General features: G+C 41.6%; 1 protein-coding gene and 1 long non-coding RNA gene across 4 annotated transcripts; one reads left to right on the top strand and one right to left on the bottom strand.

Annotated features, from left to right (window-relative positions):
• The first annotated feature begins 45,427 nt into the window (after positions 1-45,427).
• Positions 45,428-134,410, top strand: HAPLN1 (hyaluronan and proteoglycan link protein 1). 3 transcript variants are annotated; one of them, XM_043547433.1, is made up of 6 exons: positions 45,428-45,966; positions 78,882-78,932; positions 94,026-94,149; positions 108,179-108,547; positions 123,184-123,486; positions 133,531-134,410. In XM_043547433.1, the coding sequence occupies exons 3-6, from the start codon at positions 94,053-94,055 to the stop codon at positions 133,818-133,820; spliced, it is 1,059 nt and encodes a 352-aa protein (XP_043403368.1). In that variant the 5' UTR covers positions 45,428-45,966; positions 78,882-78,932; positions 94,026-94,052; the 3' UTR covers positions 133,821-134,410. The 3 variants fall into 3 exon arrangements, with proteins under 3 accessions (XP_043403368.1, XP_043403367.1, XP_027684534.2); XM_043547432.1 differs by lacking the exon at positions 78,882-78,932; XM_027828733.3 differs by lacking the exons at positions 45,428-45,966; positions 78,882-78,932 and adding an exon at positions 93,292-93,416.
• On the bottom strand, positions 79,945-94,788 carry LOC119566735. The gene is made up of 3 exons (XR_005225997.2): positions 94,623-94,788; positions 92,515-92,647; positions 79,945-82,307 (listed from the first exon to the last, which is right to left on the bottom strand). It is a non-coding gene; the product is annotated as an uncharacterized LOC119566735 (long non-coding RNA).
• Positions 134,411-144,179: the final 9,769 nt, after the last annotated feature.

Genomic DNA, 144,179 nt, shown 5'->3' with positions numbered 1-144,179 from the left:
CTGGTAAAATAATTATTGCCTTGATTAGCACACTGCAAAGTGTGAGGCTGAGGTGTCATTGCTTATAAAGAGGAAATAGTAATAGTGCATGTTTTAAAAGATGTGATGTATGGACTTACATAGAGTTGCTCTGAAACCAAGTCCAGTAAAATTATGAGCAAATTGAGGAAGGGGAGAAATTTGTTTAATAACAAACACTACATTAGATGTTTCACAGAAAAGTTTGAGAAACCCCATGTTTCAACACCACACAAAAATGAGAACTAAGGTGTTGGCCAGCTCATTTTTAAAATAGTGGAAAGACTCCCATTGGCTTCAGTGGGAGCTGGATCAGGCCCTAACTGACAGCCAGATTCTGCCACCTTACTTACACTGAAATTGGTGGATCTACTCACAGAATAAGGTACTGATCAACATGAGTAAGGGCAGCAAATGCTGGGCCTAAATCTTTAATTTATAATATTGTTCAGTTGCATCTGTACAGTTCCACTGAATTGAGTGGAGTTCCCCAAATTTAATTTGGAGCATTGTTTGGCCTCAAGTAGCACTATATAAAAGTATGCTTTCTGAGCCATATTTTATGACCAATTAGCATGTAATAGCTGATACCAGGCTTGATTTGCTTTTAAAGAGTCCTAGTCTATAGGACTATACTTACATCCTTTTGGGTAACAGAGTGTATGTAGAATCCCAGATCCTGCTGTTCTTTTGCACACAGAAGTCCCATTAACTTCACAGAGAGATTCGTGCAGAGTTGGATCCATTTTAATTAGTATCTGTATAAGTAACCATAGCCACACCAATTTCTACTACGATAAATATCCTGGTGGTACTGCCATTGTTCCTGGTGTAGAACTCACATTGATTTTTTTGGTAGGATTCCTAAACCTAGGAAAATGGAATGATTGGGCCTAAAATAGTCACAACTGCCATTACTTATTGTCATTTTGCTGGGGATTTCCTGAATTAAAGTTACATGCATTTTCTTTCTCCCTCAGTTTAAGTGACACTTGGCATCAGATTTCTGGCCACGCTGAGACTGCATTGCATTGCTCTGACAGCAGAAGCTGCCATTGTAAACCCAGGGGATCCAGGCAGTGAAAGATTTAACCTGTGTAGGATAATCCTCTGGTGGTGTAGGCCCAACTACAGTGACTCCTATGGCACTACCCTCCTAGTTCCTGCAGAGGTGAAGTGACAGGGGAAAAGGTACATAGTTGGGATGTCAGTATATCTAGCTGATACCTAGCGGTCAGAAAGGTACTTGTAGGCTGTTGACAGCTGGTGTTAAAAAAACCAAAAAACAGTGGTGTTCATGTCATTCAGTGTTCTACTGTAGCCCAGGCAGGCACTTGGCAGTTGCAGGATCAGAAGAGCAAAAAGATATCTTTACTCAGACCTCTGCTCCTGTGGTAGGCACAAGTTGGCCAGGCCAAAGAATCTGTACTTGCATAATAGAGGTTTGATGAAAAGCCCATTGAAGCCAACAGGAGTCTTTCTACTGAGTTCGGTGAGATTTGGATCAGGCCCATTTGGTGCCAGATTTTCGAAGCTATTTAGGCACCTAAAGATGCAGATACGTGGCTAATGGGATTTTCAAAAGTAGGCTAGGTAGCTAATTCCCACTAATTCCAATGAGAGTTAGGAGCCTAATTTTCTTAGGCACTTTTACAAATTCCACTAGGTACCTATCTGCATCCTTAGGTGCCTCAATACCTTTGAAAATCTGGCCCATAGTTACTCACTGGAGATCTCAAATCACCTGCCTAGCCTAATGAATCATCTGTGATTATGCCTTAAAACCACCAAGAGACCTTCATTTTACAGCAATAAGTTGTTGGGTTTGGGTTTTTTAACTAAAAGTCAGATATGGTCAGTTCTGTTTATGGTTTTCTATAATTCATTTATCTTTTCAGCTAGCAGCCACTGAAAATTTCACATAGATATTTTATATGCAGCCATGAGTAGCAATTTTTCCTTTCTATCAAAATACATGAAAACATAAAGGAAAAAAGACTCCCCATCTCTTTTAGTGTGCCAGCACAAGTTAAAAGCAAGAGATGAATTGGCTAAAGGGGAGAGCAAAGGCTCCCAAAGCAAGGAAATGGCATGATTAGGTTCTGTATTTTAAATGAGAAATAACTACTCTGAATAAATAAGCAATCAGGCATCCATTTATATACTGAAAATAAAAGCTTGTAGATTAATTAATTTCAGTGGAATCACATGCTAAATAAGTCTTCATCCAAAAAAACGATCTTGTTCAAAGAAAACGGTAATGTTTTTATGATAGTATTTTCCACATTAGTTTTCTGATCATGGCTAAGTCATCATGAATAAACATACATATATTTAAATAGAGAAAGGATCACACTCTTTCAGTCTAAAAACTTTCAGTCATAAAAATCCACCAGACTGAATACTGATTATTCCTGTGAATCATTAGTCAAACAGAGGTGAGTATCAAAATTATGAGTAACTATTTCTATTTATAATGTTCAAGTCTGCATAACATTTCAAAAGAGGCTTTTGTCAATGCCAGTTGTTCCATGTCGTTTTATGTGGTGATGACAACAAGACCAAAGGACAGCTTGTATTGCTAACACTGAACTGATAAACATCACAATTTAGTAAAGAACTCTTCACTTTCCTTACAACTTTACCCTCTTCTAAAAGTAAACAGATTTGGAGCAATCCTTGTGTTTTTCAAAATGAACCATCACAGAACTTCCATTGGAAGATGAACAAAAATACAGAAAACAATGTTCAGCAAAGATGAATGAAACCTTGATTTACTTTTAGTATAAATAAGGTTGTTATGATAAGAATTAAGACTCTGATCCTGCAGAGACTTGGGCATGAGCTTAACTTTAAGCATGTGAATAATCCAGTGGAACTGGGATCACACGTGTACATCAAGTTAAGCAGATGTGTTATGGTTTGCAGGAACAGAACCATATTTTGTACAAACATCAATAAAACTTTCTTTAAACAGAGGTATGTATTTTACCACAGCTCGAGAGCAGCCATAATTTACATGCTGACATTTTCTAATCATTCCACAAGGCTATTTCATATTCAAGAAACATGTGCTCTTCCCATTGCAACTGCTCCATTATATTGTTGCAGTAGTTATGTTAGAGAACATACACACCAGTAAATCATGTCAGTGGTAAATCATGTGTGGGTAGTTTTACATGAATTTAAAGGAGACTAATAATTCACCAGTTTTATTAGTGTTTTAGGATGCAATTTTCTGATTTTACACTTAATCTTTTCTACTGTCCTATGTTACTTGCCCTATTACAATTTTTGCAGTGTTTATCAACAAACCTGAGGACAAACTACCGAACAACAAAGAAAACTAGAGAGTTTAGAAATTTGGGCACAAAATAACAAATGTCTCATCCCAGACCAGACTAACTTCCTTCACTACAAACTTGTTTTCGCCTCCTCCACTTATGCCATCCTTCTAGCTAAATAATTGAATCCCATGTCCTAAATCCCAGCTTCCTGTTCACCACCTTTGAGTCACTGCTCAAACCCTCCCCTCCTCCTGCCTACCATTCTCTCTCCACATGGATCTCATTGATTTATTCCAAGAGAAAATTGACAAAATATGCTGTGATTTTCCCCTGCCATTAACTTGGCTTCCCTTCCTCCTTCCCCTCCTACACACTCTCTCTCTTCTCCTCCCCTACTATCACAGATGCAGAGGCTTCTTGTCTGCTCTCCTCCTCTCCACTTGCCCAGTGGTACCAGTCCATCTCCTGATGTCCCACTCTCAACTGCTCCTTTGCTTTTCTCCTTAACCTCTCACTGTCCTCTGGCTCTTGCCCTTCACAGTACAAGCATTCTTTAGTCTCTCCCATCTTAAAAACAAACAAAAAACCTGACCCATGAGCCCCACTTGTCTCTCCAACTATCGCCTCATTTCCCTTCTTCCGTTCATCTGTAAGTTCATTGAACATGCTGTTTACAATCACTGTCTGGAATTCCTCTCCTTCCATCTACACCTTCTGCAATCCAGCTTCCACCCCTTAGAATCATTTGAAGCTGCACTCTCCAAAATCTGTACTGACCTCTTCTTAGCCAAAGTTCAAACCCTGTACTCTATTCTCATCCTCCTTGACCACCTTCACCACCAATGACCATGCTTTTATTCTTGAAATCTTGTCCTCCCTTGGCTTTCACGTCTCTGTTCTCTCGAATCACTCCTTCATGTGCCTCATCTTCCTCAACTTTCTGTGGGGGTTCCACATCACTGTCTTTGGGCCCCTTCTCTTATCCCTCTAGACCAGTGGTTCCCAAACTTATTCTGCCACTTGTGCAGGGAAAGCCCCTGGTGGGCCGGGCCGGGCCAGTTTGTTTACCTGCCGCGTCTGCAGGTTCGGCCGATCGCGGCTCCCAGTGGCCGCAGTTTGCAGCTCCAGCCCAATGGGAGCTGCTAGAAGCAGTGGCCAGTACGTCCCACGGCCCGTGTTGCTTCTAGCAGCTCCCATTGGCCTGGAGCAGCGAACCGCGGCCAGTGGGAGCCGTGATCGGCCAAACCTGCGGACGCAGCAGGTAAACAAACCGGCCCGGCCCACCAGGGGCTTTCCCTGCACAAGTGGCAGAATAAGTTTGGGAACCACTGCTCTAGACCTTATCTCTGGTCATCTACAAACACAATTTCAACTACCATTTCTAATCTGATGACTCACAGATTTACCTCTTTGCTGTCCACCTCTCTCAAAACTAAAATCTTGGCCTACTTCTCTGACATCTCCTTGTAGAAGTCTAGCCATCAGCTCAAATTCAACATGCCTAAACCCTTAATCTTTCCCCCCAACCCCTCCCCACCACCCATAGACACCGACTCCGTGGGTTCTCCGGGGCTGGAGCACCCACGGGGAAAAATGGTGGATGCTGAGCACCCACCAGCAGCCCCCCATCAGCTCCCCAACCCCCCCCAGCACCTTCTGCCTGCCAGCGGGCCCAACGGATCAGTGCCTCCCTCTCCCGCCCTGCACCTCCCGCCGGCCACAATCAGCTGTTTCACAGCATGCAGGAGGCTGTGGGGAGGAGGGAGGACAAGGCATGCTCGGGGGAGGGGGCGGGAAGGGGTGGGGCAGATCGGGGCGGGGTTTGGCATTGAGGGAAGGGGTGGAGTGGGGGCGGGGCTTGGGGCAGAGCCGGAGGTCGAGCACCCCCCGGCATAATGAAAAGTCAGCACCTGTTCCACTACCTCCTTTTTTGATCTATAGAAATAGTTATTCATTGAGAAACATCGTCATCCTGCCTGTCCCTGAAGCCCATAACCTGGGTCTCATCTTCGACTCAAACCTCTCTGTAGTTCCCCACATCCAGGCTATGTCTAAATCTTACCTGTTCTTTATACATATCATCTCTAAGATATGGTCTTTCCTCTCCATCCACAGCTGTCATCCAGCCTCTTATCATCTCATGTCTTGATTACCACAATACATTTGTCAAAGTCAGAAAAAAAGTGTGATCACAGAATTGTTGAGACCAATAACTCATGAATATACAATTTATAATAATAGCTGTTAACATGAAATACTGGGTTAGATATTTAATGATAAAACCACACCAGAGACCTCAAACTTCCATACAGATTAAGAAAAGGAGTACTTGTGGCACCTCTCCTGCTGATAATTGGGGTGGGAGGAGGTATTGTTTCATGGTCTCTGTGTATATAATGTCTTCTGCAGTTTCCACAGTATGCATCCGATGAAGTGAGCTGTAGCTCACGAAAGCTTATGCTCAAATAAATTGGTTAGTCTCTAAGGTGCCACAAGTACTCCTTTTCTTTTTGCGAATACAGACTAACACGGCTGTTACTCTGATACAGATTAAGCTAACCTACAACTGAACTTTGGTTAGCAGGATTACTGGCTGGCTCCTGCTCCTACAAAACCATGCCTTACACCAACATGAGACCTTCTGCTTATCTATTATCTGGTCTGTTTGAAACAATTAGATAGAGTTGTAAAAGAAAGATACCCCATCTGCTCTCACAGAAGACATTAGACAAAAGAAATCGCTCTCCATTTTCTCTTCTCAGATGATAAATTTGAAGTTTTAACTTTTAAAGGATTTTTTCCTTTTAACAAGAATGGGAAATAATTATAAGTTGGTGCTATTTGGAATGAGCATAAGTTACAGGACAAAATATCTGTTGCATATGTTACGCAAGTAAGATCCCATACATGTTAAAAGAAGGTTGTGACATGCCAGCAAACTGGATGAGCAGATAAAAAAACAAGCTATATCTTGGGAAGCCATAAATACCTAGTACCCAACTGTTAAGAAGAAGCAAACAACATTTTTTTTACTTAAAACAAGCCAGATCTTAATTCTAAATCAAATCATACGAATTACAGACCTTGCAATTTTAAATCTAGTAGAAACATCCGCCAATAGAGATAGCATAAGAAATACCATGTAAGAGAGCCCTCCGAATGAATTCTTCCTTTTGATGTCTCTTATCTCTACATTCAGAACCAAAATTCAAATCATCATTTACTGTAAGTCTGTGACCTGAAAATTTATAACACTAGCCTCCCTTGTGATGAAAATGTGACTAAGAATGAAGTTAGCTTATGTTTGACAATTAAGAAGTACTATTGGTTGATTGTGTGTTGGTTTATTTGCTTGTATCTCCTTAGAAGTAAAATGATCTAGCTATAAGATATCAAAGAAATATTACTGATTATTTAGAGTACAATGTTGAACTTAAAAATGAATGAATTTTGGAAGTTGATTAAGTATAGAATTAAAATTCTGCGGATAAAATTCCTATGCTTGAAGCTCTAATAGATAAATTCCCCTTAGAAAGCAAATTGATTAAAAGAAGATGAAGAATGAATGTCCAATTCCAGAATTAAAGGAATCTTTAAGAAAGCTACATCAACATACCACAGAATATAAAAGACTATTACAACAATGTGAATCTTTATGACAAGAATTAACAACTATACAGACTTTATACTGATTCTGTTTACAAGCCAGGAAGTTAAGGAAAGCAGTAAAAGATAAAAACTTTTACTAGATCACAGTGACCTCTCCTGGACATGCAAAAAAATGCAGCTCTTCCTAGCCTGTCAGTGAAAAGATGGTTTCAGAGTAGCAGCCGTGTTAGTCTGTATTCACAAAAAGAAAAGGAGTACTTGTGGCACCTTAGAGACTAACCAATTTATTTGAGCATAAGCTTTCGTGAGCTACAGCTCACTTCATCGGATGAACTCAGTAGAAAATACAGTGAAGAGATTTAAATACACACAGAACATGAAAAAATGTGTGTTATCATACACACTGTAAGGAGAGTGATCACTTAAGATGAGCTATTAAAAGCAGGAGAGCGGGGTAGGGGGGGAAGAAAACCTTTTGTAGTGATAATCAAGGTGGGCCATTTCCAGCAGTTAACAAGAACATCTGAGGAACAGTGGGGGGCGGGGGGATAAACATGGGAAAATAGTTTTACTTTGTGTAATGACCCATCCACTCCCAGTCTCTATTCAAGCCTAAGTTAATTGTATCCAGTTTGCAAATTAATTCCAATTTAGCAGTCTCTCGTTGGAGTCTGTTTTTGAAGTCTTTTTGTTCTAATATTGCGACTTTTAGGTCTGTAATCGAGTGACCAGAGAAATTGAAGTGTTCTCCGATTGGTTTATGAATGTTATAATTCTTGACATCTGATTTGTGTCCATTTATTCTTTTACGTAGAGACTGTCCAGTTTGACCAATGTACATGGCAGAGGGGCATTGCTGGCACATGATGGCATATATCACATTGGTAGATGTGCAGGTGAACGAGCCTCTGATAGTGTGGCTGATGTGATTAGGCACTAGGATGGTGTCCCCTGGATAGATATGTGGACACAGTTGGCAATGGGCTTTGTTGCAAGGATAGGTTCCTGGGTTAGTGGTTCTGTTGTGTGGTGTGTGGTTGCTGGTGAGTATTTGCTTCAGATTGGGGGGCTGTCTGTAAGCAAGGACTGGCCTGTCTCCCAAGATTTGTGAGAGTGATGGGTCGTCCTTCAGGATAGGTTGTAGATCCTTGATGACGCATTGGAGAGGTTTTAGTTGGGGGCTGAAGGTGATGGCTCGTGGCGTTCTGTTATTTTCTTTGTTGGGCCTGTCCTGTAGTAGGTGACTTCTGGGTACTCTTCTGGCTCTGTCAATCTGTTTCTTCACTTCCGCAGGTGGGTATTGTAGTTGTAAGAATGCTTGATAGAGATCTTGTAGGTGTTTGTCTCTGTCTGAGGGGTTGGAGCAAATGCGGTTGTATCGTAGAGCTTGACTGTAGGCGATGGATCGTGTGGTGTGGTCTGGGTGAAAGCTGGAGGCATGTAGGTAGGAATAGCGGTCAGTAGGTTTCCGGTATAGGGTGGTGTTTATGTGACAATCGCTTATTAGCACCGTAGTGTCCAGGAAGTAGATCTCTTGTGTGGACTGGTCCAGGCTGAGGTTGATGGTGGGATGGAAATTGTTGAAATCTTCCCCCCCACACCCTGCTCTCCTGCTGGTAATAGCTCATCTTAAGTGATCACTCTCCTTACAGTGTGTATGATAACATCCATTTTTTCATGTTCTGTGTGTATATAAATCTCCTCACTGTATTTTCCACTGAATGCATCTGATGAAGTGAACTGTAGCTCACGAAAGCTTATGCTCAAATAAATTGGTTAGTCTCTAAGGTGCCACAAGTACTACTTTTCTTTTAGTGAAAAGATGCTCTCCTCAAAACTGTAACAATTCAATGGGAAGGTGACAACCTTCAGACCTCACCTTTTTTGGGCGTGGACCAACCCGAATTCAATTCAACGGGAAACAATACCCATAAAAAGACCAGATGTTTGCCAGCCTAAATGTAGCAGTAACCATCCAGCAAGGCTACCCACTGTTCACCGAAGGATCAACATTCCTGCTATGAAGAAGCTGTCTTGAGCCCTGATCATATGAGTTGTACTCACTTCTAGCTGAAGTGAGTCACCTAAGTCTAACACTCCCTCTCCTGAGAGAGGAATTCTCTTTAACCAAATCCTTCACAGACCAAACCCTTGAGTATATTTGGGCCAAGGCCACCACCCTCCACCACCCTCCTAGTGAAATAATTTCCTAGTAAGAGGATGCCACACTTTACACTAATCTTTTGCCTGCAGATTCTGTTAGCAAAATAATTCCTTCTTTAGCCTCTCTCTCTTTTAAAATACACAAAATGAAAAAGGCTGAGAATTGGCAGATTTATGGAGGGAAATTTGGCTGCTTTTCCAAATTTATTTAGACCATAAGACACCATCTTTATTTGAGACTCAAAAAATAAGGTGTTTTTATCTTGTTACGTGCTTACTCTTATTGGATCAGACTAGCAAATGGTGGCCAAATTTTCTTTGTCTTCTTCACAGAAGAAGCCCTTCTAGAAAAGTTCTGAGTCAGGCAGTTCTATGCATACTTCATAGATCAGAGCCAATTGCTGTGCTTACATGCAATTTGCTGTGTGATGGGTCTCCAAAAATCAAAAACAAAGTTACTTTTACAGCAGTTTGACAGCCCTCACTCAGGGCTGGTTAGTGGGGAGTGGTCAGGGCTAAAGCCTGTGACATGCAGGGGGGTTGTTAGTAGGGGAGCCCATGCCCTCCCACTCTGACCCAGGGCCCTTTCAGGGATCAGGGATCTGACAGCTGGGGATGCTTAAGGTGGCCTTCCCTGAGCCACTTCCTACCACCTCCCTGCAACTGTCCCAAGGTAAGCCAGCATGAGGGTTGTCTGCTCACCACAAGACACCTCCTGGTGGCAGCATGCAGTGAGGTCGCTCTTCCCTTTCGGCAGCAACTGCCTTCTCCTGGGTTGTGGCCCAGCCTCCTGAGCTAGCTCAGTCCAAGGACTTCCCCCTGCTGGGGTACTCCAAACAAAAATAAAGATGATCAATCAAGTCCAGACTTGATATGAGAAGGGAATGCTTCCCTCTCAGGCTGTCTGTCAGAGGACCCTCCCTTCCCTCACAAAGGGATAATTGGGCAGCTTAATTGGGTGTCTTGGCCTAACCACTGGACAATCCTTCTTTAAAAGCAAAGACTTCTAAACTACTTTTGGGTCCTAAACCTCACAGAATCTCTTAGTGTTGTTTACTGCCACACACAGATTTTGTTATTAAAAAAAAAAATCTATTTTGCAAAATTGGAAGTAGTCATATCCTTGCAAATGCAGGTAAGTGACCCTTTATTCAGAAGTTAGATACCTATTCATTTTTATATATTAATATATATTATTTATTTGGTAGGAACATCTGTTTGGGAAGGTTACAGTAACATGAGCTGAACTTAGAATCATTGAGCAGATGGGGACAGTGCGACTTGGCTATCTGCCAGTTCACAAATAGCTTCCTATTTTGGTACCCCTGGAGTCATTAACCACTTTACAGTTCCAGAAAGTATGTAAAAATGTCCTAATATGCTCCTGGCAGGGCCAACATTTGTTGAAGGCTGAGAGGCCCACACAATGCAATTTGACAGGTATCCAGGTCACTTGGTGTAGGATAAAATATGACATCTGTGCTACAGCTGCAGAGCTGGTGCCAGTTCTGGCTAAGCTGCCAAATCAAGCTCCACTGGGAAGGCTTCAGCTTGACAGATAAATTGCCCTCCCAAGATTTTTCATTGGTAAGGCACCCAAAAGAGTGCTTTGATGCTTTATTCAACTTAGAGGCGTCATAATCAGCTTATTGGCATGTTAACAAAATAAGCCTAGTTTATCTTCAATATCTAGAATATTTAAAACTTCTAGAACTCTTCAAAATAGAATCACACAATGGGAGGCATTGAAAGAACTATGCGTTTTGCAAGTTTAAAATGAAAGGAAATGGTTTTGCACAATGATATTGCAAGTTGAAAAATGACATTGGCATATATTTACATAGCACCTTCCATCCAAAGGCCACAAAGCACTCAGAAAACTTTACACATTGAATATAGACCCTACCTTGAACCCAGGAACACCAGTGTTCCCGGTGTGAGAAGTCATGTATATCTTCCACACCTGCCAAACTCTTTCCCCATCCCAGAGACTCTCCCCCACCCAGGAGTGTTGAATCATGGAGAATGATGTCAAAGAAGGTACCAGCATCCTAGTAAGAGAGGCAATTCCTTTCAGTTCACTGACAGAGTCAAGAAAACCTTGGGGGAATGGATAGTTACAAAGTATGAAGAATGCTATCTTGGATCTGTCTCTAAGATATTAGCTATTACCCAAAGAAAGATGATGGACCTCATGGTGTCCAGAGGAACAGAGCCATCCTGCAAGTGACCAACCAAAGATGCCCTGTGGAATCCCAGTTCCATCCCTGATTATAGAAGCTGCATGTGAATTGATGCAGCCCTAAAGATCTGTAACTACTGCTGCCCCAACTTGGGATGAAAAAATGGAACTGGAGTTCATATAAGGCTGTTATAGTTCAGGGAAACAAAAAGGTCATTCCTTCAAGTTACCAGGATGACATGTCCATATTTATGCAACTGTCTGGATCTACCATGCTGCTAAGAGCCTGGTAAATTTGCCTTGTGATTTGACCCATTATATACCTTTATCATATCACCCATCTGTGAAATGCAGCCTCATCTGAGGTGGAAGGAGAAAACATTTAAAGAGATTACACAGTCATGAACATTACAAAGTGAACAATCCCTCATCCAGGTGAAATGTTATGGACATTGTAAGTAGGTTTGAATATATGTACTTGAAGGAAGTGGTGCCTGGACATTGAAGAAAGCACCCTCTCCTCTTCGAGGAATTGCTGTGGTATCATAAATAATAAGTAGACAGGGAGATTACAACCCTAGCCACATATGGTCACTTACCACCATGCTGGGACATTGGTTAGAGTGCCATGTGTCAAACACCAGCACTGCTTCCTGCATTGCCTAAGTTTGCTTTGAAGAATTTCAAAGTACTGACCAGACCCAACCATTTTTTCCCCTATTTTTTAGATTTAACGAGTGCATAGCCAAGCTTTGCATCAGTTTGACTTGAAAAAAGATTTGTTATTGTTTCTATTGCTAGGTGGAACCATGTATATATGCCAAAAGGAGCCAGACAGGCTAGGCAGAAGACAAGCAATATAGAGGCTTCAAAGCCACTCGTGTCTAATTCCCAGATGATGTCACATAATTGTAGGTACACCAGAAAAGCTAGTTAAAGTGGAGAACAAAATATTCATCAAATGTAAACCTTTTTGGATTAAAAAAAAAGGATTCCTGGACTCTGCGATACAACAGGCTTCTGGCTCTCATACTGTAGCTAGTTCTCAGGAAAGGTAACATAAAACAGCTGAATAATCAAATTTTAGAAACAGTTTCTCAGTGAAAGAAAGAAAACAAAATAGAGTCACTGAGATTGCAGAGCAGCTAGTAGGTTATATAATAAATACTTATAAATATGAATATGAAAATACTTATAATGCATGTGATAATCTGTAGTATATAAATCATACAGTTAATAGTGTTTTACACTCGTAAACTGCCATCAATGTAATTGATAGCAACTATTTTGCTCTACCACATCAATAATCCGAATATTACATTTTAAAAAGTAATGTATATACCCTCACTAGTCAGTAGACTCATGATAGTTCTGAAAGAGTCATTAGCATTTATTGTGCCATAATCTACATATTAAGGATCTGCAATAATACATTTTGACAAAATGGGAGATGCTAAACTCTACAAAGTCAATGATCTGCTGCTTCTAGAAGTACTCTGACATTTACATTAAGATTTTTTCTTTAAACTACCATTATGCAGCAAAGGAAATGAAAACATAAAAAACTGTCCTAAAGTAAGATTTCTGTTCCATAAAATTACATTCCTGTGCCTATGGCTATTGTAAGTAAGAATCATGTATCGATTTAGACTCTAGCAATACCTCAATATAATGACCAAGCTAAAGATGAAGACGCTTTGGTTGAATTCCTTTAGTCTTGTGCTTTAAATCAAATGGTTGACATTTTAATATCACTTATCTTTGTTAACAACATACAGTACACATCACTCTAACAGGCACTTCATTCCTGATAAGCTAATGAGGTTAAAAGTTTTATGTTATTTCAAACTGAGAGCCAGTGGCCGAAATCTGTCTATATTTCTGCCTAAATCGCCACTGCTTCGATTGATGCAGAAGTGTCGATTTTGCAGGTCTGGTGAAGACAAGCTAAGTCAATGGCAGAGCGCTCTCCCATTGACGTCTGTACTCCACCTCCCCAAAAGGCAGAACGTAAGTCGGTGGAAGAGCATCTCCTGTTGACATAGCGCGGTGTAGACACTGCTGTAAATCGACCTAAATTACATCGTCTACTACATACCTGAAGTAACATAACTTAGGTTGACTTCCAGTGTCAGTGTAGAAACTTACTTTATCTAAAATGAAGCTCAGATTCTCATATAATTGTCTCTAGGAGCTGGGGCTTTAAGAAAAATATCAAATAGCGAAAGATTCAAGATAAAATTGTGAGAGTCAGCAACAAAGATGAATAAAATGGAATTGGAGAAAATATGCTGGATTGGTGCCTGTTGATTTTTATCCACTTAAGGCATTAACGCACTCTAGAAGCAAAATTCTTCCTTGGCCGCTTGGAAGCTGGGACAGTATTATCCCTATTTTACGAATGAAGAGAATGAAGGATGAAGAACAAGCACAGTGTTACTGTTATTGAATGACCTCCTGTATAAAGATGTTTAGATATTGTGTATAGCCATATTGCACATTCATAATGCTTTCTATGAAATTATATTTGCATAGTAATATACCTTGAAGTATGGTAAAGAAGTTTAGAGCAACAGAATAGAATTTGTTTAAATCATATCCTCAATAATCCATCAATATTAACAACAAGAGGTATATTAAGAGACAAGGTCCCCAAAAAGTAAACCATTCACTGTAAAAGATACTGTGTCAGAAATTACTCACAATATGCCTAGGTATTGTAGCAAGTGGCCCTACAATACATGGACAATCACCATGTAAACCAGCATAAAAAAATCTCAGAATTCCCAGACATCCTCCTCACTGCTGTAATTCACGGGACTGATGTCACAACTATGAATTATGAGCCTCTCTTGAGAAGTATATTAAGGGGCTGAATCTCCACTCAGATAAGGTGTAAGTGAGGTGTAACCCAGCTAAAGTCAGTGAAGTTCCACCAAAGTAAAACCAGCATGAGAGAAGAATCAGGCCCTAACAGCCTAAAAAGTGTGCACACAATTAAAAGGAACTGAAAGACAGATTTGAACATGAATTTTGTCAACTGACTCTTTCCTACCCTGTGTAGAAAATCATGTCATCTGTCAAAATGTCAAATCATTTTGACTGCACAACAATGAGGAAAGGAATAAGTTTATAAAACAGCAAAGCAAAAAGGCAGAAACCCTGCCTCACAAAAACAAATGATTTACGTATTTCACCACACAAACAAGGCAAGGCTTAAATGTGTGGGTTTTTTTCATTAAAGCGTTTCTTAAATGGATATTCTTGTTTGATGTGTGCTTTGAAAAATTTTTCAATGAGCAAAAGTTGACTTAAAATACCATCTCAGGGAACTCATGACTACACATTCAATTTGCCTGCAATTCCAGAAACCTTTGATGGAATTATTGGGTTTTGGACTGGGACTTGGAAGATCTGAGTTCTCTTTCTAGCTCTTCAGCTGACTACTATGAAATCTTAGGTGAATCACTTGACCTCTATATGCCTCATTTTCATCATCTGTAAAAGGAGCTACTCGCCTTTTTACAAGAACTTTGAGGTACAGATGAAAAGCACTATATTAATGCTGTGTAGTGTTGTATTATCACCCACTCTGCCAGCCCTGCACATAGGGGGTGTATTGCCAGAGAAAGTGGGTGTTCCAGTGGTGGAGGGAAAGGGGGGAGTGGGAGCAGAGCGTAAATCCCCGATCAGTTTAGCAGTCTTTGTGAACCATTGCAACGAGCATAATTTAAACCAGAGAAGGAAAAAGATGGTTTAGAGCTGCTTCCCCACCACTGCCACCCCTTTCTTTGCAATTGCACTTGGGGCCCTCTGAGACTCTTCCCCACTAAATTGTGGCAATATAAGTTCCAATGTTAATTGTGCGCTGTGTTTAAAAGTAAGTGTTTCTTTTTATCATTTTTCTATTTGTTGCCTTTCAAGTTCATTGAATATCCCTAAGGTCTCGTATTATGAGAATGTAAGCAGTAGTGACTGATTTCTCTTTATGCCATTCATTATTTTGTATACCACCATCATGTCCCTTCTTATTCATCTCCTCTGTAAACGTAACAGTCCACATTATTTCAGGCTCTGTTCATAGGAAAAATCTTTCCATATCTCTAATAATTTTCCTTGTCCTTTACGGTATCTTTATTTGAGATGGATATATATTTTATATATTTTTTATTTATATTTATAATGATGGTGCCATGGGGGAAAAGTACCTTTTGCAAAGCTCTAAGAACTTTATATATATTCAAAACACAATTGTATAAATAAGAATCAAACTAGCAGACTCCCCTCACCCTGAAATCAAACAGTAAAACAATCAATAGGAGGCACATGTATGTATGTTTATTTGTTTGTTTGTTTGTTGTCCTACATGACCAAAGATGACACTGACAATGCTTTTACGTCTTGTGAGTATGGTTGTGAATAAAAAGATTGATGCGCGAGTGGCAGTCCTTTCCTTATGAAGTGCATAGGTAGCTCAGTGCTGAGGAAGGGATTACAGTCTCTGCCTGCTGAGTCTGCTGCTGTTTAGGACTCAGCCACCGTGCCTCAAGATCCATACAACAATTAATCTTGACTGGGTAACCCCGTTGCTGAGGGTGATCTATCTGTTCCTGACAACACAAGTGTTGCACAGTTTAGTGTGTCCTTGAAGTGTTTCTTCTGGCCGCCTCATGTGCAGTTGCCCACTTTCAGTTGGCCATACAGCAACTGCTTTGGCATTCTGGTGTTGTCCATTCTCAACACATGACCAGCCAATGTAAATGTGATGTGATAATCATGGCTTCAGTCCCTGTCCAGTGACGACATTCCAGAAGCCAGTTATTGGTAACTTTATCCTGCCATATGGCAGGCAGATGTCATAAATGGAACTTATCTGAAAGCTTAATATGATGCCAGGTCCAGGTCTCACACCTATACAATCAGTTGAACAGCACAGCCGCTTAATAGACTTTTACTTTGATTTGAAGCTTAATACCATGCTGCTGCCAGTCTCTGCCTGATAGTCTGCCAAATGATGAACTGGCTTTGCTGTTACAAGTTGTCATCTCCTTGTCTATAGAGACATCGTTTGAGAATATACTACCAAGACAGCAGAAGTCTGTAGCAGCATTCAGCTGTTGTTGCTGAGGGTGACTTTTGGTTTCGTGTCGGATTTCTCTGGTGCAGGTTGATACGTGACCTCAGTCTTTTTCAGATTGATTGTTGGCCCATACCTTTCTGCAGTCTCTACGAATCTGTCCGTAATCAATTGTCTCTCTTCTAGAGTACGTGCCTCTAGAACACAGTCATCAGCCTATGGCAGTTTATGAACAATTGCCTTGAAGACCTTGGTGAAAGATCACAGCCTGTTCAGATTAAATTATTTTACAGAGGATCGGAAACGTACCCTGATGCTGACATTCAAGTCTCTTGTACCATGATCAAGCCTTGCTGTATAACTTAAGAGATTAAACAAGAGTGGACTAATTACGCAGCCTCACTTAATACCATTAGTGACAGGAAATGGGTCAGACAGAACACAATCTATGCAGACTCTTCTAGCATTCCATCACAAAATAGCCTCAGGATATTGATGAATTTTTCTAGACAACTAAACTTTACATAATAATTGCCAGAGCCCAGGTCTAATGATGGTGTCAGATGCTTTAACTGGATCAATAAAGGCCGTGTAAAAGTCCTTCTGCTGTTGTCTGCACTTGTGCATCTGATGGGCTGCAAATATCAGGTCTGCCATTCCTCACATTGGCCTAAAACCACTCCAATAGCATGTGGTTAGCAATGTTGCATAACAGACAATCAAAGAGTTTTCTAGTCAGAATCTTTCTAGCAATGGAGAGTAATGAAATATCACAATAGTTATCACAGTTGGACTTTCCATCTTTTCTTTGGTATGTGGTGACAGTGGTGGTGTCTTTCAAATCTTGAGATATGTCTTCACTACTCCATAAATGAGATATAGTCCATGCAGTTGTTTCAGCATGATCTCACCTCCATACTTGAATATTTCTGCAGGAATGCCATCAGATTCAGGAGCCCTGCAGTTCTTCATGGCACTGATTGCAGCATTGACGTCATCTAGTGCCTCGCCAGTGATGTTGGTCGGTGTGGGGAAAAGATCACTGAAATGCTGTCACCACCTCTGAAGGATTTCTCCTTTGTCAGTGACCATTGTTAGGCTGTCCACACTCTTCAAAGGCACTGTAGTGGTATGTGTAGAACCATATACACCTTTCAATGCAGCATAGAGGTCTTAGGTCTCATGATAGTCATCATAGCGCTGGATGCCATCTACTTTGGCATTCCACCATTGATCCTGCATGTCTCTAAGCTTAGACTGGATGTCATGACACAGATTCCTGTATATTATAACTGTGCCTACAAGGACATGGAATACAAGAATTTGCCAATGCATCTCATGTATTTTCAGATACCTGCCCTCAACACAACACTCTTCTCCCCAAAGCATTAAACACAGTATTTTAAAGGAAAAACTGTACCATGAATATTCATGCCATTATAACTTGAGTTATAGGTTAGTCTCTAAGGTGCCACAAGTACTCCTTTTCTTTTTGCTGTTTTTAAATATTATTATACATCTCTTCCCTTAAATAATCTGTTGTCATTTTTGCTGCTTTGACCACCAGTGTGCATTGTGAGATGCTCTCATTGAGCTTTCCTGAGTGCTTATAGTTACTTTATAACCCATCAATATATACAAGTAATTCAAATTGTTCCTTCCAGTTACAAGGAAGCTTCCAGAGGTGATAATTTTGGAATTTTTCAGATCAGAGTGGGATTATCTGATAATAAAGTACCACATTTTCAGCAGGTGTTGAATATTTTCATACCTGCCATTGGCCTTGCTAGACCTGGTGCACACTTACATTTTGTTATTGTAATTACATAGATTGACATGTTGGTATTATAATTTATCAAGGTCATGCAGTCTCTATAGGATCTGTGGAAACTGTTGCTTGATTGCTGTGACTTCATTAAAGTGCCACTGAGGGAAACCAAAACAGCGTTTGTTACACTGCTCACTGATCTATACGTAATTTTTAAAAGCATTTGTGAAAATAAGCATTATTTAAGCCACTATGGTATTAAAATCCAACTATCAGGAATGGTAATAAATTCCAACACAATCAATATGGTGCTACCTATACCTCTGTTAATCTCATACAGAAAAGAATGTATGCATGGAAAAACACTCGTGGTGATATGCAGAAAGAGCGTTTACAGCATGTCCACTCTTAAATGACTATATGTTTGAAAATGCACAATGGTGCTGTCACAGTCAGAAAAAACTGTAATGGTGCCTTCTGGTATTTGGTTCTAGATAGGGCATATATTAATATTTTTGGCACCTTAGAGACTAACCTATTTATTTGAGCATAAGCTTTCGTGAGCTACAGCTCACAGCTCACGAAAGCTTATGCTCAGATAAATTGGTTAGTCTCTAAGGTGCCACAAGTACACCTTTTCTTTTTGCAAATACAGACTAACATGGCTGTTACTCTGAAACCTGTCATTAATATTTTTATCTGCTTTAAACTGTATATGGCAATTGGGCTGCTGGAAATGACGAGAGGGGAAAATTGAACTTGTGAAGGTTGACCCTGTATCTCAGATTTAGGGTATGTGAACACAGCTAAAGCTGTGTATAGGCTAGCCTACCTGAGAACTTAAATCCAGCTAGTGTGTAATAGAGCAGTGAAGACAGTTCAGTCTAGCCTTCCGCACGGTTAGTACAAGCCCAGTGCAGACCCCAGATACATAGTTGGCTCACTAGCTGGCATTGACCCTATATCTCAGCAGAGGGCAAGAAGGTTTTCCTCAACTGATTGAAGAGGGATTTCCTGGCTGATAGCTTGGACACAAACTTGCTAAGGAAGGAGAGATGGTGAGGGCAGGAAATCCCCCATCCCAGCTCAGTCAGGGGAAGGGGGTTGAAGAGACTTTTGTGTTACTTGTGTGACAAATAATAAACATGTTATCTTTCTGGAAACCTGTTCTTGACCCCCTCTCTTTCTTTCTCTTTCTTTTTCTCTCAGTGTAGCAGAGGTTGCATTAGCCTTTACTAATCTCTAATTTAAAAGGCTGGAGTTATATTAACTGCTTGTTATATAATACAAAGGCAAATAGTGATTCAAAAAAAATTGAAAGAGGAAACTGGATAAAGAAATAAAGTATATTCAGTTATCCACCACTAATACACAACACAGGAATATGAAACTTGCATTGCAAGTTTAGTTGATAAATGAAAGATGAGAAGCAGCAGGGTGTGAACAAAATAGGTTCTGAGTAACTGTGAACAGAAAGGAAAGGAGTACTTGTGGCACCTTAGAGACTAACCAATTTATCTGAGCATAAGCTTTTGTGAGCTACAGCTCACTTCATCGGATTTCAACAGAAGAATTCCAGGAACAGCAAGAGTGACAGGGATAATAATTAAACAAGGAATTTATCTTTACAATATTTTCGCCAATATATTCAAAACAGACAGAGAGGCCTATCCTGATACAAATCTTGTTTAAAGAACTATTTTTAATCGCAAGATATGATAAGTTCTCCTGCTGTTACATTTGCATGGAAAATTATAGTGCAGTGGCAGCTAGGATGTGTGTTCCATAAATTGCAGAGATTCACACCTCCCTTGGACTATTACATTAATTTCTACCTAGAAGACTTAAGCAACTTGAAGAGAATTCAGAGAAGACTAACAAAAATTATCAGGAGGATGGAGGGCCTGCCTTACAAAGTAAGATTAAAACTTGCGGGTTCAAGTAACAACTAAGGAGACACTTGGTAACAGACTACAAATATTTGAAGGGAATAAATACCAAGGAGGGAAAGGAGTTACAGAGGAATCAAGAAGGGGGAGGAGTTGCAGAGGAATAAAAAGTATAATGGGAATAAATGAAGAAAAAGAAATGCAGGAAAATTTCCCTGATGATAATATGTATTAGGCTGTGATATAGTCCAAAGAAGTGATGGATGCCAAATCACTTGGGCATTTAAAATTAGGCTGAACAAATCATTAGAAAATGTGCCGTAGTTTACACTCCTTCACAGGAAGGGAGAAAGACTGGTTGATCTAGTACAGTGGTTTTCAACCTGTGGTTCACAGACCCAGGGGAGTCCACAGACTATGTCTAATATTTCCAAAGGGGTTCGCCCCTCCATTTGAAACTTTTTAGGAGTCCGCAAATGAAAAAAGGTTGAAAACCTCTGATCTACTAGGTTTTTTCCATCTGTAACTTCGATGATATAATTCTGAATCTCACTCTTTCTTGGAGCCATACCATATTCTTCTGTGTGGGCAGGGCACAATGCCCTGTGAGTCCCCAGAGAATGCAGCCACTGCACCAACTTTGAAGAAAATGCAGAACATGCTCCCTCTTCAAAAGACCAGCTTTACAGTCTAGTCAGTGCACAGTGGGAGATGGAGCATGGTCTGACACCCTTCAGAGAGTCAAATGCTATTACAGACATTAACCTCACACCATCCTTACACTGCAAATATGTCTGGGTCTTATATATCCCCCCTTCCTCCCAATCTTTGTTCACTTACAGATTCATAGATTTTAATGCCACAAGGCACCACTTTGATAATTTAATCTGATCTCCTGCATAATAGAGGCTATAGAGTTCACGTGATTCCTGCATCTTGACTTTTCTTATTGTACTTTTCCAACTCATGATATTGCAAGAAAATCAAATTCCACCCACTGCCATCAAAAGAAAACAGCCTCAATAGAAAATGCCTCTGGCTAATAATCACTTTACACCGTCTATGGATTTGCTAAGGAAATTCCTCTCCAGGCAAGTTATGTACATTAAAGAAGCTTCCCCTCCCATTAAGAAATCCTAGAGCCCTTCCTTTATGGCAGCTGATCTCCCTTGGTCCAATTTTTAAAAAGCAAGGCCACTCTTTTCATCTGTAGATAATAAGCTTCCAATTTTGTATGCATACGATCATCTTACTAGGAAAAACATTTTCCGGTGTATAAAGTTATTGTGTGTGGTGTATTTTGTTTGTTTCTTTTGATCAGTTAGGTAAGGCTTTTATAACAAGGATTCTACAGCTGTTAAGGGACAGATTTGGATAACCGTATTCATACTGACTAGCATCTTACTCCTGAAAGTCAGTGGGACTGCTTGTGGACTAAGTTGTTTCTCACCGTCAGTAAAGCTAGCAGAATCTGTCCCTAGACCTTTAGCAAGAAATATAGTTTCTCTTGTGTTGATCCCATGCATGCTGTACAAGTTCTCCCTCTACTTTTGAGTATATTGTGCCAAAATTACACTATTTTCCACAAACCAGTGATTACTAGTAGCTGGTGGTCAGTTTGGAGTAGTCTCCACAGTACATTTTATGAAGAATTTCAGGAGCAATTTGCCCATCCCCATACTGAAAGATATGAAGTATAAAGCCTGTATCATAGACACATATTCAGAGTTAGGTACCAAAACTCTGTCCATTTAGCTCTAAGAGTATTACACAATTGTAGTTTTGTCCTCAGAATTCTGTCTTGCTTTCCCTTCATTATGAATCAGAGCTACAGAAAGTAAGAACTGAAACATTTGTAAATATTCCTTAAAATATATGAAGCCACTTAAGAAGTCCCATTTTTGTTGTGGACAAAATATATGATTTCTGAAATTCACACTGAAAGCAGGAAAAGGTTAAATTACAACTAGTCAAACCTGTAAAGTGTCTACATTAGCTGATTTACAATTTAGATTATGTGTTTAAAAGTCCTGGGTTGGGGCCGGGGGGAGGGGGGGCAGGTTATTGCTTGGAATCTGATCTGCCTATAAACAACTTCATGAATTCTGGTGCCACACATCTGAAAACACATCTGTTTCCTTAATCAGCATAATATTCTGAATCTGTAAAATTAAAAGTAATGAACAAATTCCCTGCTAACCCAGCAATTAGGAATATTTTATTCATTAAAATTCTTTTTCTGTTTTTACTCAGGTGAAACTCTCCCACTGAGGCCAATGGGAATTATGACTGAATAAGGGCTGCAGGAGAATTCCCTTTATTTTGCTATTATATTAAAGGAAAATTGACAACCTCAAACTTGAGCTACTTGAAAAAGGCTTTGTTTATGCCGGACTTTTGTTGGTAAAACTTTTGTCATTGAGGTGTGAAAAAAACACACCCATACCCCAAGCAACAAAAGTTTTACAGACGAAAAGCACCAGTGTGAACAGCGCTTTGTCAGCAGGAGAGCTCTCCTGCCGACAAAGCTACCGCTGCTCTCCGGGGGGGCACGTTTTTTGTCGGTGGGAGAGCTCTCTCTTGCTGACAAACAGCGGCTATACTGTGCGCCTTCTAGTGGCACGGCTATAGCAGCACAGCTGTGCCACTAAAAGGTGCATAATGTAGATGTAGCCTAACGCCCTCTGCTGCAAGCTGTTACATGCAGGTAGAACCTTGTGTCTGCATAGAGTTCCATGTTCTGCACTGGCTCAGGGATCTGCCCGCATCTAGCAGTTTGCAGGATAGGAACCTATTAAAGTAATTTTAAATAAATGCACTATTCTAGCATCAAAATCTTAAAAATAAAATAACACTGATATGTTGGACACACAAGGAGCATCCCCAAAAGCACTCAGTATTCGCCTGATTGGGAGTTTTGCCACCGATTTCAATGGGAACAGAGCTAGGCCAATGCTGAGCTCTTCTGAAAATTCCACTTACAATAAAACTCTCCTGTGGCAAAAAAAAACAAAAGGAATTCAGAGCAGCACATGCCATTATCTAGGCTGGGCTGACATTATTAATTAAGGGGTGCACAGAGAAATACCCAAAAAAGTCATGCTGATTTCCAGCTTGCTTTGAAACATAGGGAACAAAATCAAAGCTTATCACATGGAACAGGACGAAACTCTGTCCACTGACTATTGAGGGCTTTGGAGTAGTCTTTCAGTTGTAAGGAGAGAGAAATATTAATTCCAAACTTCCAAGTGCTTATCACAAACACCAGTGGATTTTAAAGTTAAAAAACAAATAAAAAAAAACACAACCTTTATAGTGACCTGTGATGGGGTGCGCATACCCCGCACTAGCCAAGACAGGGTTAAACCCGCATTAGGGACAGCGGAAGTCCTGCCCCCTAGGCCGAACTGGGCATGTTCCAGATGCTGCAGCAGTATAAAGGGAGGAAGCCCAGATCATTTGGGGCTGGCTGCCATAGGGAAGGACCTGTGCGGGGAGCTCCTGCTGAGGACTGGCTACGGCCCCTGCCTGCAGAGACCGGAGGCCTCAGGGGCAGACTTGGACCCCTGCAACCAACAGAGCCCCGGGAAGTGACCTGTGCAGTGGAGTCTGGAGACCCCAAAGCCTCATGGACTGCCACACCAGAGACAACGGATAACGGTAGGAAGTGACCGGGGGGGATGACAGAGTGTGTTTCAGTGAGATTCCCCACTGAGCCAGTGGTAGACCTCTCTGCCACTGCTAGGGCCCTGGTTTGGGACCAAGAGGAGTTGGGTGGACCTGGGCCGCCCTGTCTGGACCGCCAGCGCGCCCCCTCCCCCTTTTTGTTGGTGGCCTCTCAGGTACTGGCCGTTAGGCCACGCTGCCCTGCCCCCCAAGGGTTGCTCTATGGACTTAGGCCACACTGCCCTGGGCACCAGGGCTATTACTTTTGCTCTGGTCCTTAGGCCTCGGGGTGGCGAGGTTGGAGATGGACAAGCAGACTTAATGGCAGTGTCCCCGTACCCCCTGCACCCTCCTTTCAGGATGGGGTGTACATACACCACCACATGACCATTTTGGAAAGTAAAATGAGTAAAAAACAGAAATGCCGTATTTAAAAAACTATATTCTTAGGTGTGCCTTATTTGTGAATCTGTGGCGGGGGGCGGGGGGGAATGAGATTATTAACTGCATTTTTTTATACAAAATGAGATGAGACTGTGGCTTTGTTTGTTTTTGTGTATGAGAAGTTGTATTACCCTGTTCTAATGGGCTAACTGGGGAGCTTATTTGCTTAATACAATGATGGTGTGGTTAGTGGTCAAGTTCAAAAAGAGGAAAATCCTCCTAAAATAGGAAAAATAAGGAGGACTCCTCGTTCTTTCTGCTGATCCAGACTAACACGGCTACCACTCTAAAACAGGAAAACTCTCTTCAGATATTTATAGATCAGGGTAATCATCTGGGACAGAGTCCGTAAAAAGGGGGGTTCTGTGGTGCTATATCCTGACTCGCTATTACGACAGACTCCCCCTCTTTGTGCCAACTGTGAGTCAGTGAACCTCTGCCAGGCTATTCCTTTTTCTTCTTTTTACCTCTGCATCCTTTTTTCACAGCAGTCTGCAAAGCCCAGAGGTCTGCTTTGCCAATTCAACAGTAGGGGACATATTCCCCTGTTGCTAAGGAGATTACTTGTGTCTGTGTGTGTGCAGCAAAAATGTGGGGCACGCTGGGCTGCAAAGAAAGACTGTATCCAGATCGGGGTATTGCAACGCAGCACAGCTCGTGATGACTGTAAAAATCCTGCATTCCAAAGGCAGTGGCTTCTCGTTTTCATATGAATGACTGTAGATTGTTACTCAGGATTTATCCAGGTGAAGAAATTTTAACCCCGGAGGAATAAGGTTTTCTAATTTCAGTTCTTTTCTTAAATATCCTTCCTCGTTTAAGAAACAAACAAACTTTGAATATGGTCTCCTCAAGACGCTGTTTCTAACAAACCTCAGTAGGCATATTGGCATATGAAAAAGGAAATCAGCCTTTTCTTCTTATATTGATTTTCCACTTATAGTAAGTGCAAGGATTCTGTCTTCCTAAAAATGAAGGATCAAAGTAATCACATTTCCTTTATAACCTGATGAATATTTTCCCCATGGAATCATTCCACCTATGAAAAACAACATAGCCAATAATGTTTAAAATGAAGTTGAGGGTATACTCCAAACTCTGAATGCTGCATTCTTGAATATTTGAAATGATTTAGCACTTGGCATTTGTATTTTGCTGTGTACTTATATGTGTAATACATTTAAAAGACTGAGCTTCTGGTTGAAAACCTCCCACACAGCTAGGAAGCAAAAGACAAGGTTGGCAATGCCTCCCTGGATCTTGACAAGTTAGGCTAGGTGTTTGTTCCTCAAGGCAATTTCCTCAAGGACAAGTGAGAATGGAAATAAAAATAATCACAGACACCTTTCACCACTGTGTAAGTAAGCACAGCTAGAGTGAAGGAGCTGCACTGCAGGGTCTCAAGGACAGCTAGTAAAACTGTCTGTCTGGGCATATATGTATGGAAATGATTAAGTTGAATTGTAATTTTCCCAATAATTATATGAAGGATCTGTGTACAGGTGACAGCAGTGCTCTAGTAAAGGTACATTCCATTACAACTAAACAGCAGGAAAGTGAGCCTCCTACAAACAATGATTTAATGGACTCGAAAGACAGAGTGAGAACTTTCTTTGTAGAGAAAGAAATAATCCCTAACCCTCCTGCACAGAATTAACTTCTTCAGACCTCAGTACATTCCAGCTGATATTGAATTGCCTAAAAAGCTCAAGTCATTATTAGAATATTATTCCAGAAAAAATGCAAAGTGCCCCAAGATAATTCTTTAGAACAGAAGAAGAGATGAGTCTCAAGTGCTTCCCTTTCCTGATTCATGACTACCCATTAAACTGTTTGGGGAAATTTACTCTTTGATAGTTGGTGTACAAAAACATTAGTATTAGGCTGCAGGATAACAATCAGCAGCCCTTTATCCTAACACATAAAGGGTGACCCTTTCAGACAGCTGTACTTTTCACAAAATGAGCTTAAAATGTGATTATAACATTATAGGACTTGTGCCAAATGGAAGATGCTAAGAGATGGTGGCTCTTGAAAGAGGCAAGTGATGGGGATCTTTACATGGAGCTTACTATGATGGCATCCCTTTTTTCTTATATCTGGACTCAAGAACCCACAACAATAATTTTTTTATTGAAAGAAGGCTATGAGATTGGTCAAAAAACGAACTTAAGCCTAAACACCAACAGCACATACCCACAGCCCCAGCACTTAAAATGTCCTAAATGCTGCAGCTGACCTAATGTACTATCTCACTGAATGAGAAAAGAGGCAATCCTAGGCATCCAGGACTGAAACTATATGGACTTTGTTGATTAATGCAAAAAACTTTTTCTCTCCAGAAACAAATATGTTCCCTACAGCTTCTGCATTCTGAGTTAGCTGGAGGCTTTGAGTGCCCTTAAGACTAGCCTCATGGATCAGACTCTCAAAGGTATTTAGGTGCATAAAGATGCAAATAGATGTCTTAGCAGGATTTCTATAAGCTCCTAAATAAATTAGGTGCTGAACTCCCATTAAAATCAATGGAAGTTTGTCACCTAACCTGCTTAGCTGCTTTTGTAAATTCTAGTAGATGCTTATCTGTATCTTTAGGTGCCTAAATACCTTTGAAAATCTGGCCTATGGCAGCACACTACAAAAGACCAAGTGGGGCAAGTCTGCAAGAGATATGGCGATGGTCACCTTATCAGATGCAAACCAAGAAAAGACTATTTTGGCCATAGATATGGAATCCAGGAGCAGTTGGAGAGCAAAAAATACTTGCAAAATATAAACCTTGTGGACAAAGGGCATTTGAACCTCCTCAACAGGCATAGGTATCTCCACCCCCTTTCAGTTGACTTCCTTATCCTACTAGCATCACCTCTCTCTTATCTGGAATAAGCTTCAGGCAATTTGCTCTTATTTAAATCTTTATTTTGACCACAGGCCCCAGGGAAGTAAAAACAGTGCATTGTCTTGGGCAGATAAGGAGTTGTGCCATACACATACTGATAGCATCACAGTCCATATCATCATCATTATAATGCAGAAAAAACAGAAGTGTACGGCAAATATTTCTATTCTGCATTTGGGATAAAAATAGATGATGCAGTAATATTATAGGAGGATGATGATGAAAAGTATTTCTATTCCACTAGTACCTCAGGAAGATGTTAAATAGCACCCACTAAAGTTATAACGTTCAAAAACCAGTCGGAGAACACTTCAATCTCTCTAGTCACTCGAATACAGACCTAAAAGTGGCAATACTTCAACAAAAAAACTTCAGAAACAGACTCCAATGAGAGACTGCTGAATTGGAATTAATTTGCAAACTGGATACAATTAATTTAGGCTTGAATAGAGACTGGGAGTGAATGGGTCATTACACAAAGTAAAACTATTTTCCCATGTTTATCCTCCCCCCCCCCGGTCCCCGTCCTCACCCGCTGTTCCTCAGAAGTTCTTGTCAACTGCTGGAAATGGCCCACCTTGATAATCATAGAATATCAGGGTTGGAAGGGACCTCAGGAGGTCATCTAGTCCAACCCCCTGCTCAAAGCAGGACCAATCCCCAATTAAATCATCCCATCCAGGGCTTTGTCAAGCCTGACCTTAAAAATATCTAAGGAAGGAGATTCCACCACCTCCCTAGGTAGAAAACTACAAAAGGTTCCCCCCCTCCTGCTGGTAATAGCTCACCTTAAGTGATCACTCTCATTACAGTCTGTATGGTAACACCCATTGTTTCGTGTTCTCTATGTATATAAATCTCCCCACTCTATTTTCCACTGAATGCATCTGATGAAGTGAGCTGTAGCTCACAAAAGCTTATGCTCAAATAAATTGATTAGTCTCTAAGGTGCCACAAGTCCTCCTTTTCTTTTTGCAAATACAGACTAACACAGCTGCTACTCTGAAACCTGCCACTAAAGTTAGACATTTTTAAATCAGCAGGTCCAGTTAACTAGCATCCAAGAGTTTTGGAAGAGCTGGCTAAGGAGCTCACTGACCCATTAATGTTGATTTTCAGTAAGTCTTGTTATACAGGGGAAGTTCCAGAAGTCTGGGAGAGAGCTAATGGGCCAATATTTGAAAAGAGTAAATGGAATGACCTCAGTAATTATAGCCCGTGAGCCTGACATTGACCCTGGGCAAGATAATGGAGTGGCTGATATAGGGCTCGATTTATTTAAAAAAAAAAAAAAATCAAAGGCGGGTAATGAGATTAATGCCAATCAATGTGGGTTTAGGAAAGCAGATCCTGTCAACCTAACTTGATATTTCCTTTTTTTGCAAGAATGCAAGTTTGGTTGACAAGTTCTGTAAGACATTTGACTTGGTACTGCACAACATTCTGATTAAAAATACTAGAATGATATAAATTAACATGGAACAAATTAAATGGATTGAAAGCTGGGTAACTGATAGGTCTGAAAATTTAACAGTAAATGGGGAATCATCATTCAGCTGGTGTGTTGCTACTGCTATCCCTGAGAGATTTGTCGTGGGCCCTACTCGCATTAACATTTTTATCAATGACCTGGAAGAAAACATAATCATCACTGAAAGTTTGCAGATGATGCAAAAATTGAGGGAGTGGTAAATAAGGATGAGGACAGTTCACTGATACAGCGCAATCTGAATTCCACGGTAATTTGGGCTCAAGCAAACAATATGCATTTTAATACAGCTAAATGTAAATGTATATATCTAAGAACAAACAATGTAGGCCATACTTACAGGATGGGGGACTCTATCCTGGAAAGCAGTGACACTGAAAGATTTGGGGGGTGCTGGTGGATAATTAGCTGAACATGAGTTCTCAGTGTGATGTTGTGGTCAAAAGGGATAATGTAATCCTTGAATGCATAAACAGGGGACTCTTGAGTAAGAGCAGAGAGGTTATTTTAACTCTGGGTTTGGCATTAGAGTGGCTTCTGTTGGAATACTGTGTCCAGTTCTGGTGTCCACAATTCAAGAAGAATATTGAGAAATTGGAGTGGGTTCAGAGAAGTGCCATGAGAATGATTAAAGAATGAGAAAACATGCCTTATAGTGATAGATTCACGGCACTAAATCTATTTAGCTTCACAAAGAGAAGGTTAAGGGGTGACTTGATTGCAGTCTATAAGTACCTACATGGGGAACAACTACTTGATAATGGACTGGTTTCAGAGTAGCAGCCGTGGTAGTCTGTATCCTCAAAAAGAAAAGGAGTACTTGTGGCACCTTACAGACTAAGGTGCCACAAGTAGTCCTTTCCTTTTTGTTGATAATGCACTGACTCTCTAATCTAGCAGGGAAAGGTATAACACAATCCAATAGCTGGAAGCTGCAGCTAGACTAATTCAGACAGGAAATAAGGTGTGTATTTTTAACAGTGAGGGTAATTAATCATTGGAACACTTTACCAAGGGTCGTGGTAGATTCTCCATCACTGACCATTTTAAAAACAAGATTGGATATTTTCTAAAAGATCTGCTCCAGGAACTATTTTGTGGAAGTTCTATGGTCTTTATTGTCAGGAGGTCAGATTGGATGACCACAATGGTTCCTTCTAGCCTTGGAATCTGTGAATCTCACTGTTTCCCCCAGAAAACTCTCGCACATACAAGGAGATATGCAATTAAAATAACATTAAGTAATTAAGGCTAGATTGTGTGCCTCTTAGTCAAGCTGGTGAGCACCTAATAGCAAAAGAGCTCCTACTGACAGAATGAGACTGCTTGTGTGAATAAGTGCTAAGGGTTGCTCAGTCTAACATACCATAAATAACACACTCAATTCTATCTATTTCATTAGAATCCAGAGAGAACTAATTTGTATATTTTACAATGTAACAAGTTAAGTCATACCCGCGTATGGCAGCAGTGTGATGCACAATAGTGCTATAATATATCAGACTACAGAGTCTCTGGGCCACAAATTGCATGTGGCCTATAAATTTGCACCTCTGAAATGTGCACTTCTGGGTGATGAAAATGTTTGTGCATCCAAACCTCAGGCTTGTATGTTTAAATCAAAATTTTGGGATATGCAAATACTGATGGACCCAAAACCATGCCAAAAAATGCAGGTACACCACTTTTTACATGTATATTTTGGGACCAATCTGAGGGCATGTCAACCTTATAATTAAAACCTCTGATCTGTGTAGATGCTTGCCTTCTGCTCTAGTCTCTGCATGCAGGGAGCGATGGGGTGATTAATCTGCTTCTCCTATGAGGGCCAACTTGCTATGCTTGCTGGCTCCTGGCTAGATTTGGTGGTTTGAATTCCTCTAACTTTAGACCCTAGAGGGGCTGGTACCTTATTTCAAAATAAGTACAAATCCTCATGAGTACTACAAATACTTCAAAAGTCCCATGTAGTTCATGACAAATATGCCCCAAAGTAGCAAACAGAAACAACTTGAGCAGCCTGAGCCTAGCCCAAAGTCACATAGCAAGTCTTCAGCACAGCCAGGAATACAACTCAGCTCTCCTGTTTCTCAGTCATGTGTGCTTACCAGTAGAGCATGCTCCTAGAAATATACCATTTGAAACTCGAGCTGTGAAACCTTAGTGTGACATTAAGCACTGGTGATTGGCTGTAAGCTCTAGAGCAGGGATGGGCAATGTTTGGCACGCAGCCTGTCAGGGAAATCTGCTGGCAGGCCGGGACGGTTTGTTTACCTGCAGCATCCGCAGGATCGGCCGATCGCAGCTCCCAATGACTGCGGTTCGCCGTTCCAGACCAATGGGGGCTGTGGAAAGCGTCGCGGGCTGGGGGATGTGCTGGCTGCCGCTTTCCGCAGCCCCCATTGGCCTGAAATGGCGAACCACAGTCAGTGGGAGCTGCGATCAGCTGAACCTGCGGACGCTGCAGGTAAACAAACATCCCAGCCTGCCAGCAGATTTCCCTGATGGGCCGCGTGCCAAACATTACCCATCCCTGCTCTAGAGCAAAGCTGGGCAAAAAAAAAATTTTTCCAAATAGTAAACACTCTGAAATTTGTCAGTGAAACAGCCGTGTTAGTCTGTATTCGCAAAAAGAAAAGGAGTACTTCTGGCACCTTAGAGACTAACCAATTTATCTGAGCATAAGCTTTCGTGAGCTACAGCTCATGAAGTGAGCTGTAGCTCACGAAAGCTTTTTCACTGACAAATGAATTTTTCGGAATCCTGAAAAGATTTGTATTTGAATTCAGGTCAAATTCTGTGAACAGTTTTGGCTGAAGAAACCCAACAAACATATATATATTTTGAAATGTCAAAATAGTTTATTTTTTCATTTTTGAAACAGACCATTTTGATGTTTTGTTTTGAAAATGTCAATTGGAATGAAATTTCATTTCAGATGTTCTGATTGAAATTGACATTTCCCTTAACAAACGTCATTTGTTTCAGTTATTTGTTTTGACAAGAAACAAACCAAATTCAGAAATGATTTGGAATAAACTGAAATGGGTGGGGAGCGGGAGGAAGGGGGTCAGTTTGGCCACCGAACTGAAAAATCAGTTAATGGCTCAGCTCTATTCTAGAGATTCTGGAAATAGATGCCACCAAAACCCTTTCAGAATGGAAAGGGTGAGGGAATTGCAAGGGCAAGTAGTAAATGTTTCACGTCATTGGTGAGCTGGGCTGCCCAACTTCCCAAGTGAAAAATAGTTGTTTTCTGCCCAAGTGGTTTGCAAGATGTCAGATATTAACATCTGAGAGTGTTGCCTGAGTCTAAGCAGTGCTTTTTTGTCACTGGCCCAGCACTGAAAACAGCCTTGGTGCTGCTGAAGCAGCTTTAGTACCACACACAAGGTAAACCAGCCTCTAAGATCAATTTCTTATTTTGAGAAAGTCAAGTTTATCCACAATCATCTCTTTTATGCTATAAAATACCAAGGATCAACTGTGTCCTTATAGATTGCAAAGTTGTTATCTAGGCTCTGAAGAAAAATATTTGTTATCTGCTCGGAAATACAAACATTTCTCTCATTCACACACACACATACAGAGAAATCACCAGTCTTCATAACAGAGCGTACGTTCACAGATTTTATTTCTGTGAGTCACACAACACTGCAGTTATGTTTCTTACTTTTAATAACTCAGTGTGGCACAGACCACTTGAAAAAGGCAGAATATCTCAACTTTTTATCTTTGAAAAACAGAATTCAAAGCAAGTGAACTTGGTAGCTTAAAAGCTGGCAATGTGCAAATATATTATGGAATTTCCAATCTAGGTTTACCTGAGTTGATCTTCTACTATTGCCATTTGAGACTGCAGGTGTTTTAGACACCCCTAAATAGGATGTTTTATTTAAACGTATTGGAAAGCTCAACTTACTAGCCCTGTGAATAAAAGTTCAAATACTTTAATACCTTGGGTTTGACTCTATTTTGCCCTGGGTGGGGGAAGGGTGGTGAGAGGATGCCAGGAATCTTTCTCACCCCCTTGCACCTTACACAGAGTTAGGTGCATTCTTGTCAGGGACCACAGCCACTGTTTTGTGCTACTCCTAAAGTGTCTGTCCGAAATGGTGAAGATATGGCCATAGCCCTTCAATCTATGTAGTGGCTAGCAGAGATGGCTTGGCATGGAGGGCACTGTTGTGTACACTCAAAAGAGTATTTAATTGGCTCTGCATCCTGTGTTCCTTGGGACCTCCTATGAAGAATGTTGTGGGAGTCAGTCAGCCAGACTTCTTTCTTGGGTTTCCTGCGGCAGCTTGGCTCCTCTGATCTTCTTCCAGCTTAAAAACTACACTATGACCCTTTCTGGTAATTTAGGGGAATACTGCTCAGACAATAAATGCTTGAGAAAGTTCTGTTCTTAAATTCCCCTGTCACTTTTGAATGGTGAAGAGAGATAAGGGATGAGAAAAAACAGAATGGATGATCTTGTGGTTAAAACATAGCACTAGGAGTCTCAAAGCCTGGGCTCCCTTTCTGGATCTTCCACCAGGGGCCTAATTTTTTTTTTAAAGGTGAAACCTGAGGTCTGAGCATTTGGGTGCCTATTTGGGTGCAAAATATGTATTGCAATTTGCTATGCAAATAGCTGATCTATGCATACATTAGCTGTAATTGTGCATGCAAAAGTAGGCAAACAAATATATGTTCAAGAATACATGTGGCTCATGTATCTCAGATTATAAAAATCTGTCTGTTAATTTCTCTTTGCCTCAGTTTCCTCATCTGTATAATGAAGATGAGACCTACCTATCATACAGGGCTGTAGTGATGGCAAATACATTAATGCTTGTAATGCAGTTTGAGAACTGCAGGAGGTGTGATATAAATGCAAAGTAGTCTTATTACGAACCTTCAGTTTGGTGAGAGAGAAGAAAAGATACAGTGTTGACGTGCTCATATTCCGGCTCATAGATTGCCTCCAGTAAATTTCTGAAGCACACTATCTTGTTTGTTAGAGTCTAACCACTGATCTACATGGTCCTCCAATGAAAACAGGACCATAATTCTTCTGAGCAAAACATAGGGAGCTTAGGCTACGCCTACACTACAAATTACTTTGGTATAATTTACATCACTAGAGGTATGAATAATCTACACACACACCCTCCCCCGAGCGACGTAAATTATACCGACCTAAGCAGCAGTGTAGTCAGCACTAGGTCTGCTGGAGAGCTTCTCCTGTTGACATAGCTACTGCCTCTGGCTGAGGCAGGAGTTATTAAGCTGACGGGAGAGCTCTCTCCTGTGGCTTAAAGTGTCTTCACTAGAAGTGCTACAGCTGTAAATAATGTAATGTAGACATAGCCTTAGAGAAGAGCAGGGCAAAAATACAAATGGCTATGCATCCCGGAAGAGGTACTAACACAAGTTATTTGAAAAGATTTCACAGAAAAGCCTGGAGCAGTCCCAATTTTATAATACCAATCAACTTCCAAGGCAAGATAATATAGATCAGAAGACCAAAAAAAAAAAAAATGAATATTCTGGAGGGACGTGTATAAAGGTTGTGGGATGAAGAGCTAAGTTGAAAGTATATTTATATGAAAATTGTTTCAGGAAAAAAAAAACATCAGACAAGATGAAGACCACAAGCTTTTTTATAAAAAGAAAAGGAGTACTTGTGGCACCTTAGAGACTAACCAATTTATTTGAGCATAAGCTTTCGTGAGCTACAGCGAAAGCTTATGCTCAAATAAATTGGTTAGTCTCTAAGGTGCCACAAGTACTTCTTTTCTTTTTGCGAATACAGACTAACACGGCTGTTACTCTGAAGCTTTTTTATGGGTCCTTTATAGCTCTTTCTAGGGAATGTGGCACTAAAGTAACATAATTTGGGTTTGTTTGGGGGTGGTTTTTGTGTTGCGTTTCTTGAGCAGTATAAATAAAACTGCAACATACTGGAAAAAAAAATCAGTTAAGAATACTAAACTGGATGATTTATCTTTAGTTGCATAAACACACCAAGTTAGTCCTCCAACGTGCAACCTGGAAAGAACAAACTGATGTTGTATAAGGTCTGAACGGGGAAGAAACAGCAAGGAAAGTTATTGGTTGATAAGATATTAATAATTTTAAATAATTGGAAAAGCTGGATGCTGAGCTGCTGTAAAACAACATGGCTTCATTAAAGTTCTTCCTTCTTTAGTGAACTTGGAAAACTAGAGTTTTAACATCAGACCCTTTGTTATAATTTGTGTCTGTTCCTTGGTTTCCAGCTAAACACATTTTAATTACACATTATAAAAATATTTGTGACCATATTTATTGTTGAATTTTCTCCATTTGAGGATCTAGTTGCAAAAGTGTGGAATTTTCACTAATGTTTATGTTGTATTCTACTTAATATATTGTCCTTGTTTTTCTGCAGATCTGTACCAATGGATCATGCTGTCAGCTGAGTATCTATCCCTGCACATTTGCTGCACAGATCAAACATTTTTTTAACCCATGCTTTCCCCCATTACTTCATACTTTGTTCCTCAACAAGATCAACCATGCCTCATTCTGGCTTTCTAAAAAACAGGCATCTTGGCTGCTTCTTTTTATAGATTAACTTTGAACATCTCACTAACTGTGAATACATTATCAGAAGAATAATCAGTGTTCAACTGAAACAGAACAGTCCAATAGCTAATCCTAAAGACCACTACTTGGGAGAATCCTGGGCAATAGTTAAAATAAACAGATATATCTTTAAAAGCAAGCAAAGATCATGTTAGTCTTGTCTGGTTACTCCATCCAGTAATGTAGTTAAGGATTAGTTGTCGGAACCCTGGAGTTCCAGCTTTAGAATGTAATTCACAGCTGTTAAACCTGTCTGGCTAAAGATCACTAACAAAATGAACTGGAAGCTAGCTGAAAGACAGTAAACTGAAGTAATGATGAGTGGCAGTTAACAGAATTGAAGGGAGATATTTAGTGGGGTGTTGCCAGGGTTGGTGTTGGTGTGATGTTAACACATTCATTAATGATCAGAAAGACATGAGTAAGAAGAGTGTTAATTAAATTTGAAGAAGATAAATTGGGAGGTGCTAAGAACTGAGGACAAATGAATAATGAGAATGGGCAATACATTTCCTGCTGGCTAGTAAAATAACAAGATGTGTCTGGCACATTGTCTGAAAGGCTGGGTTTTTGGCAAATCACACATGGAGTGAATTCCAGAATTGAAGGACCCCTAATCGTCTCTATCAAATAGATATAAGTGCATATGTTTATTACTTTGTTTTTCTGAATAACTACTGACTAACTATACCTAATTTTTAAATTATTTTGAACCCTGTAAGAAGAATGTTGGCATGGCAAAATTTTTGCAGATGAAAATTAAAAGGTAAATAATGTCTTCAAGAATGCACCCAAGTAGAGTGCATTAAAATAATCCAATTCAGTAGTGGGAACTATGGTGAGGTCCGTATCCTAGAGGAATATTCACATTCTCTGAGCCAGCCAAAGATGTTGAAATAGATTTCAAGCCACTGCTATAACTTGAAGCTCCAAGAGTGATGATGGATTCAATTCCATTATGAGCCTGTTGATGATTGAGATGTTCTCAATTAAGAGCAATTTTAATCCCTATCAACTCATCTGTAGGTTCCCCATTACATACCAGCATTGCTCCCTATCTTGTCTGGCTTGACTTTAATCAAGCTAGCTTTCATCTGGGATCCTTTCCTGACCAGATACTGGGAAAGCAAAGACTGCAGAATATGAAGTTGAAGAAAAGGAAATGTAATTGACTTTCATCAGCATTATGGATACTGCCGCTGTGTATACTATAAACTATGCTTATATCATGTATTACGTGGGAATAGTGTTTTGCATGTTGAGAAATGATGGGCTAGATTCTCAGCTAGTTTCTCTTTGGTTCACTACTTTGACTTCAGCTAAATTAAGTTGATTTATAAGATGAGAATCTCCCTGAAATTCACTATACTATTTACTCTCACAGGTGTGTGACTATCTTGATGTGCAAGTAGGACCTTCAAGTGGGTAATGAGCAGTTTCATGATGTGGTTGGACAGAACAGGATCTGGAACATTACTGTCTTATGTTTTGTTTGTTACCAAGTGATTGCCAGGGTGAGGAGTGGCCTAGGCCATTCCTTGCAGAACTTTTTTGTGCTTAGCCTGGATGATTGAAAGTTTTTTGACTCATGCCTTTTGAACCACATTTGTGTATAATATTACTCTCTGCATCTAGATTATGTTTGTTCTGCACCTATAATTTCACTCCTCCAGATGATCTCTTAAGTCTTTCCTGCCATCATTTAAAAGAAGTTCAGTGTCTTTTTCCAGGCGTCCAGTACTTAATCTCTCCCCCACATCCTTAGCCCCCAGGCATGCTATCATTCCATTTGAGATCTTTGGTTGGTAACAATTAGTTGCAATTATTTCTCATAATACGCACACTTTTTTGTGTTACACTGTGTTATCACAGACATATTTCAGTTACAGCCTTATGTACACATAGCACACAAACAGTAAATTCCAGCTCCTGTATGTAAAACTAGGAACCTGTCAACAACTAAGTGAAGCAATACAAGCTGGGTGTAATGAAAGGTTTGTGACAAGGTGACACACACCACTCCCCCCCACCTTAACTTTAAGACATTTGCTTGACAGACACTGGAGTCTGAAAGTTTTGGCAAAGTGAATAAAAAATAAATAAAAAGGAGGGAATTTTAAAATTAAATTATTTAATTATAGCACCTACAGGCCCCAATTAAGAGTGGGATGCCCTTGGGGTGGGAGATGTAAGAGAGAGCTCCTGTCCTAAAGAGCATAGTCCCACAGACACAAAGGTACTTAGGCACCTAAATCAAGGGGTTAGGCACCTAAGTCCCAGTTTTAGGGTTCACTGTGAGGCAAAAAACTCCCACCCAACCCTGTATGTATCTAAACTCACTTGGCCCCTAAATGTTCAGGGTAAACATTCCCCAAGTGCCTACATTTCTGCCTCTGGACATACACACTGCTGTCTCCCTCTAGGCATCCAGCTGCCTATCTCCCACCTCCACCCCAGTGCAATCCACAAATCAGGAGAAGATAGGCATTTTCCCACCTATCTCACATGCAGGGCCCAATCGTGAGTGTGTGTGTGTGTGTTCTGAGTCTGCTCACCAGATCGGGTCCCATTCACCATCAGAAGAAGGAGGTAGTTGTGGTGGTGCTGCCCCTCACCTTATAATCTCAAGAGCTAGAGCAGTGATTCTCAACCAGGGGTCTGGGGCTGCGAGCAGGCTTCAGGGGGTCCACCAAGCAGGGACGACATTAGACTTCCTGGGGTCAGGGGCAGAAACCCAAAGTCCCACTGCATGGGGCTGAAGGCTGGGGCCCTGAGCCACCCCGGCCTGAAGCCGAAGCATGAGCAACTTAGCTTCACAGGGCTTCCTGTGGCATGAGGCCTCGGGCAATCCCCCTGCTTGGTACCCCCCACCACTGGCCCTGGTTTTATAAGCAGAAAAGCAGTTGTGGTACAGGTGGGCCGGGGAGTTTTTATAGCCTGTGAGGGGGAGGGGGGCTCAAAAAGCCCTGGGTTAGAGCATTCACCTGGGATGTGGGAGATGCAGGTCCAACTCCCTTCTATGCCTGAAGGGGTGAAAGGATTTGAATAGGGGTCTCCCACCTCTCAGGAGAGCGCTCTAACCACTGAGCTACAGGATATTCTGGTATGGGGCACTCTCACTCTCTGCAGTTGAAGCTGTTCCACTATGAATAAATAGTCATTGGAGCAGGGGGACTAGTCTAAGGCACCTATCTCTCTCCATTCCTTGGAGCCAAGGTGCCTAACTCAGGCTTTGTGAATGCCCCTCTGCCATGTACATTGGCCAAACCGGACAGTCTCTACACAAAAGAATAAATGGACACAAATCTGACATCAGGAATCATACCATTCAAAAACCAGTAGGAGAACAATTCAACCTCTCTAATCACTCAGTGACAGACTTAAAGGTGGCAATTTTGCAACAGAAAAGCTTCAAAAACAGACTCCAATGAGAAGCTGCTGAACTTGAATTAATATTCAAACCAGATACTATTAACTTAGGTTTGAACAGAGACTGGGAATGGCTCGGTCATTACATTAATTGAATTTTTTCCCCATGTTAAGTATCCTCACACCTTCATGTCAACTGTCCGAAATGGGCCATCGTGATTATCACCTTCAAAAGTTTTTTTTCCCCTGCTGATAATAGCTCCTCTTAATTAATTAGCCTCTTACAGTTGGTATGGGTACTTCCACCTTTTCATGTTCTCTGTATGTATATCGTCTTACTATATGTTCCATTCTATGCATCCGATGAAGTGGGCTGTAGCCCATGAAAGCTTATGATCAAATAAATGTGTTCGTCTCTAAGGTGCCACAAGTACTACTGTTCTTTTTAGTGTTATTCCTGTGATTTTTTTTTTTTAAACATCTGTGTTTGGTATTGTGACGCTGAGCCTTGCTAAGACCAAGTCCTTGTGTAGATCTGGGTCTTAGAATCTAAATAGAGGACAGAGGACTATTGCTATTCCCATTTTACAGATAGGAACCAAGACACAGATTAAGTGATTTGCCCAAGGTCACACAGGAAGCAGAGCCAGAAATGAATCCAGAGTTCCTGAGTCAGAGCTTTAACCACCTCTCTACACTACTTTGGAATTAGAATTGCAGGGTGGACTTACAGTAGAGCAGTGCAGCTTTTAATGTAGTAAATAAAATTAAATAAGTAGCAGATAATCAGAATGGATACTTATGAATTAATAACAATCCATCCAGTCAGTATAATTATGGGAGTACAATATTTCTTTTAAAAGGAGCGTAAACCCTGTGTCACCTTTTCAAGGGAACAAAAACATTGGTTGCTTGACAGAGGTGGTCTTCTAATAAGGTTACACAAGAGCTGTATATTTCTATGAATTAGCTACTTTGTGCCTTGGGAAAAGAGAGACCCCATCCATCAGAATATAGATCTTTCAATAACTGTACCTCCAATAAGCAACTGTTATTCTAACACTCCAACATAATATTGCATTTAGTTTTTAATCACTGGGTCTAAAAGGATAGTCACTGAAGTAGAATGGCACATGCTGAACACCTTCTGCTTTGAATCTGTGCCTACCTGATATTTTTGATAAATGCGTTAAGCTAGAATCTTGGCTAGGGCTCTAGCTGTTTTGCATTTTTGAGGTGCTCTAAGGAGGCAACTGTGGATTCCCTGTGATTGAAGAGAAACCTGTGGTAAGACAGAACGGTGATAGCTCACACTACATCACCTTCTCCTTTCCATCCCCACATTAGAGGGCAGGGAGGGGGAAGGACAGAGTGCAGTGATTCTTGACAAGCACAGCAGACCCTATTGAACCGCTGCACCTTGTGTCACTTAGAGGGGTGCTTCTGCTTTAAATTATGCCCGTGGAGCCCATTTCAGCCCCAGCTGGCCCACACTCAGAAGAGAAAAGGTGCTATAAACCACTGCTCTCCTCAGCATAAACTTGACACAATAGCTAGCAGCAAACATTTGATACTATTTCATTATCTAGTTTTACAAACCCATAATGCACTGGATTGAATGTTATTTTTCAAGGTTTTCTAGATGTATTTACGTCAGACAACTTTTGTTTATTGTTCTCTAGTTACCTGAAACTGTTTTATAATTAGAAGATATATTGAATAGCACTAAACTTTTATTTTCTGGATATAATTTTTTTTCTTTAATACCTTCTCATATAATAAATAGGGTTCTTAATACATCTCTTGCAGTGAAAAACACAGTAGAGTCATTAGGCCAGATCCTAAACAAGAGCTTTTCCCATTGGTATAGGTACTCGATCTCCCGAAAAGGCAGTAGCTATGTCAACAGGAGAAGAAGCCCTCTCATCAACATAGTGCTGTCAACACCGGGGATTACGTCAGTATAACTCTGTCACTCAGGAGTACCGATTTTCCAAACTACTTAGTGACATAGTTATTTTGACATAAGTTGGTAGTGTAGACCAAGCCTTGGAAAGCTTCATAAATAAATGCATTGGGCCTGATTCTCCTCACATTTACACTAGTTTTCAACCACTGTAACTGACTTAATTACTCTTGCTTTACACTGGTGTGAGTGAGGCAAAGCAGGCCCATTATATTTAGTGCTAGGCAAAACTTTCATAAAACTTCAAACAGGATCTTGTTGCAGGAGTGGTGTGGAATCCTCTTCCATGTCTTCAGCATTCTTCCGTCTCCACTAAACACTACAAAGAGGGTTAAGATAGGTGAGACAATACCTTTTTACTGGACCAACGAGGGTTGTACTTTTGGAAAGGAGGAGGAGGCAAATTCTTCTTTCCTCTACAGGAGCCCTCTTTAGGGGAGCCTAAAATAATCTTTCCTTCCTCTACCCTGACACAGGTGTTGTCAACTGGGCGGAAGAGCTGATTGTTGTGTCTTGTTTCCAGCTCTCTTCCCCTCTCCCTTTACCAGCACTGGCGGGGAAGCTGGCTGCTATGTTGTCTGTCCCCAGTATGGGTCTCTGATGACAATAAGGATGCTCAATGCACACAGCTCGCCTTTAATGGGTGCTATTGTCCTTTTGGGATATCAGTAATGCCGTTCCTGATAACATCATGCCAATCCACCAGTCTGGCTGGATGCAGTATATTACAGCAATCTGTCACCCACTAACACCCCTTTTTGTTCTCAGAGTAGCAGCTGTGTTAGTCTGTATCCGCAAAAAGAAAAGGAGTACTTGTGGCACCTAAGAGACTAACAAATTTATTTGAGCATAAGCTTTCGTGAGCTACAGCTCACTTCATCGGATGCATTCAGTGGAAAATACAGTGGGGAGATTTATATACACAGAGAACATGAAACAATGGGTGTTGCCATACACACTGTAAGGAGAGTGACCAGGTAAGGTGAGCTATTACCAGTGGGTGGCGGGGGAACCTTTTGTAGTGATAATCAAGGTGGGCCATTTCCAGCAGTTGACAAGAACGTTCTTGTCAAGTGCTGGAAATGGCCCACCTTGATTATCACTACAAAAGGTTCTCTCCCCCCCCCCCCCCCCCCCGCTGGTAATAGCTCACCTTACCTGATCACTCTCCTTACAGTGTGTATGGTAACACCCGCTGTTTCATGTTCTCGGTGTATATAAATCTCCCCATTGTATTTTCCACTGAATGCATCCGATGAAGTGAGCTGTAGCTCACAAAAGCTTATGCTCAAATAAATTTGTTAGTCTCTAAGGTGCCACAAGTCCTCCTTTCCTTTTTGTTCTATGACTCTGCAGTCATAGGTGTTAAGGGGCCACTCCACCTTGAATGGTCCCTTCGAGTACCTGCTAACTACTTATGCTAAAGAATCTGTTCCTTTGTTGCATTTTGCTGTGATGGTGGGAGTACCTGTGCCAGACCTGAGCTCTGTGTGGCTGGAAAGCGGGACTCTTTCACCAGTAGAAATTGATCCCATAAAAGATATTACCTCCCCATGTGTTTAGCACAGCATTGGCTACTCATCAGAGCACAGGCTGGGCACGCAGTCAGGGGCCTGAGTCTGGCTGGCCATGATTTGATCAATGACCTTGGGGAAGTCTCTCTGACTTCACCTGTCTCCGCTTCCCAGCGTGTGGTGCGGACGGCCACTGCCGCCTTTGTGACGGGCTTTGCGCTCGGTCCAGGTGTAGTGTCTAGACTGCTCCCCTTCCGCCTGTTTGCTCAGCGCCCCGGCTCCCCCGCATCGGCGTGGACTGAAGTGCGCGGGTCTGAGTCAGTGGGGGGAAGCGAAGCGGAGGCGGCGCAGGGGAACTGCAGCCGCGGGCTGGGCCTGGCTGAGACAATAGCGCCACCTACAGCTCCCGGCCCAGAACAGACCAAGCCCGCGGGGCTGGAGCTGCTCGGGGAAATGTTGCCGGCTGCCGCGCTTCTCCCGGCATCTCGCCCCAGCCTGGCTCCTGAGGGCCGCTCTAGGGCGCCTCGCTCAGCCACCTCCCGTCAGAGATTCGCCCCCCTCCCCCCCACCTCCGCCCCAGGCTTTGTCCCGGCTCTGCTTCCCGGCCTTCTTAGCATCTCCCTGCTGTTTGATCTCCTTCCCCCCAGCTCTGCTGCTGTCCCCCCGCCTGCCCCTTCCCCAGCCCAGCGCTCCCCGAGGTGGGTGTCCACTCCCTGCCCCATCAAAGGTAGCTCTGTCATGGAAAGCCGCGGCTGTTTCCTCTCCAGCAAACGCTGCTTGCTCAAGGCGGGACTCAATGGGCCTATATGTGCTCCCTGGAGTTATAAATAAACCCCTGTTTGTTCTGGAGGGAGGCGTGTGGCCCGGGAGCTGTCTTCTCCACGGTTATTTTGGTGAAGAGACTATGTGTGTGTGCTTAGCTGGTTCTAATACTGGCCCCGGTGGCCCACTCCTCAATCACCCCCAAAGCATTCCTCTAGATAAACAGAGCCAGCTTGTCTAGCTCCCAGCAAGGGAATTATAATTGTTTAAATTACCACAGGCACAAAAATCCCATGCATATCAGGGCAAAACTAAAATGGGAGGGCTTGAGGTCAACTTTATTAGATGTCTCCTCAGCTTTGGTTCCTTATTTGTGAGTTGGGGCCCATATTCTACTTTATTGGATGAACAAGGGCAAAAGATGGTTCCTTTTAAACTGTGGCCCCCAAGCCCACAAATTGTACTATCAAAACGCAAGTCTAGCTACTTCTATGGCATTACACAAAAAGCACAACAAAACAAACAAACAAGACAGCCCCCCCCCCCCACACACACACACACAACCCTGCACTCTCAAGCGTGAGCATGGCAAAACCCTGAACCAACACCTGAATCCAGCCAAATTTTGGTCCTGAGCCCATATATCCTGATGCCTATATAGGTTCTGTCTGCTCCTATAGCACCAAGCAATTCCAGCCCCGCTGCATCCCAGAGTGAGTGACCTAAAACATGGATCTGACAGGAATCCTGCAAGATCCATCCTCCATTAAGGTAACATAAGAACGGTCATACTGGTTCAGACCAAAGGTCCATCCAGCCCAGTATCCTGTCTGCCAACAGTGGCCAATGCCAGGTGCCCCAGAGAAAGTGAACCTAACTGATAATGATCAAGTGATCTCTCTCCTGCCATCCATCTCTACCCTCTGACAAACAGAGGCTAGGGACTCCATTCCTTACCCATTCTTGAATACAGCACAAACATAATCATTTGATGCAGTAGGAGAGATTCTAGACCATGATGTTACTATCCTCTCCTATAAAATAATTCCGTGCATTGTGTTTCAGTGAAGTCACAATAACCCAAATCTGTCATCTTGATCTGTCTGGATACAAACAAATTTCATTCCATAACATGGGAACTTTGCAATTGGATTGGTCTATCAGATGAGAATGATCATATTATATGTAGTTTTAGTTGATCCACTCTTGACAGAGATTTTCAAAGCAGTCTAGGGGAATTAGAAACATCTTCAATTTAAATATTTTTACAATTAATGGAAGATGTGTCTAAATCCCTTAGATCTTCCATGATTTTTAATCCCATTTAAATGGAAGATGTGTGACTAGACTTCTTTGACAATCTCAGTGGCACAGGGCATAGCTTTTCTACTGTAAAAGGATAGCTACATTAACTGTCTCTCTAGAAAGAAAACCTCTTTCAGTTGGAAGGTATGGCCTGGACCTTGCTGGACACAGCCTTGTATTTGAATATTTTCAAGTGTTCGTGTGCCAGAATATATCAGGGACCAGTTTTTTATCGTGGAAACAGAACAGCTAAACTTAGTTTCTATTTGTGCAGTAAAGGTTAGAGGTTGGCGGTCAAAAATTTGTTGGATCTGGCAAGACCCAGGTGCCAGGTACATGCATTTGTACGAGTCTTGTGCCAGGATTTGTGGAATTTTCTAGTCCAGTAGTCTTGACAACATGTATTGCCTATTTTGATTGAACAATTTAGAGACTTGGGGGCCAAAAAATGGTAAGATCCAGCAGGCTTCAAGTGCTGGTATTCTGCTGATGCATCAGCATTTGATTTTCTGCAGTGGAACTGCAGTAATTGCACTTCTGTGTTTAGCTGGTAAATTGAGGGGGGAGCGGGTGCGGGGGGCGGGGGGGGGGGGGAACATCACTGACTGAATCCAAGAGAATCCAGGTGCTGGATACACGTTTGGCAGTGTTAATGTGCCAGTTTCCAACAGAGTCTGAGTTTTCTAGTATAACAAGTTTCAGAGTAGCAGCCGTGTTAGTCTGTATTCGCAAAAAGAAAACGGTGCCACAAATACTGCTTTTCTTTTTTTTTTTTTTCCTATTTACATTATATGATATGGGTCCAAAAGATGCCAAGATCTCGATGAATCCAGGTGCTAGATCTGGGTTTGTGTGCTGTTCAGATGCAGGGTTACATCAGGGACCAAAAAAAACAAACAAAAAAAAACCCAAACCCTCCCCCAAAACAAACAAACAAACATTAGGGCAGTAGTAGCATCTAGATTTCCACTCATTTCATGTCATGGAATTTGGCATAGTGAACCAGGTGAGGGACAACCATTGCATGGATCAAGCAGCTAGGTTTTTGCAACGCTCACCCCCCATGATATGTCCGATATTTTTGGTGTCCTAGGAGCAGAGAGGCTGTTTTCTCTTTAGGTGGTTAAAATTGGGGCGTGGAGCCAGAATTTCGCCAGATCCAGGTTTTTGTGACACTCTTGCTGTGGGTCAGTGAGGCTCTCCTTTTTGTAATAATTGAGGCTTGAGTTGTTCTCTGGTTTGATTGTACAGTTTGGGGCTAGGGACCAAAAACCAGCAAGATCCAGTTAGATCCAGCTTTCCCCTTCTCCTCTTATCTCACTGCTTCACTAACTTTCTTTTCCAGAAAAGAGCATCTTCACATCTTTAGATATAAAGGGGAAAAGGGCTTGGGGAGATGGAGAGACAAGTTGTGCCAAGTATCGTGTTTCGGAGGGTGTCACGCACTCTCACTTGAGTGATCCCTTCCTGTGAAAAAACTCTGTCAACTGCTCACTTGGCTTTTAACCTGGGGCGTGCGTGTGGTGTGAGGGAAATTTTTAGCTGCCGAGGAGGGCAGGACATCAGGACACTCATAGAGAGGAGGACGTCAGGACAGATGTGAAGGGACAGTGCGTTGTATTGAGACTCCGCGGTGTTCCAGCCTCTCTGGGCACTCATTCCTGGGGTTTGAATGCGCGTTGGGCTGTAATTAAGAGCTCTTGGAGGCGTACTTAACTTGTGACGTGGTGCTTTTCTTTCCCTCTCGGTGAGAAAGTGGCTCCCTCTTCCCTGAATCAGGACCTCTGCCATTCAGAGCCACAAAGAGCCATTCTGGACATATACTTACACACACGCACACACAAACTTAAGGTGAGCACCAAAAACTTCCTCTGCATTTTGTGTCCTCCGTTCCCAACTGCTGGGGAGTTTTGACAGCATCTTAACTTTGGAGCTCTGGAAAAGGTAAAAACAAATCAATTTTTTTCGGGGGGTGGGGGGGAAGACTTTCTTTCAGATGTGTGGTATCCAGCAGGTAACGTCTCAAGGCATCAGCTATGATAGTGTACTAAAGGGATTTTGAAGAGATCTAGTTTGGCAAAAGTGGGAGAGAGAGCTTGAAACTGACTACCCTCCGTTTATCTGACTTTAAGTGCGCTGTGTTAACAGATGAGATGAGGGATCATATTGCAACCGCAGATTCTGTTTGGAATATGAAAATGGTATAGTTTAGTCCACTGGCTTTCTCCTGTGAGATTATACATTTCACAGAGATTAAGGTTTCCGAGAGGTAACTTCCCCATCTGTTAAAATCCCATAAAGAGTTTACAGGACTTGGGAAGGGGAGGATAGTGTGGGTTGAATGAAAAGCTGAAGAGCTGTGAATGTGTTTGTCCCACCCATTGCTTTAGGTCTGATCGTATTAGGTGGGGAAAGAATCTGATATGATCCATAGGTTTTTTTTTCCCCAACATATTTTGCCTATTGTCAACGGAAACTTGAGATAACATATCTTTTGGGCACAGGCTTTTTTATTATCTCCACTTTAACAAGAACGCTAGGTTGCTGTAGTGTCATGAAAGTTAAATCTCTGAGATTTATCGATGCTATAATAGCTATGTAGCCTCAAAAAGTGTTTATTTGCTTTTCATTGTTAAAAGTAGAAAACTCTCATTCCAAATGCTCCTCATGCCAAAATCAGAAGTGTTAGCTATGGATGGTTGAGATGCAAGTGTTTAGTTGGAAAGAACTTGTATAATGTGTTCAAATTAAGTTGTCATAATGCGTTACATTCCTTTATCCTGGAAAAATACACAATACAGATATTGCAATTAGGAATTTTCAGTGTGGAATGTGTACATGGATATGTTCCAGTATGACGTCACACAGTCAAACAACCTTCGAAGAGTTTCTTGAAAGTTAGCAGTACTTGAAAAAAAAAATCATATGAATTAATGTCTGAAGTTGAATGCAATATTGATTCACTACAAATGAACTTTACTAAAATGTAATGAGTTTTTAATATTTATGCAGTCATGTTTCATTGAGTATAAGTATGAAGTTAGCAATACAATTTTCATTAGTTTTGTTAATGATAAGAGAAACTTAACATATGATATTTGAAAATATAGATGCCGAAGAAGCGTAACTGGTGAGGGTACACCATCTTGGTAAAGCTGTTCTGAGGAGCCAAGCTCCACTGAGTTTAACTGGCTAAGGTTCTTGCTCATATGTACAATCTTTTAATGTAAAAAATATATGTAATATTTCATTTCAGATTCGCTGTCCACTGAACTGACAATCACTATTAAAAGGGAAAAATTGAGTTCAGTGGAGAACAACTGCTTTCTTAAGTGAAATAAATAATAAAGTCAATGCAGTAATCAAGACATTGCTGGTCTGCAATGAAAATGAGCCAAAAGGCCTGTCTTCCTAATAAGAGCCCTGAATATCTGAGGAATTTGAAAGGAGAAAAACCATTTTGTTATGAAGTGAAGCATTTAGCTGCAACAATTTTCTGTTTCAGAGAAATGACTGACAGTATAATTCAAAAGTATTGAAGAGATTTGCACAGTAAAGAATCATTTCATTATATCCCTGATGGGTTGTTTCCTCTCACTTTCTTTTGGCAGGGTTAACATAGCTAGTGCTTGTAAGAAGGGTCTAAGTAGTACACCGAGTTGCGCTTATGCAGGATGGTTTCCGAAAATACAGATTTGAGAGGATCCTAACATGCTTTATATCCTTGTTGTGCACTCAGTGTGTAATAAGGGGTGGGAAGGGTGTTTTCTGGCAGATTGGGAAGACTCCAGAGTCTTAATGTGGACTTAATGTAGAAATGTGACAGGAAAATGGTATTGGGGTCTCTATGCATGGGCTTTGGAGCCAAGAGAGCTGAATTCAAATCCTGACTTGCTTTGTGACCTTGACCAAAATCACTTAACCTCCCTACTCCTCTATAAAATGGGGAAAATAACATTGGTCCATCCTTTATGAAGTGCTTGGAGATCTTCTGGTGAAAAGTGATTACCCAAGTGCAACGTGTTATTATTGGTATCATATATCTTAATCGTATTGAGAGATATAGTAAGTAATGACAAGAACTAAGCACTTTGGTCTGAATTAATATTTGTTTCTTTTTATATGCTTTTCTACTGAAGTGGTACCTAAATTATCATTAGATGTTGAAATACTATGCACTTCATATATTGTATTTTTAAACCAACAATTTATTCTATCAATTAAAATTCCCAGAAAATTAAATGTAAATTTTTGAAAAAATCATTTTCAGATGACAAGCTTCTTCTGTTGCTTGTAAGGAATTATTAGACATTCTGGCTCCACTGTGAGTAACTGTAGAATACAGTCATGCACTTGAAAAGGTAGCTTGTAATTTGTAGGTAACAAAATGTTCTTTGGGGTAAAAATGTCTGAATATATTTAGGATTTCAATCAATGGCATTTAAGGAGGATTAGAGGAAACAGCTGGCTAAATAAATATTAGGTGTAGGGTGGATTCAATGGTATAAATTAATAATGCTGTTCTTTATTTACTCTATGAATGGGAGGTTTTGTGAAGATAAGATGACTTAAACGTGGTCACTGTATGCCACCTAGTGGATGCTGCAAATTGGGCTTTCACTACAGTATCATCTTCTATTTTTTTAACTATCCACACATCTGTAACTAATCTAGTGCATTACTTAACAATAACAAGTCAACTTTACTCAGTTTTAGCATAAGAGGCACCAGCTAACTTTGTGTGTGTGTGTGTGTGACTGAATTGCCAGTTGGTTGCAGTAAAGCTCAGTTTAATTCTAGTTTAGCATAATTTGACACCAATAGAGCTTTAGCTGTTTCCAAGGGATAATTAAATCATGCAGTAACTAATACCCACAGCTCACATATAGTCAGGCATTTACTGTATTTTAAGCATATATTAAAGAAGTGAAGTGTTTAGGGCTTTTGTGCTAATATTACAACAGGAAGGGATAATGATCAGCAGTAAGTTTTTCAAAGGTACCTCCAGCAGTGCTTCCAAAAACTCCTTTACCAAGCAGAATGTGGTGCTAATAAAACTATTGTTTGGCACTAAATATTTCTTTCCTTGCCAGCAATAGGCAAGGGAAATATTTGATCATTTCCCCAGAAAGGGTCCTCAGCCTCTCCCCCTCCCTTTTCCTGATTCTCCCCCCATCTTTTTCCTCTCTGCTCCCCAGCCTCCCTAATGTTCTTTCCTTCCCTTGGATCTCTCCATCTCTTCCCTTCATTAGGGAAGGGGAATATGTCTCTTGGTCCACTGGTTTCCTCATTCAGGTATAGATCCTCAGCTGATGTAAATTGTCATTGCTCCATGGAAGTTAATGGAGTGCTGAGAACTTATACCAGCTGAGAATTTGCCCCTCAGTCTCAACTTTGGGAGTGGGCTTCCAGACCATGTCATCTTCTGACTACCTGCCTATCCATAACTCAAGTGGCAACCACTGAAACCTGGCCTATGGAGCCAACTACAAGTCTCATTTCTGGGAGGTTTCAGAGTAACAGCCGTGTTAGTCTGTATTCGTAAAAAGAAAAGGAGTACTTGTGGCACCTTAGAGACTAACCAGTTTATTTGAGCATGAGCTTTCGTGAGCTACAGCTCACTTCATCGGATGATAGCATCCGATGAAGTGAGCTGTAGCTCACGAAAGCTCATGCTCAAATAAACTGGTTAGTCTCTAAGGTGCCACAAGTACTCCTTTTCTTTTTATTTCTGGGAGGCACAGCAAAGCATCCTCAACTCAAGACTACTCAATCTTGTGGGATCAGGCCCTATACACTTCAGCCACCCCGACTTTTGTCACAATCTGAATAGTAAAGCAAATGGCAATGCTGACACTGTATACAGCAAACTGTCCTTTTCATTCACAGAGCTTCAAAACAGGTTCTTTGTTTCTCTCTAATTAGCACAACAGAGTGGAAACCTTGAACATGATCAGTTGCTCTGAAAACAAACATTTAAAAGAAGCATTAAGAAATCACAGAACAGTAATCTGTCTGAAGCCTCCACTGCATGCTTTGAAAAGTTTTCTCAAGAGCTGTAGTGGGCTGTTAACGTGACGCCTGAGCTAATGGCTGAAGCGGGGGGGGGGGGGGGAATTTGCTCTCCCATGAATCAGGCAATTTAAGTTGGAGAAGATAAAATGGCTCATCAGAAAATGTGCTAACTGATTTGATTCCATGCTTCATAGCTGGAGTAGCCTGGAATTGAGAACAGTTGGAACCACCACTGGGAATCAAACCCAAATCGAAGTAAAGAGAATCCTTGATAGGCCATAAAGTCTGTCCCACAGTAAAGCTTTTTTACTAATGGCACATTGAGCCACCGTCATTCTTCTGCAGCAGTGCACATCAGATATAATGACAGAATCTACATAATTAATCATGTGATAGAATGAAAATAAAATCATTGGAACAGAAAATTGTTATTGGATATGTACCTCCCGCTTGAAAAAAAAATGTCATCTTGACATTTATCTAATAGCAAGAGACCATTATCTTGCAACAGCATTCCATTAACAGTATCTCTTAATTATTTTAAAGGCTTACAGGATACAAGGAACATATGGGCAATGGAGACAGGTTAGATTAGAGATGTGTTTGGCAGAAATCTGAGTAGCAGAAAACAAATGCTTTGATGGAGAAGAGAGAAAAATTATTTAGTGATGGTTCCAATTTAGGGTTGATCATTTTCAGCCCACATTTTTACAAGGTGATGGATGTATTAATGAAGCCTTTCCATTTTTAGTGTTATGTTACCAATATTGTATTTCCTGGTGAGTTATCAAATCAGCTAAACTGTATCAAAAAAAGCCTAATTCATTATACTAAATTATAATGATATCTATGAAAGATTTATAATATATTTTCTTTACTCTCTATGGTGCCTTACACATGGTAATGCCATATATATATGTGGGCATATATATGCATGCATATATATTACCATGTCTGAGGCACCATAAAGGATATGGAATATATATATGGGGCGGGGGAGGATGTGCGCCCTCAAGCATACTCCCTTTTGGAAAGTGTAATTTGTTCATCAGATCCTGATGATTGAAAATCTATTGTTTTAAATTTCAGGCTGTGTCTGGTTTTTGGTTTTCAGCACATTGGCTATTACTTTCAATGTTTTTAAACTGGCATCTCCCTTGTTCCCATGGTTGGTGGCCAGCGCTGCTTGTCACTTGCTTGCAGGGCTAGGGCCTAAAATGGTTATATCTGTAATCAATGAATATATATGCTTAATACGTGAATTGACTTTACTTAGGCTGGCAGTATGAGAAAATATTGAAAGGCTAAATTGCTGAGGCAACTCAAAAATTGAAAATGAATAACTGTTCAGCTATTCAGGTTTCAGAGTAGCAGCCGTGTTAGTCTATATTCTCAAAAAGAAAAGGAGTACTTGTGGCACCTTAGAGACTAACCAATTTATTTGAGCATAAGCTTTCGTGAGCTACAGCTCATTTCATCGGATGCATTCAGTGGAAAATACAGTGGGGAGATTTATATACATAGAGAAGATGAAACAATGGGTGTTACCATACACACTGTAACCAGAGTGATCACTTAAGGTGAGCTATTACTAGCAGGAGAGCGGGGAGGTGGGAACCTTTTGTAGTGATAATCAAGGTGGCCATTTCCAGCAGTTGATAAGAAAGTCTGAGGAACAGTTGGGGTTGGGGGGGATAAACATGGGGAAATAGTTTTACTTTGTGTAATGACCCATCCACTCCCAGTATCTATTCAAGCCTAAGTTAATTGTATCCAGTTTGCAAATTAATTCCAATTCAGCAGTCTCTCACTGGAGTGTTTTTGAATTTTTTTTGTTGAAGTATTGCCACTTTTAGGTCTGTTATTGAGTGACCAGAGAGATTGAAGTGTTCTCCAACTGGTTTTTGAATGTTATAATTCTTGACGTCTGATTTGAGTCCATTTATTCTTTTACGTAGAGACTGTCCAGTTTGACCAATGTACATGGCAGAGGGGCATTGCTGGCACATGATGGCATATATCACATTGGTAGATGTGCAGGTGAACAAGCCTCTGATAGTGTGGCTGATGTGATTAGGCCCTATGATGGTGTCCCCTTAATAGATAAGTGGACTCAGTTGGCAACAGGCTTTGTTGCAAGGATAGGTTCCTGGGTTAGTGGTTCTGTTGTGTGGTGTGTGGTTGCTGGTGAGTATTTGCTTCAGGTTGGGGGGCTGTCTGTAAGCTATTCATATTTAAGAAAATCTGACTCTGACTGAAGTCTTGCACACATGTTCCGTACTTTACTTCCCAGAATATCAATGTCAAGGTTAATTTTACCACTAAAAAAGCTGCATAATTCAATAAATGAAACTCCATATAATATTTAAAAATACATGTAGAATATTAAAGATACATTCCAAAGTTTTTGGTGTCTGTAGTAACATAAATGTGAACATATTATAACATTCAATCCAAAATAAAGTTTTAAAAGTGGCATATCAGAAAGAATAATTCAACTAGGCGGTGTAATTATTAGACTTAAATTCCAATTACTTCTTACTCTAGCTACAGCTACACTATTTATTTGTTTGTAACACTATATCATTACTGTACTGCCACCTTGTGGCAGCAACACAACACTGCAAACAACTTATACCAGTATTTTTACTTTACAGGTATAGCTCACGAAAGCTTATGCTCAAATAAATTTGTTAGTCTCTAAGGTGCCACAAGAACTCCTGTTCTTTTTGCAAATACAGACTAACACGGCTGCTACTCTGAAACAATAGAGAAGTTTCATATTTTAAATGTAATGTCCAAACAGAAAAACTAATGAATATATATAATTGTTCTTCTTACATTAAATGTGCTTCAAATTTCTAGAAATCTGGAACATGTCAGGTTATGCCTACTCATAGGAACTTAAGCTACTGCATATCCTTGATAATATAGTTTTCTTCTTTATTCTTACAAATGGTTGCTCCTAACTGGATTTCATTGTGCACTGACTAGTCAGACAGATTTTTTACTAATCCACTGTTATGCGTTGCTTTTGGATCACTGTATTACTGAAAATAAAACTTTATTTGTGTGGGTGGATGATCATGTGTATGCGTGACATACATGCACACACATATATAAGCTCTCCTGCTGCTCTAATGTATTCTGGAGACCGGATGGGCACTTCAGTACCAAAGAAATGATGGGAGGGAGAGGAAGAATGCAAAGGTGGCCTAAGGCCACCTTTCAGTTCCTTTCTAGATTTTATTTTTAAAGTTTTATTATTACAGTATTTATTAAAACTATTTAGAATGATTTGTTTAAATCTGGTCAGAGTGGGTCAAGTTCTGTTCATACTTATGTTGGTTTAAATCCAGAGTAACTCCACTGACACAGTGGAATTTCTTCGGAGTTGCACCAAAGTGAGAACCTGTATAGGCTCTCTGTCTCTCCAGAAACCACCGGTGCCGCCATATTAAAAAGTGGTGTGAACCAGGGGTGAAAAATGTGCCTTTAGACCTGAAAATGCATAGAGAGGACCATCAACAGGATAATAAAATGTCTGCGCATGAGGCCAAACGTCTCCCTTTACCGCCAGTGGTTGCACCACCAGTTGGTATTTTACCAAATAAAATTAATCCTGAATTTCTTTCATTCCCTGTTCATAATTGAATACCTATTTAAAACACTGACAGTGAGTAGTTCTTCCTAGTCCATTGTATTTGCCTGTGGGAAAAGATGCCATAGCCTCATAACACAGTGAGCTCCATTTTGATTTACTTGTATTGCTTTGCTAGTAGTTTTGTCCACTAAGTGTCACTTTCGTTCTTGATATTTTTAATGTGGAATTTATCCCAGGAATTCCCCCTCCACCCACCCCAGCTCAGCTGTTGCATCTGCTTTTCAATGAATTCCTGCTTTTGACACATTTATTTTCCAGATGAGTTAACTGAAGTACAATGGGATAGAGTTTCAAAAGTAGCCTCTATACCAGGCATGGGCAAACTATGGCCTGTGGGCCACATCCAGCCCACGAGCCGATTTAATCCAGCTCTCGAGCTCCAGTTTGGAAGTGGGGTTGGGGACTGCTCCGCGTGCACGTGCCGTGGCTCCGTGCAGCTCCCGAAAGCAGCTGCATGTCCCCTCTCCGGCTCCTATGTGTAGGGGCAGCAAGAGGGCTCTGAGCACTGCCCCACCCCAAGTGCTGCCCCTGCAGCTCCCATTGGCCAGGAACTGTGGCCAATGGGAGCTGCAGGGCAGTGCCTGCGGATGGGGCAGCGTGCAGAACTGCCTGGCCATGCTTCCGCTTAGGAGCCGGAAGGGGGACATGCAGCTGCTTCCCCTCCCACACCTTGAACTCCTCATTTCTAGCCCCACCCCAGAGCCCACACCCCCAGCCAGAGCTGTTACTCCCTCCTGCACTCCAATCCCAATTTCATGAGCATTCATGGCCCACCATACAATTTCCATTCCCAGATGTGGTCCTTGGGCCATCAAGTTTGCCCATCCCTGCTCTATATTCTAGTTGAGCCTGAACTTTCATGTGCATTAACAGCATACCAATTTAGAAAGATGTAATCAGACGTCTGATTGCTTGGGGGAAATTTTCAAAGTTAGGACTAGGGAGACAATTCTTTTTGAAAATCGATGGGAATTTAACACCTCACTCTCATCTGAAAAATATCCCCCCCCTTCAACCTGCATGCTATAATATGAGTTTTTACGTGTTCAAAATTGCAGGGGTTTAGAAGATGGGTTGAGATTCCTTTGAAAATGTAGCCTAACAATTTCAGAAGACTTCCACGGGGTCATACAGTGAGTGTCTCCTCCAGGAAAGGATTGCTACCTGTTGTCTGTACCTATTTAACTACATGATCTTCTCAGTTACATTTCAGCTCCCATCTGACTCCAAAATAACTAACTCTAATCCAAATAAATGTACCCAAAGAGTTATTCTTTTTATCTCATATTGAAATTCTGAGATGACATGAAAAAGGAATCTTTGTCTATTCTTTTCACTGCATTCAAGCATTCATCATGGGAAATGGGTTGATAGAAAGTTTAGATTGACTATAGTTCAGAAAGGATAAATATCAGCAAAAATGTAGAGGTAATTAGGAGATAATGTCACTTGAATAGAGCATTGTCACAGGATAATGTTCTCCTGCTAACAGAGGAATAGCTATACCATTTATGGAAAATACTGTAAATGTCAAAACAAAGCAGAGACATTTATTTGCAAACCAGAGGACATTGATCCTGTAAAATTGTTCAGTGATCATGATTTTTATTTTTGGTACACCAGATGATTGATGCAGATGCTGTTGTTTTATCCAAGGGTTGTTGGGACGGTATTGCACCACTACTGAATAGCTTCATTTTGTTTGACTTTCAACTTTCTCCTGGTATTGCAGCATGGAAATATGTCTACTTTCTCTGTCTGATTGGGGGTTTGTGCAAATCTATATATAGTTCTGTGGCATAGAGTGTACAAAAATCTATCTCAGAAACACTCTATCCTCTTTGTTGAAAGTGTCATGCAGTGACTCATCTTTTATTATATAGGAAACTTCCAGTGAATCGGTAATTTACATATTTTATACACTCTCTGTCAGTCATTTTTATTTCTGTGATCACTATACAATTTTATAGGGTGTCGTTCATATAAAAGGATAATAAAAACTTCAAGGAAACAGCAGCCTGCTCATGGGGCAAAAACTTTTGATCACAAACAGCAGCTGAAGGGAGGGTGGCCGTGTGGCTGGCAGGAGCCGGTTTAGCACCCAACCTAAGTTTAGCCTCAGAGCTGCTCTAAATTATGCCAGTTAGCAGCAGTCCCCAAAAGGCTGTTATACACATTCCAGAGCTCTGGTTCTATCCCTTCCTGTCCCCCGGCACCAGGATCAGGAGGGTGTGGCATAGACAAAGCTACACTGTCTCTTCATGAATCAGGGATTCCTTCATGTCCAATTAGGGGAAGCTTACAGTCCTTTCATACTGCTCCAGGGCTGTAGCATGAGCAATAATCTGGCCCTACTACTGTGATTAAGGGTTTGCAGGCTCAGGGCCTAGCTGTATACTGTGCAATATGCAAATACGATTTCCAATATGCAAAATAGGCAAATTAAGGGTTTTCTTCAGCCCACAACTACTACTGACGTTGCTCCTTTTTCTTAGGTGTCTCTTTTGCAAGTGGCCATTTATAACTTGCAGATTTCGACAAAATGAAGATACCAACTCTGGTCTTATGCAGATGCATAAACACCTTGTATATGGGAATGAAAATCATGGGGATGATATGGGGGATTAACGCTGGCATCACGGCGGAGAGCATCTGGCTCATATTTTACAAACATGACAGTTTAAATTTAGCGTAAAATATAGTGTCAGATTCCCCAGGAACTGCAATGGGCAGTGTTGCCCACTCTTGCAATTCTCATATCTAGTGTGATTTTAGATCCCCAGCTTCTGGAGTCATATGATTATATGAGAAGCTCAATTTCCATTTAAAATAAAAGTTTCTAGCCTTCATGCCTGCAGAAAAAAGCTTGAACATGTGAACCCTAAAGTTTAAAAAACCAGGAGGCAAATAAATAAAAAACCCTCAACGTTTATCATTTTTAAAATCTCATTATTTTTAGCTGATCTAATGATTTTTCAATGCTTGGGGTTGTCATTTCTAGAAGGGAGACTTTTAAAATTCCTACAGTCAAAATCTATTCTGCATTATTTCAATATGTATCAATTGGGGTCATGGGAATACTACCAAGGGAGTCATTAATTTTGGCTAAAATGGGATGGGTACCTTCCCAGCTCTTGGATATTCCATAGCCAGAGAAAAGGAGGTGGGGGCAATATGAGATAAAAAATCTCTCTGACTAACAGCTCCTTTAATCTGGGGATTATCCTGAGGGAAAAAGAAAGGGCCATGCAACCAGAAGTTCAAACTTTACCAACCACATCAAGCATTATGATTGGGGTTGGCCTACAAAGAAGGACTCCAAAGAAGAGGGAAACTGAAGCTGCAAAACTCTCTTCCCCAAACAACACAACAGAGATGGGGAAAGAAAGCTCCCATTTCCAGGTAAATATTTTTTAAGACATTGCCCAGTCCCATTCTCTAGTTTTACTAGTTCCAGATTATCTCATTTTCATGAGCTCCTTTCCCTAAGGCAGCTCTTCGATTACTCCCTCCCCATGCAGCTTTGAATTGTTTTTGGCTTTGACTTTCAGTCCAGCTCCTCCCACTAAATAGAAAGCTATGGATATGTCATATTTGATTCAGTGCAGAAAGCATCTTTTGTGTGCCTTGTAATCTTTAACTCCACAATGCCAAGGCCCCACCACTTCACATGGGTGTACATTCCTGAACTGTGACTAGAGTAAGCCAAATAGAATTGACCCTGGCACCACTTTCTTCAATATGAAATAAAACAACATAAGAATATGTCCAAAAGCACAGGTGCACACAGTAGATAAGTTAAGAGCAAGGTAGAGATCACTGCACAATTTAGTACAACTTTCCATTTAATTGCTGGAGGAAATTATAGTATAATTACTAATCAAGGAACTTGAGTGATATTCCAAGCTCCATCACCTTGCTGCATATTAACTATCTGCCACTGGGATTGAGAACTTCTCCACGCAGACTGTAGTGCCAGCAAAGTACTTGCAGGGAACCATTATTTCTATGGAGTTAATACCTTGCCATTTAAGAGTGGTAATTGTAGCTGCTACGCCATCAGAGAGAATATAGAATAATATTAATCGGAAAGAGCACACAGGGATCTGTGAACAGACATTATTTATTTTCTTTTAATTATTTCCCTTATCTATTAATTGTTCTGGAGAGGAAGGATAGCCCAGCAGCTAAGGCATTAGTTTGGGACTCTCAAAACCCAACCCTAATTCTCCATTTAGCCATAGACTTCCAGTGTGACCTTGAGCAAACCATGTAGGTCCTCATGGGGAGAGTTAGAGCCCTCAAAAAAGCCAGCACGCTGAACAGGGATCTGCTAACCCATATACAGCCAGAGTAACTGGTGTTATGTGAGTGAAATGCATGGAGTCTGGGTTACTACATTTACCTCCCACATGCCAAAGCAAGAGGTGGGATCTAAGCCCCTCCCCACAAAGGGAATTTGATGCCCAATGCCAGGCCCGAGGGAGGTGTCTTTCTCCACTTGGGGTTCACAACTGTGAACCCTCTCTTGGAGTTGGGCACCTAAGTGAGGTTAATGGGGTTTGTTTATGGAAAATGGGATGAGGAGGTGACGTTGCAGTGGTTATAACCTTATAAGAAGGGGTTGAGGCACTCACCCAGTATGTATGGTATCCAGGTTCAAAGCTCAACACTGTCTGACGTAGAGCAGAGATGAACTTGGCCCTCTGACCCTCCCACGTAAATGCCCTAACCACTGGGCTATAGGGTAGTCTGGGGCAGGTGTCTCTCCATCTGAAGCTGTTCTATTTTGTATAAATAATTAAATATTCACTCACCCAGAGAGTGCATTAGAATGACTTTGTAGCCCGCTGGGAGATGGGAGACCCAGGTCCAATGAATGAGTGAGTGCTCTCACCACTGGGCTCCTCTTCCAGCATCTTTTATACAGAATTAGGCATGCTGTAAACATGCCTACTGGATCAGGCCCCAAAAGGCAAGATAGGTGAGGACAGTTTGTAGATCCTGTTGGGGCGCATGTGTGAGTTCAGTAAAGAGCTGCTGGATGTCAGGACTTCAGTGGCTTCACACATGCCCACACCCCAAAATTTAGACACCTCGGGGACTTTATCAGTGTAAACTTAGGCACTAAGGGATCTTAGGTACCTATAGTGTTAAGCACCAGCTGAGAAGTGATTTTGTGAATGCCAGTGACACCTACATGTTGGAATTATGTACCTAACATGGCAGTTAGGTGCCTAAGTCCCCTTTACAAGTTCTACCCTCTGTGCCTCTGTCCCCCATCTGCCAAATGGGGATATAGCACTTCCCTACCTCGGAGGGTGTTGTCAAAATAAACACATTAAAAATTGTGAGGCACTCAGCTACTGTGGTAGTTAGATTGAATATAGTTAGATTGAATATAGCACCCAGAGAGTTTGCTTTACTGTAAAAATAGGTCATGATACCTGCCCCCAAAACCTTATAACTTAATTTTAGACAAAGTATAACAAATGACCAAGAGGAGAAGTGGAGAAAGGGCAAATAAGCTCACACTTATTTAATGTAGTTGTGCACACATCTTAGCGGCCCAAGATAATGCGGTTTAAAAAAAAAACCCATATGTCATAATTACAATAATGAATTGTTGTCCCATATGGTCAATTCTATTCATCTTTTAAATACAGACTACCTGATTTGTCCTCCTGGTTTGGGACCATTTTATGCCCACTTCATACTCACTTTGCACAGGTGTAAAGGACTACACGAGGAGGAAGACAGTGAAGAGTTAGGTCCAAAATGTTTGACGCATTCAGGTTATTGTTCCATACAAAAAGACAATCCTAGCTCATATTTGGCTGAAAATGGTCACATGATGAGTCAGTAACTTTCCACTGTTTGCTTCTTCAAAGGTTAATACAGTGGCCTGAAAAATGTTACACAATTACCGTAGATTGCATATGCAAATGTCTTTCGGCTGGTGGCTTGGAGGCCAATAATAGGTCTTTCTGACCTTCTAACTTCATTTCCCCTTTAGTAGTTTAAAAATAGTTAATGTACAAATTCGTGGCTAAAGGGGGGAGATTTCTATATATTTTTGAAAATATTCAGAATGGATGAAATAAATGATTTCATTTTGATGAACGCCAACTTTCCCTCTCAGGTCTGTAAATTTTGCTCCCCATCTCAGCGCAATGGGTTACCGTCATTGTTACTGGCACAGTGACAATAATTTTTACATCCTTGTACCAAAGGAAGGATTCAACCCCCTGGTGAGGTGATCTCCTCCCTGGGATGCCATCAGAGGAAGGCTGATTTAAGCGAGAAGATATGCTGACTCTCCCTGATGCCCTGGCTATATCCCCACCCCAGTCAGTGTTGCCCATTTTTGTGGCAGCACTGGTTGGCTCCAAGCCCTCAGTGGAGCAGGAGTTGTGGGTGGGATTGTGCCATCAGCCCTCTCTCAGGCAGACTTTCCTTCTTTGGCATAAAGTGTAGCTGGTCTGAGTAATTAATGTAGGCCCAAACCTGGCAATCAGCACAAGGTCAGAACACCAAGATTTGCTCTGGTGATTTGCCCAGGAACCCGAGGAAGGGAATTCTCCCTAATGGGTCCATGCAGTATTCCCTTAAGGCACAGCAGCCCCCATACTACCTGCATCCCCACTGCCCTGGGTTGCAGTGGCTTATGGATCACCAGGATGCAGATGTGTGCATAAATTACACACATGTATATACAGATATATTCATATGAATGTGTACTTGACAGTGAAGGGGTGGACAAACTGGCCTGCGGGCTGCTTCCGGCCCATCAGATGTTTTTATCTGGCCCTCGAGCTCCCGTCGGGAAGCGGGGTCAGGGGCTTGCCCCGCTCTGCCAGCCTGGTGCTCCCCAGCCCCTGACTCACAATTCCATTGTTGAGCACCACCTTCCGGCACGCAGAGCCACACTGCACAGGTGCGACTACACTGCTGTGTTTCCAGGATCGGAACCCCACCCCTACGCGGCAGCCCCTCACCTCCCACGCAGCAGTGCGCCCAATCCTCTCCTGGTCTCCTATGGCCCCCGCCCTCGAGAGCCTGGAAACCGCCATGGGGCCGCACCTGTCCCAGCTGGGGTGCCTCCATCCATGGCTGTGCATGGTATGGCTGCCTTGGTGTCACTGCTGGCAGGGCCCCTAGGAGTCTTCGGTACCACCCCTGTAGAGCCCACCCCGCCACGCCAGAATCCATGAGTCCCTCCTGCCCCCACCTCAGTAACATCCCTTATGGAGCCCCCCATGCTACACCCGATAGAGTCCCCCTCCCCCACCAGACATTCATGGCCCACCATACACTTTCCATACATAGATGCAGCCCTCAGGCAAAAAGTTTGCCCATAGCGCCATATCTATGTGATAGAGCAGTATATAGTACAGTACGGTGCAGGATAATGTCACTGGATGCATCAAAAACGTGTATGCAAAGTTCTGTGTCCTATACAACTCATTAGACCTAAAATATATGGCCTGAACTCTGGAATTATGTGGCATTATCCCTTCAACTCCTCCAGTCATGATTACCTACCCAGTTCAGTTCAGCCCAATCAATACAATGTCTCTTTTTTTATTTATTTCATTTGATATTCAATTTAATCTCTTTTATTCTGTGTCCATATGTTCTGGAATTTTGTGTGCTGGAATGTTTGTCTTGCAATACATGACTGAACTATAGAAGTTGCCAGGGGAGAAACTGGTGTTTTTGACATAGGGTAGGGGACAACTAAGGCTTTTGGCACCCGGGAAGGTATGAGAGGTATTCTGGGGTTTTGGTAATCAGGAGGCAATTGAGATTTTTTTGTACTGGGGTCAGAATGGATCTCCATTTTCTCCCCTTTTGCTCAGGCACAGAGCTGACCTTCAGTTTGGGGTGTTGGGAATTGAATTCCACATCTCTCACCCCAAAACCATTGATATTAACTAGCTGTCCCTTACAACACTGCCCCGGTGTCTGCCATTATGTCTACAAGCAATGGCTAAGCATGCTAGCTTAGGGTTTCTGCTAAAATGATCACCAATGAAATAGTTAACAATATTGATATTTAAATTGTAACCAGTAATCTTTGACATTACTACCCCTTTGAACTGAATAGGAGTAGTATACACTGAAGTGGTTCCATACAGCTAACCTTATGAAGGTTACCTTCATAGCCATGATAATAATAATACTTATTCCCATGTGGCACTTTTCATACGTAAATCTCAAATCACCTTATACTAAAAAGATGAGTAAGTATCATTATCCCTATTTTGCAGAAGTGGGGAGGCCATAGAACTTCCAAGAATAATTCCAAAAGCACATCTGTTAGAAAAACATCCAATCTTGATTTAAAAATTGCCAGTGATGGAGCATCCACCATGATCCTTCGTAAACTGTTTCGATGCTTAATTACTATCAGTGTAGAAGTGTACACTTTATTTCCAGGCTTTTCTGTGACCATACAGTCACATTATACATGGGACTCTGAATGTATTCATGTATATCCAGTGGTCACCAACTCCCTTCTAAGGACTGTGGAGGGGTTGTAGCCTCTGTTCCTGTCCAAAGTTGTCATATAGAGCCATCACAATGTCATAAACCACAGACCAGCAAGCAGTACAATGGCGCAAACTATTTTCTGTCATGATCTTGTCTCAGCTAACTTGGGCTGTTGCAAACTTTTATTGACCTTATAGCTTATAACTGCAATAACTTGTGAATGAGACGTATGGACTGAATAATCCTTGCTCCAGTGAAAAGGGAGTACAGTGCTATTTAATCCCTGTCATGAAATGTTTGGTCCTTGCTATTAAGAAACAATATTCATTTTGTCAGTCGTCAGAATGTCCAGCCAAGAACAGAAGCAATATCCCTCCATTTCTCTGGTTGCCAGTTAACTGGAGCCTTTAAAAGATATTGTACTTCCCCACACACTCCTCTTCCCCTGTGTTCCATCCCTTTAAATTATTCTGAAAGAAATAACTCAAGTCTCTTGATAAAGGTTAGACGAATTTTTTAAAGTTTATATCTGTTTTAGGGTGTTGATTTTTTTCTCCTCTAATTGCTTCCCTGGTAAACATATGCATACCAAATCCTTTAATCAGCAGCAAACAAACAGGGTGGTAGCAAGCTGAAATATCACATTACAGACAATATAGTTTCTGAAGGAAGGATAAGAGGTTGCTTGAGCTATACTTACAATTATCTATTAACAGAATGAAGAAGCTTGAGCGTAACAAACATCCAAAAGGAGTAAATAGAGTAACAGTTTAGTCTAGAATAGAACCATTAACATCATATCTAGATGTTCAATTAAAAGATACTGGCTTGGACTTTTGGTTGTTCTTTTGGGATCTGCTTCTGTTTACTCTATGGCCCAATAAGTATCTACAGACAGCTGAATTGAAGGTGTAAGTCCTTCCATTACAGATCTACACCTTAAGTTCTTTGTTTTCCAGGCTAAAGGAATCACAGATTATTCATACGGAACAGTGTTATGGTACAGATATATCCAACAAGTATATCATATAACCGGGAAATCACAAAATGTACCTTCCATTTTTATTGCTCCTGCACTCAGAGTAAATAATGAAAATTAGTGCTGCAACTGAGATACTATGAATAGGCCCTGAAAATATGGGTATACAAGGGAAATACTGCCAATCTATGACTGTGCCAGTATAATTTTTCCAACAAAGTCTAATTTAGGACATTCAAATAGATTTGTTTGCAGTAGTGGACTTGGGCATAAGTCTTTTGCTTATGGCAAATTTAAAAGGTGTCATTTAAGGATAATTCCATGGGAAAAATCCCTCATAAAATGTGACTGCAAGTCCTTTTATAGTAAAAATTAACATAAATTCCCTCTTCTCAAACAATCTCTGCCGTTACAGCCATCTCTCCCCCTCCCCAGTATATATTAAGTGTAAGGTGTGATGCATAGTTTCAATTCCTTCTTTGCTCCTTGGGAAGCAATTGGTCACAACCCCCTATTGCCATCCCTCTCTTTCCCTGCACTGGTTCAGTTCTGGTGGCTAGTGATTTGTAGGTGTGGGAGCAAGGATTCTATCACTTCCAACCCCTATTTGCCCATTTACGTAAAGAGAGAAGTAGCAGCAGCCATGCGAAGCCATCTCTTCTTCCTGCACCTGGAGTCTTATTTGCCCCTACAACTTTATGTGTAAAACTGGATTACAATCTGTATCTAAGAAACTGCCGGCTTTGTAGTGGTAATATTTAAACATGCACGGCTACAGTGTGAGGGAGGAACTCCCCCATTCCCTCCTAGAGTTGCTAGGTGTCTGGTTTTCGAGTGGAATGCCTGATCAAAAAGGGACTAAAGTGGCTTCGGTCAGCACTGCTGATGGGGCCTTTAAAAGTCTGGTTCTGAAGGCTGGCAGGCTCCCTACCTGGCTCCGCGCAGCTCCCCAGAAGTGGTGATATGTCCCTCGGCTCCTAGGCAGAGGCTCCTAGGCAGAGGCGCGGCACTTGGGGCCTCATGCATCCCTTGCCCCAAGCGCCAGTTCCACAGCTCCCATTGGCCGGGAACCATGGCTGCCTGGCTGCGCCTCCCCTTAGGAGACAAGGGACATGTCACAGCTTCCGGGGAGCCTCCCAACTTGTCGCCCAGAGCCCACACCCCAAAACCTCTCCCGCACCTCCAACCTCACCTATATTGTGCCCTAGTCAAGTAAATTCCAGATAAAGATATCAGTATCTGAATGCATGAAAAGAACTTGTCCCAATACAATGTGATCTTCCAATGATTCTTTAAAAATGCAAATGTAATTTAATTAATGCTGGTGCGTAATTTATTTATTTATTTATTTATTTATTTATTTACATATATGCTTTTAAAACTAGTAGGTTTTAATTAGAGTGGTGGCCTGAATTTTAGAAATAGAGTTCTACTGTCTGCATAATTTCCAGAGAGAATAGAGTATTGTAAAGCCCGTCTACTATTTCAATGCTTTTCTGTTATCTCCACTTTGAGGCACATTGAAGAAATTACAATAAGATTCATTCTTTAAGTGGATCAAAGGAGGAGGGTTTTCTTTTAAAACATCTGTCACTGAAAGATTATTATTGTGATGAAGCTAATTAAATTATTTTGTTTAAACCTTCCACTAATTTCGTTGAAATTTGCTTTTAGTATTATTTTGATATATAACAACCTACGGGCTTTACTCAGACTAAAATTTACAACCACTTCCTGCCCTGAGGTGTATGGGACCCAGTGAGTCACATACCATAACTGTGCACATGATCAACCTAATTCAGAAATAAATTAGCTCACTGTGCAGGGACAAAGGGTGGAGTGGAAGTTTGCATCTTGGTGTTGCAGAGCTGCTCAAGGGACCGAAATAGTCCATTGGATGAACTCCCCAATCCCTGTGTGCAGCGCATTGCTACTAGTTAGGTCATGTCTACACAGGAAAGCTTTACCGGTATACTATACCAGCAAAGAGCTTCCATTGTGAAGAAAACTATAGTTCTGGAACCACTTTCTCCACTGGCCCATTGGGGCTGCATGGGCTATGAGAGTTAATTCATTTTTAGGTCAGAAATAACTCTTTATGGTCCTAGTGGAAAGGAGAGAGACAGATTGCAATTAATTAATTCTTAAGGAATTAAAAAAAAAGACCTTGTAGAAGATAGGCTGGATGCGGGGGGCATCTCATTCCAGTGATTGGAAAGAAGATAAAGAGGTCGTGAGGGGGCACATCTACACTAGAAAGTTTTGCTGGTATAACTATGCCAGTTAAGGGTGTGACTTTTTTGTGCCAACATAGCTAGGTTGGCAAAAGTCCTAGTGTAGATACAGTTATACTAGCAAAAGCACTCTTTTGCAGAGCTTGTTTCATTTACCAACCTGGTATAAACTATCCTGGCATAAGCACTTTTTGTCAGTATAACAGCGTCTTGAGTCAGTTGAGCCCGTACCAGTAAAGCTATATCAACAAACCTTTTCTACTGTAGATTAGATTGTATTAGACATGAGTAGTAGGTCCTGAAACATAAACTCTTGTATCAGAGGCCCGGTATGAGGCTTAAGACCTGAACTAAAGTAATGGTCTAGACTTTGTTAACATAAAGCCAAGTTAAGCTGTGAGCAAGAGGCAGGCCCTGCTCAGAGTCTGGCAAGGAGAGGGCTGATGTTGCAAAACACACATACCTAAAAGGTACTGGACACTAGAGATATAAATATATGCCAGGATGGTACCAGAACACTCTGATACTAGCACATTCCACACAGACAACAAGGAACATGCTGACCCATCCTAAAGACAGGGGCAAAAGCGTAATCTGATGGATGGGGTTGTTTTGATCGAACCAACATGTACAAGGTGATAGGCGGCACCTTACTACGTAGAGGGATTGTACCTCAATACATCAGGAGTGAGGTGTAACTTGTTTGTACCTGTGTATAAGAATGCACCCCTGAGGGGTTGTCTTTGTTGCGCCTAGGGGGCAGTGGTAAATCCCACTACTTACTGAACTGGTCCATTGTCAGGGAGCACATATGTACTAGCAGAACTGTAGATACCTGTGTGACAGGTTGGGTCACAGAAACCCCCTTGGGACTGTCACCTGATGTGCTGAGACGATCTCTGAGCCTGTTTTCCCTGCCAGCTTGGAACTTCAGTACCCTGTCTTGTTGAGCCAGACATGCTAGCCTGCTGCAAACACAGACCCAGGTCTGAACCATGTCCCCCAAAAGCTGCAGACTTAACTGAAAACTGCTAAAGAAGTGCTCCTGTCTCCAGCACCCAGATACCCCATTCCCAATGGGATCCAAACCCCAAATAAATCTGTTTTACTCTGTATAAAGCTTATACAGGGTAAATTCATAAATTGTCCGCCCTCTATAACGCTGATAGAGAGAGATGCATAGCTGTTTGCTCCCCCAGGTATTAGTCACTAACTCTGGGTTCAATAATAAGCAATAGTGATTTTATTAAATATAAATATAAAAAGTAGGATTTAAGTGGTTCCAAGTAATAATAAGTAATAATAAGTAATTACCAAGCAAAATAAAACAAAAACATGCAAGGCTAAGCCTAATACAGTAGGAAACTAAATGCAGGTAAATCTCACCCTCAGAGATGTTCCAAAAAGCTTCTTTCACAGACTAGATTCCTTCCTAGTCTGGGTCCAGCAATTAGTCACACCCCCGTAACAAAACACAGTCTCTGGCAATAAACCTGGCCTGGTGCCTTTGTACCTTGTCAGAGTCTGTGGCCTTTGGGGTTTCTCTTGGGGTCTGCTGTGCCATCTATCTGCGCAGAGCTGGGGCAGCACGCAGAGGGAACACACGCACACAACCGACTGTTATCAACATTGGATAGAGCAGAACACCACACTGGTGATGCTTGACAACCATGAGTACTACCCTCCTGTCTGTTGTATGGGAAGCACTGTCGGGCATGAATGTCATGAGTTCTTCCCCACCTCCATCAATTTAAGGGGATTGGTATAAGGAGATTTCAGATCAACAGTCTCCTGTACTCCCTGCTGCTTGGTTCCTTAAAAGCTCTTCCTCATCTGAATGGCACTCAGCCAACCAGTAAAGAACTGTTCCACCTCACCACCGCCACCACACACTTTAGAGACACTACAGCTGCTGTAGTGCTGTAGCATAGACAATTACAGTGACAGAAGGTGTGTTTCCTTCACTGTAGTAAATCCATCCCCTTGAGAGATGGTAACTAGGTCAACAGAAAAGGTCCATAGCTGCTTCTACAGTGCAGGTTAGGTCGATCTACTGTGTTCCAAAGGGCATGACATTTTTCACAACTCTAAGCAATGAGGTTAGGTCAACCTAAGTTTTAGGTGTTGGCCAGGCCGAGACCAGTAAATTGGGCTGGACTGAGTCTTCTCATTTGGCTTCTGGGATTAGGAAATAAATTTGTGTCCTTCCCTGTAAAACTGAAACTATCATTAAGAGGCACACAATGGAGCAGCCTCCTTTGCTCTGCTGCTCATATGGCTCATGAAACTTCCACAAGATAGCAGCTGCTGAAGTAAAATGTGGGATGGATACAGTCCTATATCTTTGTGGTTTTTATTTTTTTCCAATGTATTATCATAGGCTCAAACCCTAATCCTGATTTATATAAGCAGTATGATAGCCCTTTAATGCCGCTTAATACAGCTCTGTACTGGGCTGATTAATCCTGAGGATAGTCAGTGTTAATACATAAGTGTGGTGAGGAAAATTGCATCTGTTCCATAGCTGTGAAGGAACTTAGGGTACAAAAAATGGACGCAAACATAGGTGGAGGGTTTAATAGTTGGACTCCAGGGAGATTACTGATGAACCCAGGAAGCTGAATAACACATACTGCCTCCTCAGCTGCCCTGGAACCTGCATGACACATATAAAAAAAGCTTAGGTTCTTTGGAAGAGACATGAGTTTTTCCTGCTGGGTGGCTTGGGGGTCTCAGGAGGGGAGACACGACATGACTGGGGGGTGGGGAGGCATGCTGTGGGCTTCTCCAGGCGGGAGGGTGTGCTCTGGGCTCTGGCCGTGGGGATGTGTGCAAAAGATGGGGCTGGGGGGTGGGGGGAGAGGTGCTAGCCTCCCCGACCGGGGTTCCACCCACCGCTCATGGATGCAAATGAGCTCCATCATTCCAGAGCAGTCCTTTGTCGATCTACAAGCTGTGCCTTTTCCCACATGGGGCAATTAAAGTTACTGCAGCCCCCCATTCCTGTACAGCGACATTGGGGCATGATGTATCTCCACTCAAGCAGTTTTCAAGAGGAGCTCCTTTGCTTAGTAACTCCACCACTTCTATATGCTTCTCATCTCTATTTCAAAGCTATCACCTTGGCAGTTTTCTGTGGACCTCAGAGCCAGTTCTGTCTCCCTTGCTGTCATTAAGGAACGAGGAGTTTATAATAGGAGATCCCACTCTCTCGGTCTATCACATTGCTAATCTGTAGGGCCCAGAATCTGCCTTCCCAATTCATGTTGCAATGTAAATCCTTACTCACACAAGTAATCCCAGGCCACAGAACAACTCAGATAAATAAGATGCTACTCAGTGTGAGAGAGGGTGGCAAATCTGTGCTTCATATCATTAGTTATATGGCAATTGGAGGCAGGGGTGCCAGAATGGGGGGCAGAGGGGTGGCAGGGAAGCAGGGCCCTTCCACTTTTCGCCACTGGTTCCCCCACCCCTCCTCTTCCCCCTGAGGCTGGAGTCCAGCTGGGGACTGGAGCCTCATCAGCGTGGGGTGCCACGCTGTGGACCCTTCACCTGGCCGAGGCGGGAGGGGCCAAGCGCAGCCCCCGGCCCGTGTCTCCGCCTTGCGGGCCCTCCACCCAGGGCAGGTGGAGGGTCCACAGCTCCTCACAGCTGCCCAGCAGCGCAGCTCTTACCATGGCCAGGCTGCAGCTCCAAGGCTCCACCGCCGGCCAGAGTCAGGTTGGGGTAAGAGCCATGTGGACAGCAGTGGGGAGCTGCGGACTCTCCTGCCCTGGGTGGGGGGCTTCACGGAGCTGGGACATGGGCCAGGGCCTGCTATCAGCCCCCCAACCTTGGGCAGGTGGAGGGTCCTTGACTCCTGGACCACTGTGGCTTCGGGCTTGGCTGGGGGCGGGGCCTTGGGCAGAAGGGGTGGGGCAGGGCCTAGGGCAGAAGGGGCAGGGTGCAGGTAGGGCCACGGAGGCAGCGAGAGCCCCTGGTCCCTCCCCACACACACGTACTTTTCGGCAGGCTGTTCCACCCCTGATTGGAGGGGGGAGGAATTATTGTTTGCATGACCAGTAAGCGTTATATGGTTATCTCATGAGTATGCATATAAATCCATGGCAGTGAAGCCAAAGTAACAGACACAACTCCTGAGGACATCACAGCACAAACACAATATTTGACTTTTTGTCTGAAACAACTACAGTGCTGACCACTGAAAATAGGGTTGGCCAAGTGAGGCCCAGGAGCCCAGAGTAGGTGAGTCCTGCAAGTTTCCTATTCATTTCTACTGAAGATCTCACAAGATCCCACTTGTGTCCTTGTAGAACTCCACTAATTTTCAGTCAGCTGTTATTGTTGCATCTCAAATTGTCATACTCTATATTTCTTTTCTAGCCCAATAGGCCAGATTTGTTGTCTGACATATTTATGTTGTCTGACATAATTAAAACCATTACATTTTTTTGGTCAACCAGAGGTTCCAATTCAGAGAATGGCAAAGCCATCCTTTTCAGCAGGGCATTGGAGCAATCAAATTTTTGAATTGCTCCGCTCCAGCTCCGCTCCGGCACCAATAGTACTGCTCCAGCTCCGCTCTGACTCCGCTCCACGCTCCACCTCAAATTAATTTTTAACTAAATAAAAAAGTGCATACTGTAATTTTGCAAAAACATTATTTTTATTCAGACTTTTAAAACAATTTAAATGTCATCAACAATGATACAAACTAGAATCATTCATAATTCATTTTGTAAAAAATTATTGCAGCAATCAAGTCGTCTTTCATAGCCTGCCGCAAATCAATTAAAATTAACTTTAAAGCCGAAAACAGTCGCTCTATACTAGCTTGAGTTGCTGGCATGCTCGAAGCAATTCTACAGGCAGCCTGAATGTGGTGTGGGTAGCTGTGAATGGCCTCAAAAACAGACTTAACTTTTAGCCTACCAATAGACTCCATTGCCTCACAATCTTCCCGAAAGTTTCTCTCGAATACAATTATGAATCGCAGAAACTCGCCGGTGTCTTTCTTGTTTATCCAATTCCTTTTTGAAGGCGTCATCTTCTGAAGAATTGGTGCTTGAATTATCTCCATTTCCCTGTGATGGCTGAAGATGTCTCAGGGATGGACGCTCCAACAAGTTCAGAGTGGAGAGGGAAGTTTGAGAACAGCCTGCTATTTCTGAAGGATGTGAACTTTCTGAAACTGCAAATTCGATTGTTGATGACTCCTTTTGTTGTGTTGCATTTTCTTCAACCTCTTTCGCCAAGTTCAAATGTAGCAATAGATTTTGTTTTTCGAGTCGTCGAGCAATATCAAGGAGCCCTTCCTTTGCCTTTGGTATTTCCCTTGAGGTAAGAAGAGTCTGATACCTTGGGTCAACATAAACTCCAGCAAGGAAATGAATATTGTCAAAAAGCTTCTCTTCGCGTTTCTGCATGGAGGATAGAATTCCTTCTGCAATTTTTCCACCACTTTCTTGCAAGAATTTTGACACTTTTCGCCATTCCTTCATTAAAACTCCCGGGGTTATATTGACAGCTTGAAGATTCATGGTTGTTTGGTTTGGCTTTGCCAAGAGGTCTCGCAGGTTCTTCACTTCGTCCCATTCAGCTTTTCTTAACTTGAGTTCTCTTGTTCTAGCAGCAGCCAAAAACTGAGAAGCTGATCAATCATTGCAAATGCTGAACCTCAGCGAGTCACAGTATCCAATGATTGAGTTACCCATGTAGATCAAGCAGAACACTTCCAATACTTGGGGTTTGTAGTTTGACAACGACTTGTTGAATTTTTGCCAGAAATTTCTTCGCATGTTCTTTGTTCAGTCCATCCCAGATTGCCAACTGAAGAGTGTGAATACCACACCTCATCAGTTGGACTTTTGAGTTGTCCTCATGAAGCCATGTTGGAAGTATGAGGCTCGGGTCATTAACCTATTGCACAGCAGCATCCATGTTGAGTTTGATTTCATCCATTCCTTTAGTTCCTTCATCAGGCAAAATAGCTTCAGTTCTGTCCGTATCCCTGTTCTCAGAGGTAGAAATGGTTTCATTGTCCTCGCTGAAATTTTTGACGGCACACATCATGTTTGCTGGATTGTCAACACAGATGCTCAGCACTTGCATTTCACTGATCCCAAATTTTCTAAAATAGCTTTTGCTTGACTTTTCACGTACTAAGAATTGTGATGCCCTTCAGTGTCGATTATGTCCAAGGTTTTTACCACAGCTTTATCTTTTCCTTCTTCATAGTACTGAGCATTGATTGCAAGGAAATTGCTGTTTCCATGGGTTGCCACATCCATTTTCAGGTAGCACAATTTTTGCTCCAAAGCTGTCTTGAGCTCTTCGCAACCAGACTCAGCTGTGCTGACAACTAAATGATGAACCACATCGTGCCCGTCGAAACGCCAAGCTGCCGACCCATTTCACCTGCAATTTTTTGGAATTCTTTGTTCTTTAGCCTGAAGGTAGTGAGCGGTGTCAAACTCAAACAAACCATTTCCATCAGCCCTTCATGGAAAGTATTGGCATCCATGGTGACTGTAACCTTTGAGGACTTCAAACATGAGTCAAGTTTTGTTTCCTCAGTTTTGGGTTTCTCTTCAGATGAAGCTCTGCAAAAAATCTTTTCTCCAGGAGTTTTCAAAGAGCCAGATGAATATTGTTTAGCCACATCAGCTTTCTGTTTTGCCTTCCTGGTCCTTTTTTGTAACCAGAGCCGCATAGTTTTCAGGATGGTTACATTTTACATGCCGCCAAAGGCGTGAAACTTTTCACGGCACTTGCTTCACTTGTCTTGAAGCTACATGGTTTGAGCTCACCATTCACTTCCTTTTCCACCTTGCATGTTGCCGATTTCTTCTTTGCTTTTCCCAAAAGCCCAGATTTGGGCTTTTCAAATTCAAAAGTAAAGATGTCATTGAGATCCTTTTCTGTAAATCGGCTATCAATCATGAGGGGCAGATTTTTTTTTTTTTTTTTTTTGAAGCCATGGCCAAATCTTATTGCGCTGCTACCATATCCAAATGTTTCTTGTTATGATCTTCAACAAGCAATGAACAAAAGCATTACATTTTTTTATAATGTACCTGCTTGTGATATCTTAACCACTTAAGGTACTTCGAATTTATTTTGGATTTTCTGGACAAAAATGATTGCATTTTCTTTTTACTATTATTATTATTATTATTATTAAAGTATATTTTAACATTTTAACATGTTTCTTGCAGTTTTAATGAAGTAAGAAGTATTTTTAATATACATAATGAATGTAAAATTTTATTTATAAATTGCAAGTTAGTTTTTCTTATGAAATTTTGCTGTAAAATATTCACAATATTTTATCTCAGAAACGCTTTAATATAGATATATCAATGAAATTTGGTTTGTGCCGTAGTGTTAGTACGTATTATCTCTGTTCTACAACATTAATTGTTGGGAAGTAACGAGGCTACATGTTACAAGGTTGAAAATAAACTTTAACGGGAAAGTGGCTTCAAATTGCAAGCACAGTCCTTTTAGTAAAGAGATCAAATTTTCGGAAATATGTTTTCGCTTCATCAGCCTGAATAGATTATACAAGATAGAGCAAATAACAGGTTTTATCTTGTATACTGTTTCCAGCCTGATGAAGGAAAAACATATTTCTGAAAATTTGTCCCTCTTTACTAAAAGGACTGTGCTTGCAATTTGAAGCTGCTTTCCCATTAAAGTTTATTTCCAATGTTCTATCATTCAAATAAAATTATTTAAACTACAGGTGTCGTGAACTGGGGGGACTGGGCAAATTTTATTTAATATTTTTTAAATCTTTGACTATTTAACAGATACAACCCTGGAATTTGATTTAATGCTGGAACATGCATTAAAATGGTACTCTTAATTTATTTTTTATAATTAACCATTTCTGAGAAAACTGTTTAAAAATTTTAATCTGCTTAGATGCTTAGAATGATACAAACAATTTTACTTATTACTTATTTTTCAACTTTGGAACCATAAATTTTAAATGTAATAATAAATAATAACCCAAATTTATTAACTTATTATGGAACATAATATTACACTTGTAGCCAGGGGCAGTCGATGACAAGACTTTCTTGAAATATGAAATAAAAATGACCAACCACCAGTTTGGGACGCCTATGGTTTAAATAATTTTGGATAATGTAATCTGCTAGCACATATTAACACTAAGACACTGACATAATTTCATTACTTTATATTAAAGCATTTTTGAGATATTAATCAGAAATTAACTTTTATCACCTCCTTGAAGGGACTGTAGCTCCCTTAGGAAGAATTTTAGGACCCATGTTCACAGAAACGTTTTTTCTTAAAATGACCTAAGGATTGTGTTGAACATTTTCCAGTCACTCTGGATATATCACAAAAATCGCTCCTAATTTATGCAAAAATGTTTACTGTATATTTATATGCCTGCTGCATGCGACTTTTTCAGTAAATTTAAAATTACAAACAATGCTACCAAAAGACCATTGAACAGATGACATATAAAATAAGTCCACCAGAGTGATACAGGAGCATGTATAAATGAACAAATGTACTGGTAACGGGAGTCCATGTGAGAAATGAGCTTAAGTGGTTAATATTTCTTGCGATATCTTAATATATCAATAAACAAAAACATTATTTTTTTTGCAATATACCCATTTGTGATATCTTAAATGTTGCGTCTTGCGTCACACTTTTCCGTAATCACAGCACTCAGCGCGTCTCGTTGATGAACCCTTACAAAAGAAGTATCAACACATACCAATCTAACTAATCTATGCGAGTACGTACTCGCCTAACCTTGGCGCAAGGGTGGGGGTAGTCTGTAGTGTTGCCGGATGTCTGATCATTATCTGATTCTTTAATAAAACATATCTCCAAAAAACTTTGTAATTTTGTATCTGTACATTAAATCTTGATTTCGGCCAAAGTGCGAATAACTGTGACATATTACGTAAAGTGGTAAAGTAGGTGTTAATATCAATTGTTATACCATCTGAAACTTTTTGGCACCTTTAGGACTTTCTTGCTAAATATCATTCATTTTGGACTGAAAATGAAAAAAAAAACCGGAGCAGTGGAGCAGTCAAGATTTTCTGTGCTCCGGCTCCGCTCCAGCTCCGTACAAAAACCTGCAACTCCACTGCTCCAAAGCCCTGCTTTTCAGAAATCTACACAGCTTTGTAACCCAAAGAACAATAAGCATTTCAATCCTTAACCTAATCAATTATTTCAATCCTTAGCCTGTTTTACTAACCTATTAGAGTTCTTTGAAGGGTTCAACAAACATGTGGACAAGGGGGGATCCAGTGGACATAGTGTACTTAGATTTCCAGAAAGCCTTTGACAGGGTCCCTCACCAAAGGCTCTTACGTAAATTAAGTTGCCATGGGATAAGAGGGTAGATCCTTTCATGGATTGAGAACTGGTTAAAAGACAGGGAACAAAGGGTAGAAATAAATGGTAAATTTTCAGAATGGAGAGAGATAACTAGTGGTGTTCCCCAAGGGCCAGTCGTAGGACCAATCCTATTCAACTTATTCATAAATGATCTGGAGAAAGGGGTAAACAGTGAGGTGGCAAAGTTTGCAGATGATACTAAACTGCTCAAGATAGTTAAGACCAAAGCAGACTATGAAGAACTTCAAAAAGATCTCACAAAACTAAGCGATTGGGCAACAAAATGGCAAATGAAATTTAATGTGGATAAATGTAAAGTAATGCACATTGGAAAAAATAACCCCATCTATACATACAATATGATGGGGGCTAATTTAGCTACAACTAATCAGGAGAAAGATCTTGGAGTCATCATGGATAGTTCTCTGAAGACGTCCACGCAGTGTGCAGCGGCGATCAAAAAAACAAACAGGATGTTAGGAATCATTAAAAAAGGGATAGAGAATAAGACGGAGAATATCTGATTGCCCTTATATAAATCCATGGTATGCCCACATCTTGAATACTGCAAACAGATGTGGTCCCCTCATCTCAAAAAAGATATACTGGCATTAGAAAAGGTTCAGAAAAGGGTAACTCAAATGATTAGGGATTTGGAACGGGTCCCCTATGAGGAGAGATTAAAGAGGCTAGGACTTTTCAGCTTGAAAAAGAGGAGATTAAGGGGGGATATGATAGAGGTAACTAAAATCGTTAGTGGTGTGGAGAAAGTGAATAGGGAAAAGTTATTTACTTGTTCCCATAATATAAATACTATGGGCATCAAATGAAATTAATGGACATCAGGTTTAAAACAAATAAAAGGAATTTCGTCACACAGCACACAGTCAACCTGTGGAATTCCTTGCCTGAGGAGGTTGTGAAGGCTAGGACTATAACAGGGTTTAAAAGAGAAATGGATAAATTCATGGAGGCTAAATCCAGTAATGGCCATTAGCCAGGATGTGTAAGGAATGGGGTCCCTAGCTACTGTTTGTCAGAGGGTGGAGATGGATGGCAGGAGAGAGATCACTTGATCATTACCTGTTAGGTTCACTCCCTCTGGGGCACCTAGCATTGGCCACTGTTGGTAGACAGGATACTGGGCTGGATGGACCTTCGGTTTGACCCAATATGGCCATTCTTATGTTCTTAACCTACCTTTAGCTCAAGGACAGCAGATATTACTGGCATCTGAAATAAATGACATTGTTATTCAGGAAACTCCAATTACCCATGGCATCCATCCTAAAAATCATCAGTTTGGAGCCACACACCACAACTTACAGCATGGCTTTTGACTATTGTTCTCCCAATCTCTCTGTCAGATGGTGAGTTCCCCTCAACTCTGTGCTTTCTGTGGCTTCCCACATATTCCATTTCCTGGTGGATCATTATAGCGGCACTTATTTTTGTAACACAGAAACAAGGGGGTTCCTGAATATAGATTTTCCCAGCCACACTTCAGTAACCTTGACAATATTTCACACTGAAGCTAAATGGTGCTATAACTTTGCTTTTGTACTAGACAACGTGAGCTATGGTTTTTGTATTCTATTTTGTTTAAGCAAGTTAGAGAGTTTTACTTCCCAAGGTATCTTATTATGGCATTATCAAATGGCTACACATTCTTTAATTAACCTTAATTCTGCATTTTTCTATTCATTGAGAAATTACCCATAAATCTTATATTAATCCTCTATAAAAATAGTGTGTGTGTGTGGGGAGGGTTTGATGAGTCAGAACTTTCACAGTATTTCTCGCTTGTCCTTGACCTAAGACATTCTGTGTATCTACCTTTTCAAGGCAATGACAAAGGATGTAAGTTAGTTTGAGTAGTCTGATAGTGGTAAGCTTCCCACCCTTTCACTTTGGGCTGCTGTTTTCCTTTCCTTTTAAAACCATCCTAGATCCCCAAGTCAGTAAAGCTATTGTGCATATCTATAGCTAGGAAGACAGACAGTTTATGAAGATTTTGTATTGCAGTTCTAGGGTTGCCAGGCATCCAGTTTTCGACCTGAATGCCTGTTCAAAAAGGGACCCTGGCGGCTCCGGTCAGCACTGCTGACCGAGCCGCTAAAACTCCGGTCGGCAGTGCAGAGGGGCTAAGGCAGGCTCTCTGCTTGCCCTGGCTCTGTGCAGCTCCCGGAAGTGGCTGGCATGTCTGGCTCTTAGCACAGGGGCGGCCACAGGGACTCCATGAGCTACCCCTGCCCTCAGCTCCGGCTCTGCAGCTCCCACTGGCCAGGAACTGTGGGCAATGGGAGCTGTGGGGGTGGCGCCTGCGGGCGCAGGCAGTGCGCAGAGCACCCTGGCCCCTCTACCTAGGAGCCGGACATGCCGGCCGCTTCTGGAAGCCACCTGAAGTAAGCGCTGCTGGTCAGAGCCCACACCCTGAACCCCCTACCATACTCTAATTCCCTCCCAGAGCCCTCACCCCTCTTGCACCCCAACCCCTATCCCAACCCTGAGCCCCCCACACACTGTAAACCCCTCATCCCCAGCCCAGAGCCCCTTCCTGCACCTCAAACACCTCACCCCAAGCCCCACACCAGAACCCACATCTTAACCCCCTGCACCAGCCATAAGCCCCCTCTGCACCCAAACTCCCTCCCAGAGCTCGCACCCCCTCCTGCACTCCAACCCCCGTCTCAGCTCTGCGTCCCCTCCTGCACCCTAAACTCCTCATCCTGGCCCCACCCCAGAGCCCACACCCCCTGCTGGAGCCTCCCACACCTCAACCCCCTGCCCCAGTGCTGAGCCCCCTCCCACACTCCGAACCCCTCAGCCCCAGTCCAGAGCTGCCTCCTGCACCCCAACCCCTGCCCCAGCCCTGAGCCCTCTCCCACACTGTGAACCCCTCAGTCCCAGCCCAGAGCTTCCCCTGCCCATCAAATACCTCATCGCAAGCCACACCCCAGAACCTGCACCCCCAGCTAGAGCCCTCACCCCCCCTGCACCTTAACCCCCTGCCCCAGCTCTGAGCCCCCTCCTGCACCCTAAACTCCTCATCCCTGGTCCCACCCCAGAGCCCACACCTCCAGCCAGATGCCTCACCCCCTCCCACACCCCAAAGCCCTGCCCTAACCTGATGAAAATGAGGGAGGGTGGGGGAGAGTGACTGACGGAGTGAGGGGAGATGGAGTGAGCGGGAGGTGGGGACTCATGGCACGGGTGAGGTCTTCGGAGGAGTGGGGGGTCATGACTGTTCATTTTTGTGTGATTAGAAAGTTGGCAACCCTATTCTGTTCTATGCATATCATTAGTGGTGGTCTCAGAAGCAATGTAAGATGCATCATCATGCTTTGAGCATAATTTATGCAAATCTTCCATTGCAAGAGCCAAACCATTAGACCAGCCATGTGTGCCTGTGTTCATTTGTATCTTGCAGATATTTACTTGTTTGAATCAGGAATAACAACACTCCCACCTCCAGTATCAAGTCTATTTAGTAAAGTTACAAAGGTTTGCAAGCCAGCCTTAAACTGTTGATGTATACTTTCAGGAGACTAATTCTAAGAGAAAGCAATGATCCTGCATCTTTTAAAAGACTTGTAAATGATGGCATCATGTGTATTCCAACATCCATAGGTAATCCAAGCACAGTAGGTAAAAGTGTTTCAAATTTCATTGAACAAAGAGTAAACATCAGCTGAAAGATTGCAAGTGTTTTAGGAAAGCTTACATAGAATACCTAATGCCTTTGTTACTTTTTAACCAATGAGTCTGAATAGTGGATAAAATCATGTTTTGAAATAGGATATGGAGTAATACGCAACCTGATTCTGCATCTTGGAACATGTCTTATTTATGACAGTCAGAAGAGTTTGGGACTGCAACAAAAGGAGAAACAGAGAAAGTTTCTGCTTTTAGTGAGGATTAATTATCCTACTGTAATCAAGGCCTTTACCTTGAGTTAACTATATCAAACTATAGAATTATAATTGCAATCTGTCTACATCTATAATATCTGAGCTAGTCATTCACAGTTTGGGATATCATAGCCTGATCATCTGCATCTTTGCAGATTCTGACTGACTGGAGAGTCTGTGGAAGTTACCTGCCTGTTACCATATCTGTAAGTCAGCTAAGTTTTATTTTTATAGTAATTCCATGAGTCTGATACTTACTTTACAAGAAATATTGAATTAGATCACAGAATTGCTTTCAGGCTGTATGATGATGATTTCATGATATTCTCATGAGATGTTTATGCTGTTGGAACTGTTAAAATATTAATTTGTACACGATACTGAAGAAACAAAGTTTAGCAATAGACTTTGAAAGGATTTTTTTTACTTTTAGGCAAATGAAGACTATTTGTCAGAAATCCATGTTCTCAGCAATATTCTTTATCTGTTTTCAACATAATTTATCAAAAGAAAACTTAACTAAACAATTATATGACTCATGTTTTCCAGAATATTTCTCAATATCCATCTCCCTACATCCTGATGAAAACATATTAAAAATTAAAGAAAATGTTTTTTCTGAAGAAATATATGTATACACACACACACACACACACACACACACACACACACTGCATGGTGCCTCAGGAAAAACAAAATCTGCTGTTTTTAGTTATAATTGATGTGGAAAAGTCCCCCTTCCCTTTCATCTATCTTAGTTACTTATATCCCCCTCTCCCATAAACACAGTATTGGAGCACCTCACAGTCTTTAATCTATTTATCCTCAGAACACTCCTGGAGGTAGGAAAGCACTGTTATCCCCATTTTATGGGTTCTGAACTGAGGCCCAGAGAATCTAAGTGACTTGCCCAAAATCTCACAGAAAGTCTAAAGCAGAGCAAATCCGTAGCAGAGCAGGAACACAAGTTCTAGGCTCATGTCATAGCCTCTGGACTATCCTTTCTTCCCTTTACAGTAACAGATCTCAGTAGAAAGTATATTTTATTGTAGTTTCAGTGAAAAAATACTGTCAAAAGAACATCAGATTGTGTTTTACAGTTAATCCATATGTGGCTTTCATTCAGATGTACACATATAATTCTTATTGTGGTATGTCCAAATGAAACTATGTATCACGGCAGTAAGAAGCAGATGTTTCATGAACACATGTATGTTTGTCAAATTAAAATGTTTATTTAAGTGATGATTCAATAGAAATTTGCCCATGCAACGTGTACAGCAGTTTAAAGAAATACACACTTTTAAATATGTTTTGCAGCAGATTTATTGCATTACCGTTACTATTTCTTTAGAAGACTGAGCTGTCTATGAAATAATTTCTTGCTACGAGCTGCTATTCTTCAGTATGTTTGGCAGCACATCTTTATGCACGTGTATATATAGAGAGTGTGTATGTTCCTGCTTGTCACTAATTTCTCTTGAGTGCATAGATTTCTGGCATGTCTCCAGAAAGGAAACTTCTGTTTTATTTTGCAGCAAAGGAAAGTGGTTTTTTTTTTAATATGGAAAATTATTTTTCCCAGCTATTAATAGTCCTTTTTCCTGATGGAAACTATGCAAGACCTGGGCCTCGTAAAACTTGTAAGTCTTTGCCACCTGCTCTCTGCCCTGCTCAGTCAGGAAGGGGAGGGGGGAAGAAGGAGTGTTTGTATGTAGGTGAAAACATCACAGGAAGTTTGAGGGGTGGAACCATATTACACTGTATGGAGGTGTTTCCCAGCCAAAGGAGAGGTCCTGAAAGGATGCTCTAGCCAGTGTAAGTTAGAGCAGCCCTTAGGCTGCTCCAAATTATGCTGCAGATCAGTTCAGCTCCCATTCAGGCCAAGAATCAGGAAACCAGAAAGGTGGCTTAAAGTGATCTTTCGCTTGCCACCCTGGTTCTTGTGCCTAACAAAGCTCAGCTGGATCTAGGTATATGGCCTATAGTTAAGCAGTTACATATCTGCTTTAATCCTTAGAACCCTTAAGATGAACACAGTACATTGAAGGTGAATGATGTGAGTTGAGTTTCTTCTCTCCCTCCTTTGCCATCAGTCCCACATCCTCCCTACCCATACCTCAGGGGCTCTCAAATTTTTGCTGGCATGAGCCCATTTTAATGAAGTATTTCCTGCCAGAACCTCAGACAGCATGGATGACACCATTTTGAAGAGCAAAATGGCATCCTACACATAGTACGACAGTACACACAGCGTATGTACAATGTCACACCACATGGAGGATGCCATTTTGTAGAGCAAAATGCCATCCTCCTTGCATCATGACCTCACACACACACACCATACATGTGAGTTCATGCTATGCAGAACAAAATGGCATCCTTCATAGACTAGGGATCACCATGAACCCATCTGCTGATGGCACAACCCCATTTGGAGTCCTGACTCACATTTTGAGAAACACTCCCATAGGGCCTGATCCAAAGCCAGTGAAATCAATGGGAATCTTTCTGTTCACTTCAGGGAGCTTTGGATCAAATCCTTAGTCTCTTCCCTCTCCTTCTCCTGCTTTGGATAAGTACCCTCCCACCAGGCATAAAAACTAAACCTTTAAATCTTTTTCACAGCAGAAGAAGAATCTGATTTTTCACTGTCAGACAATTCACAAACAGTTGTGGTTTATAAGTAAACTTCCCAACAAAAATTCACATTCAGCTTAGAAGAAGCATGAAAGTTTGGACTGGAAAGTTGGACTGAGAATAACCACATCCAAAAGGAGAATTTGTTCAAAACTTATGAGCATGTAAATACAGTGGGTTGTAATGTAAGCCCACAAAGAACCCAGCCAATGCTTTAATACATCAGGCCTGGCAGTTTCTAAAGGACCTGAGGGAATCAGGCACCAGCTTCCATAAACTTTCAATGTGAGTTAGGAACCTAACTTCCTTAGGCCCCTTTGAAAATCCCAGTCAATGTGCAGGCACTGGAAGTCTCTTGCAGCTATACCTGCCTATGGCATCAATATACGCATTGTCACAGTACACGTCATGAGCCTGTCCGATCATACTTCTACTCTACTGTAGAACTCCTGCTGAGCTCATTGAGGAATTCCGTGAGCAGAGCATCTGGAGGGATTATGTTATGATGCCTACTTTAGTTGCACTTTCATGACACTTACATAGGCAATACTAACAGTCTAAATGCAAGAATCCTATTCTCTTTGAGCTTACACCAGCTTGACATCCAGTGTCTCCAGGAGCTACTCCTAATTTACACTAGTGCAAATAAGAGCATAATCAGGCCATACATTTTCTTCTTATATGAAGACACGTAGACCAGAGATAGCTGAAGGAAAAAAATATAGTGATCATTGTATAATGAAAATTGACTTATAAAAACAAATGTACCAAAATGTTGGCTTACAAACAGTAAAAGCATTTGAATAAAAAAGGAAGAGCTGCTTCCTCATCATATTTCCTGTCATACTCTTTTATCCTTTCTTCTTCTTCTTCTTTGTCCATCCTCCCCTTTATTCTCTGTCATGCCATTGGAAGACAAGGATATTCATACAAGATGAACCCTAGGGAGACAAGATGAGAATGCTGTTACTTAATGACACAGGGAGAAATCATCAAGCTATACAGGAATTATTTCTTGCTGAACACATAAAGCATGCCAGGGCTGTCAAATGAATGCTTCATTTTAATGAGAAACAGTGCCAGAATTATGACTTGTGCCTTTAAAAGTGTAATTGGTAATAATAGAGATGCTATACAAATGTAAGCCATTGACTATGGCAACACAATTCTTCTTTATTATTCCTCCTTCTCATCTAGTCCTTAATTTTAAATTTAAAATAAATATTAAATGACTATTTATAAAGGCATCCCATGCCTTAAGGTTCCTCGGTGTCTGACAATATCATAACTAATATATACAAATAGTACAAACTATGGAAATGAAAGTACCCAGTTGAGGAAAAGTTACCAATGAAAATGCTTAGCACTTATATACTGCTTACTCTCTTCAAGGCTCTTTGCAATCATTCATGAATTAATCCTCACAATCCTCCTTCTCCTGTAGGTGAAAGTAATTTATTGTCAGCTCAAACTTTCAAATGTAGATGGGTAAATTCATATTTAGGTTCTTAACTGAGTGGCCTGAAGCTTGGAGGTGTTGGAAACCCCATAGTTCACACTGGATTTCAGTGGGTGCAGTGTGTACTCAGCACTTCTGGAAATTAGGCCCTTCTGCTAAGAACCTACATGTAAATCTAAGTGCCTAATTTTAGGCACAAGGTTTTGAAACGTTCAGCCACATTGGCCAGACAAGAAATCTGGGACATAGAAATTAATGACAGGTTTCAGAGTAGCAGCCTTGTTAGTCTGTATCCGGAAAAAGAAAAGGAGTACTTGTGGCACCTTAGAGACTAACAAATTTATTAGAGCATAAGCTTTCGTGAGCTACAGCTCACTTCATCAGATGCATACCAATGAAGTGAGCTGTAGCTCACGAAAGCTTATGCTCTAATAAATTTGTTAGTCTTTAAGGTGCCACAAGTACTCCTTTTCTTTTTTTAGAGATTAATGACAAATCCTGCATCTTGGAAGGGGGTTGGACTAGATGACCTTTGTGGTCCCTTCTTACCCTATGGTGCTACGAATCTAATATTATGAAACACAGATAACTAAAATTAGGCACCTCGGGAGGAGAGTTTGGAAGCTAGGCACTCAGCTCCCGTTGGCTTTCAGTGGGCACCGGACATCTAACTGTCTTTGTGACTTTGAAAATCTCCCCCTAAATCTATATCTAGGTGCCTAAATAAGTGGTCTGATTTTCAATGTTGCTGAACACCCACAAATTCCATTGACTTCAGTAGTTGCTCAGCACCTTTTCAAATGAGGCCACTCATTCAGTTGCCTAAATATGTGTTTAGGTGTCGCACTTTTAGCACAAGTGCCAACATTTTTGCCTAAATGACTTGCCCAAAGATATTTATTTATTTTATTTTAATGTAAATATTAGTAAAAAGATACCTATCCAAGGCTCTTGGTGTCCAAATAGAGTAGCAATTAAATAGCAGCATAACCATATTCTGAATCAATCTTAGCACCAGGCTGAAAACACAAGAGTTCCTGGCTCCCTGTCATATTTGACCTTGCTTCTCTCAAATATATGAATAATACACAAATTACTGTTATATCATGTCATATTTGAAGGAGGATCACTTCTGAAGGCCCTGACTCCTTTCCTCTCAAAAATATAACACGAGTCTGTCATCGGTTCCAATTTGCTGAGGACAAGCACCCTAACGAGAGGTGAGACACCACACAATAACTTATACAGATTGAGTCAATATTGTTTAAGGTTAAGGCTTTATGTACTAAATATAGATCTTGAACTACGTTTGAATTACAGGCAGCCCCTATAGCAGGGATCGGCAACCTTTGGCCCACAGCCCGCCAGGGAAAGCTACTGGCGGGCCAGAACGGTTTGTTTACCTGCAGCGTCTGCACGTTCGGCCGATCGCAGCTGCCAGTGGCCGCGGTTCACCGTTCCAGGCCAATAGGGACTGCGGGAAGCGGTGTGGGCCAAAGGATGTGCTGGCTGCCCTTCCTGCAGCCCCCATTGGCCTGGCCTGGCAGGCTGCAGGCCAAAGGTTGCCAATCCCTTCCCTATAGCTTGCAGAGTATGATCCTCTTTGATTTTCATGCATGAAACCCTTGTATATTCATGGTGTACCATTTTCTATTAGCTGGAGTCTATGAGTTATTATTTTCCAGGATGGTCCCAAAATATTAGTAATCTGTCTTCAAGGCTGTGAATGCATGAATCATTGTTGTAAGGTCCACAATTGGAAGAAAAAAACCCAACAGCCTCCAGATAGGTCAGTGATTAAAAAATAAAAAGCCAGTTCTAATCTATGCTAAGTGTGGGCTTCCAGTTTCAGATGATAGTCAAATATGGGTCCCCGTGTGTGCAAGACAAAACTCATCTATCCTAAGTCACCGCAGAGACACTTGAGATATTTCCCTCACCCTGAAAGCAATTCATCTGCCTTCTTGCTGGAGGACCAATAGAGGTAAAGGGGGTTTCAGCTATCTCTGAGGAGTCATTCTGCATTTTCATTGAGCTATTCTGTCTATGGTTAGAGGAGTATTATGGCAACTTGTTATCCACAAATACTGGCAGTCTGGCACTTACATGTCCCACATCCTCACAAGTTTACAAATTATCTAAGACTAACGAAGTGGCAAGGGAGAAGCCAGTGGAAAACTTGTTTTGATTCAGAATGACCACATCATAGTTTAGAGCATTTTGACATTCCTATTCTGTGGCTATGAGAGGCAAATCAATCATTCTTTTCCTTTGCCATAGCATCAGCAAAATCCCATCCCACCAACTGTTCAGAGTGGTGGACAGCCTGCTGATCCTGACCGGCCTGAACTCTGCTGCGCAGCGAGGTGTTCTCATGGCGAGGAATTTCTATGTCTATTTTTGATGCAACGAAGATTGGATCTAGGCTGACTTAGCGAGCAATTGAGAGGGTAGTATCAGGCAAGAAGTTAGAAATATACCAAATTCTCCGGCTAAGTTTCATTCAATTTTGCTAAATGAGGTCTTAGACATGTTGGTGGAATTGTATCCTGTTACCTGAATACCCTTGCCCCAGTAAATGGTAAAGACCATGATGAGAAGGATTGTTAACTTTATGAAGAGAGGGTGCCAGCTGCCCTTAAAGAGGAAGTATAGCTGCACAGGCTCTAGAAAAAAAACCTCTTGCTTAATATCTTTGACATTGACTGCTCAGTCTCTATCCTTCTATTTTTAGGGAAGGTTACTAAAGGTATGTCTACACTACGAAATTAGGTCAAATTTATAGAAGTCGATTTTTTAGAAAGCGATTTTATACAGTTGATTGTGTGTGCCCCCACTAAGCGCATTAAGTCTGCAGAATGTGTCCACAGTACTGAGGCTAGCGTCGACTTTCGGAGGTGGGGTTGGGGGAGGAGGGAAGCACCAGGTGGGGTAGGGAAGGACAAGGCCACACTGCACTTCAAAATTTGTTGAATGCCAGCCTTTTGTTGCTTGGGCAGTCCTCTGGGGTGGAGGGGTTGGGTGCCCAGAGGGCCCCCATCCCGCTTTCTTGGGCATCTGGGTGAGGAGGCTATGGAACTTGGGGAGGAGGGCGGTTGATTACACAGGGGCTACAGTGGCAGTCTGTGCCTTTTCTGCACCTCAACCATACGCCGGAGCATATCAGTTTGATCCTCCAGTAGCCTCAGCATTGCATCCTGCATCCTTTCATCACGCTACTGCCACCTCTCCTGTTGCTCCAGCCATCTATCCTCTCACGCGTCCCTCCTGTCTTCGCGTTCATTTTGTGCTTTCCTGGACTCAGCCATTGTCTGCCTCCACGCATTCTTCTGGCTCTTTCAGTTTGGGTGAACTGCATGAGCTCAGAGAACATTTCATCACAAGTGAGTTTTTTTCGCCTTCTTATCTTCGCTAGCCCCTGGGTTGGAGATGCTAGTCGCAGCGTTGAAACATTTGCAGCTGCGGGAGGAAAAAAAGGGAGATTAAAATTGAAAAAGACACACTGGCCATTTAAAAGGAGGGGCTGAGGTTTTCGGGTTAACATGCAGCGCAAACCCAACTAAACCCCTCCCCCCCACCCCCACCCCCCCAATTCTCTGGGATGATTGCTTCACACCTCCCCCCACCGTGTGGCTAACAGCGGGGATGAATTCTTTACAGCCCCAGGCAAATAGCCCAGCAGGAACGGCCACCTCTGATGTCCCCTTAATAAAATTCTCCTATTTCAACCAGGTGACCATGAATGATATTACTCTGCTGAGGATAACACAGAGAGATAAAGAACAGAGGTTGCTTGAATGCCAGCAAACACTGGGACCACACGCTGCCATGCTTTCTTATGCAATGATTCCAGACTACATGCTACTGGCCTGGCAGGGTAAAGTGTCCTACCATGGAGGATGCAATAAGACTGCCCTCCCCAGAAACCTTTTGCACGGGCTTTGGGAGTACCTCCAGGAGAGCTTCGCTGAGATGTGCCTGGAGGATTTCCGCTCCATCCCCAGACACGTTAACAGACTTTTCCAGTAGCTGTACTGGCCACGAATGCATCCCAAGTCTTCAGGGCAAATTAATCATTAAACACACTTGCTTTTAAACTGTATTATATTTACAAAGGTACACTCACCAGAGGTGACTTCTCCACCTTGAAGGTCCGGGAGCCCGGGTTGGGAGCGTATTGGCTCCAGGGTGATAAACAGTTCCTGGCTGTCAGAGAGAACAGTTTCTCCTCTTGCCTGGTGTGCGCTATCATCAACCTCCCCCTCCTTATCAACTTCCTCTTCCCCAAAATCCTCATCCCTGTTGTGTGAGATTCCCTTGCAGGAGTCCACATACATGTGTGAGGTAGTTGTAGGAGCACCCCCTAGAATTGCAAGCAGCTCATCATAGAAGTGGCATGTCTGGGGCTCTGACCCCAAGCGGGTGTTTGCCTCTTTGGTTTTTTGGAGCTTAAGGAGCTTGCCTGAGCTCCTTAAGTTTCACGTGGCATTGCTGCAGGTACCTGTTATAGCCTCTGTCCTTCATGCCCTTGGAGATTTTTTCAAATATTTTGGCATTTCGTCTTTTGGAATGGAGTTCTGATAGCATGGATTCATCTCCCCATACAGTGATCAGATCCAGTACCTCCTCTTCGGTCCATGCAGGAGCTCTTTTGCGATTCTGGAACTCCATGGTCACCTGTGCTGATGAGATCTGCACTCACCTGCAGCTTGCCACTGAGGCCAAACAGGAAATGAAATTCAAAAGTTTGCAGGGCTTTCCCTGTGTATCTGGCCAGTGCATCCGAGTTGAGAGTGCTGTCCAGAGCGGTCACAATGGAGCACTCCGGGATAGCTCCTGGAGGCCAATAGCGTCGAATTGCATCCACACTACCCCAAATTCGACCCAGCAATGTTGATTTCAGTGCTAATCCCCTCATCGGGGAGGAGTACAGAAATTGATTTTAAGAGCCCATTAAGTCAACAAAAATGGCTTTGTTGTGTGGACGGGTGCAGGGTTAAATCGATCTAATGCTGCTGAATACAACCTAAACTTGTAGTGTGGACCAGGGCTAAGAAGATGGTATCGGCACAGCTCTAGCTGATCTTTATTTCATTATCAATTACCTACCAGTTTAGTTGTAGGCATGGGATAGTACTGAGGTGCTGTTGCTATCTGTAGCTGGCAATCATCTCTGAGAAATGTATGCATTTATTCTTATTAATAGGCATCTCTATGGCACTTATTACTATTTTACGAGGAGGAAGCACAGACATAGAGAAGAGCACTGACATGCCCAAGCTAACATAGGAAGTTTGTGACACAGTTGGGAATATCACTGAGATCTGTCAGCTCTGAGCCTTGTCCTCTCCCCTCACCAAAAGATCAATCTTCTTTTTCCCCCGAAGTATCCATGTTGGTTTTATTAAATCTATCATCTGCATTTGATAGTACTGAACACTGGTTTTCCATATAGGGTCCCATCTTATCACCTTTCCTGTTCAATGTGTGTGTACAGCCACAAGGGACAATGTGAGATGTTTGGTCCTGCAGTATTAGCTATATAGCAGACACTCAGAACCATATGTGTATTTACTCAAACCTAGAAACTGTGGTCACTCTGCTTTCCTTGTGCCTGACAGAGGTGTGTAAACTGGTAGAAACAAACTGGCTTAGGTTCAAAGCAGATAAGATGGAAGTGGCACTGAGCATGGTTTGTTGAAGATGCCTTCTACTGGGGGTATATAGCTGAGCTTTGCTAATCACTTGTGGTCTTGGGATCATTTTTGAGACATTGTTGCTCTTAGAGTCTCCGGTAATAGCTTTGGGATGCAGTGCATTCTCCCGTTACAATGGGCCAGGAGGCTGCAACCATGCCTGTCTGGTGCAGACCTTCCCACAGCAATCAGCACATTTGTAACCTCCAGGCAGGAATACTGAAGCTTGCTCTACTTGGGGGCTAAAGGACTCAGGAGTTAGAGCAGAATGCAATGGCTTGTATGTGTGAGCCACTATGAGTACATAACACCCATGCTCAGCATTCTGTCGACTTCCTATTTGCTTTCAGTCATAGTTTAAGGGGTGGTTATAATCTAGAAAGTCATAACTGCTACCTCAGGGATGCCTCTCTGTCCCATTTACCCAGGCTGCTATTTCCTGGGATTAAACACTCCAGGGTGGCAATAGGGTGTTCTTAGACCTGCTGCCTCCAGTTGTCTGCCAGAACTCAAGTTTGTTGAGTTTGTTCAGGACAGTGAGACCAGTTTGCCTAGTTTAGCTCTTGAGTGATAGTAAGGAATCATAAGGAATGGGGGGAATTGGTTAGTAAGCCTGGGTTCTGATACATTTTCTTATTAGCCGCTGTGCTTCAAAAATGTAAAGCCAAGAGGTGCCCCACTGGTGATAAACGTGTATGCAGGGGGTCAATCGTGCACTCCCATACTAAAACCTACAGGAAAGGAAAACTGTGAGATTCCCCATATACAGTTTCCTAAAGATTATTCTTTGTGGAAGAAGCAGTAGGTCTAGACCCAAACCCTGGGGAATCCACATCAGGTCAGGACCATCCATTCAGAGACCTTGTGCTTCTGCATTAGCTCCAGGAGCTTCAGCTTTCCTCCAGTTCCTCATAGTGCCATTATCACAATTCCTTCTTCTGCCTCTGCCTCCTTCTGGCGCCCGCCTAGCCCCCAGGCACACACACATACACACGTAATGAAGTGGGAGTTCTGCTACTGTGAGGTTCCTATGGGATTCTGGGTGGTAATGAATGTCCTCCTTGCCATACCTCCCTACTCCTCTCCTTCCCCAGAGGAGCAGCCTCAGGCCTATAGAGATGGTTCCACAGGGTCTGAGGCAGTGGGGATCGTGCACCGATCCCCACCTGTCATCACACAAGTGAGGTGAGACACAAGCACAGAGGTTCCCCTCCATGTGCATACCTAGGGAAAAGATTTGCCATTTAAGCTATTCTACCTCCATTTTGCAGTCTAATACAGGCAGAGTGATAGAGCAGACACAGAATCACTGGTGTGATCATGAGAGATGGAGACAGAGAACTGCCTTGTAAAATGATTGTGTTCCAGGCATCCTGCAATCACATGATAACTTTCTTCTCTCACTAAGGAAAAAATAATTTGGAATAGCACATCATAATCTCTTCAGAAAAAAATTAAACCTATGAAAATAACTAGTTAACATTGCACTTTATACATCACAATGTTTGAATACATCTTCAAACAATATTTCTTACATAAATGGTGGAATTGCTGAATAAAGGTCTGTTACTGATTTTTAGACTATGCTACCAAAAATACAATTAATAATGATAGTAGTAATCTAGATTAGTAATGGCCACTTAAATATAACAAAATGTACTCTGGTTGATGAACATCATGATTTCCTACTGCACCAAGGGGTAGCAAATTGAGACAATTTATAAACTGAACACAAAGTAAAGCCCTAAAAAGAGATTATGTAAACTAGAACAATCTAAACCAGTGCAAACTTCTTGAGCCCAGAAAACCATTATCATTTTTCCCCAACATTCACTGACTGCCATAGTTGTATTCATTTTAATATCAAAATATTCACACCTATCATCTCACCCCTGGAGTCTTCCTGGACTGCTGCAGAAGCAGAAACTGAGATTTTTGTTTGTTTTTTTTTGTTTTTTTGAGGCTAGAGTGGAAGATGCAAATTGCTTTGGCTAATAGAAAACCTACAAAACACTGAGTGTCAAATCACTGGCCATGATAAGGGGCAAGGTCAGAATGCACCTTGATTCCGAAATTCTCAATATCCACAACAGCACCTTGAAGGCCATTGTAGGTGGTGATAAACTAGAGAAGTCTTGAGGCAGCTCTAGTTTATGCTGAAGGTCGAACTGTCGCCCGGCAGCCCTAAGGATATAGCCACTTTTTTCCTGCTGCAACTTAGTCCTGCATTGATCACAGCTCAGCCAGACCCAAGATTAAGATGCTGCATGACTTTTTCAGGGGAGAAGGATGAATCTTTAGTGAAGGCATCTTAATATATTCTCCCCCAGGACCTATCTTAAAGTCCCCCTACGATCTGGTGTAATTCCAGTGCATTACAAAGGCAAAGTCAGCCTGGCAGGGATGGTAACCATAGCAGGAGATAAACTTGATCAGAAGCAGGAAAAGCACACACACAGATCCTAACTCTGTGTGTGTGTGTGTGTGTGCGCACATGCGTGCATGCGCACAAGGCATGTATACTGACCATTTGTTGGCTAGCCCCTCTAAACATAATCATTTGGGAAAACCCTTTTAATGACTTATTGTAAATTATTTCCATTAAGAAAGCTGATACAGCACTGCCATCCTCAACATATAAAAAATCATGAGATAGAGCTTCCAAAAAATCAAGAGATTAATATAAAATACACAAGGGTTTTTGGTTTTGTTTGTTTGTTTTAAAATCACATTTTGGGCCTAGTGTGTGATTTCTGCATTTTGAACTCTTAAATCTAAAGATCTGGACACCCATTCGTGTGCACATGTTTCAGTATGCAAACTGAACCTGAAATAAACACAACAATATGGGGGGGACTTCCCCACCCATCATGCTTCACTTCCTCGGGTGGTACTGGGATCATCACATTGCCCCAAGTCTTATTACACCATAATGAAGCTGGAGAAGGGTAAGAGCATGCAGCTGTCTGAAAGTAAGACAGCAGCTTCTAGTGGCCAGCAGTAGGGACTGCAGGCAGTTCAGCTTCTAATTCCTGAGTTACCTCCTCACCTGCGGTTTCTCACGTGGTTATGAGAAAAATTTCAGCACCTTCAGTAATCTCATGAGTTTGCAGCTCTGTTGTAGAAGTTAACTATACATTCAGTCAGACTGTGTATCAGAGGGAAAAAGATGCTCCTTACCACTGAGATATGCAGGCTAGCCTTGCACTCTGCCACTAGGATCGGTTGTGCAAAGCCTGCCTGACCAAAAAAATTATGGAGAAGAGTCATGAAAAAGAAAAAAAAGTATGACTGTGGTATGCAACCTGATGGGAGATTAAGAGGGAGAATTTGAGAAGTGATTCATGTTACAGGACATCTAGGCCCTGATATTTCTGATTCTTTGCTCCTGCACCAAGCACATCAATGGCAATGGGAGTCATATTTGTGCTCCTGATAGCAGCTGGTTCAGGAGTGTGACTGGTTCTCAGCATACATTAGGTAGCCTCAGCGTTTCTCGTAATTTATGTTCTGGTTGCAACCGCCCCTTATGGGCCATTTCCCAGCTCGGAATAGCTGGCAGCATTATTTTGTGTAGGTGGGGGGAGACTGGCTCTGAAGACATGCATTAAAATGCTGGCTTAGTCCACAAGCATGCAATTTTGCATGACTGGTACTTTCTGCTTAAGAAAAGCTCATAGTGGGTTAGCTGACATGTCTTGGTAGAGCTATTGTGGTAAACTTGTACAATGCCTGCTGACGGAATGGGCCAGTTTCACCACGGTACGTATTAGAGGGAATGTTATTAGTACATTGGGAGTCATCAATTGGCAGGGCAGGTGGCATGACATTGCTGTCTGTCTTTCCCTATTGGTTTCGCCAGAGAAAAGCATTTTTAAAAATTCAGCCAGGAAACATAGGACCCACTCCAACAGAGGCTATCCAAGAGATCACTGAACCAATGCATCAAACATTGTTAAAGAAAGCAAAAATCAAACTTTAAAGTCAACTCACTCTAGAATCCATGATAACACTAAGATTCATCTTTGTCAGAGGTAAGGGTCCATGGACAGTTGGACCCCTGTTTGTTGACATTCTGCCCTTGTTCTTGTCCCCAGCATTCTGCAGCAGTGCTGACGTGAAAGTTCTGTTATAGGGGGAAAATAGCCACACAATTGCTCAATTTGTGCTTGTTAGCATATGACAAGACATAGGCTCAAATCACATTTGGATCTGGATTCGAAGCACCTTTGTGTTCATGAGTAATTTGTTTAAATCCAGGGGCTAGTGTATTTTAGGGATAGAGACTGTTTGCAAAGTTCAGATTTTGATCTGGGTTCTGACTGTGAGCACCCCCCTAAATGTGGTGGTGTTTGGATCTGGGGTTTGAGGTCAGACTCATGTCTAGCTCTGATATAATCAAACAAGAAATAAAATGTGTTTTTGCTATTAGTAAGCTATATTCAGTAAGAATATACTAAGTATGTCATAAGTAGTTGTGATTCATAACATTCTCATTATTTGAAATTTATTAAAAAAAAATCCTAGTCTCTTGAAAGGCGAAGTTTGAGAATAAGTTCCTTTATTTAGAGAATCCAGTGTTATAATAGTGATTGCTATGAAAAGTACATGAGCTTAAACCTGCAAAAGACCTCTGGTATTTTATGCCCTGTTATCTATTTCAGGTCTTCATTTGCCTAATTATTACTCTGAGGCTGGCAGAGATTTTCCCTGCAGCGCTCAGCTCTGCTGACTGCAGAGACCCTACCTGGCACACTAAGTTAGTGCGTCAGCATTCTAGGTAGAAATGAATGAAAAATCAATCAGGGCAACTGCAGTGGTAGCGTATACAACTCTAACCTACTTTGTGCATGGTTCCCAACATTTCACTGTATACTTAGGCACTCTTTAAAATGGTAAGTGGATCTGAAATAAAATATACCTTTTCTGATCTGTCTGACAAATATTCTGTCATCTTTTCTGTTTGGATCAAGTAAACTTAACACCCAGTTTGCTAAGCTAACTTGCAGCCTGGAGTAAAATGCCAAAAGCCATGAAAATACCATTTACTTGCTGAGGATTCATTTGTATTTATTTGTATTATACAGTGTATGGTTATAGATTAGATCATTGTTACTTGCATTAATAGACCAATATGGAGTAATTTGGGAAAACCAGAAGTACACTAAAACATTTTTAGAAGCACAGTTATTGCTTATCTTTGGTCTTCCAAGTAGTTTATTTTGTGTATGTTTGTGTACTTGTATATATTCATATTTGCACTTCTGCACAGATAGAGTTAAATATTCTTTGATTTCTCGTTTCATTTAACGGGATATAGGTAACTCTAATGAGAAAAGCTTCAGTCTTCATGTCTAAAATACTGGCTACTGTAACTTTTTCAGCAGAGAGGGTTAAATATTTTATAGACCCAGTATCCCATGATCAGGCTGTAACAAGTTGTGCAGTGCAACCCTAAAGATTTCCAAAATTCACAAGCCTTTTTGTGTGTGATGCTCTCACAGTGAAGAAGAGTCTTTTGGCTATAAAAAATGAAGAGTCTGCTTTTCCTGGTGCTGATTTCTATCTGCTGGGCTGAACATACTGGCAACTACGCTCTGGAGCGCGACAGAATTATTCACATCCAAGGTAAGGAAATACAGATGAATGCAACAGAAATTACCAATACATTCATATTCCTCAGAGAGATGATGTTGGGCTTATTGTTCCTTAATTTTCAGTACTGCTGCACTGACAATTTTTTTTTACACTGTTACTATTGACCCCTTTTTCTTCTGTTCTATTGAATTATTATACTCTGAAAGAAATTTGGAAAATGAAAGTTGCGTTGCTTACTTTTAACAACAGTTAGTCAATAATTGCAATAATTTGTGAGTAAAAGTCAGCATATTTAAAAAAAAAATAGAATGCAGTCTAAAGTAATCAGCAACTGCAGCAGATTTAAATACCTTTACTTTATTGTGGCATAAATATGATTTAAAGCTGGCTCATACCAAATCTTCACATCACAGATTATGATAATGGCTGATTATTACTGAGAAAGGCAGGCAGTGAAATGAAATCAGAATCAGGCAACACAAACATCAGAAAAAGTAGCTTACCCCAAAATAAATATGTCCTTCCACATAGCTCTAATTAATGTGTAGAGTTATACTGCCCCTGTGCATAATCTTGTTGGGTTCATTCGAATCCTAAAGCTTAGAGCTGTATCAGGATTTGAGGCTGCAGCATAATGCAGCTGTTTTTTCAGTCCCAGCTTCATTTGTTGAGGGTCATCCTGTATGAGGAAAGCCAGGGCATTTATGCCATAAGGACAGGCAGAGATTTGCCTTCCCTCATGTATATGTTTACTAGCACTGGCTGAGATAATAGCTCTAACATATAAATTTTGCAGAATTAAGAAAGGTGGTGTTTTACTGCTCTGTGTATATGTGAGGGAGAGAGAGAGAGAAAAAAAAGTTTGGTGCCTTTTTCTTTCTACTCATCAAATTATGTTATTTGAGCTTCCTTATAAAAGTGAAATATCAAGGTAGGGCTTGATACCGAGAGGTGCAGAGCACTTACAAATCCCTGGAAAGTCATTGGGAGTTGCAAGTGCTCTGCACTTGTTAGGACCAGGCCCTTATATCTTCAAGGTCAAATAAGAATCACTGAGAGCTGGTTTCACTATAAAGAAATTCATGCTATGAAGGTCAAAGAAATATGCAAATCAAACTGAAGACATAATGGTACTGTGAGACAGTGAGCATTCATTCCCAAAAGTGAATTTTATATTTGACATTGGTGTCTAATTAATGTATAAGTCTTCCTTTCTCATCATAATACTTCATTGCTTCATAGCACTGTACTTCTTTATTTTTTGGAAGATCACCCTTACTCCTGAAGCAAACATTTAAACAAAGCCAAAGGCAGCTGTGCCTAAATTTCACCTCTTAAAATTGCTTATTCACCTACTAGTTTGAGTTTATTTTTCAAGCTGCACAATTCACTTATTGTCAGTATCCCTGCATACAATCAATTCAGTCTATAAAAGGGTATAGCAGAATAGTTCAAAGCTGGCAAAACATCTGCTAAACCTCTTCCCCACCCACAAAATCTGAGCTCTTCTGCTCTCAACTCACCTCCTCAGAATAAAGCCTGAGTAATTATTATAGTCCATCTTTACTATGAGCCCTGAAGGTCAGCTGATTCCGGTTCTCTAAGACCATGTGGGAGAGTGAATTTCACAGTTGAGGGTCATCCACTGAAAATGCCCTAATCCCGCTTGCGGATATACACAACATCAAGGGACTTTATTTAGCTGTTGCACATCACCTGAACTGAACAGCCAGTATAGAGCACAGAGAAGGTGGGTGAGATAATATATTTTATTGAGCCAATTTCTGTTGGTGAGAGAGAAAACTACACTGCACAGTATAGAGGCAGTTCTGCCTGTCTAACTGGTCCTGCATGTGGAACTGGTAGCATTTCTAAGAATGTATCATGGAGGTCCTGGACTGCAGTCTCTTACCTAAGAGCATAAATTTGGCCTCCATGACTTCTCTCCTACCTGTCCCTGTGTCATTGGCACTTGCATGTACCACAATCTCTGGCTTCTTCCCAGGACTGCATATAAGTCTATCTTGAGAGGTCCTCAAGCGTCGCACCTGGCAGACAATTCACCATGAGGTTCTCCTGGTCATCACAAACCCAACTATCTATATTTCTAATAATTGAATCCTCCATTACTATTACCTTCATGTAATTACCGTCATGTAATCAAGAAGATAATTACTATTACCTTCTTCCTAATAACTGGATATATGTCTATGTGTATTAGTGTGCCTTATACTAGTATAGCTTATTCTCCTATGAGTTTGTTTACACACAAAAACTGTACTGCTATTAACTATACTGGAATAAAGATAATGGAAATATAGGAGAATGCGCTAAACTGGCATAGTCACATTTATACTGGTATACCTGTGTCCGCACTAGGGATTATACCAATTGAATGTTCTTGGGGGGAAAAAATCACATCTCTAATCAACATAGTTAAATTGGTATAAAACTGTGTGTAGACTAGGCCTACATTTACAGAAACAAGCTATAGCAGTATAAGCACCCATATACTGGTGTAACAGTCTCCACACTGGGAGGACTGTACAGGTTTAACTGTACTGGCATAGTTAAAGCAGTATAATTTTTGTGCAAAGACAAACTCTTAGGGACTCTGAGAAACTGCAAATAAGGAAAAGTATGATTTCCCCCAACACTCACTTTTGGGTATCTTTTGAACCCATTCAAAGTGCCACTTGCTATGTAATAATTCAAAGACTCAGGATATCTATTAGAGAGAAGAAATACTCCTCCTCTAAGTAGCAACTCTGCAGTAAACAAAGTTGACTCAGCTAAAGCACTAACTGCCAACTTAATTCCTTGAGGGTGGTAGGAAGCTTTAACATATGCATCCAATTTGTCCAAGATTTAAAAAACAAACAAGAAAGCCCAGGGAAGAGAATGCATGGGACTTGTTTGGCTAGGCCCATGCTGTAGCTTTTTCTCAAACGGTTGTGATTTAAAGTTAATGTTAAGCATAATTTCTCTACCCTTTATATAAAGAGTAAACTCTCTACATGTACAGTAGCAAGTTTTCTGTTGTGTACACCACAGTGTAAGCAGCAAACTTGCAAATTTGATATCTTTGGAAAAAGAAAGACCTATTAATCAACCAAGAACAGGCAAAATTTCCATGTATGGAGAGGTCCTCTGCACTCAGAACTCCCCCTTCCTCACAATAAGTGCTCAGCTAATGAGGGGCTGCTGGCAGCCAGAGCCGCAATACAAGGTATCTGATACCGGCCACTTTCCGAATTAGCATACTGACCTGGAGTGTTTTGCTCTTTTGTCTGGGAGGAAGTGGGGGGCAGAAGAACCCTGATTCTACAGTGGTCTCTATGGCCCCAATATAGCCTCTTTGCAGCAAATCTCTCAGGCCTATCTCTGCCCTCTCATGGCCAACTGTTTCCCAGCAGTCCTTACTCAGACAAAAAAAATCTCAACACAGATCAATAGCAAGAAGAATATCTCTATTAATCCTTCTATGCTCCTGCCTCATTTTTCTTGGGTTTGCTGCATTTAATTGAACTGAATACTTATCTGCTTTCTCTTCATAATATTACCAAAAAAGTGTAAAATCATCTAAATTAGAGGCAATCTGGTGCAAACTAATAGTTCACTACTTGAAACTTGAATACAAGTCATCACTTAAGGGCCATCTGATCTTAGACCCCTAGTGGGTATTTATCCAGATAACCGATCCATCACCTAATTTGGCCAAATTGTCAGTCTATGCTCAAGGGCAGCACAAGATAGTGGAATCTTTCCTTGAGAAGTGTTGATGAGCCATTAACCGCTGTCTGGCTACTCCACTGTTGTACCTGAAAAGCTGGTTGTGTGTGTTCCCAAACTAACAACATATTTCAGTAACACACACATAAGCAAAACTTCATAACTTCACATATAATGATAGCACATAAAATTCAATAGGATATTAATGTTCAACAGATCAAGACTTTTAAAATGATACCTCACAAGGCATACTTTGTACAAAACATATTCTAATTATCTGATAGTGGTGAATATGGGCATTCCAGGGTGCTACTCTGAGGTACAGAATGATATAGCATTGTTGATTGGTAAAGTTTTATGTGAACTTTCAACCTAGATTTATCTGGCATCTCTATGACTAGATGATGAGACACTATGCATCAGAGGCTTATATCTGGCATTAATACTTATAAAAATAATGTGTGGAAAATAATTTTTCCTGACAAATTTCAATCTGGAAGAATACAACTTTGACATTTATGCATTTTTCTCTCTCTTGATACAAATGAAGTATAGTTGGTGTTTCAGCCAAATAAGAGCAAAAATGCTTGTGTTGGCCTGACAACAAATTTTGAGAGGTTTTTCACCAAAAAACAAAACAAAACAAAAACACAGGGGAAAAAAAAAAAGTTTCCATGCATAATTCTTCCTGGTTTGTGTTAAAAATGTGTCACTACCACAGATTCTTCACTTCAGATACTCAAATGTAGTCTTATTAGTATCAATATTCCCTAGCTATAATGGCCGATCAGTGTTACCTTTGTAATGACTACTGAATCCTTAAATAAAGGCAATATGGCCCACTTTGTTGCCCTATCTGAGGAGCGAGTGATCGTACTTTAAGACTAAGGTTAAGCTCAAATTATATAACAGAATAGCAAGGCTCTTGAAAGCAGGAATCAAATCAAGCTAATAACTCCATGCATGTTTTACCAGTGGGAGCAAAATAGTACCCGTCAGCTGAAACTCTAGATCATGTAGGCAGTACAGAGAAGCTACCTGACAAAACACACTCAGTGCAGCTGAAGGAAAAATTCTTAAAATTGTGGTTTTCTTCCACTATTCACATATTTTGTAGCTGGACTGTAAGTTCTTCCCTTCAGCTCTGGCCTGTGCTTATTTATCATGTTGAGTGGCATTACATTCTGAATAATTTTTGATGGATAAAATCTGACAAAGACCATTCTACAAGGGCCACAGCTAGCAGCATGAATGGTGTCTACACACTGCCCAGACTCTTGCTTCCTGCCCTGCAATATTCTCATAATTTCCCAAAGCAGATATGCCATTAGTCATAATGGGCTAAATTCTGTTCTCGTGTGCAGAAGCCAGTGAGAACCACTGAAAGCTATTAGTGTGGATTGAGGGCAGAATTTGAGCTAATATAGTCAATAAACCAGCAGGTGCAACTAAACTGAGAGATCAAGCAGTGTGTTAATAAATCAGTCTGCTAGTCATCTACCTGGGAATCCACTGAAGTCAATGAGGGAGGTGTATGCATAGTGATAGCAATGATGGGAACAGAAGTGCTACTTGTATGGCAGAGACAAGGTGGGAGAGGTAATATATTTTATCTGTTGCTGAAAGAGGCACCTTTCAAGTTACACAGTGCTATTCTTCAGGTCAGACAAGGGAAACAGTGAGGCAAGACACAGGAGAGGTGGGTAAGGGTAATTGCACACCAGAGCAGGAGGTGTAATTTCTTACCTAGGGTTTCAGATGGGCTCATAGGAAGCGCAACTAGCCCATCCTGCTGCTAGCACCGCCACTGCTACACTTCTATTTTTAACCTGCTAGCTCAATCAGAGCTATCACTTGTAAGTCTATCCAAGCTGGCAATTACACCTCCAGCTCTAGTTTAGAAGTACCATAATCCAACTGAACAAATTAATTTCCTTAACAAGTTGAGATACTGCAACCTACTCTTTTATAGAAAGGAACTTCTTCTTTTAAATATTCTTCTCACAGGAGCTAATTTGAGAAGGCTCCAGTAAGTCGTTCTGCAAATTTTACGAATTTTAGTGCAGTGAGAGTCTCCTTCTGGGTCATTCTAAAATGAAGGAAATGGTGATTTATTCCCATGCCTATTTCTGTTATCTGATGTATTGAACTTCTAGAATAAACTGCTGCTTACCTTATGAGGCAAAATGTTTTGTCCCTTTGGCATGGCCAGTGCCTGGAATTACTCCATTGAAAAATCTGCCCAGCGAATTTCTTTCAACCTACTTCTGATCATATAGCGGAGGATAAGAGTAATTGCCAGGATATGAACTTTATCTTTGTTATCAGATCTCTCTGCAAGTCACAAGGAATGTCTAGAGGTTATCCAGCCCCTTCATCCCTGTTACCCCTTTGTAGAGGGCTCAGGTGCCCATGTGTATGGCTTATTTAATCTCAAAAGGAGATAAATAGTCGCAGCTTAAAACAACCATTGAGCTAGATGTCATTTAAAGCAGCATGAATTTGGGTTTACGGTTGGACATGTGATGTAACAGTTATAAATTTTTTAATGGATGCCTCTGCTGCCACCCAGCTTTTCCCTTTTTTAGTTTAATTGTTTAGTCTTGAGAAAAGAAGACAGAGGGGAGACCTTAGAACAGTCTTCAGATATGTTAAAGGCAGTCATAAAGAGGATGCTGATCAATTGTTCTTCATGTCCACTGATGGTAGGAGAAGTAGTAATGGGCTTAATCTGCAGCAAAGGTTATTTAGGTTAGACATTAGGAAAAACATTCTAACTATAAGGGTAGTTAAGATTTTAAGAACAAGTTAGAGAAACAGCTGTTAGGGATCATCTAGGTAAACTTGGTCTTGCCTCAGTGTGCGGGGCTGACCAAGGTGAACTCTCAAGGACACATCCAGCCCTATAGGTCTATTATTTTCCCTAATGTGCTGGTCAGCCTGAATACACTCAATTCATACACTCTCTGTCTCTTCCCTACTCAGCACACCACCTGGATCCGTTTGTGGTTTTCCTCTGAACTCTCTGCGATTTTTCCACATCCTTCTTGAAGTGTGGACTAGAGCTGGGTGAATAATTGATCTTTCAGTTTGCTGGCTATTCTGAAATATGGGGGGGGAGACGGGGGGATTGTTTTGGGTTGGCCCAAAACAGAATATTTTCAATTTTTTCAGTGAACCAAAAACAAAATGTTTCATTGTTGAGGCTCTTTACCCTTTAAAAAAAATAAAATTTGAGTCAATTTGTAAACAAAAAGTCTCTTTGAACAGAATAATCAAAACATTTCATTCTGAACTTTTTATTTATTTATTTGTTTTCAGATTTCTTTTGTAATGTATGTTTTTGACTGAAACAATTCAGTAAATTTGACATAAGTTTGCAAAACATTTTGGTTGACCTGATTTTTTTTTTTACGGCAAAAAATAGAGTTTTGGCAAAAAAATATCATCCAGCTCAAATGCAGACACCTGAACTGGACACAATATTCAAGTGAGACTATGTGGATGAGGTAATACGCTGAAGAAGAGCTCTGTGGCTCTCGAAAGCTTGTCTCTTTCACCAACAGAAGTTGGTCCAATAAAAGATATTACCTCACCTACCGTGTCTGTCTCATATTCGGGGATTAAAATGGCTACAACAATACCACAAATAATAATCTAGTAGCTCTTTTAACAATGCTGTGTACTGGGACAAGATCACTTCTGTAAGGTGAAAAATTAAAATAACTTTTATTTTTCTTATTTGGGTAGGAAAGTTATAAAGAACAACGTGCTCCAATGTCTTCAGTGTCATATTCTTATCTTTTCCAAACATGGGTTTTCAGGAGACTTTCCTTGCTCAAAGTTTAGCAGGCTTTATGAGCACTTTCACTTGTTGCATTTTGAGGGATGATTTTTCAGTTCAGACTTAGCGCTTAGCTCTTCTCCAACACTTCCCCTACTTCTGCTTGATTTTCCTCTTTTTATACACCCAAGGATTTCATTAGCCCTTGTAGCCACAGCATTTTATTGAGAGGTCATGCTGAGGTGGTTATCACTGATGATTCTGTCCTTCTCTGCTTTCTAAGACCGAGTCTTCCATCCTATAGGTAAAGCCTGCATTCTTTGTTCTTAGATGTATTACCTTCCATAACTTCCGCTGGCAGGGCTCAGGCTGAAGCATCCTATCCAGGTGTATATTGGTGATGGATATATTGCCTGCCTTCCTCCAGAGCTCGATTCTCTAGTGCAACAGGTTTTGGTGGCACAGGAAGTAGTGATTTCTGATTCATTCTGCTGAATCTAACCCAGAGCAATAAAAACTCTGCAACTAGACAAAGGAAAATAAACATAACAACATACAAATGTGACGACCACCATCTTGGCTGACACAGTGGGGATTGAATTGTGGACCTCCAGATTTAATGGCTGAGCTGCTACACCTTGAGCTAAAGCTGGGTTTTAATGTAGTCAGGTGCTCTGTGAGTCAGGTGGGAGCGGGGAAGGGTCACAACCAGGGCCGGGTCCAAGCACCAGCTTTCCAAGCAGATGCTTGGGGCGGCATTTAGAATGGGGCTGTTGCGGCGGTGGCAATTCGGCGGTGACTGCTTGGGGCTGCAAAATTGGTAGAGCCGCCCCTGGTTGCAACATACAGTCACCAGAAGGTTACCCAATATTGCGAGCTCCAAAAGTTCAAAAATCTTGAGTCAGACCCCAAAAAATCATGAGCGTTTTGTTGGATTTTTTTGTTTATTTCTTTTTTAAAAAAGATAATCTTGTGTTTTTGGTTTTTCTTTTGATTTGTGAACTCCCTCCTGCCCAATCTGTGCGTGTATGAGAGAGAGACAATTAGTGTTGCTAATTCCCTCTGATTTACTGAGTAAGGTGATTTTGGCCCCGGCCATAGGAGCTCTCACTGGCTGACTGATGGTACAGAGCTTCTAGCTCTCCTCAAAATTCAACACTTTAATTCATTTAAGTTGTGCCCTCCCTAACCACACATCTGCCTGTTTCTGAGCCCAGCAATTCATTGTGCACCCCCTGCAAACTGCACAGCCATTCCTCCCCGATAAGCCCCACATCTGTCTTTCCCACAACCCAGCTCTGCTTCTCCAGCAGGTATTGGGGCTTGTCACCCTCCTCTACCAGGCCTGCGCAGGCGGAGCTACTGTGGAGTTCAGTTCTCTCCTTTCCCAGGCTTAAGAGAGAGGCAGAGTAGCTCCAGGGATTCTCCTCCTGCCTGCCCCTTTTTCTCTTGCCTGGCCTGGTGTTGCCAAGATGGACACAGGAGCAGTGGAAAGAGCAGCCCACAAACAGATGCATTTTTCACAGGGGAGTAGAGGGAGGAGTGAGCAGAACCACCTGAGTTGATGGGCTCTTTCTGCTCCCTCCTCACCTCCTGTGAGAATGGTGTCGTCTGCTCTCTCTACCCATCCTCTATCCAAAAAACTTCTCTATCCTGAGGGGAGGGGGAAGGAATTCTGCCTTCCTCCTGCAGCAGCCCTGATTGGTGGTGGGAGTGGGGAAGAGCAACCAATCAGAGGGGGGGTTCCCGCAGGTAGAATAAGAGGGATGGAACGTCTCTCATTATAATGAGACTGGTTACAACTCAGTTCAACCTACGTTAGTCAGGAGGAAATTGAACGAGCTGCCAACACTGATTACATAGGCATTCTGCACATACAATAGTAATTTTTTTTTTTTTTTTTGCACATTCCCTCCTGACTAAAAACGAAAGTATTTGGGATGCCGTATATCTTACTCTTAAATCTGTCTCTAGTAAGTTGCTGTATGAGTTTGTCTCTGTGATTATACCTTCTGAATGTGAATAGATATGCAAATTATGTTATGATAAAAGGCAGCATTTCCTGATGTGTTTACATGTCTTTTGCTAAGTTTCATGTACCCCAACATGTAGTGCATACGGGAGTCAAGCGTATGCTGCCCATTTCTGGGGAATGAATGTATCATTTACCCAACAGATTTTTTTTAAACGATCAAAAGCCTAGAGCTGCTTCCAAAAATATTGACATTATTGTGTGGCTCCTGCAGTCACTGCAATGGCGGCACAAAATGAGTGCTTGCACTGCACACATTGACAACTGGATGGGTAAGGTGTGGACCACAGTATAATGTTTTTCATTCAGAACTTATCTTGTCTGATCCTTTTTTTATCCACTCACTCACTCCCTCCCTCTGGGGGGATGGATAGCTCAGTGGTTTGAGCATTGGCCTGCTAAACACAGGGTTGGGAGTTCATTCCTTGAGGGGGACATTTAGGGATCTGGGGCAAAAATTGGGGATTGGTCCTGCTTTGAGCAGAAGGGGTTGGACTAGATGATCTCCTGAGGTCCCTTCCAACCCTGGTATTCTATGATCCTAGGGCAGGGGTAGTCAATAGGCAGACCATGGGCTGAATCTGGACCGCCAGATGATTTTGAACAGACCCCCAAATCTTTTTATTTACATGTTATATTATTATTATTATATTTATTATTATTTTCTTTGGAGTCTTGACCATACCTTGACCAAGAAATTTTGACTTTGACAAAAAATAATTGACTACCCCTATTCTAGGACATCCACCTTTACCCTGTTCCCAGGGCGCAAGGCGTAACCCTCTTAATTTAGGAACCCACCCATACCCGATTCTTGGGGCTCAGGGCATAACCTTCTGCGGGTTTGCGGGGTATTTTATCAGTGAAAGAACCTTACACAGTAATATCCTAAACCTCTATTTATTAACAATCACCAAAACAGAATGCACACACTAAGCATGCAAGGCTCACCACTCCCAATAAGGCAGATGAACTTTTCCTGGTGGCCAGTCAGGTTCAGGTCATCTGGGACTCCAGCGTTTGTATGATATAGTTGGCAGAGTGTTGAGGTCTGGTAGCTCTGATCTTGGGCTGTGTCCTGGAGTTGGTTCCAAAGAACTTCCTTTTGGAGCCCAGTTTATATAATGAACCTTAAGTCCTGCTTAGCTACACCGTAACCCATCATTTTACTAAAGTATTACAAAATAATTCTTTGGCCAATTCTAACATATTGCAAAACAATTATTTAACCATACCCCATCACCTTAGTTGATTTAAATCTTGCAAAATTAGTTATTTAACAGACAGAAACAATCAAAGAACCAGGCAGAACCCATACAGATAAACAATAGAGAAGTAGGGACCATAAAGGCAAAATGCTCAAGTAGAGATTTCACAAACACAACAGATGATAAGTGATTCCTTGCCAGACAGAATGCTATCAAACAAAGGGTTTTTTTAAAAAAACATCTTAAGATCTGTTTCCTTATCTACTGGTGGTGGGTACTATTAGTACAGGAGCGCCTTCTTAAAAGCCTGATATTTCATTGTTCTAATGCACTTTAGATGGAATGTGAGGATGTGACTTTCTGCTTCTTGGCTCATGGCTGCTGCTGTGGCTGCAGAAAAAGGCTCATACTTGCAGTTCCATAGTCTTTTCTCCTGCTTCTCAAAGTCCCATCTTACTCCTTTCTTCCTCCAGGGCTTCTTTGCCTATCTGGACTGCATGCCTTTTGTGCATTCAGTCATAGTAATTGTGTTTACACTTTTTCATGTGTCTCTAGGCTTTTGGTCCTAAGGGCTTGATCCAAAGCCCACTGAAGTGAATAGAAAACTGCCATTGACTTCAAAGGGCTTTGGATCTGTGCAATTAACTTAGGCAGTGTGTGAACCACCCATTCAGGGAGGATAGCCCCCGGCCACGCCCTTTCTGCCCGAGGTCACTCCCCTCCCCTGCCAGAGCCCCGAGCTCCCCTCCGCAGCCTCCAGTGCCCCCAGCCCTGGAGTGCCAGGCAGGCAGCACGACCCTCAGCACCTGCAGCCACAGAGCGCTGGGCTGCACGAGCACCAGCCCCAGCTGCCCTGAGTCCCAGGCCACCGGCCAGCCTGCCCTAGTCCCAGCCACAGCCTAGGCCCAGGGGAAGAGTGGGAAGCAGGACAGGGGCCTTGGAATGGAGCATAGGCAGCCCACACCTTGCTGTTTGGGGAGGTTCAGCATCACCTGGTCTGTGATACTCACCGCCCGTGGCCATGAACTTCAATGGGAGCAAAATTAGACCCTATATTTGGGATGCACATTTCTAGGCAGTTCAGTTCAGTACAGACCACATTTGTGGAATTACAAAGTCTTTTTTCTTGTCCTATTTGTACAGTGAGTTTAGTAATATTTTTGTAATAAGTGGATCTTCGGTGATTCCTTACTTAGTATTAGTCAGTGTCTTTAATGATAAAAGACAACAGAATCTGGAGCTATTTCCAGAAGGGCTGAGCTTACTACATCCATTTTGGCAAGCTACGCATGGAGCAGAGATGGGGGTGGGGGAGGGGCGCTGTGAAGGGAATTAATCCATCTACTGGGCAGCTGCGCTGCTGCGCTGATTGCCACCTCAAATCTTGTGCTTTCTGGGGTTAGCCTAAGGCAGGGATCAGCAACCTTTGACACGTGGCCCTTCAGGGAAATCCGCTGGCGGGCCGGACCGGTTTGTTTACCTGCAGCGTCCGCAGGTTCGACCAATCGCAGCTCCCACTGGCCATGGTTTGTCGTTCCAGGCCAATGGGGACTGCAGGAAGCAGCAGCCAGCACATCCCTCGGCCCACACCACTTCCCGCAGCCCCCACTGGCCTGGAACGGCGAACCATGGCCAGTGGGAGCTGCGATCGGCCAATCATGCGGACACTGCAGGTAAACAAACCATCCCAGCCCGCCAGTGGATTTCCCTGATGGGCCACATGCCAAAGGTTGCCGATCCCTGTCCTAAGTCAACACAGTCTATTGAATCATGTATGTTTGACACAGAGAAGGTCCAGAGCACATGAGATCTGAAGAGAACAATTGGTTCAGCTGACTGTACTAAACATGATGATCTGTCAGAGTACCAGGAATAGTGGCCTGCTGAAGGCAAAATGGAGCTTGGAGCAGGGAATCTAGGGTAGAGGGGAAAAGGAGGAGTTGATGACGTGTGCGTGCGTACATGAAGGGAAGGAGAGGGGGGATTTCATTGGCTTGAAAGAAGGCTGGTGATAGCATAAAGAAAGGCATTTGAAGAGGAGTTGACAAAAGTTTTAGGTAAATTTGGATAAGCTTCCAAACACTAGGGAACCTCAGTCAACTGAATTTAACCCTAACTCCAGGGCTACAATAAAATATGAGGAGAAAATTGGACATCCTTTCATGTACTGGTGCCTGCTGTATTATTATTTTAAAAAATGCTCATCAGTAATACAGTTTGGGCCAAAACAAGCCTCAAATGAATAATCTTATTCCATCCTGTCAAAAATCTTCACTGACTGCAAGGTCGTGGTGCCATCAAAGTAGTATGTGAATCAAGGGTCAGATTGTGGAGTTCTTCCTCACACTGGTTGAGCGCTCTTATCCACGTGTAGACCCCGTTGCTTTTAGTGGGACTATTCACATGAGTAAGTGCTCACCAGTATGAATAAGGGTTCCATAATCTGGACCCCAAAGGACCACACATTTTAAGAGAATGATCCATTGTGAGTGACCACACTTGTGCATGACGGATTTTTGATGGAAGGGCATTGAGTGTTCTCGAAAACCATTGTTGTGTACAGGGTTACATTGAGCAAAGACATAAGGTTGTGATTTGTACAATGTAAAGGATCTCTGACTCTTTGGAGTCATGGGAGATTAACTCTGTGCTGACCACTGATGACAAGTCTTTTGTCCTTTGCCTTCCTGAGCACACATGCTGGTTCCTTTCTTTATTCAAGGGAAAGTAATCTGCCCCACTCCTATACTTGTCATAAATTACTTCCTGCAGGGTGGCAGCTCAGCTGTGCGGATTGGCTCCTTAATCCTGCCTCCTGCCTGCCCACTCCCTGACCACCAGTGTTGGAAGGAGAGTAGTGAGACCACAGACTGCTCTACCTTTTGCATTGTTACCTGTTACAATGTAGCCTTGTACCCCATCCTTCATGCATTCGCTGGGTCACAGTCTGGCCCTTTGTAAGTAGATGAAATCAATAATTTACTTACTAATGTTAATTTATCAATTATGTATTAGTAGCCTATTCATCAATGAAGCAAGGATTACATTAGAGGTACCTTCTCATTTCAAATTGTAGAGATTTATTATCAAGGATAAAACTAGTACAGTAAGCCTGGTACTAAATACCTGCAGTATAGTACAACACAGCTGTAGGAGAGTGATCATGCAGAACTATTGTATCAAATAGCTAACGTTTACTACTGCACAGATCATGTATCCCATTTTGTAAAAGCTAGAATGCAGACTAATGGTTCTTTTTATTTATTTGTTTGTTTTGTTTTCTTTTTTTTCAAATTCTATCAGAAAATGGACCCCGTCTACTTGTGGAAGCAGAACAAACGAAAGTCTTCTCACACAGGGGTGGCAATATCACACTACCGTGTAAATTTTACCGTGACCATACATCAGCCGGCTCAGGAACCCACAAGATCCGTGTCAAGTGGACCAAACTCACCTCAGATTACCTCAAGGAAGTGGACGTCTTTGTCGCAATGGGACTCCACCAGAAGAGTTATGGAAACTACCAGGGCAGGGTGTTTCTGAAAAAAGGCAGTGAAAATGATGCTTCTCTTGTAATCACAGATATAACACTGGAGGATTATGGGAGATATAAATGTGAGGTGATTGAAGGATTAGAGGATGACACAGCAGTGGTATCTCTGGATTTACAAGGTAGGAGGCATTTGCATTACAGATTTGTGGGGCATTAACAAGCACATTCTTTTCCAAGTAAATATGGAAGAACATAATGGTAACTGTAGAAGCAATGTGGAAAAGAGATTTTATACTTACCCTATTTAGCAGTTACATTTATTATTCTGGTGTATATTGTAATCAGTTTTTCAATATGAACTACTGTCTACCCTAATGACAGATTTCAGAGTAGCAACCGTGTTAGTCTGTGTCCGCAAAAAGAAAAGGAGAACTTGTGGCACCTTAGAGACTAACAAATTTATTTGAGCATAAGCTTTCGTGAGCTACAACTCACTCCGATGTTAGTCTCTAAGGTGCCACAAGTACTCCTTTTCTGTCTAGCCTAATGATATGCTTATGATCATTGGAAATCTATTCAGGAAGTGATGGTTATGGTTATTATAAAATTTCAGTATGGATATTCACATTGAATAATAGTCAATCAAAAAAGTGGATTGATCACACAGGGTCATATTCTGCCACACATACTCACATTGATTAGTACCATTAAACACTGATTTCTCTGGGGCTATTGAGGAGTAAGGTATTACACATGACTGGGGGTGGCAGAATGGGTTTGCTAGCTATTACCTGCTTCTTTTGCATATTGGTTGCTCTAATAGCTAATGTACAGTGTATTCTGAAGTAGATTCTTCTCTTAAAACCATTTATTAAGAAAAAAAGAGAGAATGTTTGTTCCTAGTCTGCAGCATATCAAGCCATGATTGTTTTAAGATCTAAACACATAAACTCCACCCCCATCCGCTTACCCACCACTACTAAATTTAAAGCTGTGTTCCTGTGTCAGTAAAAGCAGGGGCTTCATTTAAAAATTAAGAACTGCTCTGTACTTTCCAGGGAACCCTGTTTAGGAAAAAGCACAGGTCATACTGTATTTTTTGTAGTTCAATTCATTTTAACCCTTTTCCTTTGCATAGGCCCTTATGTCTTCTTTAACTTATGATTTCTGGCCACATATATTCATGCTAACATGAAATGTAGAATTAATTCCAGAATACCAAAACTTCAAACTCTCAGGAGCTTTCAATGAATAAAATTTGAATGGCTCTTGCACAGAATTCTGCAAATTGTGCTTATCTTCAAATGGTAATTTTGCGGGAACACGACACAGTATGTCAGCGACAACCATTTGGTTTCATACTTATTTTATTTAAGTTCTTCTGAGTTACTGAGCCGTGCCTGCAATGTGGGATGGCCAGAGTTCTTTAGGGACAGAAGAAACAGCTGTCAGATTGCTAACACCACCATATCAGACCAAATCATATCATGAGTGATAGAAGCATTACGGGAAGTGTCTGGAGTGCATTGTACTCTGGGGGTCTTGGGCTACTAGACTGTGATAGCCATCATAAATTAGACCAGCCTTGTTTAGGTGAGGATGGGGCCAAGTTAGCCCCCAGCCCATCCCCGTATCAGAGGAAGCAGAAGGTGACTAAGATCTGTGCTTGAAATTCCTTAAATTTGGGCCTATGACTTTACAGACAGCATTATGAATTACTACCATAGACACAGGGTAAAGTCATGTTTTATAAGGCTTTCTGCCATTCACTTAACCAAAAGGACATGAAGAAGGAATATGTTTCAGTAGTTTCCTAAGAAATGCCAAAATTTTCTTTAAAGGTTGGTAAAGTTGAATATTTTTTCCCAGCTCTAGAATTAAATACTGCTCTAAAATACATTTGCAAATGATCTGCAAAAGCATCTGCTATATGTAGTCAATAGTTTCACTCAATGGGGTTCTTGCAAACAGTGAGTTTAACATACAAATAAAATAGAAAAATCTGCGAAACGGGCCTTAAGTTTTTTGTGCTATAAATAAAGAACAACAAATTCTGATCTCATGTATATTGGTAAGTCAATGGAATTACATCAGATTTTTCACTGGTGTAAATGAGGTCAGAATTGACCCTGTTTTTTCCAAGGTATTCAATATTGATTTGTGTAGTGAATTGAAAAATTTTACATTCAAGAGCGCTGTGTCTGTTTTTGTGGATGCCTCCCTGCTGTCCATACATGCCACCAGGTGTGTGTCTGAGAGAAGACCCTTACAGATGCCAAGTTATCTCCTGACACTGTTTAGAAAAATATCTGACTTGTGCACCTGCAAATCAATGAAGGATGTGAATCCTTGACCTTCACAGCAGGCTATTGTATGCTTTGGTATTTATTTGATTTGCAAGTAAGACTATCTCTCTGTTTGTTGAAGCCAGATATGTGGAATGGCCTTGCCTTAGTTCTCCATGTTCATTTCTCAACTCCTGGTGCATTCCATCTGTCAATACAGAAAAACCCACATAACTTCAATGCTATTGTGAAACGCAAAAGTATTCAACTTACATTTTTTCACCCCATCATTATTATTAGTCTCTATCTCTTCAATATCACAGAACAATGTAACTCTTTGTTAGAGAAAATTAAACTTGTATACAGGTTAAGTCTACTAAAACTCATTTTTGGAGAGAAAAAATGAGTAGGAGGCAAAAGGCATTTGGCTTTATAGAGCAAACCCAACTTATGCAAATCCAAGCTTACGGAAAAACTTCCGTAAGCTAGAAATAGGAGGGTTTGGGTTGTTGGGTTTTTGTGCGTAATGGCCGGAGATACGTTTCCGACTTATGCAAATTTCGACTTACGTAAGGAGTTCCGGAATGGAACGCTTGGGTAAGTCAGGGAGCGTCTGTATTATCCTTTTGCCAGAGGCATCCATGTAGTCAGTCACATCTTTGCACAAGGAAATATTGTATTAGCGACTCAGTGCAGCTGTTCTGATTATGACACGAATCACTGAAGTGATATATCAGGTTCAGTTATTGATCAAAGAAAGTCAAACGCTGACTGACTGATACCTAGGTGAGATTCTGTGATGAGCCTCTTAGAGGCTCAAAGCCCAGGGAAAGAGGGGCTATGGTAGTCTCCCCTTCCCTTAAACAACCATGAGGGCTGCTGTATGGACCATAGTACAGCTACTACCTCCCTTATTTTAAGATGTATTGAGAGGTATTAAAATTGATACTAAGTACCATGTTGAACACTGAATTGACACTTATGATAATTGAATTGTATACTTGCGGGCAGTAGAAATGTACACTTGAGAGAAAAATATATGATATGCTAAAGGAAATGGTGTTTCCCTAAAACGTCCCTTTAAAATAAAGCATTATCCCTTATTTTCACATGGTTTACCCTTATTTCCATCCAACAAAGGTGGTTACCCTAAATTCTGCCCACAATCATTGCCTGCTGAGATTTGACCACCAACATGCCCCAATCATCCTCCACCCCATATCTAGTGTGACCAGACCTCCTGATATTATCAGAACCGTCCTGATATTAGGGGCTTTGTCTTATATACACAACTATCGCTCCCCTTTCCCCCTCTGAAAAAAAGGTATCTTGATTTTTCACACTTGCCATCTGGTCATCCTGCCTGTATCAAGTGTGCTCCCTGTGCCATGGCTAGCAAAAGGTCCTTGAAGGTCAGCTTTACAGCTGTCTTTTGCAGTGCCATCACTGGGGAGAATCCTTTCTTAGATGGATATGGAGCTCTTAGGACCTCTTTACACCACTCCAGCCCTTTTATCAAATGTAAAGGGGCCAGAGCGGGGGTAAGATCTCACCGCTAATTTTCTGTCCTTAAAAAGTATTCTTCATCATATTACAAATTTGAAATCAGACGGTGCAAATCTGTGTTGCTCCTTTGAATTCAAAAAAAGGAAAGGAGTACTAGTGGCACCTTAGAGACTAACCAATTTATCTGAGCATAAGCTTTCGTGAGCTACAGCTCACTTCATCAGATGCAGCTCACGAAAGCTTATGCTTTTTGCGAATACAGACTAACACGGCTGCTACTCTGAAGCCTTTGAATTCAAAGTTGACTAGTTCCCTCCTATTTAAACTGAAAAGGGTTCCAGCTCACTAGCAACCGCTGTAAGAGGAGTGTATGAAGTGATCATTTAGATAAATGAATGGGAGTTCTTGTGTGAGTGAGGGTTCCACAATCATGCCTGTACATAGACACGCTTGTACATGCACACAGAGCTGTGAACTTTCTGAATTAACTAGATCAATATTTGGAAGTTTTCAATATGTTAAAAAAAATAGTTAGTGATCTTTCTGATCTACCAAATGTAGCCGCTTAATAACCAAGATACACTTTCCAACATTTGTTATGAAAATGACAATAGTTTCTCCTAAGAAGATTAAATTTGATTAAACACACTTACCTTTGAAGTGAGCATATATTTAATGTGTTGTAATCCTCATACTCTCCCTTTGCGTTCCTCCATACTCATTTCTTAGCTTCACAGTGCAGGCTTTGATTGCAGTTGTATATACCTGTACAATGCAAAAGAGATCTCTTCAGAGCAAATCAGTTTCTTGGGGGGGAAATAAAGGGTATCAGCCCATCCTTTGCTACCCCAACATTCCAGAGCTGCTACAAATAGTAAGGTCAATCTCAGAGGAGGAAAGTTCCACATCTGTAGTGCAGTGTCCTTCGATGCTAGCCCAAGGATGCTAATTGGCAGAGAGACAAAACATTTATTTCCAGGAATGCCCCTGGCAGTACAAAAAAGCTAATCACTTCAATGTGAGTTTACTGTACAAAACGCTAAAGCTTTGGCTAGGTGAAGGTGTATTTATCATCTCAGTGACCTCGTCCTCTACTTCAGTTCAGATTAGTGTTGTTGTTCTTGTAGACATATTGGACTCCTGGAAACATAATTAAAATAAACTGTCTGTAGTAATTGGACAATATTTCAATCCTAGCTTTCAAATAGCAATGTAAATAAATTCTTTTAATAATTGATATACATTTTTAAACAGCTTGCTGTATTATATATTATTCTATTTCATTTTAACAGGACAAAACTGAATACACCCAAGAATACACCAAAGAATATCACTTAGAACAGTACTTAAGTCAATTGACTCCACTTTATTAAATACTATTAATATTTTCTGTCTGCTCTCAGAAGCAGTGTAGTCAGGTGGATAGAGCATAGGTCTGGGACTCAGGAGACTTGGGTCATATTTCTGGCTCAACCACTGGCCTGCTGGCTGACCTTGAGGAAGTCACGTCACTGCTCTCTGCCTCAGTTTATCTATCTGTAAAATGGGGATAATGAGCCTTACTGCCTTTGTAAAGTACTTTGAGACCTACTGACAAATAGCATAAAAGCTAGGTATTATTACATTACTTATAAGCAAAAGCCAGATGGCTTAAATCTTACATTTAATGTTCTTTACTTCAGCTCTTCCCCTATATTTAGGGCCCTACCAAATTCACGGTCCATTTTTGTAAATTTCATGCTCATAGCATTTTAAAAATCTTGAATTTCATGGTTTCATATATTTAAATCTTAACTGTCATGGTGTTATAACAAAGCATAAATATGTATTTAAAAACAGCAAGATATAAACATATGAAGCTCTTAAATCAGCATTTCTCAAATTGGGGGGGGGGGGGGGCGACCCAAGAGAAGGGCGCAAAGCTATTGTATGTGTGTGTGTGGGGGGGGGGGGGGGGTTCACTGTATTGGCACCCTTGCCTCTGCACTGCCTTCAGATTTGGGTGGCCAGAGAGCAGTGCAGTGATCAGGAGCAGTGCAGACATAAGGTTGGCACTACACCAAACTCTCCGGCTGCCCAGCTCTGAAGGCAGCACAGAAGTAAGGGTGGCAATATCTTCCCCCTGCCCCCACCACACACACACAATAGCCTTACCGTCCCTTTTGGGTCAGGACCCCACTTTGAGAAATACTATGTACTTTTGTATACATTTACGCTCTAGTATAGTATAGGGTAAAAGTACACAAAAGACCAGCTTTCATGGGGGAGACCGGATTTCTCGGTCTGTGATACGTTTTTCACGGTCATGAATATGGTAGAGCCCTACCTATGTTTTAATGTTGATGTAATGATAGACAATTGAGCTCTTCACATTTTCATTACATACAGTACTCTGCACCCTGGGCTAACAGTAGTATTGTAATATTTTCCTCTTAATTTATGTCTAGCTAACAGTGGATCTGTAATTGAAATAAATATTCTTCTGTGTGCATACTTTTAAATTCACACACCCACAAACTACTTTAAAATAATATTAAAAATCCACTTCTGTGCTGCTGCCTATAGTGAATCTTGTTTGCAGTGTAGCTGTAGCCGTGCTGGTTCCAGTATATTAGACACACGAGGTAGGTGAGGCAATCTTTTATGCGACCCAATTGGTTCACTAAAAGATATTACCTCACTCACTTTGTCTCTCTGTAGTGAATTTTGTTGGGATTGCACAGAAAACCCCTTTTGTTGTTCCCCTTCTCTGGCTCATCCCTTTTTGTATTTCTAGACAACACCTACCACATCATGGGGAGCTACTGCAAAGAAATACATGCTTTGTTATTACTATTGTTTATTAGAGTTTCAGTACTGTGCATGGATATATATATAGTCAATCAGACAACTGCTTTTGGTCATCCATGCTCTACTCCTGGGGGAATTCTGTGCCACTGCACAGAATTCATGTCTCCCACAGATTTCTTTGCTTCCCCACAGAAAAATTACTTTCTGATGAGGAAGCAAAGGGAAGCCACAGGAGCGGTCATGCACCTCACCCCAGCAGCACGGGTGCATCCTTTGGGGCACACAGAGCAGCTGGTAGAGAGGTAAATTACTGCGGAGGGAGGGGAGGGGAGGGGACAGGGGGCTGGTGGCTTGCTCAGACCCATGTGGGGGCCATGTCAGACCCATGTGGGGTCAGGTCAGACCCACCCTTTGACTGCCCAACCCCTGTGCATCAGAATCCCCATACCCAAACCCCACTGCTAAGCCTTACCCCTGCACCCAGAACCCCTACCCCTGCACAGAGCCCCCTACACTTGAACTCCCACTCCATCAAGCTCCACCCCCGACATCTGGCTGTGGATCCTATCCTGTGCTGGGCTCAGCTGCTAGTCCTGGCTGGGCTGGGAGTAGGGGAGGAGTTCACTTTCCCAGCATGAAGTGGCCAGGGCTGGCAGGCAGACCGACCCTCAGAAACCTCTCCTGGCTGCAGAAAGCTCCCTCCCCCCACTTTCTGCCTTCATCACTCCTCAGCTGCAGGGGGAGGTGTCACTGTATGGTGAGCTGCTCCCCCATCCACCCAACCTGCATGAATCTGGACCCCTCCATACCCAGACCCCCTTGCTGAGCCTCACCCCCCTGCATTCAGAACCTCCCACTGGGCCCACCTGCTGAGCTCACCCACCCCCCCCCCCCCCCGCACCGATACCCAGAACTCCCCACCGAGTCCCCCATACCCAAACCCCCACCATGCCGAGCCTCACCCCCTGCATCCAGATCCCCATCCCTGCACCCAGACCACACCTCCGCTGAGCCCCCACCTCAAATCCCAACCGCGATGAGCCCCACTCCCCTATGCACCTGAACCAACTTGACAAGCCACCCCACACCTGAACCCCCATCCCATTGAGCCCCAACCAGCTGCACCTGGGCCCCCGCCCCACGCTCTACTGAGCCCCATTCCCCCACCCCCAGACTGCCCCTGCCAACCCCATCCACCCACACCCAGACCTCCCCCCGCTGAGCCCCAACTTCCTTCACTTGGATCCCCCACTGAGTTCCATTGCCCCTGCACCCAGAACCCCTGAGCCCCTGTGCATCCAGATCCCTCCCCCCTCCCACACACGGACCCTCCTACTAAGCCACCTGCACCCAGATTGCCCCACCCAGAACCTTTTCACCCCACACCTGGTTTCCCCCCCCCCCACCCCATGCCCCTCCACACTTGGCTCTTGCTGGGCTGAGCCTTTCTGCCCACACCTGGCGTGCCTGGCGCAGAGGGGCAGGGCCCTAGGGTGTTTCTGGGGCAGGCCCAGCCCTTGCTCTGTGTCAGGGTCAGGTGCAGCCTCACCGCTGAGTCCATGTCCTCGGGGTGGGGAGGGCGAGGGCTGCTGAGTGATCTCCCACCTCCATGCAGCCAGTGCTCCCCACTGCCATGCTGGAGCCTCCACATTTATTTATTTATTAATTAATAAAGAATAAACTTTGCAGAATTTTAAAATGTGCCCAGAGTTTTTATTTTTTTAGCGCATAATTCAGGCAGGAGTAATGTTCAAGAAAGATGAAATCATATTGGAACAGGGGCAGAGAACTGCTGCTAGGATGATCGGGGGAAAGGAGGTCTTATCTTATAAGAGGAGACTGGAAGAGCTTGGCTTGTTTAATCTAGCAAAATAAAGGCTGAGAGGTGATATGATTATGCTATAAATACATCTGCAGGGTAGACACCAGGGAAGGTGAAGAGTTATTTAAGCTAAGGGACAAAGCTGGCCAAAGAACAAAGAGGCATTAAACTGCCCATGAACAAATTAGAAGAAGGTTTTAATCATCAGAAGGGTGAGGTCTGGAACAGCCTCCTAACAGGAGTTGTTGGGGTAAACAACTTAATTAGTGTTAAGTGAAAGCTGGACAAATATATGATTGGGATTGTATGATGAGGTTTCTTCTCATGGTGGGAGGCAGGGCTCGCGAGCTTTGGGAGTCCCTTCTGCTTTATAAGCTATGTTCCTAAATCTCATGCTTCAGAGCTTCAGCTGGTCACCTGCAGGTAGGGTGACCAGATGTTCTGATTTTATAGGGACAGTCCCGATATTCTGGGCTTTTTCTTATATAGGCACCTATTACCACCCCACCCCCATCCTGATTTTTCACACTTTCTATCTGGTCACTCTACCTTCAGGAGTCAGGAAGGGATTCTCCCTCCATCCTTCCTCCAGAGGGTTTGGGGCTTTTTTTGTCTCCTTCCTCTGAAGCACGAGGCATGTCCATGGCTGGAGATGGGACACTGGATGGGGTGGATCAGGGCACTGATGTGATACCAAGCATTCTCCCTCTCAGGTATGTAGCTGGCTGGTTCTTGCTCACATGCTCAAAGTCTAAAACTGATCATCATCTGTGGGGTCAAGAAGGAATTTTCCTCCAGGTCAGCTTGGCAGTAACCTTGGAATTTTTTAGCATTTTTCTGAAGCATGTGGGTGCAGATTTCTTGCTGAGATTATCTGCGTATATGTCATTTAATCAATTCCTTGATATTGCAAGTGCCTCGGATACTGGTGCACTTTGATCCCTCCTATTCTCTGCCTGTGGCACATAATAGTTTAATCTCTTGCAGGCTGTAATGCTTTGGTTTAATTTTGGTTGCTGGATTTAGTGTGTGTGTACTGTGTGGTATTGGTGGGCTGTGATATTCAGGAGGTCAGACTAGATGATCTGGTGGTCTCCTCTGGCCTTAAACTCTATGACTAACTGCTTTTGAAATAAATGGAATAGCATAGCTAAATCTCCATACATCACACTGGAAATGTGTTCAAAAGAGTCTGGCTTTTAATACCCATTGAAATTGAAATATGGTTTGAATTATATATGCTATTGAGACTACTTCCAAAAGAAAAGTTTAGCATAGCTTCCAATGAATTCCCTTTCATGCAGCTCATAAAGCTTCTGCCTGTGAACCAAACAAGTCCCACTTTGCATCTCTGCTGAGCTGTTATGCAAGTCAAATAAAGAATCCATACATTTTGTTGCTGAGGTGAAAGGGTCTGGCACACAGTCTCCTACAAAACCTGCCAGGATAACAGGAGAGTGGAGCCACTTGATGAACTGGCTGCCCAATGATGGCTAGATCATCTGGGATCCATGGAGCAGTGTGAGAATGCCCAGCAGCCCAAAAAGTATAGCAGACTGGGCGACGGAGATGGATTCTGAAGGCGAGAGAAGGAGTTTCCATGTTCACTCTGAATTATAAAAACATGAAGTGGAAAATGCTGCTTAGGCCATCTAGTGTATCCCCCTGCCAGTGTAAGGTTGCTCCCTGCAGTACAGTATATAGGGAGCCTTACTGTATCCTGTGTTGACTCTGGCTAAAAGAAGCCTTGCTTTTCTGTTTGGACTAGAACTAAAGGAAGTCTATTTCTTCACTCTGGCTATGGATAGCCTCTCCACACTCCCACCCACATCTAGGCTAACAGAATTTTGGGTTGTCGCCTTCTGTCTGTACATACAATGGTCACCCATACAAGCTTGCTGACTGCATATAATGGTACCTCAGTAGATCCACGACTCCTATTTACTGCTGTCATTACAGTCCTATTTAAGGTTACTTCATTGTGTAAGGCACAATTGTGATGGTTTTAAGGGTGACTAGTGTAAACTGCACTTGTTTACACTAGGAGCATGACACAAGCGACTAGAGAATTTAAGAAGGCTAATACTGGGTTTGTATTTAGAAATATTGTATTACATTAGAAGCACAAATGTAATTGGCACTTCTCAAACAGGCCTGTTCATTTAAGATGAATTTTCAAAAGTTCCTTAGGCACCCAATTCCCACTGATTTTCAATGGGATTTGGGCACCCAGCTCCCATAAACTTGATCAAAAATCCCATCCCTTAATACATGCGTCAAGAAAGCATTTCTCAGCCAGAATAAAGAGTAAACGTAATAGGCTTCCTTCTCTTGGTATCTCCTCTACTGGTATACAAAGTAATAGACTTCCTTCTACTGGTATCTCGAGACCCCAGATGGAAGATCAGATTAAAGAAGGATGCGGGGGGAATGTAGCCATCAGTTAAATGTTGTTGTCAGTAGTCTTCAATGCACTGAGTTTAATAGGGGTTTGAATGTGCACTGTGAATGTTCACGAGCCAAAGATCTGTCTGAATAGTACCAATATTCATATTATTGGGTGAATTTGATATTTCTCATCCCTAGCTAATTACAATCTTTGCACTCACTTCATTTCCCCCTCCCCCCGAGAATCATTAGGTGATTCGGCACTTTCCTTAGCTCACCAGAAGTATTGCAGGAAATACAGTTCTGTACTGTAGTGTCACAGAGTAGTCAGTGAATTTGGTTGTCATGTGAGCAACGGTACTTCTACACAAAAGGGTGAATTTTATGGGGAGAAACTCAGCACTAAAGTCCAATCCTCAAAGGTATTTAGGCACCTAGCTCCCATTAAAATCAATGGGAATTAGGTTCCTGGGTACTTTTGAGGAAGTGGGCCCAACTGTGTTCCTTTTCCCTTTTTCTCTTTCTAAATATTTATTTGACTAAGCTTGTAGTAAAAGCCAAAGCATGTGTTTGTCCACTAAAATGAATCATTCAAATAAACACAGGAGTGTTTATTGAAATGTGCATTACTTCAAATAGTTGTCATGCTAACTTAATGGACTCATTCTAATTTCCGTTACAATCACCAGTTCTCAGGACTCTGATTTAATAAGTACAGAATCCTAAAACTAGTGCGATTGTGGGTCTGTCATTCAATTACAAATATCTTCAACAGCAACCTGAAGTGGCCTTGGTTCTTCTTGACCTTCTTCAGATGTAAAGAGAAGATAAACTGTTCTTCGAGAGGGTATATTTAAGTGAACTGAGTACTTATGAAAGGTCCTATATTGACAGTACTATAAATGGTGGTGTTGTAGCTGTGTCACTCCCAGGAAAGTAGAAAGAGAAGGTGGATGAGGTAACATCTTTTACTGCACCAACTTGTGTTGGTGAGAGAGAGCTTGAAAGCTTGACTCTCTAGTATTGTAAATGTGTAATGCTTGAAGGATTTCTAACCTGCTTCACCAAAGTGAGGAGTTGCACCACTGAGGTCAATAGAGGTACAGGTTTGGGGCCCTGACCTTCCACAAGTCATATCAATGTTCCAACAAATTGGCATGATGAACTCCTCCAGGATTAAGGTAGACGGTTGCAAATAAGCTTCCTACAAAGAAAAATCCCTTAGGTGGGTGGTAGAAGCACATAGATAGTGTGGTCAGCATGTTTTTTGTCTTGGAGGAGTTACATTTGACATGGTGACAAGGAAAAAAGGGTGGGAAGGGAAATCACAATGCAGTTCTTTTTAGTGAATCAGGGGCAAGGCTAAAGATGAGAATTATCATAACCACTACATTTGATGGGGACATGCCAGACTCTTACCAGCATAAGATTTATGTGGTATTTAAAGTGCCCAAAGAGGTATCCATAGGCAGAAAAAGACAAATACACAAGGAACTGTCTTCCTTTTCCCCAAATCCTAAACTGAATTTATCACCATTGTGGAGAGGAGACATTATCTAGTCATGGGATGAGATACGGACTATAAATCAAGAGTTTTTGATTCCATTTCCAGCTCTGGAAAAATGTAACCTTCAGGATGGTCTTTTGCTCCATCCAAATATGTATGTGATGGATTGTCGTATAGAGATTGGTGACAAGAACTGAAGCTGAAGATGTTAGGTAACTAACTAGTGCACAAAAGCGTAGGAAGGGTAGCTGCAGTAGTAGAGAGGTTTGTGAAAAAGGTCATCCCTATTAATTCAACATTAAAAGCTATAGGGAAAGAAGGCACAGCAGCAGTAGATAACAATTCAATGCAGGGTAAAGTGGAGCTACACAAAGTCTGGCTCACAGGACAAATCCAGCCTAAACAATCATGTAAATCACCCTTAGACAGCATCTCCGTGTAACTGCAGAGGGAAGTCAGTTTCATCAATTGCAGGTTTTTATTGTAAATGAACTCCAACAAAAAGCAACTTCTAATCTGTTGAGGCAGATACACCCACAAGCTAATATTACAGTTGTGTGCATATTTCTGTGTTAAAACATTATAGCCAAAATTATTAAATGTGAGTGGAAACATTAAGCACCTAAATCCATAGTTAGCCACTTAAATAAAATTGTGTTTTACAGCAATACACAATACCTAAAGATCCTAAACTCACTTCAACAATAGTCACTGGGCGGTCTGGTCACTGCTCAGCACCTCTGAAAATGAGGTTTTTTTCCATGCCTGTTTGTGGATTTAGGTACCCAACTTGGACTGTTCACATTTATATGCAGAATAGATACAATCCTTGTTTCTGGTAAATTGCCAGTATTACCCTCAGTAGTTCAGTCCTTGGACACCTCAAAAGTAAAATGAATAACAAGGAAAAAGAGATCCAGAATGAATTTAAACATGTAGAATATGTATACCTTATTATTTAAGATATCATAGTTAATAACATGATATGTATTACCTTTATTTTCATAGTTTATAGTTCCGAATAGCTAGTAATTGAAGCTTCTTAAACAGAAGAGACTTGCGAAGGATAAGAAAATTAGCAACTAGAGTTCAAGAATAGGGAGAGAATAAAAAGAAAGGTAGATTTCTATTTAATCTTGGTGCCTTTTGGCCCTTCTCCTAATGCTCCATCTCATCCCCAACTTCCTCCCCACCCTACTCTACTCTGTTCTACAGTTGAGCAGAAAACTTCAGCTCTGGATCTTGTTTGGATCAGGTATTTTGTTTCACCTTATAGAGCCTGGGCTGATGAACTTTGTCTGCTTTGTCTGCTGAATCCGAGTTAGGTTTTGAAACCCTACCAAAATCTGGGATGCTGTGATCCAAGCTTTTTCCGTTAGTGCTATCTCTGCTCTTCACTGAATTTTATCAGAGCCAGCTGGGGAGGTCTCTTCTGAGATGTTGTCTGCCATGTCTCTCCTGTGTCCAGCTGTGATTTTTTTGATTGAAGTGCAGTGGGAAAATCTACAGGGTTGAGGGGGGTGAATGAGTGTCAATAAATATTGCTGTTCAGACAATTCTGAAATTTCCCTAGGTTCCTCTGTCTCTACTTAGATACTCCTTCTTTTTAAACCGAAGTTATCTGTGTTGTATCCCTCTTCAAAGGCTAAGACCCGATCTCAGAGTTTGGGCCAGTCAATGATTGGTCGTCATGTGTTGTGAGGAAACATCCCACACCCTTGTGTTCCCTACACTTGGGCCAGCCACAATCTCTGCTCGCACTCCTCTGAATGCCGTCTGGCTATGCTGTTAGCCGCCCAAAAGGGGACAGGGAAAGGTGGCACCCCAAATCCTCCATGGTGGCTAGCAGAACTCTCTGGCTGTGCAGGAGAACATGTGCTGCATCCCCTTCCAAGGTATGGCAGCAGAAAGGGGGAGATGCCTCTCTCTGTGCTGCCGCCATTGAGGGGCTGTGGCTAAAACCCACACTATAGCCATTTAACAGGATCAGCTGACCATTCTTTTAAATGGTCCCTTAAACTAAACCCACTAAAAATAATCCATTGATTTTCCTTGCTTGCTTTGACATTTTCGTTCTAAAGATCTCCAGTCCCTTAACCACTGCTGCTGCCCTCCTCTGACCTAACTGCAGTTTGTCTGCATGTGGTTGGTAATAAGATACGCAGAACAGAATGCTGTCAGAATGTGCAAGGATGAGGTTCTGGTGTCAGTACAAAGGCTGCAGCTGAGAGCAGGAGACAGAACTGGTGAGGTTCCAGCAAGAAAGAGTGTGAGGCTATCAGGCAGGGAAGCCTGCCATGTCAGGAGATAGTCAGACAATGTTCTCAGACCAAACAGCTGATTTGCTGACAGAGAATTTCCCTAGAAATAAAATCACCAGTTGCCGTTATATTATTCTGGCATCTCACATAGTTAACCTTAAATTTGTCCTTTTGAGGCCAGTAAATGATGTTCCCCTCTGTTGTGTTTTTATATGGTTAAACAGCTAATAGCCTTCTTTCTTCCTTTCTGATGTAGGTGTTGTATTCCCTTACTTTCCACGGCTGGGCCGCTATAACCTAAACTTCCACGAGGCTCAGCAAGCTTGTCTGGACCAAGATTCTGTTATCGCCTCCTTTGACCAATTGTATGATGCATGGAGGTCGGGGCTGGATTGGTGTAATGCAGGCTGGCTCAACGATGGATCAGTTCAGTACCCTATCACCAAACCCAGAGAGCCCTGCGGAGGAAAGAACACAGTGCCTGGAGTCAGGAATTATGGGTTCTGGGATAAAGATAAAAGCAGATACGATGTTTTCTGTTTTACATCAAACTTCAATGGTAAGAGTTTTGAATCATTTCTGTGCTTCAGAAAATAAACTAACTCCAAAGGTGCTGAAAAGCAGCAAGAGATATTTGATTTGTCAAAGTGCATGTTAGTTTTGGAAAGTGTTATCACTGAATTTATGAGGAAATGAGTCTGAAGTGGAAAAAGAACAAATTTTGCCACATTTTCATGTCATTCATTTTTAAAAGCAATAGTCAGAATGAATATTGGCAGCACATTCATGTGTCTCTGTTTTCATTCCTAGAAATTTGTGCAGGTATGTTCCATATTGATACACTGCCTAGTTTATTTAAGTTAAAGCAATGGAGAAATCAGTGTTTCCTTTCATTGAGTTGCCCCCTTAAGTAAATAGTGAGAATATACTACAAGTTAAAAACCTACCAAAAGGTAAAAAACTACAAGGAACAAGTGTGATTAGGAATTCACTGTTCCTACGTAACTTTAATGCCACTTTATACTCTCTAATAAAGTATCAAACAGTTCCATTTTGTATGGTAACCCTCGCCTAACAAGGGCATACCATATTTGACAGGGTAACAAGCGTTGTGGATGGAGGGAAGTGGTAGATGTGGTATATCTTGACTTTAGTAAGTCTTTTGATACTGTCTCACATGACCTTCTCATAGACTAGGGAAATACAACCTAGATGGCACTACTATAAGGTGGGTGCAGAACTGGTTGGAAAACTGTTCCTAGAGAGTAGTTATCAGTGATTTACAGTCAAGCTGGAAAGGCATAATGAGTGGGGTCCCACAGGGATCAGTTCTGGGTCTGGTTCTGGTCAATATCTTCATCAATGATTTAGATAATGGCATAGAGAGTAAACTTATAAAGTTTGTGGATGGTACCAAGTTGGGAGGGGTTGCAAGTGCTTTGGAGGATAGGATTAAAATTCAAAGTGATCTGGACAAACTGGAGAAATGGTCTGGAGTAAATAGGATAAAATTCAATAAGGATAAATGCAAAATACTCCACTTAAGAAGGAACAATCAGTTGCACACATACAAAATGGGAAATGCTGCCTAGGAAGGAGAACTGCAGAAAGGCATCTGGGGGTCATAGTGGAGCAAAAACTAAATATGAGTCAACGGTATAACACTGTTGCAAAAAAGCAAACATCATTCTGGGATGTATTGGCAGGAGTGTTGTAAGCAAGACACGAGAAATAATTCTTCTGCTCTACTCCACGCTGATTAAGCCTCAGCTGGAGTATTGTGTCCAGTTCTTGGTGCCACAAATTAGAAAAAGTCCAGAGAAGAGCAACAAAAATTATTAAAGATCTAGAAAACATGACTATGAGGGAAGATTGAAAAAATTGGGTTTGTTTAGTCAGGAAAAGAGAAGACGGGGGAGGGGGGGGGGAGGAACGACATGATAACAGTTTTCTAGTACAAAAAAGGTTATTACAATGAGGAGGAAGAAAAAATGTTCTCCTTAACTGTTGAAGATAGGACAAGAAGTGATGGGTTTAAATTGTAGCAACTACAGTTTAGGTTGGACATTAGGAAAAAACTTCCTAACGGTCAGGGTGGTTAAGCACTGGAATAAACTGCCTAGGGTGGTTGTGGAATTTCTGTCACTGAAGATTTTTACGATCAGTTAGACAAGTGCCTGTCAGGAATGGTTTAGATAATACTTAGTCCTGCCTTGAGTACAGGGGACTGGACTAGAAGACCTCTCCAGGTCCCTTCCAGTTCTATGATTCTAATACCAATCTTGTTAATTCCTGGCTTTTGTGACTAATAATTTAGGCTCTTTTGTCACACCTTTCTACACTGCCATTGCTCCGTTCCTATATAGTTTTGTAGGCTACCTGCTCTCATCTTGGGTTGCTCTAAACTTCAGTTTCATGACTGCAAGCCTTGGATTTGGAGCAGTCTAATCTTCGCTAGACATTAGTATGGGTGCAGCTGAACAGAAAGCAGTAGTCACTGCTTGCTGTAGCTGAAGGGTTAGTCTGAGAACCTTGTAGCATTGCTTAAAAAGATGGCTACAACCAATAGCAAGGATCAGGGCCATCACAGACCACAAGCAAAGACAGCTTCCCTCCTCAGCATCTCCATCGACAGCCTTCTGTGACCATGTTAGGGCCTCTTGCTTGCGAATAATTTTTATCCATCTTGGAAAGCAGATGTTTGTCTTTTAGCCCACCAGCATAGGATGAGTGCACTTCTTTACTTATTCACCATGAAATGTGTTCATCCTCAAATACACAAGATTAAATACATCTCTTGCTTTAAGCACAGGTACTTCAATTTCTTAACCCCAAAAAGGTCTAATTTTTAATGCATCATCTGCCAAAGTTAGTAAGTCTTTGACAAAACTCAGTTCTCTCCTGAAGAGGATGTTAAATATGGACATTAAATTAAATCATGAAATGGAAATACCCTAGTACTGCTTTAACTGCAAATTTGAATGTAACAACTTAAACTCTGGAGCTTCTAGGTCACCTCCATAGTGGATTGGGTGAATCATATAACTCTAAAACTATATATACACTTCATAAAGAACTAAAGATTGCAGCTTTGTAGCATCTATTCCTATGAGCTACTTAAGGGAAGATGTTGCAGCAAAACTTTCTCATTCTCTTTAATAACACAACACACTATAAAATTAGTTTCAGGACTTTATGAAATTACTTGTTATGATCTCTGATTAATGCCCTTTATTGGATCTACTACCTGACCACTGTTCAATCCATCTGCAGCCATTTCACTCTCAAAACATATTTTATTAGATTGTATAAATACAGGCTTGTGATTTGTAGTTATATAGGCAAAGTAAAACACACACCTTATGCAAGTCTTAATAATGTCTGACCATGGTTTATGCTAATACTGCATTTGGCTGCTGACAATCCCTTGGTGTTGAACTGTAGTATTCTTAGGGCTAGCCTGAGAACACTGAGGGGAGGGGGGACGTGGGTGGAACTGCATCAGGAATGTTGGCTGGCAAGTGACTGAGATTCAGCCCTAGAAAGGACGTTGAATGCAGTCCACTGGTTGGATCATCATTGTCCCCAGTATGAATTGGGAACTCATGGGTTGCACAATGAGAACACTGAGCCATAAACCCCCATCATCCAGGTTAGCCCTCTGCTGGGCTCCGGTCTGGCTCCATTCATCTCACGTCAAGTTGGTTGATATACTACTATATTCAACCAATTGCATCATAACTGGGATGATTCAACCAACACTAATACCATGGCTCCCCATGTTAAGCAACATCACTCCTCCACACATCCATTGTGAGGGTGCCACAGTCAGAAGAGTTGAGAAGCTCAGGGAAAATCCAAGCCTTCCACTATACACAGGCCCCTTCGACCACCTGAGACCTCACTTGTTGTTGAGGCACCCACTATGGGCCCACTTGCCCTGCCCAGACTGCTCTGCGACATTGATGTGCTGGGCTGCAGCTGATGTCAGAACCTGCCTCTTATAATTGACCTGACCATAGGCATACCCAACTTTGATTTGCCACAGCACTAGTGAGCCCTTCCAAACAGATTATGAATGGACCAGGGTCAATGTGCAGGCAGCCATCATACCTTGGACCAATAAAAGACCCTCACCTGTGGTGGTGGCCAAAGACAGACAGTGTCTCACATCACTGTCTGCCCTCTGACCAGGTTTGATGGTGGTTTGAGGGTCTCTGCAGTTCGGTCTTGTGGCTGCTGCAAATTGGCTTGGCAAGCACTGTTAAAAGAAGAACTATGATTTACAAAAGGTCATAGTGGAACATTTTATAAATCTAAACAATAAACTTAACATTAAGAGAATTTTAAAGCTGTATGGTTAGCTCTCAACGGTCAAGAAATACCAAAGTTAAAGATGTGCACAAAAACCTTACCGCTGCTCCTTTCTACATATACATTACAACAGTCTTTCATTAAGTGCGCAGATACTACAGGTTGTATATATGTATGTAGCTAGGTAACATGATCGCATACAATATATAATTTTTCTGCCTCCCTAAATACACATCTAGCAGCTTACAGTGTGTTTTTCATTCTTGTATGTTTACAATTAATTTCTTTCTAATAAGAAAGACTATTGGAAATGAATATGCACAGGGGAGCACCATTAAAATTGTACTTGAAATCTTGGCATTTCCTGATGTCTGTGTGTCCCTGCAACTTTAATTGGACCCAGACCCTATACTTTTTACTACCTAGTTAAGTTAGTCACACATATGTGCACATTGCACCTTTTCTTAGATTTAGCAGTCTTGCAAGAAACGTGGAAAATGAAGTGTACATTCTGTAGTAAGTGGTTATTAGAGGCAAAATCAAAACTAATTTATATCAGAGAGCATTATACCTCTTTCAACTTTCAACCTCCAACTGTTCCAGCTGTAAATAAAAGTTCACAAAGTGAAACATGTTTTCTTCACAGTCCTTGTACTCAGGAACAGCTGAACTGTTTTTACTCAGACGTCCCAGTGGAAAAGTTACTTTTGGGCAGATACATCTTCGGGGCTGAAATTTTTCATTCAGGGTGTGTTTCAGAAAGTTGTGAGCTACTGAAAATAAGGATTAGGATGGAAACTATCCTGCAACTTTAGCTAGAGTGGTCATTGCCGATCAGGGTTTCTCAAACTTCATTGCACTGCAACCCTGTTCTGACGACAAAAGTTACTACATGACACCAGGAGGTGGGACCCAAGTCTGAGCCTGCCCGGGCCCCAGCACCCTTGCAAAGCCAAAGCCCAAGGGCTTCAGCCCCAGGCTGGGGGCCTGTAACCCTGAGCCCCTCCACCAAGGCCTGAAGCCCTCAGTTTCATACCTGTGAGGTGGGGCTCGGGCTCTAGCTTTAGCCCCGGGCTCCAGCAAGTCTAACACCAGCCCTGGCAACCCCATTAAAATAGGGTTGCAACCCACTCTGGGGTCCTGAGCCACAGTTTGAGAACCTCTGGATAGTAAAAGTCCTTTCTAGTCTAGGTACTATATTAGTTTGAGTGGGTTGAATGGGATGCTGGACCCATGTGTTTGTTCCAGGATGGGTCTAAGAGGTGGAGGGTTGGGTGAAACTCAGCCCAGCAATCTTCCCTTACTCCTATTACAGTTTTTCTGGAAGTTCCCTGTGCAGTGTCTGCTGCTTCATGTCCAGTCCTTTAGAACATGCCGTGATTTGACAGTCTGCATGTGAGTGGCAAAGAATGCTAATTTTTTTTATACTTCAGTTAAACTTGAACAGAATTTTATAAGACAAAGAAAATATAGACCAGCAAGTTTCTCCCTGCCAAATTTCAAAGGCCTGCTGCAAACGATGGTGCTTTTAATGCTTCTTTAAAAAAAAAAAAAAAGTCACCAGTATTCTTTATACTGGAAAGCAACCTGAGTAGAGGGTTACTACCAGCTTCCTCTATAAAATATAGATGAGGTATGAATGGAGTTTGCTTTACACATTCTGCTCATTAATATGCATTTTGTTACATGCTTTGCACACTGAACAGCACTATATAATTGACTTTTTTTAATCTGGTCTAACAGTAAAATCATAAATCTCTTGTGTTAACAAGTTACAAAATACACTGAATAAATTAAATGGGATTTTTTGTAAAAAAAGCAGCAGCGAAGTGCAGTTATATCAATGTTGGAGGACACAGACATCAGACGTTAAGCCACCATCTTCCATTTAATGAAAGAAATGGACAGAAAAACCTTTTCTGGCTTATATATTTTTATTGCTCATTTTACCGTTCAAGAAAAATAGGACATCAAGTAATGAGTCATTGTTCCTCTGAATGAGAGACCAAAGAAAATGAGAAAATACCACAATATTAAAAATAAAATGGATTCAAAAAGTCAGTGAGTGAATTAGCCTATGGAATGGAAGGTTGCTAAGCACTGACCTCGCTGCTGAAAGCTGGTGCAAAACGGACCTTTGAAGAAATGTCCCTTTTCTAAAGTGGCAGAATAAAGTCAAGTTACTGTAGTTCTCCAACATAGGGAAAAATAGATGCCAAACCTAATAAGTAACTTTCCCATTTAACGAGTGAGGAAGCATTTCACTTCTGAGGCTCTTAACAATTATGAAGAACATTGGCTTTGATCAACAATTCACTGTGGATATTAAGATGTGCTGAACTTGAGTCTGTTGAGCAGATGACGGGCTCTACACATTGTGCGAATGCCAGCAGCCTTCGGGATACATCCAAGAACATGTAACACTCCCATCTTTTACTGACATGTTGCCATCTGACACTGGAGATCAGTTTACTTTTCCAAAAACACACAATGATGTGATTAGTTGGGTTGGGTCACAGTAAAGGCAGTATTGCCAACTTGTGATTTTATCTTGACTAGCAGTTTTACGGTGGCTTTTATAACCTGTCATATGTGCCATCTATGAATGCTTCGAGGTGAAGGACACAGCCCTGCCCTGCTCTTCATATATGGTCCTATAGTAGTGAGAGGGTCCTGTGGGAGCAGGGCTGCACTGGAAGGGGAATTCAGGGAAAAGCCCAGCAGCAACGCTTCCTGCTCTTTGAGATCTCTGGTTCTGGACCCTGGCGGGGGCAGTGGGAGGCACCGATCGATCAGGTGACACACATAGGCAGAACAGTAGAGGGGAGTTAAAAAGTTAAGAGAATAAACATATTTTGATGATTTTTTAAAATCATGTGATTTTGGGGCTGTAACATGATTTTTGATCTCTTACTGTGAGAGTTTTGGGGTTTTTTTGTTTGTTTGTTTTGTTTTTAATTTTCCTAGCTCACTTATTACATGTCTGTGGTGTAGTGGCAAAAACTAACAATCTGGCTTTAGCCTTCAGTAATTCAGTTACTCCAGGCAAAAACCCTAAGAGGACAAGGTTTACATCCAGGTTTGCCAGCCCCGCAGAACTGTCCTGGAATCTCCAGGAATTAAATAGTGATCTTTAGTTAAAAGATTATGTCATGTGATGAAACCTCCAAGAATATGTCCAGTCACAACTGGCAACCTTTTTTCCATTGGTCTGCATACTCCATTATGTCTTCCATTCCCTCCTCCCCACCAACTTTACTTATAGCAGAATCCTACTCATTCTAAACTGAAAGCAGCTGGAGCAAACAAAAGGTATCTGGTTGCCACTGGAAAAGTATAACAAAGAAACATGAAAGAAGTTACAGTCAGAGGACTGTAGGGATCAGTGACCGGGATTGTCAGTACGATGTGAAGGAATTCTACAAACAAGTGGTTTCACAGCTATCACAAAGCAAAGTTTACCCCATTGCTCAAGATCAATTCAAGAGCCTCTACACCAACAAATGTCCCTGAACCCCCCCCCTCCCCCTCCCCACCAACACCTCTCTGAACCTGGAGTTTAAGTGGTACATAGGGCCTTCTGTAGTTCCTCTTTATTAGTGTGCATTTCATGCCTACTGCACAGCAAACAAAAAAATGGGACAAAGGAAGAGGAAAATAAGGAATTAACAGACAAGTTCTTGGCTTTCACAAATGCAAGGTGAAAGTTTCTACTACCACATCCTGATGGGTTACATATTAGAAAGATTTCAGAGTGGTAGCCGTGTTAGTCTGCATCAGCAAAAACAACGAGGAGTCCTTGTGGCACCTTAGAGACTAACAAATTTATTTGGGCATAAGCTTTCATGGGCTAAAACCCACGTCATCAAATGCATGTTTTTATATTAGAAAGAGAAAAATGTAGTTCTAGCCAAAAAACGGTCAGGCATCACTTCACACTTAAATCCTCTTAATATTTGGGGATGAGATTACACCAAATTGGAATATCTGTTTACATATTGTCTGTACACATTGTAAAGTTTAACAACATTTTATTTACTCCCTGGAAATCCTCTTCTCAAGGGGGCCAGCAGATGTGCACACAGTTGATTGGTTATTTTTTAATTTAACAAAATATTCTGGATACAGATGAACATTTTATGTACAACGTTTACTGTTTGCGATGGCCTATTTAAGGAATGGGCATATTAAGAGTGCTGATATTACTGAGGTCATGGGTCAAATGCACAACCTTATTGCAAATCCATCGGAAATTGCCCTTCCATTGACACATGGCTTAACCAGCTGCTAATAAACTCAGTGGGATTTGCAGCCCATCAGGCAAATCTGAAAGCTCATTCACCCCACAGCAAACTATCTTCGACTCTTTACAGAGTATGAAGAGTTTGTATCCAGTCATAGAAACCTCCTACATTAGCAAATGTTATAAAATGCTTTCAACTGTATTGAAATAGAAGCAAGCATGTGCTTTGCTAAATAGATATATTACCTGATGTCACCATTACTCTTCTGTTGAAATGCCATTTGGAAAGTTCTTAGCGATACCGCTCAGTGAATTACAACAGATCTGTGAAAACAAATATGAAACAAAGGAAAAGTTCTGTAAGTTACTCACCAGGGCCACAAAAGTTTGTGCTTTGTTAGGATTTGTGCTCAAATATAAACAAATCCTAATATAAAAAGGTGCAAGCCTAAAAATGGAGCTATTCCCTATTTCCGTATATATTCCATCCAATCTGGCACTCCTTAATTAGGCAACAAGCCCTTTTGGGTAGTTGGCGTCAAAGGGACAGATCCTTTCCCCTGAGAAAATCATTTGAAAGGAGGCAGAGACGGTTTTCTCACAAGGAGAGAAAAACAACAACAATAATTTGTACTCCTTAATAAGGAAACATAATATTTCCTTCTGGAATTAAAACAAGAGGGCCCCATGCAAAAATAACCTAATTTCTTATATAAATTGTCCACTGGAAGTGCATCAGTTTGAAAGCCTACCATGCATATTTGGGAATTGTTAGCCCATCAGCTGACTGCAGTTCCACCTAGCAGTTGCTTTACTGTCAGTCCAATAATGATGAATAACCCTGAAGATATTGAATAAAAGGAATACCATTAATTTACGGGATACCTTTCCTTGATGGATGAAATTAATATTTATATTGTTGCTGCTTACAACTCAACAAAAGAGCCCCCCACCCCACCCCGCTTAGTTTTACTAGTGACATATATTTGTATTACCTTAGTCAGAGACAGTTTTCCTCATAGCACTATCAGTGTTATAGCATTCTAGGATGAGAACATACCCTGTGATGCCTAAAAAGAAACCGTAAATGTTTTTGACTTTTGTAAGGAAGACTTATGACAGGCAGGTTTTTGGTCTGCTACGAGCTCAAATTTTGCTTCTCAGAAGTTGTGCACTATTTCAGCCTTCTTACGGCAAGACTGGAAATGGTGCTTGTACTTAATCAGGGACATTGTGTCTGCCATATCAAGGAATGGTTCTTTCTGTAATGAATTAATAAAACTGCATCTGTTAGGCCTAGTTACCTTTACCTAAATACTACCACAGGTCAGCTATAAACATACCACTCTGTGACAAGAAAATGGATCATCATGATGGGTTTAATTTAATTTGCAATGTAGATTGCAAAACCAACATAATGTAAGCAATGAACTAATTTTTCATCCCCATGAATAAACTAGAAATGTATGAATCTTGTATAGTCTGAGATTTGCAAACCTCTAACTATTTTCTGGGACTTCAGTGGAATTTTATGTGGGTATACACATGGGTTTGCTTGTATGAGCCCAGTTGCAGGACTGGGGGCCTCCTTCAAATTCCTGAACTTCCCCCCAGGCATACACACCTTTTCCTCCACATTTTCTCCCTTCAAGAGAAAAGGGAAACCTGTGCTTTGCAGTAGGGATAGAAATGTATATAGCACAGCACAAAACTTCCTCTTTCGTCTCACTCTAATGCTAAGTTGGCATACATGGATAACCTATAGATTGGGGGGAAAGGGGGAAAAAGGGTTCAACAGAAAATTTCTGTCTTCCTCCCCCTGCTCTGTTCCTTCAGACTCCCCCTACCCAGAATGTGAACTTAATGTAGTTGAGTCTAAGTCCCAGTTTTGAAAGAATGAAGTGGGTTTGAATCAAGTTCCCAGCACTAGAATAAACAGATTGTTGATATTCTTCATTTTTGTATGATTTTGTAGTAAAGACTCTATTTATAGAATTTCTTAATCATTTCATGTGACTGACAACTTACCTTCTCTCTTTGCATTAGGCCGTTTTTACTACCTAATACACCCAACCAAGTTGACCTATGATGAAGCTGTGCAGGCCTGCCTCAAGGATGGATCCCAGATTGCTAAAGTAGGCCAGATATTTGCTGCCTGGAAACTTCTAGGATATGATCGCTGTGATGCCGGCTGGCTGGCTGATGGCAGTGTCCGCTACCCAATCTCCAGGCCAAGAAGACGCTGCAGTCCTGATGAAGCAGCAGTGCGCTTTGTGGGCTTCCCAGATAAAAAACACAAGCTATATGGTGTTTACTGTTTCAGGGCATACAACTGAAAGTACCTAGAGCACAATTTTAAATTCATTAAGAACATGTGAAAGATTTTTTTTCAATACGAACTCATGCAAGTTACCAAAACTGTGATAAACCTTTTTTACTTACTGTAAAGAGTCATTTTCATAAGTCCAACCCTTTAATTTGGTTTTGTTTTGTTAATTCAGTAGATATTTTAAATTAATATAAATTGAATGAAAGCTCTAGGTAAGGAAGCTTTAGAGCCAAACTCTTTAAGCCACACCATCCCAACGAAATATATTTTTCATGAATGGGGCATGCAATAGCTTGACAATTGCTAGGACTAAATTAAGGAATGTAAGGCTACTCAAAGCAGAAGCTTTTACAAGCACAAATTTTACACATTTGTACCAGTTTGAGATGCACTACAAAAATAAAATTAGATCTGCAGTTTTGAAATATGGTAATTTTTTCTTAACAGGGGTTCAGTGAGGTTTTGCAAAATAAAAAAAAAACAAAAAATATTTTCACAGGGGGACAATATATACAGTTTGATGAAAACAGCAATTCAAACAGTCCACAAAATAGGACTTGTTTTACCATTTAAAATCTTGCCTTTCAGAAAAATAAGCTCATAGCAAAAAGCACAACTAGATCTCCTGAACATTTCAATTGTGTTTTTATTGTGTATAAAACATTGATGAGTGGGTGAATAATTAACTAATGAGTGAACCCTGCTTTCTTCTTAATTCAAACTGAAGATGCCTGAGAAGTGTTGTATTACCTTTGAGTAGCTTTACTGAGTTATTTTTGAACTCTAAAGGCCATTTGCTAAGCAGCATTTAGCATCTACTCAGGGCAGTTGTATAGATGAACTGCTGGACAGACAAATTGTAAAATTTAGCAGCTTGACTTTATGTTAGCCTTTGAAATGTTATTGTCTTTATAAAAAACACAAACACATATTTCTCGCTTATTACACATCATGAAAGATAAACATTTGGAAAAACTCATTAAAAATCAGTACAGTCTCTACAATGAGAAAGAAAAATCTAGTCCCAACAAGCAAAGATAAAACAAACAAACAAAAACCCCCACCTTATTTCCTGTTTGTATGCATACTTAAGCCCAATTTATATCCCAATACAAATATTACTGTTTCTAAACCCATCAAATAAAGATAGCAAATGTGGTCAATTCCACCCAGTTTTATGATTGATCTTTATTAAGATTAATGGAAACCTCTAGAAATTCTTAGCAATTTCACCACAATCTGCAGAGGTCTGCATGGGAGACATTTACCTTTGTCTTCCAGTATCACAGAAAGAAAGCATCATGGAGTTTTCTGAGGGGCTTGGGCACCACATTCTCATTAAATTAATATCAAATTCAGGGGAACTGGGTGTCTGAGGCCAAGATTTTCAAGAGTGACTAGTGATTTTTGGATGCTTCAATTCTGGGTGCCCAACTTCAGACACCTTAAAGCAGTCTAGTTTGCAAAGGGTGAGTGCTCAGCACTTTCTGAAAATAGAGACCTTAAAGGTATTTCAAGTTGGGCACCCAAAAATTGGTCTATCCAAAATACTAGTCACTGTTGAAAGTCTTGACCTTTGCAAATCCATTAGACAACTTTGAAATTCCCATCCGTATTAGTATATCTATTAAAAACAAAGCAAATGTAGAAGTCTGTTTTCCTACACCATGTTTGCTGACTATGAAGATTTCAGAGGACCAATATTTGTATTAAATGAAGTTTTACAGTTTCCATAGCTAAATGAAATATAGTGGTATTATCCCAGTACGACACAGCTGGTATGCTTTCATGAATGTTATTGTGTAGATTTTTTTTCCACAGATCTGAGTAAATAAATCTCTGATTCCTGAAATGATTGTGGTTCCATTTTAAATGCATGACGGGATTGTAGTAGAAAGGTATTGAATTGATGAGCATGTTGCCATTCCCAACAAGTGCAGAAGGCAAAATTCTTTCCTGGTGAGACCTTTGTGAAATATGGATATTGGCTCATACTTTCCAGGTGAAACAAAGTCATTAAAAAGAAAAAAAAAAATACAACACAACACTATAATAATATTTGCTTCCACAAGAGCCAGGGTTTCTGGAAACTCAAGCACAATGTAATCATAAGTGATTATAACATATGAACAATTAAGAGGCCAAATCATACCACCCTATAGCCACACACTCTCTCCTCCTTTTCCTGCAGAAGGAGGGCTCAGTTACTTTCAAAGCATCCCTCCCCTCCATACACCTCCCCTCTTGCCCCGCCCTACCCACTATCTCTCACACGCATACACACACACTCTGCAAAGACTTTTCTGAAGGGTCTGAGGTGCATCCAGGGGAAGGAGCTGGAGAATGATTGAGCCAGGGAAGGTATGGGCAGGACAGGGAAAGGAGTAAGGCCAAAGGGATGCAGATCATCCTCCTTCCAACCCATGGAAAGTAGACAAGAGAAAACATTGCCTTATCTTTTCTGGACAGCCCCCTCAATAGTCCTGGGAGCAGCAAAAGCCAGAGGAAGTCACTCATAACATGGTTCCAGTTCCGAAGCAAATTGTTAGTCCACCTGGGGTGAGGTAAAGCCACAGACCCTTCATACAAGTGACCCTGTCCTCCAGCACGATCCTTCACATTTGGGGGATGTGCATGACTCTTTCATATGGAGACAACTCACCAGACAGCTTTCTGCTGAAGTTGTCTCAGCAATCTCTTTTTCCAGAGCCCTTTCCCACAGGTTTCTTCTTATTTTGGAGGAAGAGAGAATCTGGCCAAGGATTCTACTTGCAGAAACGTGAACATCCAAGTCTAGATCCTTAGGTCAGGCCAAGATGCATTTGGATCCACAGCCAAGTGGGGCAAGTCAGCTTTAGAACACCTTTGCAGCTCCCCGATTCTGAAGCTAGCGAGCCTCCACCATAAGTTAGATTCAGGGCTATTCTAGTTTGTGCCCCAGTACCCAAGAAGCCTTTCTGACAGCATATACATCCATGGCCATGCTCTTTACATAAGGGGCTATGATGCAGCTGGTGGCTAAGCTGGTTCTATGCCAACCAGATACTTCCCCTACAACAAGGAAATACCCAGGTGGACACATCCTCAAGTTTTGCAGCACAAAGAAGTCATAGCACAGAGGAATTTGGGACCCTGGAATTACAATGAGCTGTAATATGATCACTGTTGGCCAAATTCTCCTGTTCATTTACACCTATGAAACCCCACTGAATATATTCATTGTCAGGAATCAAACTCAGACCCACAGCATTGTGAAGGTCTGTGTGTGAAATTTATTATATTATTTAAGGAAAGGCCTGATGGCTTTCTCAGAAGTATTCTAATTGAAGAAGGCTAGTCTTAGCTCACCAGAGATATAATATCTATTTATCATTATAACAGAAACGTTAATGGGATAGTTTGCTGGGAGCACAAATGTATGGAGCAGAAATTATTAACTACACTGTAAGCAGTTTTAAAGAGAAAACCATCCAATTACGTGTGAAATGGGCATAAATGAATAGTCAGAAATGATATTTATTTTTTACAGCTACGGATGTAGCTCCATTTCACTTTTATAATGTCAAAGTTAGAAAACAGCCTTAACTTTTGAATACGTTTGCTAGGTGCTTGGATCATATCTGAAGAGGATGCTTAAGACTTGTTAAAAATCTGTGCTATTTTCTGTTCTTGAGGATATAAAACCTTCATCATAAGAATGAATTCATGTGCTGTGTCATCTTGTATTTCATAATGTATCTGAATTTTAATGCCCATGAATGACAATTAAATCACATTTCTTTTTATTGACTGGCCCTTCTTTTCTTTCCCAGAGAAGACAATAAGAAGACTATGAAAGCGCTTACTCTGCCAGAGTAAATAGAAAATTGTCACAGGTATAGACATTGTCAAAAAAAGAACCAGTCTACTCTGTGGATATAAGTTATAACCAAAAGAAGAAATAATGTGCCGTTAGTGAGCACAAAGAATTGTTACACACACAAAATGCAGCCAGGTAATGATTTCCAAGGTCAGGAACCAATCTGTATTCATTCAAAATACTGGGCCAGATTCACAGCTGTAGCTCCACTGTCTTCTATGGAGCATTGCTGATATAGCCCAGCTGAGGCTTCAGCCCACACAGTTTTACAAGCAAAGACACTCTGCTTTGCTCAGAACTGTACTGGTGGTATTTGGAAGACTAACCTAATTCATGTTTGAAAACAAACAAACGCATTTACCAAAAAAGAAGAGGGCAAACACCTAACATAACTAACGTGCTATTTTAAGATCAACAATACATTATTTTCTAACCATGTATTCAAACCAGTGTCTTGATGAAACCATCTGAGACTTTATGGGCTGGGCACTGGTGCCACACCATCCACACTAGTCTACTTACCTTGACGCTGACAGGTTCCATTGAATGACATCCCAACAGACAACAATTGAGAAATTGTGCCAATGTTTGGAAGCCTCTAACGGTGAATCATGTATTTTTCTTTTCACCACCACCACCTCCAAAAACCACCAGAGATAAAAGCTTCTGGAATTTCCTGACAGATTCAAGGAGCCCTGCTGCTAGGGCAGTGGCTAGAATTGGAAACTCGATTACCTTATGTCAATAAGCTTGAGTCGCTGGCAATAAAACTGATAAGGCTGCCATTTAATTTATCCACTCTATACTTTGAACACACAGACTACCAATAATAAAGAGATTTATTGGCTATAACTAAAATTAAATTGTCCTGGAGAAAGTTTTATGCTCCTGGATCAGACTCCTGGGTCTTGCGCATTTGTTAGCATTTTTCCCCAGCAATACTTACTAAAGTCAAGCAAGCCCATTGCAGAGCAATTCAATTCAGATGATGGATTTTATTGTGTGGGGAGATGCCAGATCTCAAATTTATTAGGGCCCTAACTCATCCACAAACAGAGAAACAAATAAATAGTCTCCATTTTAACAGAACTGTATGAAGCAGTCATCCATTCAAAAGGTAATGTTGAACTGACAAAACATAACTGGTATTAAAAGCTTTTTCTTTTTTTGGTGTGCCACATATTGTGATGTTTCTCCTAACATCAGGATAACCTGACAGGTTCCTTTTAAATCCCCATAGTTCCATTTCTAATGATCTTTCACACCAAATTCACCCTTCCTCACTTTGCACCTTAGGATAACCCTTGGTCTTTAATTTTTGGGAAAAGAAACACCACATAGTAATATTGGACACAATATTTGTCTTATAGTGTGTATCTGTCCCCAGACTGCAACACCTGAGCATTGAAGGCAGAGAATCATCAGAGTAGGCCCCTCTTGAGTCTGGTATTTGTTTCCTCCTTCCTTTGGTCTGAGAGTCTGAGTCTGTAAATCTTCAGGGTAAGGTGAAAGGCTCAGCTATTTCCTCAAGCTTTGGCCTGGAAGTGGGTATTTGTATAGCTTAATTGTTCACTGGAAGTTTACTTATGGTGACACTGGTCAATGAATTATTGTACTGTTTTTATTTTTGTCATGTGCTCAATGACTATATGATGGGTCCATTTAATAAATCTAACAAAACCACACGAAAACATAGCTAGCAACTTATCAAATAAAAAGTGTTCTTTTGTTATTCTTCAGTGAATCCTTACAGTAAAAGACTAATTCATACACAATTGTCCAGACTTAAAAATGATAAACTTTGCCTCCTAGTTAGATATTTTTCTTCAGACCTCCTTCACATTTGGGATATCAAATCAAGTTTGTGAAAGGAAGAGAGTTGAGATTCAAATTCAGTCAGTCAATCATTTAATCAGTCCCAAGAGAACCTGAACTCATATATCTTGTCAGACTCAAGGAGACATTAAGCTAAGTGAAAAACCTAGTCAATGTTATAACGAACTCATGAATTACTGCTCCAGTTTTCAGGTATTTTTACTTTTAACCAACAATAAAATATACCATCAAGAACCACTCCCAAAAAATAAATCACAAACAAGGGAGGAGCAGAAGGTGGAAGCAAACAAACTAAAGAATTGTTCACTACTTGTGGTGATATATCTTTTCAGAAATTATAGTGGTAATGTTAAAATATGAGAACCAACAGAATCATGGCAGGTGACCACATTAATCTTCGTAATTTCTGTGGATGAAGTTTATCCACTATATATTGGGAGTTGTGGATATCCCCTAACACAGCTACTGTGTGTGGTTTTGGTGGGTTTCTGGCAGGTTCATGATGTATTCTGAAGTTCTTCAGTTTGCCACAGCAGGGTCCCATGCCAGTTTTGCATAGGATAGTGTGAATGGGATATTTGGGGATTAGGAGGGGATGAATGGATGAGTGGCCAGTCAGTTCACTGTTATGGAAAATGGTAGCCACAAACTGCCACCTAGGGGGTAGGGCAACTCCACAGCCCCTGTTACAGAGGGGCTGTAAAGTTGCCCTCTGCCTGCAGATTACAAGGATGAATTCCATCCCAACCATCTTCTGCTTAAATCCCCAGTAAACCCACTTACTAAGACTTTGTGTCAGGAACGGGTTAGGTGGGTGAATTTGTCCCAGTGAAACTCTGTAAAAGATGAGTGTTCTCATACACATATCAACATTCCCATCATGTTCTCCCAACTTATGATGCAGTGACCTGCCTATCTGTATCACTGATACCCTCTAAGAGGTAAAATACATCCAAACTGTTCCTTCTACCAACTGAGCCAGTAGACCTATTCTTTAAGCTCTAGTCAACAATCATATTTTTGAAGCTGAAATTGCACACTAATCTTAATGCCACTTTTGTGCAGGTTGTCTGATAAGTCTGGTTATCCAGATGCATGCAGCCACACATTGATACAAGCCCACCAGTATTTCATACTAATACTGGTTTCCAAACACCAGAAGCAATCCAAAAAGTTTGGCACACTTGAGCATGCAGTAAGTGTCTGAACCATCTCCCACTGAAGTCAAAGAAAAGGCCACCACAGCATTCAATAAAACGTGAATTAGGCCACACACACACACCCACCACAAAATCGTAGGACTGAAAGGGGCCTCAAGAGGTCTTCTAGGCCAATCCCCAACACTCATGGCAAGACTAAGTATTATCTACACCATCCCTGGTGTGTTTGCTTAACCTGCTTTTAAAAATCTCCAATGATGGAGATTCCACAACCTCCCTAGACAATTTATTCCAGTGCTTAACTATACTGACAAGGAGGAATTTTTTACTAATGTCCAACCTAAACCCAACCTAAATGGCTGCAATTTAAGTCCCTTGCTTAAATACACACACAGTGCTTTGCACTTTTGGAAGTTTTGTTCTCAGTTCTAGGGTTTTTTGGTGCAATTTTTCAAAAGTGTTCTGCAGTTTTGGGTGTCCAATCTAAGACACCTGGGGAGATCCTCCTTCTGCTCTGGCTCGTTTACACCAGATAAAAGGCTAGATGGACATAAAGGGAGTTTAAACACCCCAGATCCAGTCAGGAGAAATTCCCCTTGCACAGATCCTGGAAGACAACCATAAGGCCACTTTCCAAGAACACCTTGCAAATTCTGGTGTGTGCATGTTGGGGAGGGGCGGGGGGGAACCTGGCATGGGGCTGAGGGCAGGAGGGACATGTAATGGTGGGGCCACAGCATGCAGCAGCAAGGAGCTTCCAGGCTATGCTGTGGCCCATAATCAGCTGGGGAAAATGCCATAGCTTAGATAAGGATCCTGGGGCTATCTAAATTACACTGTGGGCTGAGGAAAAGCCCAGGATTGGGACGGCTGCAAAGTTTCCCCGCCATCCCACCCGCCGAATCTCTTAGACGTGCAGTGCAGAATCTTACCCTTGTTTTTCAGAAGTCCGGCGCATGTGAAGCTCCAATTTATCTCAGCATCAAGCACCTCTGAAAATCAGGCCCTAGGGCCTTTGATTTAGAGTGACTCCATTTTTGGGTGCCCAACCTGAGACACCTTAAATTATCTGATACTGTAGACCTATAAAACACCTAAAAGTAGAGACTGCTTTTGAAAATGTTGTCAGAGATATCTCAAGTTGGGCACCCAAAAATTGAGAACCCCAAACTCATTGGACACTTGGGAATGTTTTGGCCCTAGTGCTCAGAGATGGGCTCCCAAAACTAAAGCCCCTTTTGGAAAATTTGGCTGAGAGTGATTTACCCCAGACCACTCAACAAGTCAGTCCCAGAGATGGGATTATAATCTAGGCCTTCATGCAGCCACTCCTGTGCTCTAACTAGGCTGCAATTTTAATAGTTCTGTTCTCATCTGGTTCTTTCACCTCAGTGTAGCATGTGTGTACATTAGTTTGGGTTTTTAGCCTTCTGTCTTTGAAAAATGTAAGGTCATTACATAAAACTAAAACTATTTCCATTTATAATGACAGGTTTCAGAGTAGCAGTCGTGTTAGTCTGTATCCGCAAAAAGAAAATACAGTGGGGAGATTTTATATACACAGAGAACATGAAACAATGGGTGTTACCATAGACGTTGTAACGAGAGTGATCAGGTGAGGTGAGCTATTGCCAGCAACGTGGGGTGGGGGGGGGGAATCATGGTGAAATTCCTCAAGGGCTTCTTTTCAACAATTTCCATCCCACCATCAACCTCAGCCTGGACCAGTCCACACAAGAGATCCACTTCCTGGACACTACGGTGCTAATAAGTGATGGTCACATAAACACCACCCTATACTGAAAACCTGCTGACCGCTATGCTTACCTACATGCCTCCAGCTTTCATCCAGACGACACCATACAATCCATTGTCTACAGCCAAGCTCTACTATACAACCGCATTTGCTCCAATCCCTCAGACAAACACCTACAAGATCTCTATCAAGAGTTCTTACAACTCCAATACCCACCTGCTGAAGCGAAGAAACAGATTGACAGAGCCAGAAGAGTACCCAGAAGTTACCTACTACAGGACAGGCCCAACAAAAAAAATAACAGAACGCCACTAGCCATCACCTTCAGCCCCCAACTAAAACCTCTCCAAGGACGACCCATCACTCTCACAGATCTTGGGAGACAGGCCAGTCCTTGCTTACAGACAGCCCCCCAACCTGAAGCAAATACTCACCAGCAACCACACACCACACAACAGAACCACTAACCCAGGAACCTATCCTTGCAACAAAGCCCGTTGCCAACTGAGTCCACTTATCTATTCAGGGGACACCATCATAGGGCCTAATCACATCAGCCACACTATCAGAGGCTCGTTCATCTGCACATCTACCAATGCGATATATGCCATCATGTGCCAGCAATGCCCCTCTGCCATGTACATTGGTCAAACTGGACAGTCTCTACGTAAAAGAATAAATGGACACAAATCAGACGTCAAGAATTATAACATTCAAAAACCAGTCGGAGAACACTTCAATCTCTTTGGTCACTCAATTACAGACCTAAAAGTGGCAATTCTTCAACAAAAAGGCTTCAAAAACAGACTCCAACGAGAGACTGCTGAATTGGAATTAATTTGCAAACTGGACACAATTAACTTAGGCTTGAATAAAGACTGGGAGTGGATGTGTCATTACATAAAGTAAAACTATTTCTCCCATGTTTATTTCCCCCACCCCACACACACAGGTTCTTGTCAACTGCTGGAAATGGCCCACCTTGATTATCACTACAAAAGGTTTTTTGTTTTGTTCCTCTCCCCCGGTAATAGCTAATCTCACCTGATCACTCTCGTTACAGTGTGTATGGTAACACCCATTGTTTCATGTTCTCTGTGTATATAAAATCTCCCCCCTGTATTTTCCACAGTATGCATCCGATGACGTGAGCTGTAGCTCACAAAAGCTTACGCTCAAATAAATTTGTTAGTCTCTAAGGTGCCACAAGTCCTACTTTTCTATTTCCATTTAGTTAGTTATCAATGCTACATCATCTTATTAGCATGCACTGATTGTTGTTTATCTGGAAAGCTGATAAAATAAAAATGTTTGCACTGTTACTGACTGCTTTCAAGTATAACCAAGCTGCGCTGTACTGTTCTGCCTCAAGGGAGGCTGCTGGGTTCTTTAGATTGGAAAAAACATTCTAAGCACAAAACTAATTTGCAGTCTATTTTGTAACCCTTGTTTTCTCTCCTCTGACCCTTGTCACGTTTCATACAAATTCGCCTTTACTACACTGGAAAGTGAAATTACACCTTTTCTAATCCACAAAGAATGTTTCCTACTGAGAAGCAGAAAGCCATAAAAAGGTATCCCTTGCTATAGCCTGTCCACATTTTTAATTATAATAAAGATCTTAAATGGGGTACTGGTAAGGCTGTGCCATAAAAAATACTTACGTTTGCCAGAAATGTTGTATCAACATTACTTAAATGATAGAATAGGATTATTTACGTGTTCTAAGCAAAAGAAAATGCTTTGCACCAATGC

Source organism: Chelonia mydas, chromosome 5 (genome assembly GCF_015237465.2).
Source record: "Chelonia mydas isolate rCheMyd1 chromosome 5, rCheMyd1.pri.v2, whole genome shotgun sequence".
Taxonomy (NCBI): Eukaryota; Metazoa; Chordata; order Testudines; family Cheloniidae; genus Chelonia; species Chelonia mydas.
The sequence above is the reverse complement of the archived record's forward strand: the minus strand, read 5'-3'. Positions and strand labels throughout refer to the sequence as shown.

Excerpts from the sequence above, each read along its gene's own strand:
- HAPLN1 (XM_043547432.1), top strand. The coding sequence starts at position 94,053 with ATGAAGAGTCTGCTTTTCCTGGTGCTGATTTCTATCTGCTGGGCTGAA. Across the intron at positions 108,548-123,183 it reads GGTATCTCTGGATTTACAAG|GTGTTGTATTCCCTTACTTT; the intron begins GTAGGAGGCATT and ends TTTCTGATGTAG. Across the intron at positions 123,487-133,530 it reads TTTTACATCAAACTTCAATG|GCCGTTTTTACTACCTAATA; the intron begins GTAAGAGTTTTG and ends TCTTTGCATTAG.